The sequence below is a fragment of the Xiphias gladius genome, chromosome 9 (assembly GCF_016859285.1).
Source record: "Xiphias gladius isolate SHS-SW01 ecotype Sanya breed wild chromosome 9, ASM1685928v1, whole genome shotgun sequence".
Classification (NCBI taxonomy): domain Eukaryota; kingdom Metazoa; phylum Chordata; class Actinopteri; order Istiophoriformes; family Xiphiidae; genus Xiphias; species Xiphias gladius.
This window is the reverse complement of record NC_053408.1, coordinates 16,947,759-17,083,071: the sequence shown is the minus strand read 5'-3', so window position 1 is coordinate 17,083,071 and position 135,313 is coordinate 16,947,759. Positions and strand designations below refer to the sequence as shown.

The 135,313-nt window shown below is 40.4% G+C and overlaps 5 protein-coding genes across 7 annotated transcripts; all 5 read left to right on the top strand.

The window, feature by feature from the left end:
- The first annotated feature begins 48,398 nt into the window (after positions 1–48,398).
- On the top strand, positions 48,399–53,625 carry gdf10b (growth differentiation factor 10b). Its single transcript, XM_040135566.1, is given in 3 exon segments — positions 48,399–48,693; positions 50,220–51,127; positions 51,858–53,625. Coding segments are annotated over 3 exon segments (1,395 nt in total). The 3' UTR covers positions 52,050–53,625.
- Positions 53,626–56,759: 3,134 nt separating this feature from the next.
- Positions 56,760–61,513, top strand: gdf2 (growth differentiation factor 2). Of its 2 annotated transcripts, XM_040134491.1 has the most exons (3): positions 56,760–56,877; positions 56,955–57,276; positions 58,621–61,513. In XM_040134491.1, exons 2-3 carry the CDS (start codon positions 57,084–57,086, stop codon positions 59,538–59,540), a joined length of 1,113 nt encoding a protein of 370 aa, XP_039990425.1. In that variant the 5' UTR covers positions 56,760–56,877; positions 56,955–57,083; the 3' UTR covers positions 59,541–61,513. The 2 variants fall into 2 exon arrangements, with proteins under 2 accessions (XP_039990425.1, XP_039990424.1); XM_040134490.1 differs by having other exon boundaries at positions 56,760–57,276.
- A 5,683-nt stretch (positions 61,514–67,196) lies between these two features.
- Positions 67,197–69,965, top strand: LOC120794712 (retinol-binding protein 3-like). The gene has a single exon (XM_040135966.1). It carries the CDS (start codon positions 67,197–67,199, stop codon positions 69,963–69,965), a length of 2,769 nt encoding a protein of 922 aa, XP_039991900.1.
- Positions 69,966–73,088: 3,123 nt separating this feature from the next.
- rbp3 (retinol binding protein 3) lies at positions 73,089–76,388 on the top strand. Its single transcript, XM_040135965.1, has 4 exons — positions 73,089–74,282; positions 74,694–74,884; positions 75,290–75,432; positions 76,051–76,388. Exons 1-4 carry the CDS (start codon positions 73,089–73,091, stop codon positions 76,386–76,388), a joined length of 1,866 nt encoding a protein of 621 aa, XP_039991899.1.
- Positions 76,389–80,383: 3,995 nt separating this feature from the next.
- antxr1c (ANTXR cell adhesion molecule 1c) lies at positions 80,384–121,520 on the top strand. 2 transcript variants are annotated; one of them, XM_040135662.1, is made up of 19 exons: positions 80,384–80,564; positions 80,698–80,890; positions 92,759–92,830; positions 94,280–94,351; positions 95,484–95,565; positions 95,697–95,727; positions 95,818–95,891; positions 96,037–96,105; positions 96,928–97,008; positions 97,355–97,415; positions 98,727–98,825; positions 99,281–99,350; positions 103,913–103,991; positions 106,555–106,650; positions 106,882–106,920; positions 107,951–108,049; positions 108,181–108,348; positions 109,853–109,933; positions 118,034–121,520. In XM_040135662.1, exons 2-19 carry the CDS (start codon positions 80,733–80,735, stop codon positions 118,295–118,297), a joined length of 1,695 nt encoding a protein of 564 aa, XP_039991596.1. In that variant the 5' UTR covers positions 80,384–80,564; positions 80,698–80,732; the 3' UTR covers positions 118,298–121,520. The 2 variants fall into 2 exon arrangements, with proteins under 2 accessions (XP_039991596.1, XP_039991594.1); XM_040135660.1 differs by having other exon boundaries at positions 80,384–80,890.
- Positions 121,521–135,313: the final 13,793 nt, after the last annotated feature.

Below are 135,313 nucleotides of genomic sequence, written 5' to 3'. Positions count from 1 at the left end.
ACACACACACACACACACAAACACACACACCTCCCTGGGTGAGGAGCCAGTAATGGCCCCTCGTAAATAAGGGTTCCTGTATTTTGGTGAAACCCAGTAGTGCATCTGGATCCCATCAGAGCTTGCGTTCCCTTTGCAAATGATCCCAAATGTTTCTAATTATGCAAGAGGAGTCGGCACGAGGCCGTGTGTGCGCATTTGTGTGTGTGTTTTTGGTGTGCGTGTAATCGCCCTGACGGACACGCACACCCATACACTGGCCTCTGTTTATTCATGAACAGAGTAACAGAGATGGACAGCGTGGTCTTGACCTCTGCAGCCGGCTTAGGTCACTGCACGTGGTGATGACTGATGAATGAAGGACGGGCTGGAGATGGATTTTTCTCCACCAGTCTCCTCTGCTGCGGCTGCTGCCCTCCTTCTTTTCAGTGATACTCATCCTGGGGGGGGGTTTAAGGGTGGCTGAGGTTGCAGGAGGAGTTGTGTAATTTGCAAAAAATTAAAAACATTTTAATTCATATGTGAAGTATCTACAGTGAGAGCATCACTTCTGAGAGAAATGTATTGGTCTTATCCACAATCCACCTTCCTGACTTTTGGATCCGTGCAATTTACATATTTTAAGGCAAGAATTCAGTATGTAAGGCCTGCATCATGTTTAATATATGTAAATTGTTTGAATCAAGGGTGTGGATGACCATTTTCACCTTGGACTTAGCATACAAAGTGTGCAAACATGATTGTTTGTACTTGCATTGTGTTGTTAAATCCTTGTAGGTGCGTGACTGCACACACTGGGGAACATTTCATTAAGTGCTAACAGAGTATCATGTGGGACTTTTTCTCTGGTACTTCACCGTAGATGAACATGGTGGAATCCAGCCATTGTTAATGGTGCCAAGTGTTGTGTGAGACTATGACGGAGTGCAACAAAAAGCATGAGTTTAAAAAAGAAAGGAGACCATTACCCATTTTCTGTTTGACTTTAGTTGTTATATTAGTGAAACATTTAGCAGAGGTTGCTGTTTGTGTTTTACCAGCCACTCAAGTGGAGCCTTTACGATTTTTTTAAAGTCATTTTTTCACAGTTTTCTGGGACAATTTCTGTGAATTTCCATGAACGTAATAAAACAGTGCTCTGGCTACCTTAGATTAGTCGCATGCTCCAGACATCATGACATTATTCATCTTTATTTACTGTACTTTCTGTACCTGTTGACTTCATTCCTTAGCATTAAAAAATGTTGCTTATCAAAGCTGCACTAATCAGTATTTTAACAATGGGTCAAATGACTCTTTGTAATGTGCAACTGTGTGCTACCAGCCCAGCACCAAACAACAGACAGCCAACATTAGCTGGTGAAGATAGCGGAGAATTAGCAGCTAAAATGCTGGATATTTTTCCCTGAAATTGGTGGAGAGCAAAACAGAGGGACAAGGAGAGTGAATACTGAAATTTGTTATGGCGCTAGAAACGCAATTACAAATGAATGCCAATTTGTTCAGTGACTGCAGGATGTTTAAATAGGCAAGCGCTTGAAATTAGCCAGTTCAGCTCTATAAGGCAATAATATGCCAATTTCATGTTTACAGCTTGTTCTGTTGCCCACTTTTGCCAAGTGTCAAAAAAACAATTAATACTGGTTTAAGGTTTACCTAACCAATCATTTCTTGCTCCAGATCAACTCTGCTTTCTGAAAAACATAAAAATCTGTGTGCTACAGGCAAAAAAATATAGCGCTCACATGCAGGGTTTGAGAATTTCCGATGTTACGCGTTAGTGAATATATTGTATACATTTACAAAGAACAGCATTATACAGTGACTAGAACTCAAACCAGTGGTCTGGTCTGACCTTGTCTTTACCTGGATGTCTGCAAGGAGAATGTGACATAAGAGAATCTATCCCGGAAAAACATAATAATCTCTGCTCCTGATGTGGAGTTACATGCTAGAGCTCCATGACCCCCAAAGTAAGACGAAAAACACCACCCAGACAAATGGGCACAGTGATGCAGTTTGGCAGGCTTCAAAGACCTCTCTCTGCATTACAAGGCGATGTCAACGAATCACATTTTCCACTGCAGCCACCATGACGCACTACCCTGTCCAGATGCAGCGATGGATGCTGGACGATTGCATGCGTTGGGCTGTTTGCCTGCGTCTTTGATGTCACCTCTCGCTCAGCTATTTCCCCGACTAAATTGATTGTGTTAATGTGTAAAGTGGACTGCAACGATTAAAGGTAAGCCGTGTTGTTTTTGAGAAGAGCCTGAAATCCATCACCACGGCTGCAACACCAAGCATCCACTGACACAAACTCTGCGCTTGGAAAAAGCCTTCCAGCTCCGTTTAAAAGGTGAGGGGGAATCATCATCATCAAATCTGACTTATTGCTGGCAATAGGAAAAGGATATCCTAATTATAATTATATCCTGACCAAAATGGGTTTTTAAAAATGGTATTTAAACATGAAAACAATGGTAATTGCAGATTTTAAGGGAGCAGTACGCCAAAGAATTCCAAGTTTCTGAGGAAGTGAAAAAGGCAGAGGAGACTGAAAAGGTAATTAAGGGGACGTCAATGAAAAGGAAACAGTCAAAAGAGAATAAAAGTTCAATATGTCGAATAGATGAATAGAGGGTGAAGGAGTAAGTGGGTACATATTCACATGTGCGCACGTGTGCACACACACACACACACACACACAGTTTAAGGCAAAGTGTGAGAATCAAAGGAAATAGGAGAGTTGTACAGCTAGCTCATAATGTGTCAACATTGTTCCGTGTGGGAGGTCGCCCCAGGGGGACGCCACCTCGCTCACAGGGGAGAAATTCAACAGCTCTTTCAACGGAAATCCTCGTCATACATCTCCACCACTTTAGGAAAGCAAAACAACAAGGACCGTGGAGCCCCGAGCTGGAGCCAGAGCTGTGGTTGTCTCAGTCGATGAGGTGGAAAGGATCGTGAGGGATTTTCTCGTTTTGACGAATCTGATGCTTCAGGTGTCAGAGAGGAGAAAGAGATACAATACTTAAACATTATTAAATGGCTAGTTTGGCCTGTGTTTACTTCCCCGTAGCACAAAATCACCATAATCAGGTACGAGTGCCAGAGGCTGATAGGGTTTCTAATTGATGCCAAAGGTATAGCGATTACTTCATGAGATGAGATTTACAGCTTTCCTGCTCTCTGTGAAATAAATACTCAGTTCCACCCAGAAGAACTTTAAGACATATTGACAGGATCCACCTATCTGGGGAAAGGTGACTGTAATGTGTCTCATGCATATGCTCTTTCTAAGTAACACCCTACTTCACATGCAGTTACACCCATTTAATAAGAATCAGAATCAGAAAAACTTTAGTGCTTTATTACAATTGCTCAAGACACAGTTAGGACAGTGGAAGTAAAAAGTATAAAAGCAAAAACAACTATAAAATTAACATTAACACTCACGGCAAGGTGATTCGTTGAAGGAAAAAACAGACCAGAATTCTCTCTACTAGCATGTTTAGAGAGGTCACAGTTTACTGAAGTTACTGGTAAACATTTTAAACAAGTACGACAACAGAGGAAAGCTAAAAAAAAAAGTTGTAAAAATGAGAAAACAAGCACAAGCAACTGCAACCGGCTGCATGCACACTTGAACACCTCCGATTACAGCTAAAATGTCTAGATTGAGGGTGTGTTGTGGTTGCGAGACATTCAATGTGCAGAGTCTGCCCACAAATCTCTGACTTGGGACGCTCTGGCAGCAGACAAGCTTATCACATTTAAAAATGAACTTCTTTGTTGATAATAGATATCAAAAATTGTTTGGCTGTATGTCATTGTCATTCATTTATTGCCATATATTCTTGTGATAATCTGTTTTTATTAATTCACTTGACCTCTGTTGTTATGTTCCTAGCTAAAAAGCTATCTGAACTGTTAGGAAGCAAATTTGCTAAAATTGTTAACATTTTATAGTAGAGATAAAGGGAAAAACGGGGGGGGAAAGAAGAAGTACAGTGTGTGGAACTATTGAACATTAAAATGGATTACAGCACACAATTTAGAGGCCTCTCTTGAGCAGAGGTTCTGCGTTACTTAAAAGTTACACCCAGTAACTGCCAGGTGAGGCTTTTGTGTAGCTAACTAACGTTAGCTTGCTAATATATGACCCGTTTAGAGTGAGGGGTAAAAGATATTATATGGCAATACGCTTGACATGTTTGACCTTACACTTGATCATAATTCTGTTAAATAAAATTTAAATGACATTTCACAAATAACATAAATTACTCAAACGTAGCGTAATCCCTGTCGCTCTCAACAGGATGAGTACCGCGAACTCTGAAACATATATTTCTGCATATGCATAACAAAAACAAAGTCGCACCTACGCTTACAAAGGACTGTCATTTAAATTTAATATATCGCATGACTCTATAAAACTTTTGGAAGCTATATTACAGTTTGTGATGCTACAGTGACATTAAGTCACACATCAAGTCTTTGCCAGCTATGACATTAATATTGTGTTATCACTTGTTTGAAAATGAGCTGGTAGTTACAAAGTAGCTACTAAGAACTTAGAAAGAGCGTTACACAAAAACATGGGTATGCACTTGTGTGAATATTTAGTGGAACCCAATAGAGCTCCTGCACTCCAGGAGGCAGCTGGGGGAGGCTGACCACCACCTGCACCAGCATCTGGGTTGCATCTTGGGTGGGTAACGTCTCATCTGAGAGTATCAGGAGATCGTTCATGGCCACACCAACAGTTGTAGGAGTTCTGGAGGATGACATCCTCCACTGAGATGAAGAGCTCAGTCTTTTAAATGGTGGTATGAAAAAAAAAAAATCTTCACTGGATTGATCTTCTAGTGCTGAGTTGTCCAGGTGTAAGTTTTAGAGGAAGGAAATGAATAGTTGAGTGTTGTCAGTATATGAGTTAAAAAGCTACGTGAAGAAGTTATATCGCTAATAGATCAGTGTAAGGGGAAAAAAAGCAGAATCCCAGGTCTGAACTAAGACCCACCCTGTAGTGTGCTGTCATGAGTGCTGTTTGGTCTGGATCCTCAAGATCCATAGTAGCCTTTAGCAACCTACACAAGCTGATTAGTTTGCCCGTTGACCATCCAGTATCATGAATCACATTCATGCATGAAAGATTTTCTTACTTTTGATTGGTAGTTACATTAACATTTGCTACCATTACCATTTCCCTGCAAGTACCATTTGGAAAATTTAAAGCTCGTGAATTGCACTAAATAAATTTATACAAATTATGGCTCAGGTTTCTCAATAAAAACAACTATAATCCTTACCTTCAGTAAGTATCTTTTTTAGATTTTTTTTTTTTTAGAATCTTTCCCCTGTAAGCTAGAGCAGTTCTTGGCAGTACAGCGTGAACGGTCCATATTCTTGGTTTCTTTTGATACCATAAACCTGATTTTTCATCTCTCACTCAGCACCTTTTCCTGAAGAAAACCATCTGTGCAAAGGATCAAACAGCCAAAAGGAAAGAGGCTCAGTCTCCCTGCAGCAGAGGTCAGTCCAGATGTTCTGTATGGTTCAAGGCCAAAAATTCTGGTTATGGACTTACAATGAGGGAGGAATTTTACTTGTAACAGACTTGGATAGGGGAGCAATGGGAGTTTAATTTCCCTGAATCCCTTTACAGTGATGATAAGACCAGAAGGATGAGGTATTGTGTGATAAATTAACTCATTTTTCCAGAGGCCTTAATGAGGCTTACATAAAGGGATGAAGCTCAGTGTTGCCAAAAACTAGAATCACACAGGAACGTGCCACTGTTTTAGATAAAGGACGATGTAAGAATACAAAAAATCTGGTATTTTAAGCAGCAAATGTTAGCATGTCCAGCTAACAAGCTTACTGTTTACAGTAGTGAAACAGTGTTTCTTCCAAGGCCAGGACATGAAATCCTACATTGTTTTGTGGGGCTACAGGTTACATTTAAAAAATAAAAAAAAGCCTATTTGCAACTAGCACGTCCAGTGTGTATTACATCTCCACTGTGTGGGGGCCAGTCCTGGATGCTACTATATCAGACTGTAGGCTATATTTAGAGGCTCTGTCCTGCTCTGGATTTGGAGAAGTTTACACTTCAGCATTCCCAGCCAAACTCATTATCCAAGATAGCATTATTTGCCAGACTCATGTTGCTTAGTCCCCATCATAAAAAAGTGTTGTGTAATGTTAAAATGCTGCTAGCTGCTACATTAACCACCAAACTTGATGCTTGCCAGCTAGAAATGAGTTTGCTTTTATTTTTTCTGTCTGAAATGAAAGACGTATTGCTTCACAAATTACTAAGAATTTCAGTTGTAAAACTGCCCTTACTATCATTGTAAACTGTGCATGGTGCAAGACCGAAAAAATTGACTGAAAAGATTGACAGGTATAGCAACAGTCGATGCATTTCCACCCACCTGTTTCAATTACTGGAAATGCCTTAAATTAAAAAAAAAAACAACAACTATAATATCACAAAAATGTTTACGCTTGTGGAGGTGGAAAAGTTCTGCAATGGAAAAACAGACTTAAGAAATAAATCACGGCCTTCACGAAGCATGTGACCTAAACGTCCAGTGAAGTTTTTTACGCTCCACTGAAGAGACCAAAAATGGTGGCCAAGAAACTCATCAGATATCGGAGGAGTGAAGATTAAAAAGACTGTAACGTTCCTCAGTTGATAAATGAAAGAAACAGATTTATATCACGTTTTCTACATTGTTTTCCAACTTTTGGGGTTTGACTGACCTTTAATGATGTCATCTTGTTATGGCCTCTTCCTCTGCAATGGTTTAATGGCCTCCGACTGGAGAATCATCCCCAACTGCTGTTCATCTCAGTGTGCTTAACTCCTTATATTTGCGTAAGTGTAGTGGATGGAAAAATGCATTAATTTGTGTTTTCTTTTGCAGATTTTCCGGAAATTCAGTTAAAATTTAATTTACATTTGGATGGAAACCTGGCTATTAACTAAAGGGGTTTGGACCGTAGTCACTTGTTTTTTCAGTAAGTGTCTTGATATGACTCCTTACTCTAGCACCAACCTACATACAACTGGACACCAAGGACTGGCTCTGATGAGTAAAGGTAGGTGCTGCTCCTCTCTACTTCCGTTACCAATTCCAAAGAGCCACGGAAGCTGGTCACTAGCGCTGAACTAGTTCACAGAGGAAGGACTGAGCTGGATATAAGAGCAACAGTCAACTCTCCCTGGACAATTATGTTATTAAAATACATACATAATGACATACCACTCAGCTTCTGATAGCTAATGTGGCCCTTGGTAAAACATGTCAGTCAAGTGTGAGATTAGAAAGTTGATTCTCCACAGGAAATCTCCAGACTGGCCCATCCTGTGTGGGGACGTTGTGTGTTAATGGGCCAAATGTACTGTGCTGTTTAATGAAACACGCTCCATTGCAACTTTATGGTTCGAATCCTGATGCAATGCACCACCCAGATATGCATGAGAAAATGAGTGAGGGAAATAAATCAAGGTGAGGATTGTTGTTTTACAGTAGGAGGAGGAGTACTGTGTGTATTGCACTTATCCTGCACAATGCTAAACTTCATACAAAGATGATTCATAGAAAGGAAGTACTGCAGAGAGCTTTTCTACCAGTGTCCCTACACACGCTCAGACTGTTGTAGTTCTGTGGAGAAAGCTGAGCGTCAGGTTTGCATCCAGCTGAGATGGATGACGAAAACTTGTTTATGTGCAATGCAAAAGACATCTTAAATGATGGATTTGATGGTGCAGGAATGGAGTTATTTCCTATGTGAAAGCCCCGTATGGATGTGCAAGTACCGTTGTGAAGGCAATAATCATCTGCCACATGAACACATGGGGTCAAACCTTTGCAGTATAACTCTCACATGTATTGTAAAGCCCATCCATCTGCAGTCAGAACCTGGATCATCCACTATCATCTCTCTCTCTCTCTCTCCATGCACCCAGCTACCTCCCTGTCCAGGATAAACAGACACAACTTGGACCCTCCACCTCGCTGCAGCAGTTAACATCAGCCTCTGTGAAACGCAGCGAGACCATATCAGCCCCAGACAAGTTTTACAAGCCCTACGTTCTCTGTCCTGCCCTCAATCAGCCCGCCCTTTTTCCCCCAAAGGCCCTGTTCCCCACCCTACACCACTCCCCCAGGCCCCATTAACAACCACAGCTTGAGGTTTTACTTCAAGAAAATGTTCTCTTACGCAGAGCTGCTCCAGAGGCAGAAATCGTCTCGATGGGCATGAGCCAATTTTTTATTTGTAAAGTAAGCAAGCTTGAAATCTTAACCAATAAAGAAGGAACTCTGGTCCAATGGTGACCACATCATAAAAATGAGGAGTCTGACTCTGATTTACAAATTAAGCTGCAAAAAAAGCTTTACATTTCAGGCTCTGTTTTAGAGAACTTGTATATTCTTTTCTCTTTTTTGTGGATCCTCCATTTCGCACGCACATTCAAAAATCATGCAGTGAAAAAAAATCCATCCTATAAGCGCCCACAGTATTAGGCAATCGACCAGAACGCAATGCAGCCATGCAACACTGCATTGAAAAACATTTTTTTCAGACTCGGATATAGAGTCAGATTCATTAGCTCAAAACCATGGTAAGATGGAAAGCAAACAATAAATACAATAATGACAAAAAATGGTACCTACTGTTGCAGTAATTAAATAACATGAAAATAAATGAATTTTAAATAAATGTGTATTTAAAGTTTTACAGCCGACAAGTTTACTGTTTTGGTTGACTCTCACCTTTGTATCTTCCAGTTACTTCTGAGACGCTGGTGTTGCTGACCTTTTATCTGTTGAATTTGGACATAAAAAACACCTGCTCACACACCTTGGAGATCGATTCAACACTTTCATATAAACTGATCTTTTAACCTCTCATCAAAGTTTAGCAGAGGTTGAAAGACTATGTACTACTGCTGTTGCTTTCTGTGGAGATTCTTTATTTTTTTTAATTGATGGAAGGGGCATTGATAATGTCAGAAGGTTAGCAGCAGTTTACTTGGTCTACAATTCATCTTTCAGTTAGTTGTAAACAGAGGTGTAGTGCTATTTGTTGAAGTGCTGGAGTGCACCTATGACGCGCCGGCGTGTGCGCACGCAGTTGTGGTTCGTTTTAAAGTTATGCAACTACTGTTCCTACGATGGCGAGTTCACATACATTAGTCAACTATGAGTGACCACACGGTCAAATGTTTGACCTACTTTTTGAATCGTTTCATCAGGTTGAGAATATTATGCGGCAGCAAGCCAAACATCTAGCTAAGCAGTTTCAGATGATACCATGGATCTTGAGGTTGTAATTAGCTTGGCATTAAGCAAAAACACAAGTAGTTTGTGTTTTGAATGATTTCATTCAAAACATCCAGTCTGAGGAGAAGCTGCAGTGCAGGCAGAGGTCAAGGTCATCTAATAGGCTCAGCTATGAAAACTTAGCTAAGCGAGCTTCATTTCCTGCAGGCATTCTGGATGCAGCACAAGCTGTCCAAGTTCAATAGGCCGTCCTCTGTGATGTTTCTTTGGAAATGCATCACAGATACAGAAACCATCAGAAGAGTGAATGATGAATGGAAGGATGTTTTGCTGCCTTTTCATCTTTACTTGTTAATGTTAGCTAGGTCAGAAAAATAATTTAATTCACAGTGCTGCTCATCGGCAACCAGCAACTTTTAAGGTCAGGAATGTTTTTTTGCGTGTTACTCAATGCTTGAGTTGGTGCTGTGAATCAGTTAATACCTTAATTGTCAATATGACAACCTTGACCATTCCATTTGTTTTTATTGGCTGTCTTGCATAAAGTACGCTTTAGTGACACATGGATCCTCCTTAAAAAAACTGTATACGAATTTCAACCGGATTATGTGAATGGCAAATAGCACAGCAACTACGTACCAAATCCCGGCTAACTTGCATTTTAAAAAACTTTTGTGTTCGCGCAATGAGGTCTAACCAAACCAATAAGATAATTTCTGCTTTACCGCAGCTCTGCTCCAGACATGTTTGCTTGAAACTATAAAAATCCAATGTGCCTCCCACTTCCTCTTTTAAACGGATGGATGTCCACATTCCTTGTGATCATGGTGCGATTCAATCTTGCAGAGATGTTTAATAGGGAATAAGAAAAAGGGGTCCAATAATTCCCATCTGTAGAAAGTGGAAATGTAATAAATGGGATGTGTTTCAATGCAAGTTCCAACAGCGGCAACAGTGTCAAGTGATTAAGGGAAAATTAAAGATGCTGACAGTGTTTGTACAGTGTAGGAATGTACCGTGACCACACCTCTCTGCCCTCACTGCCTTTTTATTTGACATTAAGATAATGGCAGTGAAAGGAATTCAAGTATCCCCCCAGCACTCTTTTCTCTTTTGTATCTCTTCTGTTCTAGTTTTGCACCCCCACCCCTTCACCCTCTACTCTTCCTCATCATCTATCTCTTCTTCCCATCTTTTCCTTAATGTATCCCTGCGGACAAGCAGGCCACGCCAGAGCCATAAATCTCAGCGCTGTATCTGTCCATCACATCTAATAAAAGTCTTATTCATCCCAGTAAAAACTCAAGCCTCTCTCCCCATAAATGTGTTTTTGGGTGGCAAGGATCCCTGTAAATAATTTGTTGCCATGTATTTTACAAATCATCCTCCCAGTGCGATGTCCATCTTGTTTCAATCACCACTTGGAATGGATGATTTGATGCACAGCATGCACAGATTGTTACAAGGTGGACTGGCGCTTGAAATCAAGGATGGACGCACGCATGCAAGTATAGAGGAAGACCGTGTGCATAATGCATCTTGACCTATGGGGTCAAATTGTCTCCACCTGTTATTTTTTTCTCTGTTGCTGTTCCTTGGCAAATTTAAGGCTACAAAGAATCTTTTCAGCATGTTGTGAATCATTTGTGAATCTTCACTTCAGTCCCTATAAATACAACTATGGAGAGGAACCTGGGTGAAAGAGTATGAAATCCTGCTGAAAGATCACTAAAAAGGCATGTCTGTAATGTGGGTCTATCTGCAGAAATTCAGTTATATATATTTTCCAGGAAACATTGGAGAGTGGGGTTCACATCCCGCGAGTCTTGCGTGTGATCAGGTTTAGGCAGCAAAGGCACTTTGGTTAATATTAGGTTAGAGAAAGATTGTGATTTAGTTAAAGTGGCTGTAATAGATTTTTGTTTTATAATAACAATGTATCAGTTAACAATGTGACAATGTGAAAGGGGTCACTCCTGGTGATGAAGCAACACCCGAATCTGCAGATCCCCTCAGCTCTACAGTGTTTTAGCATCTTTCAGCTCACTGTTTTGGTTTTCAGGCCCACAACTTTATTGTTTTGGTTTAGGGTCAAGGTATCACCGCTCTCATAGTGTTGTTTTTGGTCGCAGCCGGCAGTTGTTTTCAGCTAAAAAGGTGTAAAAACCCATCGTAAACTACCTGCTCAGGACCAAACTAAACAGGCTAAAGAGACAAATTTAGTGACTAGCTGGTAAACGTAATGAAATCAATACTGACATTTGCATATTAGCCAGAAACAAGACTCCAAATGAACGCCAGTGTTGCTCTGTAACGGCTGGATGTGTAAACAAGCAAACTGTTTGCAAGACGCTCAAGGTGTGTGTCATTTTTTGTGTTCACAACTTTTTTCTGCTGCCCCCTATTGCCCAAAATTAATAAATTAAACTCACTTTGGACTTACCCAATATTTAGCAAGACTACAGTCTTTTCCTAACCTTGACCATGCTCTGTAAGTGCGTAATCCTAACCATAAAAAACATTACACTTTACTTGATATTGTATTGCAAAGCAGCTAATCGATGGGAACCGTTAAAAATGTGAGGGCAGTGAATATTTTGTCATGTGTTCATATATATTCTGTACAAACATTTTGCAAATATGCAGACGCTTTCAGTATCATTTCCTTATTAGCTTGTTTCCATTATATGTAATTATGTTGTCATTAAAGTACTTATCAAACATTTTTTCTATTGCAAATTAGTAGTATGTACAGTAACAAACTTTCTAGCACACAGGGTTTCTATGAGCTATCAGCTTGCTGAGTTAGTCTTCCTTTGATTAATACTGTTAATGTTTGTACAGTAAAAGTGATTGAGGGAAACACAGTTGTTGGTTGACCGCAGCCTCTCTCAAATTCTCTTTAACTCGTGCTTGTGTTTTGTTTTTTTTTATTAGTGGAGATTTTGCACATTTATCATACTTTTAAATATTTTACAGTAGTAGTAGTAGTCTGTAGAGTATACACTCTACTGCATGCTTGAAAACATACTAAAGGGATGGAAATTCAGTAATTGATTGTGCGTGATAACTTTATGTTTCTCTGAAGCTCGGCTTCTCATGATTTAGTGAATATATGCTATTGCTGTACCTTGATGTGAAGATTCAAAAATGCAATTTCTTATCACAGAATGTGCAAATCCAGAAGATGGCAGTGCAGAGCTTCAATTGTTGTCAATATTACAGCCTGTCATTCTGCTACATGTCCCACAGCCTAAGTGTAGATCAGTGGTTCTCAGCCTTGGAACCAGCAAGTCGTGAGATACACCTTCAGGATTTGACACTGATATATTTGCAGCTTTAGTACTGACTGCACTTGACCTGATGAAAAATGCATATATATGTAGGCTTTACAATTATTTTCAGACCAAATTCAGCAAACTTTATGTATCCTATTGGGTGTGTGTGTGTGTGTGTGTGTGTGTGTGTGTGTGTGTGTGTGTGTGTGTGTGTGTGTGTGTGTGTGTGTGTGTCCAACATTAAAGATAAATGCAGAAACTATCCATCTAACTCCGTCTGTGTCTGCTTGGCCATTACCAGAGCAGACAGACCATCAGATTGCTAAAATTTGTCCTATTAGTGTGTGTGTGTGTGTGTGTGTGTGTGTGTGTGTGTGTGTGTGTGTGTGTGTGTGTGTGTGTGTGTTTGTGTGTGCATGCTCAGGAAGTACGGTAAAGTATGGTATGGTTATGCATGTGTAATGTGCAAGTGCATATGTGGCAGACATAGAGAAAGTCCGCCATTGTTAGAACTCCGTTATTAGTGCACTGCTGTAACTGTGTATCCACAGAGTGAGCCGGAGTTGAATCTGTTTTTCTGGTTCACCTGCGGGGGCCAATACGACATCTGTTCACAGTACATACACATACTCCACAACACTGACTAAATAAAGTTCTACAACACACAATAACTCAGAGCATTAAAGTTATGACATGGATGGAACCCAACCCTGTCAGGTATCCATATCATCAATTTTGTTGGTTCCAGGGTAGACCGCAAATTGGGCACAAAAATGGCACAGCCCTCAACAACTCGTCTTGTGAAGCTGTGGTTCAGTTAAGCTGTTTGGTTGATTCAAGCTCCTGCGAGGACTTGGGTTCCAAACGGAGACGAAAATAAACGTAAACTAACCACATACAAGTATTAAAGAAACCCACTGGTAAATCTGCAGCCAGCAGGACTATACTTTCGGCTTAGAAACGGCAAGTGATGCTCATGTTGATCTGAATACACAGCTTGTGTTGCAAGTAAAAAAAAGAAAGAGAACCTGTGAATTACAAATCATCCGCCACAAATAAAACTATCAACGCATGTGTCACAATACGTGTGTAGTGACACTACCTGTTTGACCATCAGATGGCACAGATTCTACATCATACCCATTGCCCTTTCCCTGCCGTCGCCTCCACCGAACTTGCCGCACATCAGCACGGCCGACTAGAGAGGAGCCTGTGGTTCTATGACTCCACCCGCTGAGGTTTAGCATAACCAATAAGAACATCTGTGGCTCTACTCAAGTTATTAAGCTTTAAATTCTTCCAATATCAACAGAGATACATCTAGAGTAATGACAAATGAGTGGTGAGTGGAACTCAGCGTCTGTGACATTCACACTCAGCTCTGCTTCCTGCAGGGCAGCTTAGCGCTCTTCCAAACCCTCACGGCGAAGACCAGCAGCGTGGGGCTGTGAGCGCGCTCAGTTGCTGCTGCTCCGTTCTCTGGACGTTGTGTGGAGTTCCACAAAACTCTGAGCGGCAGTTAAAAAGTTATTACGATTCCACTACGACCAAGTGTGCGTGTGTGCGTGTGTACATGTGTAGGGGTCTATGTGTGTATGTGCGTAAACAGGTGTTTAGGTGTAAGTTGTGTGTGTAGGTCTGTTTAGTTTAAGTGTTAGGGTGAGTGTGTGTATCCATGTCTATGTGAACAGGTGTATAGTGGCTTAGAGTGTGTGCTTATACGTGTTTATGGATCTGTGTGTGTGTGTGTGTGTGTGTGCGCGCGTGCGTGTGCGTGCGTGTGTGTGTGTGTGTGACATTGGCTGCGCCATCTGCCATTACCTCACTGTAATAACAACACCATTATTCTCACTAACTAAGATTCCATCCTCAACTTTTGATGACAGTTGAAGCTCCTCCAGCTCCTGTGTGTGTGTGTGTGTGTGTGTGTGTGTGTGTGTGTGTGTGTGTGTGTGTGTGTGTGTGTGTGTGTGTGTGTGTGTATGTGTGTGTTTTCCTGCCAAAGACAAACGCCCCAGGACACACAGCTGAGCCGGCTGGTGAGAGCTAACGTTTCACTGCAGAAAATGTATCATCTTTTCTCACTGTGATGGATATTATGTTCATGCCTCCTCCAGGTGCCCTGGCTCTGTTCGACTGCGTGTGAGTGCATGTGTGACTGTGTGCGCGTGAAAGCATGTTTCCTGACTTACTGTACCCTCGCCATAATTTCATTAATCACAACCCTAAGACATTCTTTTTCCTGTCAAAAGAGAAAAGACGAGAGACAGATGATCTTTGTTTCCACAAAGACACTTCTTTGATTTCTGCCAGCGTCTTTCCTCTCCCAAACCGCTAAATGGGATACAAAACACGATCTCTTTTGACCGCCATTCAAAAGCCCTTTTGCCGCGCTAGTCAGAAGGCTGGCCTGTATTGTCTTTAGATATGGGCTAGATCATATAGACTGTGCATGCGGTTTTCCTGGCTGGGTAAAAAATGCAGCAGGGAGAGGAAGAGAAATGTTGAATAGACATTACAGGAGCCATTTATTTTACATTGCTAAAGGATATAAGTGTCAGTGAGGGTTACAGCCCATTTACTGAACTTCTGCTTTTCTACGTTAGACTCACTATTTTGCACACAGATTTTTGTTCATTCAATTTTTTTTTATTATTTTGAAATCCAAACTTTACAGACCATGGATTATATTGCTGACTTGGCTAAAAAGAGAGATGCAATAAAAATAAAATAAAAAAAATAGAAAATAAAAATAAACAGTATGAATGAAAAAAGCATAATTGTGGATAAAACATATGAATATACGAATGAAAGGGTTGATAAATTGTTCATAATGGCTAAGTCAGTGGTCAATATGTTTTATTAATGCTTAATTTTTCCATAATATTACATTATAATACATGAATAAAACGAAATAGAAGTCTGTCAGACATTTGACGCTGACAATACTCCCCTCCCCCTCAGCTGTACTTCGTGTTTAGAGGTAATTGGCAGATGTTAGCATGCAACCACACTCAACTGTGTCAATTCTCAATTATTTCTGCTTTCCACAGAAATCGCCATACAGTGGCTTTAATTTCGCTCTCTAATTTACAATTAGAAATCATACGAAATTTTTTATGTTTTCTAAATATAATAAAGTTAAAACATCTTTAAGAGAGCATTTCACTGTGTTACAAGTCTTTGGGAAGCAAACATTACCTGCTAAATATCAGTATGTTAGCATTGTCAATACGCGAATCTTAGGCTGCTGATGTTAGCATTTAGCCCAGAGCACTGTTGTACCTACGTGCTGCATCGCAAAGCTGCTAGCATGGCTGTAAGCTGTGAGCTGTAAGCTCCATTAGCTGGTTGATATTTGTGCGTTAAGGGGTTACATAGCCTCAGAGCCTGTGCATATGCCTGCCGAAGGTACAACATAAGCTAAATGCACTTCAGGGCTACAACAACTGTGGAGACATTTTTGACTACAATGAATAAAAGAAGATAAAACACATCGATTGCAAGGCAAAATAGAAATTACCTTGATGTAACTCCAGTTCTATAACCATGTGTGTATCCCACTGTTGGTCTACATCCAGGCCTGCAAACTTCAGTGGACAGAAAATGGCGACAGTTCTTAGAATAGGGCTGAATTTTGTTTTGTGAGGCGCCACTTTCAGGGTGTTGAAACTGCTGCTGGGCCAAACAAAGTTGGAGTAGTTAAAGAGGAACTACATACTAAATTGTTTGTTTTTCACAGTACACACAATCACATAGATTCTTATTATCGTATGAACTTAATACAGGATTACAGGAGGGATTTTTCCAACAAAACACGTATTGTGTATAAAAACTGCCTTTTCTGATCAAAATTTGTTTGTATGTCAACTTGGATTCGAAAGTTTGGTTCTGCTGAACCCTGACAACATAGGCAAGACGATGAGGTCTATGACAAATGTTGACCCCAATCCCTCGACTGTGGTAGTAGTTGCCCTGCCAAGTTCAAAAAGCAGACCACTGGCTAACTGTAGCCCCAGTTTGGGCCTCTCTCACAGAGCTGCCGGTTGCGCTAGCATTGGCCAGCCCAATAGACGCTGGGGGAAAAACAGTGCCTTACTTGAACAAGATTTATTCCTCTGCGGTGACAGCAAATGCAACACATGAGATGTTTAGGTCTGATGAACATATATGTTAACCATGACAAACAACAGAGCTGCGACTGTAGCAAGCAAGCACAGTTCAAGTGGGGTACAGACTTTAAGAATGATGAGGCTTGATGCCGTGGTGCTATCAGTGTGTGTGAAATTCAATGCTGAGCTAGAAACCACACCATCCGGGCCAGTACCTATATATAATGGCCTGACAACATTTGCGTGGGACTACAAAGAATAAAAATCACACTTTTGGATCCTTGACGTGCCAAAGTCCATAACATTCCACATATTTGAGGGATTATTTCTTTTAGAGCTTCTGTTTTTCTCCTGTGGGCATCAAGTTTTTGGATGGAAGCATAGCGTAATGTCATGCAGCACTGATATGAAAACACAACTCAGCACAGTGACGTGAGGATAAACAAGCTCTCTTCATGGGTATTGCGATGGATTATCCTTCTCTTTCATTATTTTTCATAGTGGACAAAAATTAAAGGGAGCGCATGGCTTATTCTGATGGATGAAAACAAACTGTTCACATAAGACATACAGGAACAATATTAGCAGTGTGCATTGTTCAAAAAGCCACAAGGCTACACTCACAAACACGGGGTATTCCGAGTGTTTCTGGGGTGTGTCTTCCTCTCAATAATCATGGTCAGCATTGTTGTGTATGTGACTGAACTCCTGTTGTTATTGTTTCATGCTTTTCATGACTTGGAGCAAGAGCAACCTCGTCCCGTGGGTTTGGACACATCCAATAAACACACATAAATTTATACAAACTCACATCCACATTCAGAATACACACAATCAGAGGTTACTCATGTCAAGTGGGAAATGAAAAAGACCATTCCTGTAAAAGGTTTGAACTTATTGACTGGCAGGACACGAATTTCCAGTAGGCGCTTATGTATTTCCCCGCTTCAGAAACAGAGTGGTGGTTAGTGAGAGCCGCGTTCCTAGACAGAGACCGAGTGACCCGGATCATTTCCAACCAAGACGTTCAAGTAAAAGTCGCCTCTCTGAGATGATCAGGCCTTATCAGGGTGTGGAAAAACATCAGCCGTGCAGTTCATGGTTTGGACAGACAACACAGAACAAATTCTCTGTAGCTGAAGCCAAGCATTGTCCACATCCATTCCTGGGTTGGTGATTTAATGCATATTTTCTCAAAGTCCCTGGCTGCAATGGTCTTAGCTGTTGTTGATATTCTAGTTTAAATTCAAGTTTATTTATTTCTGCAGACTGTCATTCCAAGCCTGTCCCAAATCAAACTAATCAACAATAAATTACAGAACAAAATGCAGCTATACAGTATGAAAAGGACAGTATGGGAGACAAGTCCCCCCTCTAATCTACAGAAGCCAGCCCAGGATCCCTGGCACCACCACCCCCTGGCTCTTAAATGTGTTTAAGGAAAAACTGCCATGAAAACCTTGATACATTTATTTATCCTGCATCATACATAACCACTGGAACAAAAAATACAGTCTCTTAGAAATCTCGCTGCCAAAAGCCCTGCTATTATTTAGTAATTGCAGTGGTTGTGTAGGATTTTAATCCATTACAAATCTGCCTTATTTATTATTTGTTCACCCCACACAAAAACACACACACACACACACACACACACACACACACACACACACACACACACACACACACACACACACACACACACACACATAAAAGAAACAAAGTTTCTAATTATGGAATGTACCGTATGGAATTCCCGCTACTTTTCTCTACAGCACAAGTGGTGTTCATTAAAATAATTTTTCTTCTTTCTCTCCAGTAAATGGTGATGGAGGGAAGGTATATTAAAAGTTGCAGGTCCAGTTGTGTGGGAGGTGCACCAACAGCTTGTCTGACTCCAGAACAGAAGTTAGTCAAAAAGGGGGTCACTTTCCCGCAGAGAACATTTATTCGAGGGTCCTCCTTCATGCACAAGTTCTCATTATTAATAACGTTTTTCTGAATTGAAGACACAAGAGTCAAAGCAGGATAGATGCGTGAAGGCAGGCTTACACAATGGTTGCTACTGTGTGTTGAACCGTGTGTTTTTGTGGTTTTAATACTTTCAGGACAGGACCATTAACTGGCTCCTTACAGGGGAACTCAGTGGGGTTCAGATGTGTTTTGTCTTGCTGTTGATTCAAGCTGTGCTACTTTGAGGCCCCACAATCATCATGGGTGGCCACATTGGGCCCTTGGCACAGCATATACAGACATACATACACACTTACACATAAATGCTAATGAGCCAAATGTACAGTTTAATCTCTCTCTCTCTCTCTCTCTCTCTCACACACACACACACACACACACACACACACACATACACACACACAATTACACTATACAAAAATGTTTCTGCATCTATAATCCCCGTCTTGCATGTGCATACACATACACTGTCGTCTCACATATACACATATACAATTAACTTTGTCTTACTGCTACAAAAACACACAGAAAATGTGTCTCACACACACCACTCTTACTTTGCGACAAACGCACAAAAAAACAAGAGAAAAAATATACTGCATGCATGAAGGCATGCAGTATATTTTTTTATATAAACTCAGCACAAATTCAAAGGCACATACACACTCATTCATTCTACTTAACACTCACTCACCCCCAACCCCCGCTGTGCCGTAAAAACAAACTGCGCAAAATATGGCATTTGTCTTCTGATTAAACACACGCATTCCAGCAAACTGTGTTTGGCCGGCCCGGCAACAGCCGTCATATTGACAGTCGGACGTGAGTTATTTCCGGGTGATCTCTCATGAAGGGAAGCTTTATGGCACAGCCAGCTCCATATAATCAGCTTTTAATGGCCCCAATGCTAACGAGAACGACGGCACCCTCCCTCCTTTCATACCAGTCGGCCGGCCCCAGGAGTCAGGAAAGACAACAGCTACAGAGAACATTAAGGAATGAGGAATGTTAAGGAGTTCAAAGATCCCAAAAAGTCACATTTATGGACATATAACTGTGATAAAGTTTTAGTATCCATAACCATCTGTCTGGAAATCAGTCATCTGGAATGATGATTTGCTCTTGCATGATATTTTGCTACCAGCTATGCAGATGGGATGGGTCAATAAAGTCAGCAGCCAAAGTTTTTGAGGTTACTTAAAGTTAGCTTTACCAAAAAAAAGTCAACTATCTTAATTTATAGGCCGACAGTAATGGATCATTTATTTCAAGAAATGTTGACGCTGGTGCAATAAATCTCTTCTTTATTCCTACAGAAGTGCAACTGGAGACAATAAATTAGTGACCCAAAGATTTTTAGGACTGAATATTCGACTGATTATAAGTATCATCGAACTAATCCTTACTTAAGATTAAAAAGTTTGTCATTATTTGCATCACCATTCACATGTGCACAAAGGTATTTAATTCTCATTAACGATAAGTGAAATGCTTGCTTTGTGAAACCACAGTGAAGTAGTGCAGTGCTAACGTACTAACCAGCTACATACTTGAAAAATGTAAACAAATACTCATTACATATTACTAATTTTAAAAGTAATTACATTGCTTTACTAATTACTGAACAGCAAAAGTAAGTACTTATTGTATTACATTCATTTCTCAGTACTGCCAAAGGTGTTTTTAACAACTCCAAAGCTTCTTTATCCACTCATCACATACTTTCTATTTAACATGTGGTAGTAGTAAACATTGTGGTCCAGCAAGCAGTCTATGTTTTGGAGGCAGTGGACCAGATTGAGTGATTTTACATCCGTTTTGGCTACTTTTTATTTAACTGAGCAAGTAAAAGTTTTTAGGTTATTATAGTTTTCGCTAGTTTTTGTTCCATTTGGACAGTTTCCACCTACGAAGAGTTAGGCTATATTCCAATAAAGGGGCCCCTTCTCCTCTGATTAGTTTCATTGAGATTGACTGGGTACAAAGTTCAGTAGGCTCAACCTAACATGCAATAACTGAAAACTGATGAACATTAAGCCAAATGTCATTTCAATTTATTACAGCTAGGCTCACCCTTTTTTTTTTCCTATTGAAACTGAAGTCAAATCTTTCTTCTTTCGGTAATGGCTAACCGCCTCCCTCCAGTCCCTGTGCCAAGCTAAGACTCCTGACCGACTGTCCACTGAGAGCAGAGACACCAAACTGATTACAACCCTCCGTCAAGCTCCTGTTAAGACAGTCAAGAGGCTGACCTCCATATTGTCAAAGTAATGGACTGTTAAGTGGAATTAGTAACTAGACTGTAATTACTGAATTTCACATTTCAATCCCTTACACTACTTGTTACTGGAAAAAGTAATCACATTACTATTATACGTCACTAAGTAATACGTTCCTGCCCAATGTTATAATGGAGTGCAGGATGACTTGCTGTTAAGCCAGTATCTAAAGCAGTAAAATGACTGCATTCACAAGTACGATTCATTTTCAAAGACCTATGAAGAGCTGAAAAACAAAAGGAAAAGTCATTTCAGATCTAAACAAAGATTACAATAATATTAAATGTGATGTGATCATTCACATATGTTCAGTGTTTCAATATCATATTTTATTGTCTCATTAATCTTTAATTCATCTTCATCTCGTTGGCACAGGAAGAGTCGTAAGAAACATCCAGAACAGCAGACAGCGCACCGATAACTGGACAGAGTTACGGCTTGTTGTGCTCTCGGAGAAGGTCAGACACTGTTATTACTGTGTAATGGCTCCACTGTCTGACCAAAAACCTTTCATATTCTCAAGTGACACATTTTATCAGATGTTTCAGACAGAATGCCTTTACAGTTATGTAGAGGCTCCATCTCAACAATGTGTGAGGCGGAGTAAGAAAATAGCCTGGTTAAGGTCAGAGGAGGTCTGTTTTGTACCTTATTCACATGTGCGAGAGAAGAAAAAAGAATTTGGGCATTTTAGCTTTATGCTCATCTACAAGTGTACAAAATTAGCCTAATAGGATAAAAAAATGAATTACTTAACATGACAACTACAAAAGAAACGGCTTTAAAAATGTGTAAAAAAAACACCTTAATTCACGAGTCAAATGTAAGGAAATATGCACTATAATAGAAGCTAGCAAGATAGGCCACCATCTTTCACTCGCAGAGTCCGTTTGCCCAGCTTGCTAACGTTAGGACTGATTATGGCTAGATGCTACTTTTCGTTCATGTTATTTCAACTCCTGCTTGAGCCACGGCCCAGCTCCAGCACACTCAGCGGTGCATTTGTATCACATTATACAGAGTATGAGAAAACTCACAAGAAGTAGTCTTGTGGGTTTTGCCCTCTGTATGCAACCTTGTGATTTGAATCAGGACACAAAGTAACGTGCAGGGTCGTGCATTCATTTACAGAGGGATGTATGGATGAGAGACTAACACAGGGAGTCACAGAGTGACGTATCAGAAGGCCAGCTATGGCTAATGTTGGCCCCTGGGCAGGTTAACTTCCTGTGTGGCTGTTGAAAACTTCTTTGATTCCCATCCACATTGTTGCTCCACCAATTAAATTACAATGACAACACTGTCAGTTGGAAGCAAAATCTCACACCCCGCAGAGAATGCCAATATAGGAGACGCTGTCACCAAAAAGTCAAAACAGTTACCAATGGTTTTCATTCTGATATTTTACCAAAAATAACTTTGTATCTCAGGTCTCAAAATGGTTTGGAGTCATTGAGGGATGCAGGTCATCTTTTGTAATGTCGCAGATGAAAATGTGACTACCACACAGGGTGTATTTATCTCATTATCTCACCTTACGTAGCCAAGGCTCAATTTCGAAATGCGGAAAAGTCTTTTTCATAAAACCGGACATGAACATTCTGAGTCCATATAGAAAAAGAAGACATAGGCGCAGGAGCTGTGCTGAGTAAAAGTCTCCAGTGAATAGAACCAAGCATAGCTGTGGGTACCTTCTTGAATTGTTGACTTCATGTTCAGCCATGCAAATCTTATTAAACGAGCCGAGCTACAATGGGACAAATGGGCTGAAGTTAACAAGGCAGAGAGCATCTGGTAAAAGTAAATCTTTACAAGCCTCGGGCACACAGACAAGACAACGCTGTGAAAAAGACACCTCATTCAGAGATAGGAAAGGATGGCTTTATGGGACAGCTGTGTAACCCAAGAGAGCAGGAGGAAGTGTTAAAGGACGCTACCGAGACATGCTGACATCTACTGTTCTCCCCTACCTTTAGGTCGCAGTTTGTAGAGGAACAGCAGGTGACTTGTTTACTATCGGAGATTTCAATTTCAAGACTTATCTGGATTCTTGCTGCACATAGAGCACAGAATTCAAATTTAAACAACAGAGATATAACCTGTATGGTTTTCTAAAGGGGACCATTGTAAACACTTTACTGAAATCACATCTCAAGCAATTTGTACCGGTGGGTTTCAAAAGTTTTGATCGAGTTGCAACGTTGTTGCATACAAGAAGCTGATTCTCTTTATTCCCTGACAATGTGCAAAGGTTTTAGCACCATAAACATTCACAAATAACTAATTAGTCATTTTGTGGAATGATGCAAACAGATATGAAAGATAGGACGGATGCCATGTAACTGTCAAAATATCATTGCCCTAATACAGGTCCAAACCTCTAAGGATCTTTCTGAATCAAGCTTTGCTTTCACTGCGTTCATAGCTTTGATGTTTGTCGTCACTGCTCAATACACGTAAATGATCTGAAGCAAGCATTTCTCCCTTTGTGTGAAGTTTGTAAAAAATATCACTGCTGCCTTGTGACTGTAGCGTTAAATAGCTGTAAAAGATGTGTGTGTCTGTCTCAGTGTTTAAATGTACTTGTGTTAAAGCCAGCATGGGTTGCTGCCTGCCTGCATGAGTGCATAACCTCAAAATACCCCAAATTTTACAGGATGCCTATTTGCTTAGCAGACATAATTGAAACCATAAAACATGTTTGTGATCCTCAAGGAGGGAAAGTCACTAATTCAAACTATGTTAATTACTGTAATTATGAAGAAGCTTCTTTTTTTCATGTAGTGAGAAAATAAAAACGATTAAAGCTCCCTAGACCTTTTGAAAAATAATGGTTTTGTTCACTGATATTTCTGTACTTTTACTTGAGCAGTATTCAACACAAGCAATCTTACTTGTATTTATTATTTATTTTTTCACCGATGGATTTTTTTTCCAATGAGTGCCATAGTGTTGTAGATTTTAATTTACATACAAAATGAAAGTCAAACTGCTCAGGCTTCACATCAGTTTACTGTATTGTGTTGATGCAGTGCAGACTTTCCAAATCCGTCTTCCCTTCGACTGCTTTACCGTACAACAATAACGTAACTCAGACAATGATGTGCAGTGTTACTTAACTCAAGCAAAGCTCCAAGTCTCTGCACGTTGATTTTCATAGCTCTGGGGCGTCTTTCCACCACCTACCGTGAAAAGACTGTTTAGCAGCTAAAGGCTCCACGGCGCTCACCACCTGCTAACGTGTGTGTGAATGCAATTTGGTGTTGGTGTATCAAAGTTTTTTTTGCTGAGAACAGCTGCGTGCTACAGCTAGAAACATCCCTAATGAGAGTGGTGAGAGTAAACCAAAACAGTTGTGTGACAAAAATCCAAAACAATGAGCTGGAAGATCCAAAAAAGCTGTCAGGTGATTGTTCTCTCTGAATTACTATAAGCAGCTCTTTTAACATTACACATAGTAACTTGACTCGTTGTTCATATAAAAATATTGATTAATGTAGCTTTAAGTTGGCTGTTATTTATGTAGTCGTGGCAGTCGTGGAGAGTGGGTGTTAGGGTGGGACCTGAACTTTTAACTTCAGCAATGTAAAATTGTGTGTAATTTGTCAAAAAATTCTCAACATCCAAAAACACCAACTCTTAAGTCAAATAAAAGTATTTCTTCTTGGGCATGGTATTCTCCTACTGTACTCTTTCCATCGCTCCATCCTCTTGTATTTACTTGTACAGTCGTTTCAAGTTGGCCTTGCTGATGTCCATGAACCAGCACATGATACAGTACGTTGACGCTTAATGACTATCTGGCTACTTTTTGAACAGCCAATAGTTCTTTGGCGTGATTCTAACTTAAATTCTAACGTGTCCAATGTTCCCTTGTGTTCAGTTGAGTGCTATGGAAAGGTTTCAGCAGCTTTGGTGTTTCGGTGGACGGAAACCTCCAGGACTGAACAGTGTGGCAAACAGAGAACACTGGGTGCAACTCATTGAGTGTATTTTAAACCGGACTCCAGTATAGGAGACTCAGCACTAAAGCACTATCCCAGATGTATGCTATGCATCAAGCTTTTTGATTGCTGTCCATAGGACACGGTGCCCAAATGGCCGTGGATCCGATGGCTTTCCAGCAGCTTTATGACTTGAGATCTTAATAAAGTGCCTGAATGACTTTCCAGTGCTCTCATTCAGCCTTATTCTCTTTACTGGAGAAAAGCAAGCTCTCTCTCAGTGTTGTGAGGATCGGCCTTGAAGAGCTTTGCAGGTTTTTGCCTTTGAAGAATCCGTACAGCAGGGATTTTCCCACTGCAATTCATCACTGTCTGTCTTTTCTGTGTGTGTGTGTGTGTGTGTGTGTGTGTGTGTGTGTGTGTGTGTGTGTGTGTGTGTGTGTGTGTGTGTGTGTGTGTGTGTGTGTGTGTCGGTCTGCCACAGATTTTGCCCTCTCTCTGAAGTGGTGATCTGTTTCGTTTTAATAGGTGAGAACTTGGATAAGTTCTGAATCTCCTCCACACACTGTAGGATTCGCTTTCCCACATGGCACTGCAGATCATCATACAGTGGACCACCATTGCCCTGGATGTGTGGTGGGTCTGCATGTGTGCCCCGAGATGAGATCACACTGGGAACATGGGCAGCATGCTGACCAAGAAATTACACAGAAGAGCCAGAGTTTGGTTAGCTGGTGAACGTAGTGAAAGATTTAGCAGCTAAAGAGCCACATTTTTCCCACAAGAGTTGGTGGAGACCAAAACAGAGCTACCCATTTGTTGGGTGGTAAGAAACTCGATACCGAAATATTTTTAATAATTCCTCTATGTCTCTGTTTGTTCGCAAACACGTTAACACATTCAACTTTATAAGATGATTTGTTCTAGTTCTGTTTACAGCTTGTTACACTGCCCCCTAATGGTGGTAAATCATTTAATGCTGCTTTAAGGTGAGACTACGTAATTTTTACACAAAAAGAAGAAAAAACATTCTTCTTCTTACTAGATAACGATATATCCATTTGCCTCAATAGCTCAGGTTTTAAACTTTATTGCCTCTGACTGGTTTGTGGCAAAGAACAAAGACCAACATGGAAAGTAAAGAGATAAAAATGAATGAACGTGTGTGTATATACAAAGCAAGCAGTATTTGTGCATTCCACAAATACTGAGTCCCGTGACTTTATTTGAAAGGGAGGCTTTCCTGTAGACATCGTTGACAATTTACAACCTCTGGGCTTGCTTCAAGTCCTGTATGTCCCATCACACACACACACACACACACACACGCACACACACACACACACACACAAGTATTTTGCCAGGGAACCTCAAACGCTTTCACGTGCTTAAATCAGGTCTATCAAATTAACCTTAATTGGCTGTGCAAGTACAAGAAACAACAAACACATCTCAAGTCCTGCAGAGACAGCTCAGGCCCGAGGGGGAAGCAAATACTCATCAAATAGCAGCGACAGGAGAAGACGTGAGCGGACGCTTAGGGATAGACGAAACTGGCCTCTAGTCTGATGAACAATATGCTGTGAAGAGCTGACCACAAACCTCTGCAGAGCTGCTTTTGTGTGGAGGGTGACCATCATACAAGCAGTGGCAGTGAGATGCACCTTGAGATTAAACACAAACAAGAATGCCAGATCATGAGCTCAGTATATTTTTCCATTTGCCAAATTGCATTTCCACTGCAGGTACCTGGTACTCCATATCAGATGATACATTTAATGCCTCCTAAAAGTAAAGAAGACATAGGAAAGTCTTTATTCTTTATCATCTTATTCACTTTATTGTTCTGTGACTGGTGAACATTTTCCTTTATGACTAAATTACTGACTGGCTGCAGTTTACACATGCATGTCACCGAAAAATTCATTGATAACCCAGGTGGAAGGGATTTTTTGATTGATCCTTCAGTCTTTTCACCATCTGCCACCACCGGAAACTTTGAAAGCTTTGTTTCATCTTAAAGAACAGGACCCGCTTCCCGTATGTCACTGAATTCCCTCAGAATCTGACCACAATGGAAATTGTACATTAGAAGCTCCTAGATGCCGACAGGCTTGAATCTAAATTCATTACAATATTTAAATTCCAATAAATGTTTAATTAAGTGCTGATGTTTGACCTTTGAAATAATGACCTCACACTGTGTATGCAAAACCCCGATCGTCACCAGCGAGGGTTTTAAAAGGTAAAAGGTTGCAAACAAACAAAGTCAGAAAAATGCGAAAAAAATCCCCACCTCCACGTTTTTTTTTTCGTTTTTTTTGCTTTTCTGCTCCTGTCACAAAAACAGCCCTTTTAGTCCGTAGAAGAGGAATGACAGCTTTTAACAAAAGTATTTTTCGCTTGTTGGTTGACAAGCTGTTGCATCACAACCTGAAGCGATAGATGAGTAAAGTTACAGTACCTTTCAAAGTGGATGTAGCTACTTTACTTGTTAAACTGCAGCTATATTGAAACATGAACTCAAAGTTCAAATTAAGCTCCTTTAACTGACCCCAGATAACACTGAACAGCCTGGAGACAAGTTAGTTGAGTATAGGCTGAGTATTTACAGAAATCTAGTTTGGGTCTGTTGTGTACAGCTACCGCAACATACACTCTTCACACACACAGAAATATGACAGGCAGCTTAATGTGTTAGAAGTCTTGGGAAGCATGAGTGGAGCAACTTAGTGAAGTGTTAGATTCACACTCCCACCCCCAAACCGCACATTTTACACATACATACTATATACACACACATGCACATAGTCACACACACCTTCCCCTCTCCCACCATTCCTGGCTTCAGTTGAAGCACTATGTGTGAGACACCCCTCATTAAGTTTGTGTGTGTGTGTGTGTGTGTGTGTGTGTGTGTGTGTGTGTGTGTGTGTGTGTGTGTGTGTGTGTGTGTGTGTGTGTGTGTGTGTGTGTGTGTGTGTGTGTGAATTTGGACTTGCCCCTGTCCTTGCTTATTAAACATTCATAGGAGACCGACTACTGTGATGTATAAGTTCCTTTAGCTTGTGCGTAAGTGTGTGTGTGTGTGTGTGTGTGTGTGTGTGTGTGTGTGTGTGTGTGTGTGCGTGTTTTCTATGAGGCCTGTATCCTGTGGTTGTCGCACAGGGAAAGTGTTTCTGTCTGCTAACAAAGAACCACTGTTCAACATGTTAGCATAGCAAACTGTGTAGCGAAACAGTTGTCTCTACGTCCTGCGGGAGCCATGCATTTCCTCAGTTATCCTATAACTGCATCACAAGCTCTTTCCTGAGTGTAAAACAAGCTCTGCTATCTCTCAGCTATTTACCTAAAATACTGTAAAACATGATGAGCATTCTTCAAATAATTATTAAGATAGCAAAACTTTGTCATTCTCCAAAGGATGAAATGTGGGATGGACAATGGATATATTTGTATGCTTACAAAAAAACAGGTTTGCATGAGATGCGTAGGTGCCACAACAAAGATATCCATTGGTGTTAATGGGAAGTTATATTGGCAATTTTCTTTTATTTTCTCTCAGGGGCAGTGTGAAAAAGCTTTCTCCATCCTTCAAAACATTGGGAGACCAAATATATGTTGCTACTGATGATCAATGCAGCTGTATTCAGGGCCGTAGAAATGAGTCACTTTTTGGATATGTGTTTTTTACCTGGTGTGGTTAGAAAAATGAATAGTGAGTCTACAGTTATACTATTTTATCCAGACACATTTTTAACGAGCATTATACAGCCACGCTAACTTTAGATTACTAGCTTTTGAGGGCTAAATTTCAAAATAAAAGTTAGTGGTCCATACCCTGGCGGACTAAATTGAATGTTAGTCAGGTAGCGTCACGTTACACCTATCGTCCAACGAAACTGCCCCACACTCAGCCCAGAGAAGGGCTGTGATGTCAGGGTTCCGATGTGGGTAATACAGAAACATTTGAGCCGAGCGATCACAAATTCAAAACGCTCTATGAGAGTGACGCTGCAGTTTGTAGTGCAATAGTGTGATATTGTATTAAATTGCAGTGTTATGCATTAGTGTAATTACTTCTCCATTTCAAAATATGGTGCGTAAATGTTGCTATTGGCCAACCGTGCATATCCTCGTGGTTACAGTAGACCTGCGGGTGACCGCATCTTAACAAGTTGCAAAATCCTCCACATCCCCCCAAAATACTGAGGATATGAAGTCAGGGTGGAGGTCTTCACAATGCCAAATTTTTGAATCCAATCCTAAACGGACCATTTCAAAACCAAAACCAAAACCATTCACCTGAACCCAAAGTGCATAAGTAAATTTTTTTTCTCCCAAAAGACCTGTGAAACAACTTAGAGGTGGGAAACTCTTAAAACCTTTGGCGTATACATACCTTGGGCTTGTTTACCCTGTCTTTCTAATTTATTCATTAAAATAAAAAAAGTTCAAATCTGAGAAAGACCTTTTTTCTTGCATCTTGTAGGCCTCAGCAATCATCCTTCAGCCAGCAGGGTTAAAGAAGTTGGATCTTTTAAATTCCCTCTCTAGGGAGCTAATCTTCCATTCCATGCTTTAGGCCAAAAAAACATTTAAGTTGATGTAATTATTCACCTTTCACAATGCCTGCAGCCTTGCCTGCCTTTATACCTGGCTGGCTCCCCATATAGGGTTATTTACTCAGCTACCAATTGCTTGTAAAAATAAAAAATAAAAAAGCAGCTTCTGAAAGAGAATAACTCATTACTTTGCATAATCAAGTTCAGACTGGGTTTATTCATCAACTCCAGGTTTTTCTCTGCACTATGAGAACCAGACCAGTTCATTTTCTTGCGATTTAGATGCTGATGGTGCTGACTATCTGACATACTACTGTGTGAGGGACAGCCTAGGGTCACACTGATGTGCTTATTTAATCACAGGCAATAAAATATGGCTTGACACTTCTTTGTAACCAGTAACGTATCATGATGTTAGAAGTAAATTCACAAAACATTTCATCTTAAATTAAAGCAAACAGATGTGTAAACTGTGAATGTGTGCACATGTGGAGTTGTTCTACCAATATGTACAAAGATCTGCACCTGTCTACAATGTGCCCAGGTGAATTTGCGGGCGCACACAGACACACATATTCACACTGGCTTTTCTGTTGAGTGATCCTCTTTTCCATCTCATGTTGAGGCCTGAGAGAAAGAGCTAGTTATTTCGTTACCACGTCTTCAAAATTGTGCCACAGAGTCTCTGTGAACTTATGAACCGGACCTGAGACTCCAAACTCTCATGCTAACCAGACTGGACAGCTTTCATTTCAAAACAAAACATTGTTTTAGTAGAATAACAGTTTAGTTTCCTGTGGAAAAATTTTAATCTTTGGATATGGAACAGTATTGTTTTAAAGGTGGTCACTTTTGACTAAGTTTGACTTCATTTGAACCAGATTCCCATTCTCATATTTTGAACTGAAAAAAGTAGTAATTTGATCCTTTGTTGATATAAAAATATTGATTAATGCAGCTTTATTTTTTGCTGGGCACATAGTTCTAGATTTTAGGACTTTCATTGCTTTATAAAGACAAAATATTTCGCACAATTCCAGAGGACTAAACACCCGCGCAGCCACTCGAATAGGTCAAAACCCTCCGGTAATGTGGTCTCAAGCATAACTGTCCATGTTTTATCTCCTCTAGATCTTGAAATTCATTCCCAAGTAAATAACTGTTGGGCTGTTTAATGAAAAGTTTGGTAGTGTGTTGAAAAATATTGTTGAATTGTTACGAAAGACACACTGTGAATCTGGCTTTGAGCAAAGTGGAGTATATGATGGCATTCAGAGTAGCAACTGAAATATTAATGAATATAAAGACCTTCAAAAGAAATCAAGACGTGAGAGTCTTGAAAAGTTGGAAATTTTACCATTTAACCCAGAAACCCTGCTTTTCTCTTTAACGTCCCCTATTCCCTCATCGTTGTCATTTTTCTCTTTTTTCCCCCCTCCTCACACACAGTCACACACATACAGTTTTGTTATCAGTTCAAAGCACAAAGAGAGGTCAGTCAGGGAGCATGTCAGTCAGACAAGTTGTCACCCAAATGATGACAAATTGGCCGCCTCTCCGCTAGCCTCCCAATCAAGTCCAGACCTGGCCTTCATGCACACACAGTTCCTGTAAATGGAGATCGATGGCACTGAGGTGAAGCTCACAGTTGTTTAGTTTAGTCACAAAAAGTCAGTACTCTGTTGCTGCTATGTGGGCTTGCGAGCTGCTTAGAGTCAGAAAATGTAATTTATCTGGCTTTTACTGTCCCATGATAAATACAGTTGTAAACGCAACTGCCTTTTCGTCCAGAACACACACTGAGAACTTCTGCTTCTGACAAAAAAAAAATTGTCATATTTGACCACATTGAATATAATTGCCGTCAGGCTTCCTCCCGCCTCGTGCAGTACAGAGACAGTATGAGGGAGAGAGAGCCTTCACCTGTTTCTGATCTCGCCTCAGCTACTAACCCTGCCGCCTCTCCAATGGGCTTGTTTCCAGGGAGACAAACATCATGTAACCCAATACTGTGAGTCTTGCAATAACATTGTCTTTATCGTCGGTGATGAATGGAATTTTTCTCATTTCACGTCTTGAATCTGAGAGAATAAGCAGGAGTTCTTTTCCTCCTGGTGAATGTAGAGCGGTAACATGGGGCAAAATATTTTCTTTCTTTCCTACTATTTTCTCTCACTTTTCTAGGACTTCATTGTCTCGCTTTCTTCTTTTCAGTCTTTGGACACTTGATTCATACATGCTGTGTTTGGTTTGCAACTTGCAACCAGTTACAGCTCCGGTTTGCAGCTGGAGCTGTTTCTGTTCCATATTAAGAACATATTCAGCCATATTTAAACGCAACTTGTCATTGAGTAAATTCACATTTTGGAGGGGAAAAAAACTGAGCCTATGTCTATTTCCAAGCTGGCAACTGATTTACTCACTGATAAGCCGGCAGTGGTATATGAGAAACCAGTGGTAGTAAATGAGAAGCCAGCGTGATGTCTTCCTTATCACTCTCCGTGGTGAGTAACTCAGTGTCCGAGGTAGGCTACAGATTCGCTGAACCAGGTATCCCACATGCCTATATCAGCGATTCACTGGACTGGTAGCTAACTTGATTTGTTGCTAGCGTGTAGGCTAGTTCTGCTCCCTCGGCTGAGGGTCGGAACCAGCCCCCCGGACTGTCAAAGCCAACGCATGTTTGGCTTTGTCCATAAGAGATATGGCTACTGTCTGTCAATTAAGCTGACCTTTATTTGTTTTTGCACAACTGATGTTTTTTGACCTCAATCCCAACCCAAGTCATTTAATATTGGGTATATGCTGATACCAGGTCCAATCTGATACTTATATTTACTTAAATGTTGGTTAATTATGTACCGTATCTGACAGTATCTTTAAATAACAGCTTTAGTTGTGGCTAACTTTAAGACTAAACCACAAGGTTTGCTAAGAAACAACCCCGGCCCTCAGATGGGGGCAAATGTGAACAAAATAACTAGACTTATTTTCTTTTCTTTACCACAAGCTTCTGCTATGCCGGTGTCCGCCAAGTTGCAAATTAACATTGAATTAGAAACAACAGAAGCCTTTTGTCTCAGAAGGCTCAGCGTTTTTTTCTTTCGACCATCGAGCCCCTTGGCTCTGCGTCTTGTTATTTTTCCACACATAAAACTTTCATGATGAAATAAAGCAGAGGGTGGACGGTGGCGGGAACGGGCCGCTCACTAGGCCTTTGGCTGCTATCACTCATGAACCTGTATGACTGATGAGATGAAGCCGAATTGGCTGTCTTTCTTTTTCTGTCTTTCTATATGTCGTTTTTGCTGTTCTTCTGTGAGTCTTCTTCCTTGTCTCTTATCCTTCTGTCTGTTTCTCTTTTCCTTAACTGTATCCTCTCTGTTTCTGTCTCTTTAACTTTCTGTTTATTTCTTTGTCTCTGTCTTTGCCCTTTTTCTCTATCTCTTCCTCAGTTCATTTAAACTGAATTACCGAACCTTTTTATTGGCATGCAAGCCTGAAAATCAATCTTGCTGACGAATCCGAAAAACTCCTATTATCTGTAAAATTCTCTCCCCATCCTCCTCACACCACACACACCCTCAGATGTCGGGTTTTGGGATTCATTCTGGGCGTCTGATGAAGAAGTGCGACTGGATCATTTCCACATAGATGTTGGTTTTGCCCACAGAGCAGTGCTTTAACATTGATATCTGATATTAATATTCAGTCATCTCTGATGTTTTTCTAAGCCCCTCCTACCTGTCTTTATAAATAAGGATAAGCTTTGGATTTAACGGGGCAACGTTAGACTGCGATAGTTGCTGGTGTGCCTGACACCACATTTATCTCACATATCTTTAGTTTTGTGACTCAGTTTCACATTTTATGATGGTAGAACTGAACTTGTGTCCCCTGATACAATTGTAAACTTTTTTTCCCCGGAGAAAGGGAAGGTTTAACCAAAGTATTTCAGTTTTTATGAGTCTCTTAAATAAAGCCGAAGCTAGAACTTGATTTAAACACCACCGCTGGGTTACAATCTGAACTGTCAATCAAACACACCCCCAAACAACTCCCTCTTACAGCTGCACTAGTCGTTATTTTTATACTAACAATAGATTAAATGACAACATGTAACGTGAAAGGTGTTGCTTATCAACAGACTTCTACATTTTCTCTCAGCTCTGTGGAGCTTTTTGGCATCTTTCAGCTCATTGTTTTGGTTTCAACGCCTGCAAATGTATTGTTTTGGTTCACTCTCAATGTTCTCATCAACTAGGTACTAGCTGGTTAGCTGGTGAATATAGTTGAGCCTTTAGCAGCTAAAGACCCAGATAGACTTTGACTTGGTGGAGACTAAAACAGAGCTAAAAGAAGTTTGAATATCGGAGTTACATAGGCAAGTATTAGCCATAAAAACTTTAGGAGATGGTGATATACGTATCAGTGCTGTTCTGCTGCCAATTTACACTTTCACTTTCACCACTAATGTTGTTTTCAGACACAGCAGGCAATTGTTTTCAAAGAAAAGGCTTCAAAAACCGACAACTATCTGCTCAGCACCAAATGACAAACAGATAAAGTTAGCAACTACCTAGTAAACATCATGGAGCACACAGTAGCTAAAGAGCCAGATATTTCCCTCAGGAGTTGATGCAGACCAAAAACAGAGCTTAAAGAGAGTGAATATTGGACTTACATTTGCCAGGTGGCCAGAAACATGACTCCAAATTAATGATAATGTTGCTCTTTAACTGCTGGATGTGTAAATAAGCAACTGTTTCACCATATCAAGTTCACCATATCAACTTAAAGGTGATGATATGTCACTGTGTATTCACAACTTGTTTCTGCTGAAAAAAAGTTATTGCAGATTTAAAGCTTTAATGTTTTATCAGAACCGTACTTTTTTAATAGCAGCAATAACCAACACATAACAGAAAGCTACCTTAGCTACGAGAGCCCAATGTCCTGTCGTAAAAGTACTTATACTACATTATAGTTGGGCATTCCTTATACAGACTTTATAGATTGAAACAAGTTACTTTATTAATGGTTAATGAATCATTTATAGATCAGTTATACACCATTAATAACATTAATAAAATCACCAGCCAGACGCAATTTCCGGCTGGTGATTGGCAAACCAAAAGGTATTTATAAGTGGTTTATAACCAATCTAAAAAGCATTTGTAAATGATTAACTATTACTCATAATATATAAATGCCATTTCACTTCAGTACAGTCAGAGTTTTCATTAAGCTAGCATCTAGTGGCCATTAAAAGAACCAAATTTTAATGCATTTAGGTTCTATTTCAATGTTTGGCATCTGAACGCTACTGTTTCACATCAGAGCAAAACTACACTTTCCTTTCACTTTTCATTTCATATTGCATGTGTTTGAACTGGGGCATTACAGTGTGTAAGCCTGTTCACATTCTAGCCATTGGAAAGCTTTTTAAATGATTATCGCAATGCCACATGGCCCATCAGATTTCTATTTATTTAGTGGCAAGTGGTTCTCATTTACTATATTGTCATGTCATTTGGAAAACTTACAGAGTACATCTCTCAAAAACAGGCCTTTTAGTGCCAGTGAGTTACTTTTAATGCCACCTAGGAAAATTTGTCATTTGTGTCTCGGCTTTTGATATTTTCATTTATCATTGTATTTTACTATTTACTTTAAACCATATCAGTTATACATTTTAGTCCTTATGATTTCTCCGACTCAGTTTCCTTAGAGCATTGAGCATGGCACAGGACAGACATTAAGGTTAATTGTGAAATTGCATATTAAACCGAGTCCCTCTTGCCTCTCTCGCAGAATTATGAAGTAGCAGTATCAAATGTCTTACTGAGGGGTGTTTGGCAGAAAGCAGCAGGCTGACTTCACTTCTAAACACACATCTGTCGCACAGAAAAACAGACTGCCTGAGAGGACGCGTGAAAGAAAAGAAAGTGGGCTGTGAGCTGGGAGTTCCTCTGTGTCATATGATGAAGGGGGGAAAAGAGAGGAAACAGACACAGGGAGAATTCACTGTGGTTTGATAAATGCAGCAGTCAACTTTTTACAATCACATCATACTAGACTTGGAGTATTTGATGTCAAAGGTTCAGGACTGGGTCATATGATCATTAATGGCAACCTCAGGGAGAGTGTAGCGGCATGGTGTGTGGTGGAAGACTGCGATTACAGAAATAATTCAGTCGGAACCAGGAATTAGCTCAACTCATGTCAGTGCTGCGTTACTGACAAGATAATGTGTGTGTGTGTGTGTGTGTGTGTGTGTGTGTGTGTGTGTGTGTGTGTGTGTGTGTGTGTGTGTGTGTGTGTGTGTGTGTGTGTGTGTGTGTGCTCAGTGGGCCTTCACATGCCATTTGGTCTGTAACAATAAAAATTTGGGCCAATTAGTGTCAGTGAAAGTCGAGCCTACAAAGTTGTAACTTTACAATCAAAAGATGTTGCAGGGGGCTGACATAAGAGTGCTACGGCAGTGATACCATAGAGGCTAATTCTGTCAGGGTTTTGTCGAGATGATTTCGGTGTAGTAGACACAAATGCAAACCTTTATGATGGAGAGAATTAAGGTTATTTTATGCATAAAAATTAGTGTATCGAGTATCGAAAGTATCGAATTTTATGGATCATATGTAGTTTGCAGAGTTACAACACAATTTGTCTAATGACAACAACACAGAAACCAAGTCGAGACTGAGACCAGAAAGCTGTGAATTTTTCTCCAACTGTGACTGATTTGGTGTCATACCCATTTAAACTTGCAGTAACTGATTTCTGGCCACTTGGGGACAACAGAAACACACTCACATAGTATCACATCTTAAGCTGATTTTAAGTCTTTAACTTGTTAGCTAACAGTTGCCTGTTTACACATCCAAAAGATATGGAGCAAAATGATCCTCCATTTGGAGTCGTGTTTGTGTCCACCGCTGCTAAATTCTCAGCTATGTTCACCAGCTAGTCACTAACTTTTTGTTTGCTGTTTGGTGCTGGGAAATTAAACATTCAAACTGTAATGACATGTTCAAATTCAAAATTTAAGCACAATAGACTGCTTGAAGAAGTTTACCTTGTGGTTCAGCAGAGGGCGCTCTTAAAAGCCACTATCAGCTTGACCTATTGTGTGCCCTATTGACCTATGAAGAAACTACAGTAAGCTAATAAATAAAAATGGAGGACGACACTAGCGAGTCGTGCTGATTGGATAATCACAACACCGGTGCAAAGGCCATTACCGGTAAGATGGCAAGAATTATTTACATTGGCCCTGTGGTGAGGGAGGGTTTTCGGGCTCAGAGGTGTGGGGATGCACTACCCTATATGGGTTGCATTTGAATTATTTCAAACAGATTTCGTGTTAATTTCAAATTTGAACTTGACTATTTGAAATAGTGACCTCTTTCAGATCACACACAGTCATATGATACGCTGAATATATTAGCTTTAACGGATCTCTTTACCAAAATTTCAAACAAAATATTGAATTATTTATACATTTAATTAAAGGTAAACTGATACAATTCATATTACTGGATAACAGAAATCAACCTTTCGATGTAAAACATGACTCAGACACTTTATTACAGTTAAATTATGAATTAGACCTACAATTAATGACCAGCATTTCCAAGTGTGTGCAAATAAAATAGATCACTGCTGTATACTGTAGGTTAAATACAATAAACATTTACTGGAAATGTAAATAAGTAATGAGTGATTATACTTTTAAAAAACGTAATCAATATTGAACCAGAGATTGAAACATGGGCAGAAAATTGTTTCCAGTGACAATGCTTTAAGGCAGCTAGTGACTATAGTTCCTGGTAATTCGAAAACAGGGAACACATTTCTATAAAAGCAGGACTTCTGAAAAATTCAAATCCCTTTTCTTTTACGCCAAAGTTGTCTTAATCAGAGACAGATTAAGAAACTGAGTCAAGACTGAGCTGAGAGGGAGAAAAACTGCCACAAGACCACAACAGAAGTCTGGTTGTATGGACAGGCTGAGTACCTCAACAATAACAAAGCACTCCCACTCCTTTTTTTTTTTTTTTTTTTTTTGCTGTTTTTTTTTTTTTCCATTTACAAAGGTTTTCTCTAAAGGAAAACATACACCTACAATCGGAATACACACTCACATACCTACACTACGTATTTAAAGCTTTGTCACCAAATCACAGGCAGAGGTGGAGCAGAAGGTGACTGTGCATCAGTTGTGCGTTATAGTTTCACATAAAATTCCAAAATTATTACAACAAAAAATAACACATAAACCCAAAAATAATAGCAAGAAGAAAATGGAATTTTGCAAACATTTCTGGAGGCAGGAGTAATCTGACTGCTTGAGTTAAACGCCTGTGGGTCAAGCTGAAGACAGACACGCTGGGTAACATAATATCACCTCCGACTTTTTGCTCTTGGAGAGGAAGCAACCCCCGAAACCTCAAAAACCACCCAAACACAAAAAAAATGGTCAACTTACCATTCAATATAACATCCATTTAGTTGATGTTTGTGTGGAGGGCTTCAGTTCCATGAGAACGGACATTTTCAGTTTAAGTTAGTTTGTCCCAGGGGAAAGTCTGCAGCCAACAGTGGAAGACCGAGCTTGGAGTCACTGTTCACTGGAACAACAAAAACTAAACTAACATGCAACTTTTCTGCAATTAAATAAGACATATTTGATATTACACATTATCAGTAGTTTAGTCATGGAATGTTTGACTTCTTAAATGAATAGTTTGACATTTTTAGAAATATGCTTATTTACTTGTTTTCCGAAAATTAGATGAGAAGATCGATACCACTCTTATAACTACAGTGTACAGTAAATATGAAGGTAACGCCAGTAGCCAGTTTGCATAATCCCCTATAAAAACCACAAACGGACATTTATACTCTTTGATTTTTGTACAGATTAAACAAGCGTGTTATAACATGTTAATTGGTTAACTTCGTGTATTCCCCCATCACTCCAGTGGTTTCCCTCATTTCCCTGCTATCTGTGCTCTGAGCGCCTGCTGCCTCCTTTTCTCTTTCACTCATCAGCTCTCAGAGACAGGAAGCAATTCACTAACCCCTCTCATCACCACTCCAGTTGTTCCCGACTCCAGCACTTTGGCATGCCATTTTTATATACCATGACAACTCATATACAGCGAGCCCAGCCATACCATATTAGCCTCAAAATGATAGAGTGTGTGAATATGGAGCACAAATCTAGGGCCCCTGACTGAGTATGGTGCAGTATCCTCTTAAATCCGTTCAAAAAGCAAGCATTCCCTCATGGATTCATGAAAAGAGCCCATTTATAGACATGAAAAAAAAGCCCGTTTCAACAGACTTTAAGTGCGGCGGCCAAGGAAAACAATGTGCCTGGCCAGAAAAACTAAAGTCTGTAATGCACCGACTTAATTCCATTCTCTCGCATGAAAAGAGAATAAAAAGTTCAGGGCTGGCAGGAAAACTCGCTGTGTCCGAATTGTGTGCGACTGACAGACGCACTGACATACAAAGTATCACTCTGCACGAAAATCAACTTGAGGCTAAATCACACCACAGGCTGCCTCAGCAGGGCCAGAGTACGTCACAGTGATATGACAAGTGATTTATGCACAGCGCAGCCAAAATGCTGGAAACAGGATTGAGAGACAAGAGGAGTGGGGAGAGAGAAATAAGCAGACTGGGAAAGGGAGAGAAAGTAAAAAGGAAAGTATACAAAGACAGAGAAATAAAGTGAGGGGGAGAGGGAAAGATGGAGAGCACTTGGTGCCAGTCACCAGTCCATTTGGACCATTAATGTGGAGAGTAACGGCCTCGCTGACTGAGGAATGATGGGAAAATAGCCTTTCCTGTAGGGTAGCCCTTGAAATGATGTATAGTTGCGAGGACAGAGCACAGCGCTCGATGGCTGATTCCCCCCTCCTCAGCTCATCAGGGGCATAAACAACAGGGGGCCTTTATTGTAAAGAAAGGACACTTTCACAATACACAGCCAAACCAAACTTGTTTGAGTGTGATCATTTCAATTTTGCTTTATATCATCTTTAAAAAGTTGCTGCCGCTTTGGTCTTTTTGCTTAATAAGAAAATGCCGCTGCACTAATTAATGCAGGCTTGATGCTGGCTGTTACTTCTACCTCTGTACACAGAAATTAAAACTGCAAAATGTAACATAACAGGAAAGACCGCAAAAAAAGTTCCTATCAGCTGGTTAAAGCTGGAGTGCGGGACTTTTACGTATAAATGAACGTCCGTTTACATTCAAGCCCTTGCCAAACAAGTTAACACAGTGTCTATTGAGCCTATCAGCGCCAGGTAAATCTCTGTATTTCGCAGTATGCCGGAGTTTTAAATCCAGCGTCTGTGGCAACATTCCCGATCTGCACACCGCTAGCATTACATTCTACGTCAACCAGCAATGATTGGTTTGACAGAGCTGAAGAGGGAAGCGCTTTATTTAGCTGCACATGACTTAATTCTCTAACAAGCAAAAAAACCCAAAAACATTTCTTTCGTTGAAAATTGCTTTTTTACAATGTTTGGGAATTGGGTTGTCAACATTGCCTATGGTACATGGCTGTGGTCCACAGTTATGGCCCACATAACAAGGCAGCTTCAGCCTTCCTTGGTGCTTTTCTCACAAAAAATAGCATAGTCTGGAGGTAGTTAACAAAGTGAAGCCAAGTACCAGCACAGGTCTGCCCTGTGTGAAATCAACTGGAGTGGCTGGTGCTGCGAACCATTCCTATTGGCAAAGAAAGATACGCAATCATGGCTGGCTTTTAAAAAATACAGCTGCTCCAGAAGCCTGAGATGTGAATAATAGGTGCAATTTGAGATCGTTGTCAATTTTTCAAATAACTGACAAACACGTCGTGGATGATTGTTCTCAGACGGGGGCCTCTGAGGAGGAATTGCCAAAACAACTCGCTTAGAGAAAATTGCAGTCTTGAAAAGACTCGAGGAGAGGGATCACCATTTACTAATGAAAGCTCTTCTCATGGGAGACATTCAGACTCATCCGTCACACAGTCACGGAGTGACACTTGGTTTAGAGAGAGTTTGTATGGTTTGGGCCTCAGCTTTAAAGGCTCCTCAAGACATGTTTTCTCCTGATCAGTGAGAGTAAGATCTGAGTGAGCCCCTCACACTCCTCAGTGGAAATCTCCCGGTGGATGGCACAGCAGACTCGTTTTTCAAAAGTGCGTTTTGGTGTGTCAGCAAGTTTTCAAGCCTTCTTGCGCCTGTCTGTCTTTGGTTTTTGAGTTCAGCACCTACAGCCCCAATCTTAAGATCTGGTTTCTCACTTTCCTTTAGGGCAAAGGGATTTCCCCAACTCCTTGTTCCTAACCGTAATGAAAGTAAATTTCCTCTTCAAAGTCAATCCATCTTCTGGCCTACATTATAGTACATTAACCACTGGATCAGACAATAAGACACAATGAGAACCTAGCTTTCTTATAGAAAGAAAAAACAACCCACAAAAGTATTTTCCTAATTGGGCCGCTTGGGGAAAAGTGTGTCAGGGCTGAAATCCATCATGGTGATTGCTGGCCTTGTCTGTGTGGAGTCACATGGGGGCTGGTGCTGTGTGGGGCTTGTTGGGGTTCTTGTGGTTTTGGATTTTGCACAGGCTAGTTGGATCTCGGGAGGGAAGCCCTCGCGCGTCCGAGAGCAGCTCATTACCTCGGTTAGTCATCAGCCCCACTGTCTGCAGCGGGATGATAAATGAGCAGGTCCTCGTGTGCGGCTCTGACAGCCCCGTGGCACGGGGTCAAGCTGACATCTATCGAGGGGCACGGACAGCCGGGAGGCCGAGCGAGACGCAGCCGCACTCAGAAATCTGTGAGCTTTCTGGGAAATTAAACACAACCCTCAGTTGCTACACTGGAGGTCTTCTGGGGTAGCAGAAGTTGTGTGAAGAGTTGGTATTATTTCTAAAAGGAAAACTTCACATGCATCCCAACGGAGCGGAACAGTTATTCCCAATTTCTGCACTGTTTTTGAATGGACGGGGATTGCTTTGCCATTTAGATAATGTCACGGGCTGATTAATTTTATATTTAACACTGCATTATTGCTAAAAAATAGATCCAGCTGGGCAAAAGGCACACGGTCAGATGAGGTTGTAAACAAACCCCCAGGTTAGACAAATTCATGTGGAAAACAAATTAAAGGCAGTCAGACCACGGAATAATCACACAAATTCCCCTCCTGGTTTAACCTGACCTACTTACTTGCGTGTTCCTGTGCATTAAAGGATTGTTAGCAACATTACAGGTGCGCTCATTTGTCGTTTTACCTCCAAATAAAGTACTAGCTAAGCTAGCTAAACTGTCGGGAGGTTTACAATCAGTCTGATTGTCTGACCGCTTGTTGCCCTGTCTGACTTGTTTTTAACCAATGTCGCCATGCTCCCTTATCTCAGAAAAATGACTTTGGGGAGTACAATGTTATCATAACCTACAGAACCACTCTTAAAGTAAATTGTAGTTTCCCTTTAAATTGTGTGAAATCTGGATGAAAAATTTGGTGAAAATTAGAGTCAGCATTTATTATTTTCTTTAATTCGATCAAGAACTTCTGACTAATGTCCAGAATAATTGGTAGCTTACCTGCAACCCCCCCCCCCCCCCCCGGTTTATGTTGTTTCTGTTACTGGAGACATATTTAAATATGATTGTTTAAAAGATCATGGCTGCTATTTGTTAGCCAGCTAAGCTAACAAAGCAAAAACCGTTTTGGAGCAGAGTAAAGTGTGTGAAGATAAGATTTGTCTTTATCAGAAGCGCCAGTCTCCACAGTTTCACAAATTCTGCAACTTTCAGTTGCCATTTGAACTCTCCTGGATATGAAAACTGTACCTGGAATAAAGTGAATTATTGCCCGGAAAAATGTTTTGATTCCGCTTCTCTCTGTTGTTTCCCTCTGGTCTCGATCCTTTTCCCTCTCCTCTTGGTATGTGCTCCACCCCCAGTGAATTTGTGTTCAGTCCTGCCTCCATTGTTCGCTTTGTGTTCTGTCTGAACACACAGTAAGCGTTCCCCTCCGCACAACAGTAGCTGAACCGTGGAGTTGTGGGGATGTGTGTGCTTGTGTGTGCGTACTGATGTACGTATGTACACTTCAGCAGTCAGACACACACAGAAAACATTGCGCAAACTGAAATACAACAGTACAATCTATTTTGCGGGTACACAGACGTCACCAGACACATGCATGCGCATGCTCCGGGTCTGTCCGTCACACTACGCCGGTGACTCATCTGTCAGAGAGCTGCCCAGGTGCTGCATGAATGAATAAATGTGGTCTCGTTCTCCTCATATGTCAGTTGTTGTTTTTTCGCCATAAAGTCTGACAAATTGCACTGATTGGCAGTCATACATTTGTCATGCACAAGCTTCCCCTCTGACTCCAGCAGACATTCTTTCAGCTGGCACTGCCGCGACTACTTGCAACACTTATGCATGAGACGACCGGATATCTCCTGCAGAGAGCCGGAGGGGTGTGTGTGTGTGTGTGTGTGTGTGTGTGTGTGTGTGTGTGTGTGTGTGTGTGTGTGTGTGTGTGTGTGAGTGCGTGTGTGTGTGTGTGTGTGTGTGTTTGTGTGTGGACCTGTCATTCTTGCTTGAGTGATGCTGATGTGAGCTGAAAGTGGCATGACTCTGGCTCTCTATGAGGGAGGTATGGCACAGAATCCGGACTGGAGCGGCGCATGTGTGTGTGGACGGCTTGGCAGACATCAGATGAGGGGATGTCATGGCCTTCAGACTGTCTCGCACACACAAACACAAACATCCATATCCAACAGCAGCGAGGCATGAATGGTCATTCAGCTCCAGCCAGCAGTACGAAAACAAGTCAAAAGGAGGAAGAGGAGGAGGAGAGGGGGGAGGAAGAAGGATGGGGTCTCAAGCCAAAAGAAACATGGTGGGCTTGTCTGTCCTCCTCCCTGTCCTGACCATCAACCCAGGCAAATATTCTGTGAATGAGAGCATATTTTGGGGGGCTATGCTTCCAATTCACTCTGTAAAGGAGAAGTAGGAGGAGGAGGTGGTGAGGAGTTGATTCATCCATGAGGTCATACGAGATGAAAAATTTTAAATGAGTCTCAATGTGCAAAAGAAGACGTGAATTTTGGCCTGCTTCTTGGTCTGGTACTTCTATCACTGACGTCTAGAACTGTACAGAAGTGCTGATTCTCAAGCGTTTTAAGCTGAGTGCTCACTCACACTGCTCAGGTTTCTTTTCTTTCCTCTGCTTGTTTGCGCGTAAGCCCTTTAACAATCCTGGAAACAACTATGGTGATATGTGAGTGGAGGCTTTTTAAACCCTTAAGATTTTCATGAAACCAAACTTCATTTTTATACCATTCATTATAGTCAGCATTTCGTCAGCAATAGCAAATCAATGTATTTACATTCTGTAATTACTTCTCAATACAGTAGTATAGAGTATATTTTTGTAGCGTACAGTCTTCATTGTTAGTGGCCAACTCTGCCAGTTCCGCAAGTGGTTCAAATTGACTAATTTCACAAATTAATTCATTGACATCAGCCTGTTTACTTTTCACAAGCAATGAATAAACAACATATTTGTTCATTTGTGAGCTTTAAAGATGCTAGACGGCAATTTTTTATTAATTTTTTTATTTCGACAGAGCCAGGCTAGATGTTTGACCGTTTCTAGTCTTTATGTTAAGCTAAGCTAACCGACTGCTGACTTTAGTTTGCTATTTAATGGACAAACACGACAGTGGTATCAATCTTCTCATCTAACCCTCGGCAAGAAAGCAGAAACGCGTATTAGCCAGAATGTTGAACCTTTTCTTCAACTGACTACACGCAGAGAGTATGATGAGCCGGGATATTTCCCGCAGAAGTACAAAGAAGAAAAAATGGTTCAAATGTTTTTATTCCACTGGTTTATTCATAGAAAAAGTGGAACATAAAGCCTCAAGCTTGTTTTATTATTTGTGTTTGACCACCTGATAATGACTATTTTGCGACATTCACTCTCTCTTTCTCTACACTTTCCACTTCTTTTAGGAGCCATATTGGTAGCCAGTTTGACGTGTGTGGGACACAGAGCCTGGGCTCAGTCTTTTGATCTCTGGCAGCAAACCCACAATAATGGGGTGACTTTATGATCATTGAGAATTTATGCTCATTCGATATAGCAGTTTTTGATTCAACTAATTATGAGCCATGTCTTTTTAAAGTTCCGGTCTGACATTTCCTCAACTCATATGGAAAGCAAGCTGTTAAATGAGGGGTCTTATGAAGTTTTCTGAGGGTGTGACCTGTTCTCCTGAGGGTTTAAATTACCTTTGAAGTGGCGGCTAATCACCGTACTGAAGCAGTTATGGCTCAGTGGCTACAGCTGGCTAACCAGAGGTGTTGATATGGAGCTGGGGCCTTTTGGCTGACGTAGTTCCACAAGGTGGCTCAATGGAGTTTTATAGCAGAAAATGTCATAATATCAATGGTAATTGTTCCTCAGAGGAAATGAGTAAGGGCTACTCTCGAGAGCGTAGAGATTGTAAAGAATACATTCACAACCCCGTATGCAATGTAAGAACGCATACATCATACGCACAGACACAGCTGGATGGAAAGGATGAAAATTTGAAAAAATACTTGAAATATCACAAAAAGGTTTTTGTGCTTGGCCAAGGTGGGATAGATCGCATATCGATAAAGCAAAATGCGAAAAAGTGCTGTTTATCTCGATGCACTCAATTTGCATTTTTCATGAATTCACTTCAAATATGCAATACATTTTGATAGAAATCTATCTTGTGATAACTCAGATTGAACTCATTTCATTAACTGAACTTGGACGCGAGATGCTGAGGATTATTTACTTGTTGTATTTCCTGGAAGAACCCAGGAGGTGACCAAAATGTAAATTTCAGTCAGAGAACACTTAAGTCAAGGAACTGATCTGTTATCGCAAATGGTTATACACTTAGACTTGTTGAAAGACACTTTGCTGGCGATGATTGGACATTACTAGCCAGCTGATAGCCACACCACTGGTCATTGAGCCAGTGATTGTAAAGCATGAATGAAACAGCTAATGCCAATCAGCTACAGCAAGCTCAGCTCCACTGGTCTGCCTGAATGGATGCTAATGGATGCTAATTATCTCAAACTTCAAGCAATGTAGACCTTATCTCTGTATGTATATGATGCCAACATATCTAAAGATTATACATAGCAAAGTTATTCATGATTAGATAAGATTAGATTCAGTTAGAATAAAAAATAACTTCTCACTTCAGAATGAATTGTTATAAATGAAATGCTTTAAGTCCTCATACCTGAACAACAAAATGAGTAGTTTTGTCATTGCCATCCCAAATGAGCCATGTGAATATTTTCTGGTCTGCCACCAGGTTTGATTAAGTTTAAGCAACTGAAACATAAGGTTAGGAAAAGATCTTGGTCGTGGTTAAAAGAAAAACCCAAATTTAGCTGTTGGTAGCAGATTGGATGGGAACTGTTGTCTCGAATATTGAAGTCATGCCCTTTGCACGGCCAAACATCTTCCCTGACCTAATGCTTAAGAGGTTTTGTGGCGCTATAACAACGTCAAGTACTTTCAGGGCCCCAGATCCCAGGGGGCCGGGTGGAAATCAGGCTTTCGCCATTCCTTATGAAAGAGAGGAGTCATTATTCCCTTGACCACAAAACCTTGCTTGTCAGGAAAAAATAAGCATTGGTCGTTTTGCACGTTTGATCAAATGATTAATGCTACAGTTTTTTTCTGGCGAGGAGAGTCGTTTCAGTGTAAATCATTCTGAAACTGCAAACAAAAACATTACACCATCAAAAGAAAATGCACAAGGGCAGCATTCGTTTTTCTAACTCCATGAAAACCAATTAGACAGCCTCCCACTGAGTGATAACAGCATTTGATTACTCCCTGGGAGGAGACAGATGCTATCTGGCTCTTTCGTTGAAGCAGCACGACCTTTAAACACACACCAGTGTTTTACTGAAGGGGATCCCAGTCCCAGCAGAGTCCTTTATCTTGGATGTAGGACATGGTGGTGTCAAAGAACCCCTTGTGATCCCCCTCAGGACCAGTAGGAGGTATTTTAATAGCTGTCTGACCCATGGTGGCACTAGCCTGCTGCCATCTCTCACACAGGGAAACTATTATACTGCATCAAAAACACGGAAAATAGATGAGACCCTAAAAAGATGTCAGGCGGCTGCTTTTTTGCTGTTGGCTGCTTAGTTCTCTCTAAATTAAAGCTGAAAAGCTACAAAATGACAATGTTTCACCTTGAGGCAGGACTCCCTGCCCGCCCATCAGTCAGTTAGGTTCCTGCCCTAGCACTTGTCACCCATCTTGAGGAGCCGTGAGCTATCCAGAGGCTGAGACAACCATCTTCATTAAAGTCTCCACAAATTTCCAAAAATTTACAGTGGTGTTAGTGTTGACTTTTTTGGATCACTCAAAGCTGATGTGAATCGCAGCTTTTCAAGACTACGCACGGTTAACTCCAGCAAGCATTGACATACTGCATAAACAGTGAAACAGTGTTGGTATTCCACTGTTAGTGAGTCCGTTCACTCAAAATTTAAAAAAAAGCTAGGTAAAGTATTTGTACAACCTTTTCTGCATAGAACTAAAGTGAACTTTGTCACGCAAGTTTTTACCGCTGACCATGCGAGCTGTCTTGAGAGAAAGGGTCTGAGATGAGTAAGCTATTAGCTTATTAACTGTGTTGCACCATCCACTTTTATGTACTCCACTGTCAGAGTATAAATCCGCTCCAAACAGGGGGGAAGGATTTTGCAGACAATTATGGGACAGGAATCGATGATACAAACATGTCCTTGAATAAACTATGTCAAACCTATCGTCCCATTAACGGCCGAGCTGATGAGCTTGCTAAATGACAGTCGACAAGCTAACTAGCTCGGAGAGCTTTTCCCCCCTTCAGTAACTTACTAAAGGAAACATTGTACGTATTTTAAGAAAAAAATTGACAGGTGCACCTCTTTTGTACTGGTGTTGAGGCAGACTTGCTGGAGATGAATATCTTAAACCAATAACTATCTGCATGGCTACCAGTGGAGGTTTCGCAAGAATTTTTAATTTTTTTATTTGCTGTTCGTTTTGTAATTTGGATGACTCTACTAGAAAGGAGATAGTAATGTTGCAAGTTGTTAATCTGTTATTAATCTTTTAGACAAATGCTGTGCTCCATGATCACTAGCCGCACCTGGTCTATCACTTGCCGCAACCACGGCAAATCTTATTTAAATCACTGTCTTTGAAAAGCCAATTTCAGGACGAATTAGGCACAAACATACAGATGGATGTTAATAATGATGAGAAAATCAGGTGCGTTTATTGTTCTGTTTTGATCTCATGCATTGCAGCTTTAAAACTCGCACCCTGTAAGACGCCTGCGTCTGACCTTGATGGCTCCAGGATTAAACATAGCCACACCTGACCCCGTCACATTTCTTCCATCTCAGCTGATGGACGTCGCACCGCTATATAAGGTAGGCACAGGTCGTTGCCCTCGTGGGGAGCTCCTCTGCCCCTAGCTTCGCTTCTGATCAGCCGCGGGAAGCCGCGGATCCAAGGGGGCTGCATGGCTCTCGTTGGCTGCGCGCTCCGAGGCGTCAGCGTCTGACAGGGCAGCGGGAGTGCTCCGTGCATGCGTCCTTCCCCGGTCTCCTCCCACTGCAGAAGCAGCTGTAGACCGTGAACCGTGGAGTGCGGGTCTGACACGGATTACCTGGATACCGGCTTGGAGTCTGGGTGGGCATCAACCAACGAGAAATAGAAAAGGAGCGTCTCTTTGATGATTTATTTTTCTTATTTTTTTATATTTTCTTATTTTGTTATTTTTCTTATTTTTTTTATTTTATTACAGAACACATAAAAGTTCCACCAAGTTTCTTTTGAATGGGACTATTTCCTTGAACATCAGCCATGGCGAGCCGGCTTCTTCCCTTTCACTTGCTGCATCTGTTTCTGATCCTGGAGTCCGGCTGGGGTAAGCTCGTGGCTGAGGATCGCGGCGAGGCCGTGCGTCAAGGTGCCGGCGTCGCGCCGGTTGCAGACCAGCGCGTTCTGGCGCAGGAGGGCGCAACGCGGGACATGGTCTCCATCAGCATGTTCAAAGTGTACGAGAAGTACAGTAAGGAGCCGCAGGGCCGGAGGGACGGAAACACCGTGAGAAGTTTTAAAGCTGTCCCGAGTGAGTGACCGCACGAGTTCAGTTCGTCGATCGGCTGTGTTGTCAGACTGAGCAAACCCGCTTTGTCCAGTCAAAATGAAACGATATTTACTGCTGATGCTTTGCACGTTGGTAGGGAAGTCTAATAACCATGTTTTTTAATAATAACCATAATATATAAAATAATAATTTATAAACATTATCATTTCTTTCTGCTTTACTAAAAGTCCCTCAGGTATCTTCAGTCTATTTTTTTTTTTATCATCTAACGAATATTGATTGGACATTTTGTTAAAAAGACCAAATAAGTTAAAAAAAAAATTAAAAAAAAAGCAACAATATTTCTCACTCAAAAATAATAAAACACATCTTTTGTTTTTGAACCATGCTTTTGTGTTACTCAAGTCATAATAATTCAACCGATATCCAGTTGCTGGTCATTTTAATACATCACACGCAGTAGAAAATTGGTAAAAGTCCATTTTTATGTCCAGAAGCAAATAAAAACGAATACAAAATGAATCCGCATTCTACTTTTTACCATATAAAATCATTTTAATATAACTTATAACCGTTTTGTAGCACTTATCCTTAAATGAAACTCGAGGTTTATTCCACCCAAAGTGTAAATCTCAGTTTTGCTCTCCCATTGTAAGGTGCAATTTACTTATATTTGCTGTGCAACTGAAAATACAGTCAAAAGGCAGAAAATTCACATTAAACTTCCGAAACGCAGGTGTTTTTTCTCAATCACACAGCAGCTCCTGATCCCCTTTGGGCTAAACATCTTCACCTCCATGCTCCGTCAGTGTTGTGATTTACTGAACTGAGGGACTTTGTGTCTCGAGCACTGTTAGTTCCCCGGTAGCTATAACAGCCTAGGTGTTAGACAAGAGCCTATTATCACACCCAGACACCGACTGCACAGCGAAAAGCCTCAGAGGAGCTCCTTCTCCTATAAGCATTTCCATATGCCTACTACAGACCTACTGGACCAATTCAGTGTTTGTCTTTCAGGCTGTGGTGGAAGTGTGGGAGACAAGGTTCAACTTCAAGAGTATAGCGGTCTAGGAGGAGGTTTTTGGTCATGCGTGAGGCAGGCACTTTACCGTGCTGCACTTCGTATTTTCCATGCTGCGGCTTATGTCAGTCGGATGTGTTGAGAAACGTTTTGCGGAAGATATATTGGAGGCTGTTATTCCAGTCAGTCAAACGTTCCAGAATGAGATGATAAGGGAGTAAAGAGAAGAGGGGGGAAAAGGGTCAAGGCAGCAACTTGATCGCTTCAGTCGTCTTTATTGTTAATTTTCAGAGAGAGATACTCCTCCATGGCTTCAGCATCTGTTTGACAAAACATCTGTATGGCACATCACTGCTGATGAATCCTTTTTTAAAGCCATTAGACATTAGAAAAAGCATGGAAGACAGGATGAAAAAAAGGAGGTTGCTTCTTGTTCAGTTTTTCTCAGACGTTTTACATCTTGAAGAAATTGTTTTTCTTGTCTTACTTTTCATTCTTCTTTTTCTTTTTTTTTCAAATCCCCCAGGAGTCTCACATGGCAAAGAAGTGTTCCAGTTCAACCTCTCCTCCATCCAAGACTCAGAGCTCATCCTCTTTGCATCTTTTCACTTCCTCTACAAGCGACCCCGCCACCACCAGCGACTGTGGCGTTTCCGGAGGCCCCGCCACCCGCCCGGCGGCCTCCAGCATCTCCATCCTTCCTCCCCGCAGATCCTCTTCCACGGATCATCCCCAAACTCAGCTTTTTCGACACCGCTGGGAAACATAAGTCTGGCTCCTTTCAAGAAAGGCTCTTGGCAATCGAGGGATATAACGGCGCTGGTGAAACACGCCAGGGATGTCAAAGAGGTTGTGGTAACAGTGGAGTTTGATATGGAGTTTGGGGTGCCGCGGATGCAGCAGAGGAGCCCTCATGGACAAGAGCGCCTCTCTCCAGCCAACCTGCCATACATTCTGCTATACGCTGACGATCGAGCTATAGATGAGCCAAACAGTGTGGCCATGTCACTCCAGCGGTATGGGCCCTTCCCTGTAGGGGACGACGCATCTTCCTCAGCCTCAGCCTCAAGGATCCGGAGGGAGCTTCATCTCCAGATCCAAACAAATGATATCCCAGAGGTCCAATTCAACACCTTGAAGAATCACGAACTGTGGCAGAACACATATTTCCCAGCTAAAGCCAAAGCAGCGGTCAAACCAGGAAGGAAGCAGGGCCAGGAGAGCGGCGAGGGCCTGAGTAAGCCACAGGTGCTGAGCTTTGATGAGAGGACAATGAAGAAGGCCAGGAGGAGACAGTGGAGCGAGCCCAGGGTTTGCTCCCGGAGGTACCTCAGGGTAGACTTCGCTGACATCGGCTGGAGCGAGTGGGTTTTGGCGCCAAAGTCCTTCGATGCCTACTACTGCGCCGGGACCTGTGGGTTCCCCATCCCTAAAGTGAGCCAGATAAACTCTTAACTTTTAACGTTTACTACTGCATTTATGTTCGGTAAACCTGAGAGATCAAAGTTGAAATGAGATCAAATAACATACAGCTAATTATCATCATGCAAGCATGTGTTCATACACAGTATCTCCCATCAGGATTTAAATTAACTGTAACTGCTGAAGATACAGTTGCATGTATTGCGATGTGATCCATATTAGAAGTTATTTTCTGGCCTCAGTTGTACCTTGCTGTATTGGTGTGCACAATTTTACAGTATTTTAATGTCATTTTAAAAGAAATCTTTACTTTTAGACTGTGAGTTTTGGACCGAGGCAAAGTCAAATTTTATAGAAAATTCCTGTATTTTACAGATTTCAATGGATGGTAAAAGGACTGCAAGCGCTTTACAGTTCAACCACTCACACACACACACACACACACTCACACGACAATGGCAGCGAGCTACCATGCAAAAAGCCTATATGATTTCATCTGTCAACACAAACTCTTAAACCAAAAGGCAAAAGCAAGGAACACTGAAATATTAAAAGTACACATCAGAAAATATCAGGTTTTATGTTTTTACTTTTGCAGCTGTATGAACATTTATCCGTTTTTTTTCATGCAGTAGTTAAGTTGTTTTAGGATTTCGGCCTGTATTGTAACAGTTATCACACAGTTCGTGTTCAGTTGCTTTAACAAAAATACCTTTTGTCACTATGTCACTCATTTCCTCAGGTGGCGCGGCCTTCCAATCACGCCACCATCCAGAGCATCGTCAGAGCTGTGGGAATCGTCCCCGGTGTCCCTGAACCCTGCTGCGTTCCAGAGAAGATGAGTCCTCTCGGCGTGCTTTTTCTCGACCCGCACAGGAATATGGTTCTCAAGGTTTACCCCGGCATGTCTGTGGATACCTGTGCCTGTCGGTAGGCCTGGAGCCATGGGACACCACCAGAACTGCAACTGATGGAGATGAATAACAGTTAGAAGGACATAACTGTAGATTGAGCATACAGCAGGAGAGCACTTTTCAGATTGAAGGACAGTTGTGGTGAGAAACACTGAAGACAACTGAGAGAGATTGGAACTAATGTGATATGACTGTCAGGGCTGTAGTTGAATAATTTTTTTCTGAGTTCTTGGACTTGTTTGGTGTCTACCATGGTTTGACATTGCCTTAACTTGTTCTTGATTACCTAAAAACTTTCATAGTCTTTCTTCATTTGGTCCACTTTCATTTATTTTTCCCCTGCTTCAAAAATAGCTTTAGGAAGTGCACTTAAAGAAACCTGTGTTTATAATTCTCTGTATTAATTTGCTAGATGTTGGGTTTAGTTCAGAGCTCTTGCAGGTATATTTCTATTGATTCTTAATAAGCTTTTTCAGTCCGCTTTTGCTCTTGTTTTACATTTGGAAAGATTTATAAAGGGATTTTTGCCTGTTTAGATTTTGGAAAGAAATTGCTCTGGTCTCCGTCTGGACTCTACTGGGCCTGGTTTTGGAATCTACTCAGTCTCCAGTTGACTACAGCCCCATGTGAGAAACCTATACAGCCCTTTTAGACTCGTTTTCGATGAGCTCAGTGGTAGATGATCTGGGTTTCAACAATTTCTGAAACCTTCTGACATCAGTATTCTCCGCCGCTCGCCTCCGTTTTACAGATTCAGGACAGAAGTATGGACAAACTGATGAACTGCACACTGACCCACAGACTCAGGAGCATTTTGGACACAGAGGTTGAATGGCAGCACGCTGACATTCCACCAAATTAACCAACCCTTGTTGTGTAAATACTGCAGCTACTAATGCAAACTGAACGGTACTTGTTTCTAAGTGAGGTGTCACTCTTAGTGACACATTGATTTCATTGAACGCCTCCCATATATTAGCAAGAAATGTTATTCATGCATGAGAGGTCATATCTTCTTTGAAATATATTTCAGTAGCCATTTGTTTATATCTTGTATATAGTGAGTGTATTTTGTCACTGAGAGTTTACTTAACTGAAACATTGTTGTTGCATGTTTCTGCCACAGCGAAGAGAAAAAAAATGGTGCGTTGCTGCCACCTGCTGTGCATTTTGGGAAAGTTGAAGGGACTTAATTGCGAATCAAAAAGTTACAGTACTTCCTGTGGCTAGTCCATATTTCCCCTTAACACATAAATACTGTTTATAAAAGAAGAAATGTACAGTTTGTAATATGTACAGTAGTGATAAAAAGATTTCCATAGTCACTAAAAATGGATAAACGTATCCAACCCTGTAACTGTATGGCTAAAAGTGTATTTGAATAGACTGATGTGTGCTCTAACAAATCACAGACATAATGTATGCTTGGTATGGAAATAAACTGAACTGCACACAGAGCCAAACATACTTATTGGCTTTATTAGATTTTTTTTTTGTCTAAGTATAGAAAGCATAGATGTAGATGTTTACTTAGATGTGTGTACATTTGACATATACCTTACCATTATTTACTGTATATCAATGTAATATAAAATAATATTATAATATCAACTATACATTTAAAAACAATACATTAGATTACATATATTTTATTTTAAAGCTGATATCTTGGTTTATTGATGTATTATGCTAATCTTGATTTTTTTTTTTTTTAATTTTATTTTATTAAATAACAGGTTTTGGACAGTTAAATGTGTCAAGTGCCATGATTATGTTTCTTCCCTGAGAAAAACTACAATTCAAGTACAAATCTCTTGTCTGTAGGGAAATTTGATTATATTTAAATTTTGATGTTAAGTTTTGTTCAGTTCTTCATATGAGGGTAGTAATGTAATGTAGTGTCCAGTTTTTCTACCGGCATTGCATGGGCAATAATCGTTGGTCCAACTTAAAGCTGCACTAATCAATATTTTTATATCAACAAATGCATCAGATGACTACGTGAAAAGTGCAAGAATTACCAAGAAACTCCACAGTGTCTCTCAGCAATTTAGTGTCTTTTAGCTCATTGTTTTGGTTTATGGCCAACAACTTTAATGTTTTGATTCACTCTGTGAGGGCTCATCAAACTTGTTGCAATGTGCAGCAAGCAGTTGTTTTCATCAAAAAGCTCTGATAAATCCAATTTACCACTTTACACTACTTTCCCAGCATCAAAAAGCAAGAGAGACAAAGGTAGCAACTAGCTGGTGAACATACCAAAGCATTTACATATAGTGAAGACTTTTCCCCTTAGGAGCTGACGGAGACCAAAAGCAGATCTACAAGAGAGTGAATACTGGACTCTTGTTTGCTAGGTTGACAGAAACATGAGTCCCAGTAATGTTGCTCCATGTATGCACAATGTGTAAATAGGTAACTGTTTGCTAAGACGTTAGCCATATCAACTTTACAAGGTGATAATATGTCAGTGTTTTGTTTATTGTGCCTCTACTCCCAAGTAGCCAAAAAAATTAATGCTGCTTGAAAAAGCCGTTAAAAATAAAATAGTTAATTGGAGAGTTTGAACGTTCCATGATGGTCTGATTGTTGTTTCAAAGCCTTTTGTACCCTGATAAGAAAGACTTTCTGGAGGAAACACTTGAGTACTCCTGAATTTCTTGACCAGACAACAGAAGAACTTTGAATATAGGGTCAAAACATTGGCACATTATCCACATTAGCCATTAGCTCAGCAAATACCAGTATCAATCATCAGATACCATAGGCTATTGGCCAGACCCTAATATAATTTAATAGGTTTTTACTACATATTTCTTAGCCCAGTAATGAGACGACCACAATTTCACAACAGAATTTTTTCAGTCCAGTTTTGACCTGCTGTACTTGTTTTCATCCAGCATGCCTACATGATTTGCTGTATCCATGCCAGTAGAAAGGACAGCCACGACGAAAGCATTTTTATGCAACAGAGCATGAAATAAGTACTGACAGACTGCATGGGTGAACGACAGAAATTCCAAGATAGGCCAGACTCAGGCCAACGTCCCCAGACACATTGGCTTGTCATTCGGGCTCAAAACCCCCACCGGAACCCAGGGTAGAGTCTCCATCTAGGACTTACAGGATGTAGTTAGGGCCACCAACTTCATGTCTTTGTACAGAAATAATTTCTGCTCTCATGCCTATGGGTCTTTATAGATTCCGACAATAAAAGTTTATCAGTTCATGAACATTTTAAATGTGCTTTACCTAACATTGTGTCTGGTTGTATTTTGCTTGGAAGAATCATTAATTATGTTCATGTTTATAAGAATAAACATAATAAGATAAACATAATAATACGAAGAGCGTAGTTAGTGATAGGCACCATGGATGGACACTAAAAGGGATCCGCCTACATAAACTCAACTGCATCCACTGTACAGAATTCCATGTAGAGACACTGCTGAATGGCAGTGCTGAAATTGGCAAAATGGCAGAAGCAGCATCAAGGACAAGGAGGGTGTCTGCCCCTCTCGTGAAAAAGCACAGTTCTGTGCCACTGCATTCAGAGTTTGTGAAGGTTCAACCTTTCCGGCTTGCTACCGTGGCTCACCATATGACCATGGCAACCATAAAAACTAAGGAAAATGATACAGGAACTTATTTTACTGGTATCTGATTTCGCTGAATGATTCACCTCTTCTCCAGCAGAAAACACTCAGATCAGAACGGTCTGTGAACAACATCAGCTTCAATCAGTCTGATTATCTGTCTGGTACAACAAACAACACTGACACAATTGACACTAGCAAAACTTTCTATATTAATAGACCCATTTCCTCTTTTTTGAGCAACAACTTGCTCTATTTAGCCATTTGATTAGATTATACACGGGTAGCAGCAGACTGCTGTGAACTGCCTGGTAGGATTGGTTGCACCCCTGTGCTACCATTCACATTACAGAACTTTGTTGTTGGGTGGTGACTGCTCACTGTCTGAAAGTACCTTTATTGTACATCACAGTGGAAAAACAAGGGTTCTGCATTGGTTATCACAGTATTTACAACTGTGGAACTCCTATTGGCACCGTAACATTACTAAACAGCAGCAGCTACAATGTTGCTAACAGTAGATTGCTATGTTTCAGAGACTCAAACCTTGTAGCTGCATGTGCAGTACTTTGTTTCAGTTCAAGCAGTGGTCAACACACTGACATGGGCACCCAGAAAGGTCAGCACAGCTCGGGTCAAAGTTCAACAAATTTGAACTTTCAGAGCAAATCCACTCTGCTCTATGTAACTGATTGTGAGAGGTTTGTGAGATTATCTCTTTTGAAATGTGCACATTCCTATGACTATCTGGGTCTGTAAAAGAAATTATCTTCCTTATCAGTACTATTAAAAGTGTGTGGTCTACAATGTGCGGTGGTTGGATCCAAGATTTAAAAAAAACTGGAAGAAACATGTAGCAATAATGGTGGTAAAGAATGCAATGTTCTGTTTTGGGTTTTTTTTAAGCAGTTTTGTTTCCACTGGCCTCAACAGTTTCACCCTCAAGCTGGGAAAAGGCATTTTATGGAAATGTCTGCTTGTCAGTAACCTCACAGTTTCCATTGCCTCCCTCATTATCCCTGTCAAGTGTTTACAGAGTCTTCATTAGCAGCCAGCCCTCTAATGATAACATAGCCTAAAAGAAGGCATCAATGACAGTGATAAGCATGGCCGAGCTACTATTTTGGTTGACACAAGTCCCCCTGTTTACTCTGGGAGCATGGGAGCGGACACCATGACTTTGGTCCTTGCATGGGGGATCTCCATTTTCAAACCTTGCCACCGCAAAGTCTGTTTTCAAGTCTGAAAGAAGGTAAACTGTGTGCAAGCTCAGTGGCTTAGAAAGGATATAATTTCAAAATGCTGAGCTCCAGAGCATTTCTGTTGCAGGTGTGTTTGAGTCTGGTGGTTTCTACTGGCTCCTGTACCTGTAAACCTCTCAATAATGACATCCAAAGCAAGGACCAAGAGGGATTCTATGCTCATCTCTCAGAGGAGGACCTTCTGGATGAGGAAGATATGGACTTGAGGATGGAGAACGTCCTGGGAACCATGAAGGAGGGATTTTTGAGGAAACTCAACCTGTCAGATGTTCCTCAGGAGCACAGCAAGATCTACCCTCCACAGTTCATGATGGAGCTCTACCACAAGTACGCCTCGGACAGCTCAGCAATCCCTCAGTCTGATGTTATACGAAGTTTCACTGTCCAAGGTACATATGCAGTGTTTAACTTGTCAAGAGGGAAGTAAGATAATTTTCTGTCTAGTTGATGAGAGGGAGATATTTCCGGGTAATTCATATCATATAAAAATGTACAGTAGTGGTTCTAAACCTTTTTGGCTTGTCATCTTTTTATTTTTTATATTTTTACAGGCCTGGAGATCTTAAAAAATTAGAAGGAACATGTTAAAAAATATTAATTAAAGAATTTGTGTAGCAGAAATATGTTTTTTCAGGTTTCTCTCCTGTTAATCAACTTGCAGACCTTCAGATTTATTTTGTGACCCCTTGTTGGAACGAACCAACAAGGGCTGGGAAACACTGTTTTTAAGTATCCCGGAGCATTTCTTTCATTGAATACTGGCACTACAGCATGATAGCCTAATTACTTCTTCCAAAGACTAAATTCTTGAATATTTCCTACAAATGGCCAAATAGTGACTCACTTCTGCTAAAGTTGAACTAAACTTTGAATTCTCCCCACTTTCTGTGTGATAAAATAAAACTAAAATGAAAATGTTTTTTGTACATTTTGAAAACAGTGTGTAAGTTTCAGGCCTGGAGTTTCATTCGATGGCCAGTGTCATTCAATGCCCAGTGTGTAGGGGACACGCTTTCAATTTCCGTGGACAGCTACCAATTGGAGCATGTCATAGCCCTGTATAGCCCACAAACACTGATATAAGATGGTTTTTCCACTTTTTCACTTTGGTAATGTAGTGTTAGCGATTTAAGAAATCTGTCCCTTACAAAGGCATAACCCATCATGATGTTAAGTTTGTATTACACTCCAAAAGTTGAAGCTAGCAAGCCAGGCTGACTAGCTTCCACATGGAAAGTGAAAGCTAGTTAGCTTAGTTTGCTAACATAAGCACAGATACCCATTAGAGGTTACTTTTGGTTCGTGTCAACATCTGCTTTGCAGCTCCTGCAGACTCAGTGCTGTTTTTGTCCTTCCTTATAGAAAAGAGGGGGTCTAGCTAGTGCTATCTGAGTTAGCTGAGTAAAAGGTGAGTCAACACTTTGGACAAATCCAATTACAGTACTATCATCAGGTTGAACCAAAAAATCACCATCATGGCAGAAAAATAAATAAAGCTTACATTTCTCCTTTTTGGTAACTACACTTTTGACCATATATAGAAAGGATGGAATCTAGCCAAAGCAAAGACCCAGGATATACTGTAAATAGTGATTTCATAGAAAAAAATTAATTTTAAGTTCACTATGACTTTAATGTATGGAACCCCATGTCATGTCATGCAAATCTCAAATCTGAATCTCAAATCTGCTGTTTCAGATAAACCCTCTCACCTTTATGTGTCTCTCCAACAGGTATCACTTTCTCTTTGACAAATGGCACAAAGTCAAAACACAGACTGCAGTTCAACATCAGCATCCCCAACCATGAAAAGATTACCACAGCTGAACTACAGCTCTTCTTCTTCCTGCATGCCAGGTCAAGGGTGACCTCCCACCGTGTCAAGGCCACCGTCAAAGTCTATGAGGTGGATCACAGTGATTTGACATCCACAACCCAATTACTGGTTGGCAAAGAGGTGACAGGCTTGCAGAGCATGTGGACGACGTTTGATGTGACCACAGCTATTCAGAGCTGGATCAAGTCAGGCAATGGAGCAACTGTTTTTGATGTAGTGGTGGATCGGAAGGACTGTGGGGCTTCTGACAGTGGAGAGGAAGGAGCAGGCTGTTTAAATATGAGCATGTCTCTTGGAGATAACACTTCAGCAGCTTTAATAGTCTTCTCAGATGACCTGGGTAACAGGAGGAGGGAGACAAGGAAGGAACTAAGAGAGATGATCCTCCATGAAGAAGAAACCATCTTACACTCGGGTGCTGACTGGAACAGAGGAGAGCAACTTCCAAATGAGATCCCAGAAGCCCAGCATCCACGGAGAAACAAAAGAAAGGCAGAGAGGGAATACTGCCGGCGGACCTCACTCAAGGTCAACTTTAAGGACATTGGCTGGGACAGCTGGATTGTGGCGCCTCCAGAATATGATGCCTTTGAATGTCGAGGTCTGTGTTACCACCCGCTGACGGATGAAATGACCCCGTCCAAACATGCCCTCATCCAGACACTGATCAACATCAGGGACCCCAAGAAGGCCAACATGGCATGCTGCGTCCCCATCAAACTGGACCCCATCACGGTCATGTATCAGGAGAATGGACGTCTCACTATAAGATACCTGTATGAGGAGATGAAAGTGGCAGAGTGTGGCTGCAGGTAGTTGGAGAGGGTCAGTTTGCTTTGGTGGAAGCACAGGTGATTGTAATGGTTCTAAAGCTGCATTTTATTCAAGTCAGTCTGATGTTCAGAGCTAAAAAGGTTGTATAACAACCACCATGCTCACCATTGGTCCAGTCGAAGAGAAGAAGCCCAGATCAAAGAAGAAACATTGATGCGTCCTGCTGCCTAAACATTGTCTTTGTAAAATACTTCTTCCTATGCGATAGCATAAGTTACATCTGTGATATTTTATAACAATACCCAGAGTCTACAGCCATACTAGCAGCTCTGTGAGGCTGTGCTTAGATGCAACAGTGCTTTCAGCTAAATGCTAACATCAGCATGCTAACATGCTCACAATGGCAATGCTAACTTGCTGATGTTTAGCAGGTATAATGTTTATCATGTTCACCACCTTATATTGGTGTGTTAGTTTCCTAACATTTGCTAGCACCAAATACAAAGTACAGCTGAGGCCGATGAGAATGTTATAAGTTTTTCTAAGTTTTGCAGTTATTTGGTCATAAACCAAAATGCTGAATCAAAAGAAGTGCTAGATGAAAAGACAAAGTTATTAAAATTCACATTAAGTCATCCAAAAGTTGAAGAGATTTTTTTTTTTTTAAATGTCAACCTCATTATGGCGCTAAATGAACTCCAGGAATCACCAAAGTAGGTAGGCTTCATTCTCTGAGGGCCACGAATGTCTGTACAAAGCATCATCACAATTCATCCTGTAATTGTTGACATATTTCAGTCTGGACCAAAGTGGTGGTCAAAATGTCTGTTACTGTGAATAGTTAAGTGAGTACAATATTAACTGATCTCCAAAAGGCATCAAGTTAAAGATTACATATTCTTTCAACATTTTAACAAGATTATTGTATTATTTTGTTTTTGTACAATTTTAGAGTGTAAAAAAAAGGAAAGGACCACCATACAAAGGTTTTGGCACCCCATGAGATTTGAGTTCTCAGATAATTTTACCAAGGTCTCAGACCTTAATTAGCTTTTTAGGGCTATGGCTTGTTCACAATAATCATTAGGAAAGGCCAAGTGATGCAAATTTCAAAGCTTTATAAGTATTCGGCCTCCTCAAACCTCAGCCCAACAATCAGCAGCCATAGGCTCCTCTGAGTTGCTGCCTACAAATCTGGTGCACGTTTCTACTGTGCTGCAACACCTGCACAAATATGACCTTCATGGAAAAGTCATTGGAAGAAAATCTTTCCTATGTCCCTGCCATAAAATCCAGCATCAGAAGTTTGTAAAAGAACATCTAAACAAGCCTGATGCATTTTGAAAACAAATCCTATGGACTGATGGACTTAAATATAACTTTTTGGCTGCAGTGAGCAAAGTTATGCTTGGAGAAAAAGGGTACAGAATTTCATGAAAAGAACACCTCTCTAACTATTAAGAACAGGGGTGGACCTATCATGCTTTGGGCTTGTGTTGCAGCCAGGCACTGGGAACATTTCACTGGTAAAGGGAAGAATGGATTCACTTAAATATAAACAAATTCTGGAAGCATCACACCGTCTGTAAGAAGCTGAAAAGAGGATAACAACAGCAGAGTAATGAACCTGAACCCACCTCAAAATCCTCAGTGGACTACCTCAAGAGGTGCAAGCTAAAGGTTTTGCGATGGCCCTTACAGTCCCCCGACCTAAATATCATCGATCATCTGTGGATAGACCTCAAAAGAGCGGTGCATGCAAGACGGCCCAAGAATCTCACAGAACTAGAAGCTTTTTGCAAGGAAGAATGGGCAGAAATCCCTCAAACAAGACCTGAAAGACACTTAGCTGCTATAAAAAGCCTTTACAAGCTGTGATACTTACCAAAGGGGGTGTTACTAGGTACTGACCATGCAGGGTTCCAAAACTTTTGATTCAGGCCCTTTTCATTTTTTCTTATTTTGAAACTGTAAATGATGGAAATAAAAAACTTCATGCCTTTCGGAAATCAGGTCATCTTTTACTCACTTAACTATTCACAGTAAGAGAAATATTAACCAGGGGTGCCCAAACTTTTTCATGGCACTGTATAATATATACATAAATATATATATATATGTGTGTGTGTGTGTGTATACTCTAATGGGAAAGTGGTCCCCACTGTATTTATCAAAAGTGGTAACTGGTTCTATTGTTGTGGCTGATTGGTGTAATGCTATGTAGCATTTACAGTTTATGTTGTTCCTTTAAATATATTGTTAGCAAGTAGTCCTGAATCGAAAAAAAGTGAACTGTCTTACATTCTAATAGAAGAACTGTCAACAGGTCAATTATACCTCTCTGTCTTTTTTGTAGTGTATGTGCCAGTGCTGAAATGGATCCTATTTAGAGACTTTGACCTTTGCTAAAATGATGTCTTTTTATAGCATTTCACATGGTAACAGTACGTAGCAGAAAACCAAAGGAAACAGACAGTTTTACATTGTATATATTTAATACTTGCTGTATGTATAAAAAAGCTTGCTCCTGCAAAGTCTCGGCTTAATATGTTTCAACTTTAAAACTAACTTTTTTTGTAGTAAATAATGTAAAACGGAAAACAATGTTTAAAAAATATATTGTTAATAATCTTAAGCAGATCTATTAGTAGTACAAAGTTTTTAAAACAAATAAATTGATCAGTTGGCATTAATAGGATCACAGCTGTTCATCTGCTAATCCTATGTTAGATATAATGTAAATCTGTATATTACTACTGTAAGTGTAATTTTTTTATATTAATATATATTTTGTAGCAGTCTGCAAATTACTGCCACACAGACTTGTACAGAAGGTACTCTACAAAGGGAGCACACACTCAGAGCTTCAGGACTAGGATGACTAATCGTAGTTTCACCACTTTATTCCGGCCATGCCAACAAACATGCTCATGTTTCAGCCAGGTATCATTGACCCTCACCTGCTGAACCCAACGATTTCAGCTTCAAAACCTTCCTGTGAACAAGTTTCAAAATATGGAAACATAGAATGTATATCACAGAACCTGTTACCTCAGTTAGAACTTTTAAATTGTATGGGATTTACCATTCCACCTGTTTTAGTCATTGTCATATCATCAAGAAAAGATTTCCTTAGGAAGTCCACGCGACCCTTTAATCCAATCACCTGCCAACTCCTGTATAAATTCCATTATTAATTCCATACTCTGATGAAGGCCTCAAGTCCGAAACGCTAGCATGTTTGTTGACATGGCCAGAATAAAGTGGTGAAATTGAGATCAGTCCGCTTTGTCCTCATGCTTTGAGTGTGTGCTACATTTTTACCTTTGGGTATTCAACATTGGAATTCTATGACTCCGATCTAGCACCACAAACAAATAATTACCGGGAAGGTGCATCCATTCAAAGATCTAACTTATACAGAAGGTTCCGCTTATGTAAAGGTCAGTATATGCATGCAGGGCGGCAGTAGCAAACTTCTACAGTGGTCATGACTGCAAGGTCTGTATTCATCTATATGAGGCCCAAATTATTTTAAGGAATATTATCCTAAGTCTGCCAAATCTTTAATAAAATCTGCCTCCCTCTGCTGACCCTAATATAACCCAATCCATCTATCTTAAAGTGGAGAGTTGTTACTGTACCATAGGTCTCATGATGTCTACATTTTGGTTTTGAGGCTTTCTAACCCTGAAATGACTAAATAAAAATGTTGGGAATATTCTGTGTCACGAAAATGAAATTTAATTGTTCTTACTCATATCATCTATACAGCTCATCCTGCGTTTACTGCATTTCATAACGTTTTGGTATCACTTAAAGTCTTACAGATCTTACAGATCAGACAAACCACAATGTGTAAATGGACACTGGATGCACATGAAACATTTTTTAACTTAATGATTATTCGCAGCAAGTCTTCCAACTTAAACGACCATAAAGGTCGTTTGTACCTGCCCTCGGATACAACCCATAGGAGCCATACCAGTGACAGGTGTACCAGACTTTCCTCGTCATGGTATTGGCATTGTTAGGTTTAGGAAAAGTTTGTGGTTTGGGTTCAAATAAGGACTTCCTTACAGTTAGAGGACCTTTGTCGTCATAGTTACAACAACAAACAGACAGTTGTGGAACAGATTTATTAGCCCAATAAATCAGGGAAGGTGGAAGTTAAGTTAATACATCTCACACCAGCCTATCGTTAGAATCAGCGTCACATTTTAAGCACACTCTTTTTTTCTTTTTACAAATAAATAAAAAAAGTAGCCTTGGGAGGACTGAATCCTGCACTAAGTTATAATTGTGTCCTACTCCTCATTAGATGATAGTGAAAACAGCTGTACATCATTATATCCTCTCAGCAGTGACTGGACACTGTCAAGTGGTTAAGGGAAGCGTGGATTTCTTCTTCTTCAGACACTGATCTGTAGTAGGAGAGATGGAAATAAGTTGCTGTGAGACCGTGGGTTTTCTTTGTTGACATCACTTTGATTTATTTTTTGCCTCTTTTCCATAATACTATTAAGTTTAATGTCTTACACACAAGTGTTTTCACTTAATTTGATCCCATGGAGTTTGATGACTCCAGATGGTTCCCAGCATAGCTCCACTCACCCCAACCACTGGGCCGGTTGGAGCTATGCTGCTAACTGCTGAGCAGAGACCGAATTCACCAGAATAACTGAAAACACCGGTGTGGGTGTGTAGGACTATTAATAAATCTTAACTTTTTTGCATGGACTCCTACCTGCATGTGGCGCAGTGCTCACCATCCATTTCAAAGTTGTCCAGTCCCAAACGATAGACTGCCCGTTGAGGTGTTACTCTATACAATAAATTCCAGAATATCATTTACTGCCTAAAGAAAAGTGTTAAAAAAGAAAACACACGGCTTCTGTACTAACCTATTGTAATTGTGAACCCAAATGGTAACAACCATGGATAGAAAACAGTAAAGTGCACTTAAAATGAGATCCACTCACAAGGGGCATAGCAACCTCCATCTTTCCTGCACAGTTCTCTAAAATTCATGTGCCTGGGGAAATGCTGAAAGTGGCAAGTGAACTGTTGTATAGTAGCACTTAAAATTATAATACCATGAGGAGCAAGGAGTTCATTTTGTGCTGTTGCTTTAACTTTGTGACTGTTATTTTTGGCGTTTCACATCATACAATGTTGAATCATGTGGACTAAGATATTTTTTGTTACTGTAATGTACACTTTGTGATGTTGAAAAGTCATGAGTGTTTTCTGCGGGAGCAGTATTTTATTCACACCATCCAAGACACACAGCAACCCCTGTATTTACCTAAATTCTGCTTGTCTGTAACTTTCCTCATTTGACAGGAACATGTAAGATTGTAAGTGCTGTTGTTCGTGTTAAAGGACAGTCGAATCACAGTTAAACCATTTAGAAGCCAGATTTATCACATGAGGGAAACAACATGTACATAGATCATATCTTTTGAATCTTTGTCTAAAATATAAGTAAAACAAACTGACCGGTCAGTCCAAGTCTTTTTCATCTTAATGCACAGTGTTGGCTGTGTAAATATTTGAAGTCAGGACCACATCCTTATCAGAGCTGGAGATATGTTCATGTACAGTATAACTTGCACACACGTTCTTCATTGGTAATGCAAAATTGCTCTTGCCGCGAAACAACACAAATAACAAGGGAAGCAAACCCACTTGAATGTCTTTGGCGTGCCAAGAAAATAATTGGCCTTGTCTCATCAGATGTTTCTCCAGTAGTCATCAACAGCGTGTAACAGCAGAGCCATATTAAATGTCTGGATTGTCCGTTGTTATTGTTGTTGTTTTGTTTTTGCAGATGGTCAAAAATAATCAGGAAAATGTATTAAACCTTAATCCTGCAGTAATTAAATACTTAATTGGGCCACTCGGGGGCAGCACAGCAGGTTGCAAACCCAGCATTGACACACAGTATGTTGATAAATGTAAGTTCAATATTCATTCTTCTTTTAGGTCTGTTTTTCTTTCCATCAACTCCTAAGGGAAATATGTGTCTCTTTAGCTGCTAAATGCTCCACCATGTTCTCCAGCTAGTTGCTAACTGTCCCTGTCTGTCGTTTGGTGCTAAGCAGGCGGGGTACAGTACATTTTTAGGTTTTTTTTTTGCTTAAAACAGCTGCCTGTTGTTTACTCTTGTCAATGAAGTATTTATTAATTCATGAGCATGGTTTTCATGAATTTAAGCAGGCTAATTTGCTTACTGCGGTAGCTACTTCGTATATATCTGTTCTTTGACTCTGTCTACAGCCTTGTAATTTAACCAATGAGATTTTTAAAGCCTTCAGAGCTGTCTTGTCTTAAGAGAATATTTGTACAATTTAAATTTCACACATACTTTTTTGGTTGCATTTGTATTTTAAGCAAGTCAGTATTTAGGGATTTCCTTGCTGTTCTTATACTGGAAGTATGAGGACAAAGTATGACAGAATTCAGTGTTCCAGAGGTCTTGATTAGCACTGGCAGAGAGGGGATTGTGTTATGTAATGCATGAGGCGGTATTAAAAGTTAAGACGTTAAGATTAGCTGAGCACCGTCTAGCATTTGGAAGGAGATGACGTCCAGCTGCATAATGCGGAGCTGCAAAAATGTCTGGATCAGGGTCTTATGGGGTTCTGCACTGAAGTAATTGTACATGTCAGGTTCAAGTTCAACATACAGATCTAATTCTTCAACAAACATAGTTTGAATTAAATCAAAGGGTTAAAAAATGTCAGCTTGGCACTTGCAATTATATGTTATTCAGAGGGACACTTTCCATTTTACACTATTCACCAAATGAAAATATGTCACTTTTCATTAAAAAGTACAAAAAACTAACCAGGAAAAACAATATCATAAAGCAAGGCAGTAGAAAGTGGGAAGTAAGCAAGGAATTCAGTATTCAGTCCAGATAAAAACTTTCCAATCAGCTTTCAGTTCCTATATCCAGAGTGTGGTTGTGTTTTTCCCCCATTCTGATCCTGCGTGTGTTTTAAGAAGGCTTTGCCACGTGTCCACAAACTATGTAATCATGTCACCAATGGAGCGACCCAGACATGACCTGTAAAGCTACCAATGGCACCAAAATACACCACCATAAGCTTTCATAACAGACAAGGGAGAGTGTGAGAGGGAGGGGGAAAGGGCTTGAGAGTTTGTGATCAGGCTTTTGCATCCATCTGCCCACCTTCAACACATTTTTTACCTGTCCATTGCCCAAGTTTTGTTTCTAAAAAGAAATTTGCGGTGGTATATTATAACATATGGGGAAGTCAGCAAATGATGCAGGATGTAATTCAAGCCCAAATAACACTACAGTGTTATTTTAAGTATTAGTCAGTTACACTACATACTTTGCAAAATTAAAGTAAGAACCCAAACCTTTATTTTTTTTGTATCAGAAAAGATAAGAAACTGCATCTCCCCTTTACCATTTTTTATTCTGTCTGCGATTGTCTGCTGGCTGATGCACCACAGATAATACGATTAAAGGTTTATTGGGAACAAAAGCCTCTTATGTTATGCCTCTTATCTGGTTGTTGTCCAAAAAAAACCTATCACAATGACAACGTTCCCTCCTACAAAAACCACCATCCTTCGACACAGAAAAATCAACTGACACACCCCAGTGAAAGGGAAGACAGAGTAGTTCTCTTTCTGTGAGTAATGATGAAGACAATGGTGATGGCGCAACACACACCGGCACTGCTATTGATGCTTCTCCTTTGTACCCCTTCTGCCAACTCATCATTCCAGCCAGCCCTGGTGTTAGAAATGGCCAAGATTCTGCTGGAAAACTACTGCTTCCCTGAGAACCTGATTGGGATGCAGGAGGCCATCCAACAAGCAATCAACAGCGGAGAAATCCTGCAGATTTCAGATAGGAAGACCTTGGCAGCAGTGTTAACAGCCGGAGTACAAGGGGCACTGAACGATCCACGGTTGACTGTGTCATACGAGCCCAATTTCGTCCCTGTGATGCCACCAATGCTGCCATCTCTCCCAATAGAACAACTAATCCGGCTGGTGAGGAACTCTGTAAAGCTGGATATCCTGGAAAACAACGTTGGCTATTTGCGAATAGATCGGATCATCGGGGAAGAAACAACAGCAAAGCTTGGCTCCCTGCTGAGGGACAACGTCTGGGACAAAGTTGCTCACACATCCTCACTGATTTTTGACCTGAGGTACAACACTGCTGGACACTTATCTGGAGTTCCCTTTATAATCTCCTATTTCTCGGACCCTGAGCCCCTTATTCATATTGACACTGTGTATGACAGGCCCTCAAATACAACCAGGGAGCTCTGGACCATGCCATCAATAAAGGGAGCAAGCTATGGAAAGAAGAAAGACGTTATTATTTTGACCAGTAAGCGTACCATGGGGGCTGCTGAGGCAGTGGCATATACACTAAAAAACTTAAAGAGGGCCAGCATAGTTGGAGAAAGGACTGCTGGTGGGTCGGTAAAAGTCCAAAAGATTAGGATTGGAGGATCAGACTTCTACATAACAGTTCCCGTGGCCAGATCTGTCAGTCCAATCACAGGCCAGAGCTGGGAAGTAAGTGGCGTTTCCCCAACAGTCAACGTCGTCGCAAAGGAAGCTGTCACAAAAGCAAAGTCCCTTCTGGCTGTAAGGAGAGCCATTCCAAAAGTGGTAAAGAGTATCTGTGACATAATCGAGAGGTTGTATGCTTTCGCTGACAGAGTTCCAGCTCTTCTTCAACATCTGCAATCTACAGACTTATTCTCGGTTGTATCTGAGGAGGATCTTGCAGTCAGACTCAACCAGGAACTCCAGACTGTGTCCGAAGATCCACGACTGATCATCAAATACATACAAGACAATGTGGCCACTGTAGAGGAGGATTCCGAGCTTTACAAAGTTCCTGATGATCCAGAATTATTAAAAGCACTGGTTGATACAACATTTAAAGTGAAAATTCTCCCACGCAATACTGGATATCTCCGTTTTGACAAGTTTGTTCAGTCATCTGCACTGACTAAAATGGAAGAGGTCATGGCTAAAAAGGTGTGGGAGCCCCTTAAAGACACTAATAATCTGATTATTGATCTACGCTATAACACTGGTGGATGCTCTACCTCTCTAGCTCTTATACTGTCTTATCTGCAGGACATTTCCCAGAAGCATCACTTTTTCACAATATATGACCGAATTCAGAACACGACAACAGCATATGACTCTCTTCCCCAAATTACAGGACCTACCTATGGCTCCAAACGTGGGGTTTACGTGTTGACCAGCTACTACACAGCAAGCGTCGGTGAAGAGTTTGCTTACCTGATACAGTCTCTACATCGTGGTACAGTCATTGGGGAAATAACATCTGGTACCCTAATGCAATCAAAAACGTTTCAAATACAGTGGACAGACCTTGCCATCACTGTCCCTTTCATAAACTTTATAGATAACAATGGGGAATGCTGGCTGGGAGGTGGTGTGGTCCCTGATGCCATTGTGCTAGCTGAGGAAGCTGTGGAACACGTAAATGAAATTGCAGATTTTCATCAAGGGCTCAGGTCCGTAATGGAGGGAACTGGGGCACTGCTAGAAAAACACTATGCAATCCATGAAGTTGCCCTAAAGGTCAGCAAGGTGCTGTTGAGCAAATGGGCTGAGGGACTGTACCGGTCAGTGGTTGACTTTGAATCTTTGGCATCTCAGTTAACAGCAGACCTCCAAGAGGCTTCAGGCGATCACCGCCTCCATGTCTTCCATTGCGACATCGAGCCTGAGCCACTTCATGATGTTGCAAAGATCCCTACAGCAGAAGAAGTGGGATATATAATTGATGCTTTGTTTAAAATTGAGCTTCTGCCAGGTAATGTCGGCTATCTAAGATTTGACATGATGGCAGACATAAAGGTGTTAAAAGCCATTGGCCCACAGCTAATAAAATTAGTATGGAGCAAGATAGTAAACACAGATGCCGTCATAATTGACATGAGGTACAACACTGGTGGTTATTCGACAGCCATTCCCCTTCTGTGCACCTATTTCTTTGATGCTGAACCTTTGCGGCATCTTTACACAGTCTTCGACCGCACCACAACGACCATGACAGAGGTCATGACATTGCCTCAAGTTGGGGGTCAAAGGTATGGGTCCACCAAGGACGTCTACATCCTCACCAGTCATATGACCGGGTCAGCAGCTGAAGTGTTCACCCGCACTATGAAGGACCAAAATAGGGCCACAATCATTGGAGAGCCAACAATTGGAGGGTCTCTGTCAAGTGGAACCTACCAAATCGGGGACAGTGTCCTGTACGCTTCCATCCCTAATCAGGTTGTTTTCAGTGCCATCACTGGGAAAGTATGGAGTGTTTCAGGGATTGAGCCTCATGTTATTGCCCAGGCAAGTGATGCCCTTCATGTAGCACAGAGACTTATCGCAGCAAAGCTGATGAAGAGAGAGCAAGAGAAATAGCTCCTCATTTTGTATTCTCATTTCCTTTAAAAATGATTACTTCATTTGTCTTGTGTTTAGCCACCACTTCAACCCAAAAAAGTCCACTTTTTAAGATGTTAGGGGCCTTCTAGTCAATTTCACATATAAACCAGTCATGTGATCCACTGACCATAGCCACAGAATATAAATCATTCTGGTCCTGTAAATATATTTAATAATTGAATAACATTTTTGCCAATTTATCCTTCATTTAAAGGCTGTAATGTATCCCTGAGCTACTTTTCCTGAAATTTAACTGCAGAGGTCTGGTTGTCACAGCTGTCATGCACAAGAAGAATTTAGTTTCTCTGGTTTTGGTTTAGAGATTTACAGTCACAGAATATGTACTGTTTGAATTCAATTCAATTAAATTTTAATTATATAGCGCCAAATCAGAACAGAGGTTATCTCGGGTCACTTTTAATAAAGAGCAGGTCTAGACTGTACTCTCTATGGTTATATTTACAAAGACCCAACATTCCCCCATGAGGAAGCATTTGGTAACAGCGGCAAAGAAAAACTCCCTTTTAACAGGTAGAAACCTTGAACAAAACCCAGCTCATGGTGGGTGGCCGTCTGCCTCGGCCGCCTGGGTTGAGAGAGAAAGAGAGGGGGGGGGGCATAGCACAGTACAGGTACAACATAAAAATGTATAACAATAATGAGACTAATAATAAAACTCATATTTTTAATGATACGGTGAATAAAAATACTAATAAAACTAAATTTAATAATAGTAATGATAATCATAATAATTGAAGCAGTGGATTTTGAGCAGGATCTTGGGGTCAGTGGGTGGTTTGCACTCACAGATCCAGACTCTGCAGCACCAGGGGCAGAAATACCTTCAGAAAGTGACAGGAAGAGAGATGACAGAGACAAGAAAGCCCAAACCTACAGGAGAGAGAACAAGGTAGTAACGCGCATTGAGGACATATGAATGCATACAGATGTAGAGGAAGAGGAGGAGACAGGAGCTTCGTGCATCATGGGAAGTCTAGGCCTATAGCAGCATAACTACGGGGTGGTTCAAGCCAAGCTTGAGTCAGCCCTAACTGTAAGCTTTATCAAAAAGGAAGGGTTTAAGCCTCCTCTTAAATGTGGAGAGAGTGTCTGCCTTCCGGGCTCAAACTGGAAGATGGTTCCACAGGAGAGGAGCCTGATAACTGAAGGCTCTGCCTCCCATTCTACTTTTGGAGACTCTAGGAACCACAAGCAAGCCTGAGTTCCGGGAGTGCGTAGTTGTCTAGTTGGGTAATAGGGTTTATGAGCTCTTTATGACATGATGGTGCCTGACCATTAAGGGTTTTGTAGGTGAGGAGGAGGATTTTAAATTCTATTCTGGATTTTACAGGGAGCCAATGCAGAGAAGCTAACACAGGACATATATGATCTCTTTTCCTAGTTCCTGTCAGTACTCGCGCTGCAGCATTCTGGATCAGCTGGAGAGTATTTAAAGATTTGTTGGGACAGCCTGATAATACGGAGTTGCAATAATCCAGCCTAGAAGTAACAATTGCATGGACTAGTTTTTCTGCGAATATCTTTTTTCCCAAGAATACAGTAATGCTAAAAAAGGAATCCTCGTAATTAATGTATAACCATTGGTAGCTTTGATATGAAATGTTGGTTCTCTACAAGCAGTATCTGCATTTATATTACCTCCTAACTCTCTCCTGAACCCCAGACCTGCCAGCTGTCTCCACTATGAAACTTACTTTTGTATTTAAAGTGCTAAGATGATGCCTTGATCCAGAAAGACTTCCAGTGAATGAGCATGGATTCAATATACATCTCATTACAGTAGAGAACTTATTAGCTGTGGATAGGATCAAACCTTAAATCTACTATCTACCATGGCATTTAAAACAGTAAAGGGGATGTAATGTCTGATAACTGCTTAACATTACAATAGCCTAATGTCAGAGTGTACTATGAGTAAGTATTGTAACTTCCGAATTAATAATAAATCACAAAAAAATTAGTGTTGCTTAAAGTAAACTAAACATTTCACTTTTTATTTATACATTTATAAACCCCCACCTGTATATTCTATTCATAGTATAGAGAGTCGCCTTTTCTCTTGTGTTTTATTATTTTCTGTGCAATTTCCTTTCATTACATTGTAAATGCCATACTTTAGGTGGTAAATGTTCTGTTCTTTATGCATGATTTGATCCTTATGTAAATGTATGTTGATGTGCTAAATTTCTGTATTTTTTATGATTATCATGTGGCATCCCTATTATTTTTGGGTCATTGTTTGCCCTTTTGCTTTGCACTGTGTTTTTCAGTCTGCTGTAATGAATATCTCAGCTTTTCTGTTCCTCAACTACAAAATTTAACCAGCAGAGGGAGCAAGCGCCAAACAAACTGAAACAGAATCTTGCTGTTCACTTCCACACCATTTCAGAAAGGAAACAACCACAACCAACCGAGCCGCTCTACTGCAGTTAAATGTATACCATTTATTAAACAATAAAGAATTGAGTGGTTCTGAATTATTTTGGATTTATTTTCCAGATATTTAAAAGAATATTCCTTAGCTCTGAGATATCATTGGGCCGGCAACACAGTTTATGTTGAATTTTATGGTAATCACATGCTTTATTTCAACATTTTCTTGTGCGTTTATTTTTTAAAAAATGGTACAAAATCCACACATCTATGACTCCTACTTATATTTACTGACACCAAGGGGCTAAATAAATAAACAGTGACTTACCTTAGGATGGGCAGGATAAATATTTTCACCCTTCTTATTCCCTTTCTAGATATTTGTCATTTACAGAGCTTACTTCATTTGATACAGGTAGCTTTAAATAGTTGTTCAAAATGCCTTGTGTAAATTTAAGACTCATATCTTTGGCAACACTTTCTTGTTACTACACCTACTTAGCTAAGTTGTTATTGCCTTACAGAAGCACTAAGGATAATACGATTAGAGGTTTATTGTGGGGTAAATCCTCTTATGTGTGTGTTAACAGAAACCTTGCAGCCAAAACAGTGCCATTTGACAAAGAACCTCTTCAGAGAAGGAGGTTTGGCTCTTCAGCAGCCACTTGCCATTTACTCGACTAGACTAAACTAAACTGACGAAAAATGGCGAGGGCTCTCTTTTTGGTAGCATCTCTGCTAGTTTTGGGAAATGTTTTCTTTATTCATGCCTCGTTTGCCCCCAGCCTCATTGTCGATATGGCAAAAATCGTCATGGACAATTACTGCTCACCAGAGAAGCTGGTGGGGATGAAGGAGGCAATTGAAGCAGCCAGCAGCAACACAGAGGTTCTCAACATCCCAGACGCTGAATCCTTGGCTAATGTCCTCAGCTCTGGAGTCCAGACGACAGTCAGTGACCCACGTCTGAAGGTCTCCTATGAGCCAAAGTACGTCCCTGTGGTTCCCCCGAAGATGCCCCCCTTGCCCCCTGAGCAGCTCATTGCCGTCCTCCAGACTTCCATCAAGCTCGACATCCTGGAGGGCAACATTGGCTACCTGAGGATCGATCACATCCTTGGGGAGGAGGTCGCTGACAAGGTTGGCCCTCTGCTCCTAGATCTGGTCTGGAATAAAATCCTGCCAACATCAGCTCTGATCTTTGATTTGCGCTACACCGGCAGCGGGGACATCTCAGGAATCCCATACATTGTGTCTTACTTCACCCAAGCTGAGCCTCTGATCCACATTGACAGCATATATGACCGTCCCTCAAACACTACCACTAAGCTGTTTTCTTTGTCCACACTGCTGGGAGAAAGATACGGCATTACCAAACCCCTCATTATCCTCACCAGCAAAAACACCAAGGGCATTGCTGAGGATGTTGCCTACTGCCTCCAGAACCTGAAGAGGGCCACGATTGTGGGCGAGAAGACAGCTGGGGGCTCAGTGAAAGTGGATAAAATCAAAGTGGGCGACACTGACTTCTATATTACCGTGCCAACTGCAAAGTCCATCAATCCCATCACTGGCTCTACCTGGGAGGTTGCGGGTGTGACTCCTGATGTGGAGGTCAACGCTGAAGACGCGCTTGCTACCGCAATCAAGATCGTCAACCTCCGTGGCCAAGTTCCAGCCATCATTGAGGCATCAGCGACCCTGATTGCTGACAATTATGCCTTTGAGGATATCGGGGCTAATGTTGCAGAAAAGTTGAAAGGACTCCTGGAAAACGGTGAGTACAGCATGGTTGTCTCCAAGGACAGTCTGGAAGTGAAGCTGTCTGCTGACCTGAAGACCCTCTCCGGGGACAAGAGCCTGAAGACCACCAGCAGTACCCCAGCCCTGCCCCCCATGGTGAGAGCCTTGTACATAAGATTATTGGTTTTTGGTTGTGAAAATAGTTGTCATTGTCAGCTCTTATGGTTAAAATAAAGATGTGTTTTTAATTTTACTGTAGGTTTTTCAGTCACAAATGGGTTCCTTGAAGATTTTTTATCCACTTAAAGAGCTTAAAATTACACTAATGTTCAAAGCGTACCTAGAGCTAGACAAACAATCGAAGTGTCGAAATATTTTTTACGATTTAAAGTCAAATTACCACAAATGATTTTGCAGTTCAGTGGATAAAAATGTATAAAGAAAATGGAGTTAGTATGAGGAAATTTGGTAGATATATTGTTTTAGTATTGACTCTGGATAAAAATATAAAGCAGACAGAAACTCAATGCAGATTTATATCTATTTTCTGCTTGTCTTTCTTGCCAGAATTACTCTCCAGAGATGTACATTGAGCTGATCAAAGTCTCCTTCCAAACCGACATATTCGAGAACAACATCGGCTACCTGCGTTTTGACATGTTCGGAGACTTTGAGGAGGTCAAGGCCATTGCCCAGATTATTGTTGAGCATGTCTGGAACAAAGTTGTCAGCACTGATGCCATGATCATCGACCTCAGGTTTGTAATCTTGTTCAAAGTGCAAGTCAGAGCTTTTATTCAAAGCTGGTTGTGTCCATTTTGGAATACAAATCATCTGCTAAAGCTGCTAAAGCTCATCAGTCCATATCTAAATTTATATTTTAATTTTTCTATTTATACCCTATGCATCATTTTAAACTATGGACCACCAAGAGTGCTAGAAGATAAACTGAATCTACAAAAGAAAAACGTTGTCAGGATCATTTTGCTGTTTGGTTGCTCAACAAACTAATTTGAATGTAACTTCTTACATTAAAACAACTGGCACCCCAGTCAAGATGAGATAGCTTCATCAATGCCTGCATAAATGAAAGTTCACAAAGGATCCTTCAATTTTATCCTGAGTCTAGCCTTTCTATGATTGTTCTGTAACTGTATTTGCAGGAACAACCTTGGTGGCCCAACAACAGCCATCGGAGGCTTTTGCTCTTACTTCTTTGATGCCGACAAGCAGATTGTTCTGGACAAGCTGTATGACAGACCGTCCGGCACCACCACAGAGCTCCGCACCTTGTCTGATCTCACTGGTAATGTTTTTTTTTAAATCAAGTCATGCTGATTGTATACAGTGATTCCCGTTAACAACAAAGTTAGCAACTAGCTGGGGAACACAGTCAAGCAATGAGCAGCTAAAGAGCCAGATAATTCGATCAGGAGTTGGTTTAGACCAAAAACACAGCTACACAGGACAGTTATTTTGGACTTAAATTCACCAGGTGACCAGTCACACAACTCTGTGAATGCTAACAGAGTAGCTGCCTTAAGTGTAAATTAGCAAATGTTTGCTAAGAATTTGACATATCAACTTAAAAGGTGATATGTCTGTTGTGTTTCCAGAATGTTTCTGCTGCACTCAAGTGGCCAAAAATCAGTTATTGCAGCTTGACAAATACAAGAATGTAGAAGTATCTGTATTTTTTTATTTAGTTTGGGAATTATACCACAGTTATACCCTCACCCTGCACCCTTTTCTTTTCATAATAAACTTGCATAGTCATACCTATACCTTCATCCATGACACCTAGCCACTTTCTTCCATCCTCCTTCTCAAATGCAACCCTTTTCGCTATCCACATATAACTTCTCTACCTCGCCCACCTAACCTTTCTAACCTTGTTCTACCTGTAATTCACCCTCTTCCTCAGGCACAAGGTACGGCTCCAAGAAGAGCCTAATCATCCTGACCAGTGGAGCAACTGCCGGTGCTGCTGAAGAGTTTGTTTACATCATGAAGAAGCTTGGCCGCGCTATGATAGTTGGAGAGACAACCGCCGGGGCCTCCCACCCACCCATGACCTTCCGTGTTGGTGAGACCGACATCTTCCTCAACATCCCCACTGTCCACTCTGACACTGCCGCCGGGCCAGCATGGGAGGGAGCAGGCATCGCACCTCACATACCCGTCTCAGCTGATGCCGCCCTTGAGATAGCCAAGGGCATCTTCAATAAGCACTTTGCAGGCCAGAAGGAAACCACATCCTGAACTGGGTTTTTCAACAGTCACTTTTGGTTTTGCAGCCAAATGGTTTCAAGATTTAGGATCTAGACTCATTTAAGAAGTGAAGAATGTAGGTTAAGTACAAAGTGTAATCTGTTATTCATTTCCTCAAGATCTAAGCCTTTTTAGCATGTTTGTAATGTAGAGCAAAGGTTGAACAGGATTTACTTGCAGTTTTTATTTCTGTCAAATGTTCAACTGGCTGTTGAAGGTTTTCAGAATGAATGGCGGTGAAAAGCTGATGCGATTCTTTTTTGAATTGGGAATGTACAGGGGGTTCCAAATCTAAGACGCCTTATGGGAAAGTGGTCTCAGACTTTTGGACCCCACTGTATAAGTCTGTGACAAGGATAAGTTGCAACATCAAAACAACTTTCAAAAATTATACTTTTGGGAAGTCGAGCAAATGAGAGGAAACAAGATAAATAAACACACACAGAAATGCTTTCAAACTAAGTTTACTATTCCTTTGTTACGTTGTATTTTTTTGGAATTTTGGACCTCTGGAAAGTAGTCCACATGATACTCTGGTAAGAAAATCATAATTTGATGTCCTTATCGTGATTGGGAAATGCTGTACGTCCATTATGCAGTGAACATCATGCCATGTGGATCTACTTGGGTTGTATCAATTCCAGTGGTGAGACAAAATAAAAAAGACAACAGACATACAAAACCAAAGTGTGTGTTAGTCATATTTTACAGAGGAGGCATCAGACAAAAAATTTATTTTTACCATTACAAAAGAATTTATCACAAATCCCATCTACAGTGAAGTGATAACAGTTCCTTTTAATTTGATATAGAACCAAATGTATCAAAGCAAACAACTGTCAGTTACGACACCAACAGCTGGAAAGAGATGACAAAACATTTCTCCTCAGAACGCTGCTAAATCAGAGCTTTAATGAATCAACAATGGAGTAAAAATTAGACTCATCTGTACCACAATAGACAAAGTCATGGTGCCAACGGAATCATCCAACAGAAAAGCCACAGAAGATTTTACCAAGACTGAAAGTGAAGTGTACCACAAGCACAATCTGTTTAGGGGCTATTAAGCAGCTTTTCAAACCTTCTCTTTTGTCAGTGACATTACAATTTGAAGATTACACTCTGTTTAAGGGCAATTATGTCAAGGACAGCAAAAAAATGTAAAGCTTTGACTGGTGACGGCTTTGGTGGTTTCAGTGTCTTAGGTCCTGAATAATGGCGCCATGTTGATCAGCCCACACAACCACTATGAATAATTTCTTTCACATCTATCAAGGACTTCCCATGTGGTCATAGTATAAAATAAATAAACACATAAGAAACCCATTTTTATTGTTGTGCATACTTGGAAGATAACTCGTTGCAAATTATCTTTCAATTTCATTCATCTTATTACGAGTAATTTCGTGCTAGAGTACATCCCTTGATTCATTTGATTAAATAAACATCATGTGAAATGTAGTTGGGTTACCGACTTGACCTCAATTGTGCACATATTTGGTCTGTATTTTTATGTGAATTCAGTAAAAATATTGTTTCTGTGGTGCTGTTGGGGTAGTTAGGTGGATAAGATTTCCTGGATTGAAGCACAAATTTTACCCAAAATAAATTCACTTGCTATTTCTGAAGGGGACTGGATGCTGCTTAATAAAACAAAGATTAAAATAGAGTCTGAATAACACATTGTTGTAAATGTAAATTTGCTTTAAATAATGAATTTGTATGTTAAAAAAATGTGGTTATTTTTAATCATTTGGCATTGTCATAAAAATGTGATTATTGTTGGGCTTCTCTCTTAATTTTTCAAACAATTTATAGTTTATAGCAATAAATAATTCAACGGCACTAGTGTAACAGAATGCAAACGTTATATTTGTGACTAACCGAATATTACAAACAAAAGACCAGAACACTCTACAGCACTGTCTGTGTGAAGAATGTGTTTATAGGAAGCACTTGAGGAACTCTAAAGACAGGCTGTTTTTATTTTTCAGTTTATATACAGTGGCTTGAATGTTAATGAGTGTGTTGTGTATGAGTACATAAATGGATGTAAAAGTATATTAGTGGCTGTGAGGCCGAGGAGCACTGGACTTTCCTTTGTGAACTGCAAGGATGAAGAGGGATCATTTTAGTGAGGGATAAGTCAGCACACATCTACAAGTTTTGAGACTTTAAACAGGGGCAAAGGGTTAAAGGGCATTGTGAGTATACGTGGAGGCGGCTGGGGGCTGGGGGGGTCTAAGGCTTAAAACTGCACAACAAGATCCACCGTGTGAAGAAGTCTGGCTGCTGCTCACTTCTTAGGAATCTGTTTGTTTGCTCGGTTTGTGCAGAAGTGACAGGAAAGCAGATTACAGTTCAAATGGACAGAAAATAAATAATACAAAAAAACGTACAATCTGAAATGTATCACTGCTGCCAACCAGCACTTTGTCGTTGTCATTTTAGCTGTCATTTTAAGTTCAAATCAGGCATGTTCCATTGTGGTCCACAGTCAAAAATGCTAAAAATGACCACGTCTTATTTTGGAGATTTGTTTTTGATGAATAGTCGCTGTCAGCGCTAACCTCAGTTTAAAATACATTGCATTTACTTTGACTGCTTTACAATAAAAGCCGCTTCGTGTTTCACTTCAAAGTTGAACACTTTAATTTAAAGCCATAGCAGTAGGAAATGTCTAAGTTTGCACTAAAGCTCTGACATGGCTGTGGCTAGGTATAGTAAGGCTTCTATCACTGAGATTAGATTAGTAATACTGGATTACATCCTGCATTGTTTCCCGTGAGTCCCCTGTGCATGTGCGGGTAACTTGAATCCTGTGAGTGGGAATGGCAGAGTCCACCACTAACAACAAAATTACTATATTACAGTAGCAATTGCAGCAATTACAGAGTGTAAATAAATGAAATGGCTATTGTTGTAAATGCCAACCATAAATAGTATCAAAAATGGGGTTTGATTTAATGAAAATCTTAAGGATTTGTAACTGTAGGCAGATACAGATATGATGGTGCATATTCTGAAATTTCACAACAAACTGCCAAACAGAAATCCTGTATGGCAAACGAAATCGGTATTTCGCCAAAGATATATTTGTGGTTCCAACAACAAACAGTCACTGTCCTCTGTGTGTTTTACTCTCTGTGAGTGTAGTAGGTGATTTGTAGCTACATTTTCACTGTGTATCATGGATTAGATTCCCATAGGGTTTGTTTTTGTTTTTATTCAATAAACAAAGTAATCAGAATTTTTTTAGTCAAACACCTCTTCAAGCCCTATTCACTTCAGCACATATTATACTTCACTGTGGGTTAGAAGCGGTGGATCACCATGTGTTTGATCATTGTGTGTAGGTGTATGTTTGTTGTACCCTGTAAATGTGCCATTCATCGAATGCTGCTACACACTCATTACAGCCTCTGCTTTAAGAAAGTGTAATTACAGAGGATGTGGCTCTTCCTGGCCCCTGCTGCTGCAGTTAAGTGGTAGCAGCAGCAAAGTGAGCCCAAACAAACTTAATTAGGACAAAATGATAAAACACTAGATAAACACATACATTTGTTTAAGGTGAAAAGACTATTGTGACAAAGGCGCAGTGTTTAACCGGTGACAGTAAGTTCATCTGGCGCCTGTAATGATCATCCCCTCCAGCACTGCGCCGATTCCCTGCAAAACGCGCCAGTGTGCCACGTGAGGGAGGCGCAAAATGGGATCCTGACCCATTTTCCCTCTTTCTCTCTCCTCCTCGGGATGAAATATGAAACCTGGTCCATTTCAGCCAAGTCTGTCCCCTGGGCTCCCAGTTCCTCCAACGCCAACACTGCTCTGCATAACCCAGTTTCATTTGGCTTTGTCAGACTTTAACCAGTTTTGACACTTTGACAGGAAACTTTTATCCATTTTTTTTTTTTTTTTTTTTTTTTTACGAACCACCCATTCCATCATTGTATCCTTTTCTCTCTTTGGATTTGTTTTTGCAAAGTTTTTATAACTTCCCCCCACCCCCCTGTCAACTGCATGTGGATTCTGAACCATCACGAAACTTTTTTTTGATTGCTTTGTTTGTCTTAAATCATTCCCGTTGAGCGAAAGCATCTCTGCAGTGGCGCTCGGACCGGGATGCGGGTGGTCCTGATTGTAAACTGAGCGCAAAACAAAAGAGACGTGTGAGCATCGCCTGCATCCTCTCTTTTGTCTTTGTTGCATCTCTGCTTCTCTTTATTTTTGCAACTGTCTCGGGGATGTAAGAAGCCACTATAATACTTTTGGTTGTTTTTTTTTTTCTTTTTATCAACAGAGGAATTAAGTTTTTTTTTCTCACGAGGAGACATCATGGCGAGGTTTTTGTTGAACATGCGTCTTGTTCTGGTTTTGTTCGGATTATTTTTGCTCTCTTCTCCATCCGCAAAATCCGAGCCGGAGCCGCAGGACGACGAGGAGGAGGAGAGTTCCTGCCAGGGCGCTTTTGACCTGTATTTTGTGCTTGATAAGTAAGTGGAAGCAGCTTTTGGCAATAAATTTGCTATTCATAAAGACACTACAGGAATGTCACTGGGATTCTAGCCTATAGCAGTTTCCCCGGAGAAGGAAGTTAGCAAAACACCGAAAAATAAGCTAACATCTGCGTCTACTTTGCGGTCTTTATTTGTGCCTAGTTTGTGTCATGGTTGTAATTGAGGACAAAATAGGCAGTTAATTTTCAAAACATGAGGTGAGTGGTACCAAAGTTTCAGCTTCTAATACGAATGTTTTTTTGTTTAGTTTAGTTTAGTTTTTTTTGTGTGTGTGTTTTAAAGTTGCTGATTAGCGCCGCTGTATCTGTGAGTGGGCGCGTGCGTGCGCGCGTGATGACGCTGGAAAGGAGGCTGAGTTGCAGGGTACAGTTTGCTGAATAAGCAAAAAACAGGAGCTATTCGGATGCTGCAGCTCAAAAAGAAGTAATCTCTCTCTCTTTCCAAGTCAAAACCCACGACCCATTTTGCCATTCTCTAGAAAAACAAAAAGAAGAAAAAAAACATAAAACTGTCCAAGGAAATGGGACTTTTCTTCTATGTTGAAACACTGGGGGGACTTTTTCTGCTCTTTACCAAGTGACCGCTCACCCTTCACTCTTCCATTTACACTCTCTGTACGCCCACATAGGAAAATTGTTGTGTGGTTATGTGACATCTTAGCACTGGACTTCAGCAGCTGGGCTCAGACAGCCAGGGAGAAAATAAAATGTCAGCGAAACTTCTGGAGTGCCTTTTACTTTCTCTGTGCATTTTTTACTATATGGTTTATAGACACTGAAGCGCAGTAACATATGTTTCCTGGCATTATGCTACACAGGAATAATGCTCTGTGCTATATTGTGATTCAACATCCTCACGGAATTGTAGATCGAAGAGGCTTCTTGTTGAATTTTAAGATTTATACCTCAATGATGCATTCATTCTAGTGGCACAAATATGACTAGAATTTCTGTAACCAAATATAACCATCAAATATGGATGGAGAATCTTCTTAAAGCACAATAAGAACCTTTGTTGTGACCTTTATTGCTCTGTTTTCCTAACTTATCTCCCTTGGATTTGAAGCATGTTGTTGTATCAGCTCTTCTTCTTCCTCTTGCATTAATGGAGCAATGCCAGGAATGGGGAGGGGAAACAAGAAAGGACAGGAAGCAACAACATTTATGGAGAATGTGGTCTTAATTTGGAGAGAAAAATGTTGCACGCAGCACCTTTAAAGGCCTGTTTTGGGATTTGATGAGAAGTTTCATGCAGATTAGCATCACTAGTGACTATATAACAACTCATATGTTACTGGTTGGATGGCTTTACCCAAAGGGCTTACATATTTTACACTGATGGCCCTCAATGTGGAATCACTCCCCATGTAGTGACAGTGTAAGCGCCTTGCTGTACCCATTGATCTTCAACAGAACATTTGACATTTTTCCTGGCAGTTGGTTGCTGAGTAGAAAACGACACAAACATGGTGGGACCGCACCCCAGATCTGAAAGGCTGCTTTTGGCTTGTGTGGTAAACACCGACACATGCTGCAAATAAGTAAAATGCTTTTTCTTTCCCATTGTCAGATGTTGTTGTTAGCTCTGGTGTGCTTTGGTGCTCACTGTAGGGATGACTAACAAGGTGTAGATATCAGCTGTGGACTTCAAACAGGCGGAAGCTCATTAGAGACCAGTGTCAGCCCCCTACAGCTGTCCCTCAACCTCATCCCTCAAGCCTGAGCTGGTTTTATGAGACACAGTCTGAACTCTGTGCCCTGGTTGATCCATATGGAAGGCGTAAAGATCAGTGTGAGAAGGTTTTAGCAGGCAGAGAAGCTGAGGATGCAGGCCACTAGAATGTTAAAAGGCCTTAACCAGCCCTTCATGAAAACACAAAGAACTACTGCAAAGATTTTTGGGGTGTTTGGGGGTTAACCTTTGGCAGTCTAAACTCCATATCTTAAAATCTGACTGTGACTTGTGTCACAGACTGAGCCACTGGGCCACAGATGATTTTGGAGCCAATCTCTCATCAGATTTTAAAGACCAGTTCTAAGTCTATGGCCATGCTAGCAGCTCTTTTCGGTTGTACTTAGGCACAACAGTTCTTGAGCTAAATGCTAAAATCAAGATTTCTAACATGCTCACAAAGACAATGCTGACATGCTGGTGTGTAGCAGGTATTATATGTACCATGTTCACCCTCTTAGTTTAGTATGTTAGCATGCTAATTTTTCTAATTAGCACCCAACACAAAGTACAGCTGAGGCTAATGGAATGTCTTTAGTTTTTTTGAGGTACAGTATGTCAGTCAGGACCAAAGTGCTGGACAGACCAACCAACTGACAGCCATCCCTAGAGCCATGCAGCTGGCCTCATTAAAAATTTCACATTCAGAAACATCTTCATCGATCATAATATGGAGATTTGCAGGATTGTTCAATATCAACATTATTTCTGCAGGTATGGATATGGATCCATTTAATTTAGAATGAACAGTATGCTTTGGGCACTGTGTTGTAGGTGGAGTAAAGGGTCATGAGTTTTACAGTAATGAGGAAAAATAACTGCTGTGTTGGCTCATAAAGTTGACTCCAAAGGCATTTATTGCTGACTCTGGCAGATGATGTCATGTCATGGCTTGATCATGTAGGACAGTGCTCTCTGAGACATAACGGTGTCTGCAGTCACAAGCATACAGAAGGTGGGTAGTGACTGCAAGTTTGCCAATTTGAATCTGGGACATCTGGGACTAGGTTTGGAAAATTTAGGATTAAGCGAGACCCATTATCCTCAACTGCTAAGTGAAGTATAACTAAGTGTATAACTTTTGTATATAATTGTGTAATTGTATATGACATGCTATAGGAAAGCAAGATTGTTCCCTTAGCAGCTAAAGGCTGTAGGAGTGATTGTTAGAGATAATATAAACAGTGATGTGACAGAACTAAAAAGTTGCAACAGGAAAAACATGAATGTTAGTTATCCCTTAACTTTTTAGCATCAGGTGACAAAGCCTGACTTTAATGTACTAATTAAGCATGTAATGCTCTAGAAACTAATAAGAGACAGCTGCTGAAGAAAACAGGAGATGGATAAAAAATCTGATGAGCAAAACAGGGTCAAAATGAAAAGACATGCACATAATTTGTTTCCACATTTAACTTTACGTCACAAGGGTGTGGATTGAAAAAAAAAAACCATGAAGAATTCCCGTCCTTTGGCCAGTAAAAGTTTAAAAATCTGTTTTAATTAAATAATATGTGGGAACATATAAGGCCATTGCCACACCCTGCCACCCGCAGTCAACAATGTGACACCCTATTCCCGTGTTTTGGTGTATGGTAAATTGTTTTCAATTACACATACCAAGAAATTAACTGAGTTCTCTGATTTCTTCTGAACCTATATACAGACGCACAGAAACTAGACTAAGACTCAACAGCCATGCAATTGGCTCTGCCCGTTTGCACTTAGCCACAGTGGTGCTTTGAGCTAAATGTTAATGTCAGAATGCTAAGGTGCTCACAGTGACAATGCTAACATGCGGATGTTTAGCAGGTACAACATGTCCTGTAGGTACTCCATGTAAACTATCGTAGTTCAGTGTGTTAGCATGCAAGCATTTGCTAATTAACACTAAATAGAAAGTACAGCTAAAGTCTATGAGAATGTCTTCATGTTTGCAGGTATGTGGTCATAAAGCAATTGGTTAAACATATTAATATTTTAATGATGGCGTCATAGGAAAAGTGAGGGGATCATCAAAGTGATCAGATCCATAATCTAGGAACCATGAATTGCATGGCAATCCATCAAATAGCTTTTTATATATTTCAGTCTGGACCAAAGTGGTGGACTGACCAACCAACAGACCAACGGACTGACTGGGAGACTAACATTGCCATGGCAAGAGCTACACCCCTATCATGGATAAAAATGTACATACAAACAAAATCTAACAGCCAGTTTCCCAACCAGAACTCCAGAGACATGACAGCATAATTCAGGACGTTTCAGCACATGAGTTTTGAAGAGATTTACTTGTTCGTCCATTTAGCTGGCACATAGTCAAACCATAAGCCTAAAATAAGGATGTATGCTGAATCAGAGCGGATGGGCCTCAACTTGTTTTATATGGAACACATCGCCAGAGGAATGGTTTTAGGTGTGTTCATATATGGTAGATTAAAGGATTCACCTGTAGGCCAAATGCTAATGTTCAACTCTTTAGGAAGACTGCTTAAACGAATCGTGTTTATACTGATTGGTCTTTAAATCTCTGACAGTGTCTCTCCGCTTTCCTGTTATTGTTTTCGACAAGCTCTTTCCATTTATCTCTCTCCTATTTCCAGCAGACCCCCGTTACCTCTTCACCTTGTACGCCTCATTGCCCCCACTTATAGTTAATCCAGTATCATTGTTTTTAAAAGAAGAGATACACTATTCTCACAGCAGTTTTTTGCTGCTATTAATAATAATAATCTTTCTCTGATAGGCTGTAGTCAAATCACAACCATATCCGTCTTATCTCTACTTTTTAGAACACTAATCATGGCTTCAAAATGTTTTTATTGTTGTTGATGTATTAACAAGCTTGCGCTCCGTTTGGGCGTTCATCCATGCTGGTTGAACCCAAGCAAGTCAGTGGAAAACCCAATGCAGCTGTACTCCATAAATACTTTAGCTGTGGAAAGACACACACTCTGTGTTTTGTCATTTGGCCTCTCACGGAGTGTTGCTGTGCTGTTTTCAGCAGGAAGAAATGTCTTGTTATATGATTTCAGTCCTTCATGCACTGAGGGACAAAAAAAGGATGAGGTTTTAAAGCGGATGAATCCCAGTCTAACTCTAATCCAAACCTCCTGGTAATTTTTGATACATGGCTCTGCCTCAGTTAACAGAAAAAAAAGTGCACATTTTTAGATGGTCAGATAAAGACTGAAAAAGAAAAATCTGTATTTTTTGACACACATCTCAAATTCTTCTTCACCAAACAGTTATCCAATAGTTTTTTCCAAACAATTCCTCTCGGTTTTGGAATAGAAATGCAGCATTAGCTCAGAAATCACGCAGTAAAGACTTTGACTTCTGCAATGGCTGTAAAAGTAGGTTAGTGGTTTTAAACAAACAAATCCTTGTGCCCAGTCAGTTAAATTGGAGTACCATCATTGGATACAGGCTGGGGTGGTATGGTGGTAGGCCCAGCTGGAATGGCAGACAGCCTTTTTAGCGGAGTTGGGATTTTTTTATTTTTCCTTCTTAGACACTTTGAACCGTGAGAACGAAGCTGAGAGCTGCTAAGCCTTCAGACCAAGGGAACTTTTTCCCACATGCCGTCATCCCATTGCCCTGTGGGATAGAAGTGCCTGTTGGGTATCTGAGAGTGGATTTGGTTAAGGATTTAAAGACGAAAAGCAGTTACTCCTCAACAATAATTTAAAAAGGCTTAGTATCAAACAAACTTGCTTCAGCTGTAATATCCTTTGCAAGAGTTAGAGAATTGCAGGCATAGTCAACAATTCCCTGACATTCAAAATGGCCACTTTAGGGCCCTTTATTTGAGACATTAAATAAAGGAACCTTAAAGCAGTTAATTATCAATATCAAAGTTAATTGATATGTTAGGTCAGTTTGGGGGCAGTTGGTCAGTTGGTGGGTCCACCACTTTGGTCCAGACTGATATCTCAATAATGTCTCAACAACAAAGTTGTACTTTGTTTTTTTGTTCAGTAATTAGCAGATGTTTGCAGTGTAACACACTAACTAAGATGATGAACATGGTAAACATCGCCTGCTAAATGTCGGAATCTTATCATCGTCGTTGTGAACATGTAAGCATGTCGAACTTAGCATTTTCCTCAAAGCAGCACTGTGCCCACGTACAGCTTGACAGAGCCGCTATAGTGTGGCTGTAAAATCTAACTCTTGTTCTATAGGATGAAAATAGTTAAGCAGACTTATGAAAACTTTTTGTACAGTGAAAATCAAGTTTGCCATTATGAGGTAATACAATTAAAGTTTTTAAATCAACCTCATCTGTGCAACAATAATGTAAGGCTGGCAAAGATTAATTCACGGTTGGTGTTCACTGTGATGGGACATCAATATGTGATGGGCAAGAGTCTGCTAATTGATTTACATACTGTGTGTAAATACATAGAAACCAGTAGATGACTGAGAAGTTAGACAAATAACATCCATGACTGTATAAGTCCCTAGCCTGCATTTGAAGCTAGTCAGCATAAATGTAAAGTACACATTACCTGTAGTTAAAGACCTAAAACATGGAAACACACTGATATGATCCTTTAAAGACAGCTCTGCTCTGTCGTTGTGTGTGTTTCCACAGTAGCATGATGAGGTGTTGTTTCTGCTTTTTCTTTTTCGTACTGTTTTTGCTGTTATTTCTCTCTTGTTCTACCTCAGTGTCTTTCTGTCTTTCTAACCACTTCCCCTCCTCCAGCTGAAATATCTGCTCTCCTCAACAGACAGCCGGCCAGAAAAGACAGAAAGATACGCACACAAACACACACACACACACACACACACACACACACACACACACACACACACACACACACACACACACACACACACACACACATACACACACACACAAACACACACACATACACTCTTTCAAAAACACTCACTGGCTGACTCATTTTATGCAATCTCACCCAGTCAGCAGAAAAAGGTATTATTATAACTGACTTAAGATGTTTTTATTCTTTAGGTCGGCTCAGACCCGTGGGGGACATCTAGAAAATTCCTGTCTTCTTTTAACATTGTCTGTTTAGCATTGCTTAACAATAATGATTACCTCCCTTAATGCCCACAGCCATTTGGAAATAGTAGATCAATGCACTAAATTATGTACTGATGCAGCAGCAGAAGAAATTACTCATTATGTATAATTTATGTATAATTTAGGGCAACTTAACACTGAACTAATTTAGAGGTGTTGGTGGAGGATCTTTTCTTTTGTGATTTAAATTTTATTGCCATTTTTCAACTTATTTGCATTTCTGAAAGGACTCTAACAATGCCTTTAATCCACATGGAAACACAACCTCAACTCAGTCCATGGAAAGTTTTTTTGATATTCTTTATGTATTTTTACAGTAAAGAGATAACAGAATTTTAGGGGGAGAGATATGAGGAATGACATGCAACAACCCCCCTAGGTCACATGGGCACCACACCTTTTTAGATATTAAATGCAGTATTCATCTGTTAGCCGAGTGCAGGCTGTAGAGGACATCCTGCAGACCCTACAGTGATTTCAGCAGCTGCTTATTCCTTGATTATTTCCTGTCCTTTTTTTATTTTATCAGCTATACCTGGTCTCTTGCCACTGATATTACAGTAAAATACGGTCTATAAACAAGCTCTCATGATCCAGGACAACAAACGTAGAAACTAGGCCATTGTTATAACATAGTCCCTGGACATGGAAGCATAATAAAAAATATATTAAATTCCATGATGCTTGATTAATATCTTAACTCCATCATGGTATAGCGTCCCACATATAGAAGTTCATAATTCACAAAAATACTAAGGAAACATTTACCAGATCAATGATAAGAGAGAATATTGTTATCCCAGTGAGGAAAACCTTTGTTGGCCACTATTGCTGTTCCTTTGTATATGGTTTTGAATTTGCTTTAAGAGCTGATATTATGCCTAATCTTTGCACGCTTTGTCTGTTATCTTCCTGATTTTTCTATGTTTGTCAGATTACCGCACAACCTTTTTTTTTTTTAACATCACATTATACATTGTTATGTAGTAATTACCTGCTTTAACTACCTCCACCATTATTTTCATGTTATGCTTTTCACTACTTACAGTCTACTCTTGACTTCTACAATATTTCTGTTCTTAGGTTTGATCCTTTGCTTGATCGGGTTCATGTTTTTTCTGCCTGATTTTTGCTTTGGTTTTAAATGGCTTATACTGTTGTTTTAAATGGCTTATTCAGAATCTGGCAAACAGCCGGAAACTAAACAGCAAAATTTGGCAACACTGGCACATTAACAGTAATGCTGATCAGTGCTGTGGACCCAGTAAAAATAAGTAAAAAAAGTCAAATAAATATATGTAACCGCACACTCATTTAATCAGTAGTTTACTCCTTGTTTTGGTTCTCTGGTGGTGGTGTTGCGTGAGGCTGTTTTCAACGTGCTTGCCGGCTGCGTTGGCTGAAGCGGACTGAAGCAGGTCAGAGAGAAACTTGGCCTTTTAGTTGAAGTTTTCATCAAATCATTGCCATGTTTCCTCTGGCAGAGCAAGTCCGCTATAGAGCCAACAGATTTTTCATATTATCTCCCTCCTACTCAGCTGAATTTACTGTGATCTCTGTAATCTCAACGATAAGGCTCTTTGTCGTTCCCTTGCTGCTTCCTTTCTTTTCTTCCTCCTTGTTTCTTTTTCTCTCAACCCTCAAATGGCAGAAAGTCAGGCACATGTTTTTTATCTTCCTCTGAGAATCTATCAATTGAGAAAACACTGTCGCCCGGCTTTGAAGATTTGCTATGACATAACTTCAAACTGCTGTTAGGCACGATCACTTTGTTGGCAAATTATAACAACCCTCACCTCTCAAAACCTTTATTTTCTGTGTCCAAACCCAAACCGCCGAACTTCAGGGCTCAGCTCAGACCATTAAAATTAGATCAAAGGACTGAGGGGGGAAAAGGGAACCGCATTAATGGTTTCATCAAGAATCATAGAATGAAATGGCCCACTTCCTCTCCTAACAGTGTTTGAACAGGTGAATGAAACTGCAAGCTAGGCCTCGGTCCCATGACTGCAGCCACCTCAGACAATCAAACTGCTCCAAGACAAACAAGAGCCAATGTGGTTCAGAATTAAAGATAAGCAGTTGAAAACCAAAGGTGGGAGTCCTCAGATTCACCCTGATGTTAAATAAATACTCAAAAATGATCCCCACACCTCTACACAACTATTAGCTTCAGGAAAGTTTTACCAGACTTTATATTCTTTTTTTCCCCTCCACTGTTGCTGTAATGGAACAATCTGCAAAATAAACTGGCTCCTGCCATTCCTTCAGGTTAGAGGCTGTCTCTATGTGTGTGCCTGTGCAATCCTTGTGTGACTATTTCTGTTTGCGCTGCACATTTTGTTGGACATCCAAGCTAAACACCTCCCCCCTCTGCCTCAAGCTTTTTTATTTTGGGAGGATTTTTTGTTTAGCTTGTAAGGTCTTGTCCTTTTTCTTTGCTCCGTCAGCCTCAAAGGAATGTAAAGTTTTGATGTGGGGGAACAAGTCGTGTCATCAGAGCAACAACAACACTGAGAAAATGCTAGCAGTTGACTGGCTTTTGTATCCGTCCAGACTGGATGAGGGAAAACATTGAAACTTACATAATGTGTATATGTTATTGTGGATGCTTTATTGTATATGGAGTAGTAATTTCAGCATGGGTGGCCTATGGGAACCCAAACCTAATCCTCAGCCCTTGGCGGTGTTAGTACAATGTTCTTCTCATTTCTGCAAAAGCTTCTTCTGAGCAATTCTGAGCGATTTTCTGTTGATGAAGTTCCAGTAAGAGCGGCTCTCTTTTCAACTATGATGGCTACTGTTGTTCATGCTGATTGTCCTTGAAATGCATGTAGCTGGAGAGTTTGAGTTTGTTGTGAGTTTCCGATATCTCAACACCTCCAAAAGTAATCGCTGAATGAATAGGTGACCAACAATGTTAACCTCTTAAAGACAATATATAAGCTTTGGGGCACTTAAAAACTGTCTTATTGCTTATTAAAAGCAGAAAATTTGGGTCTACAAGGATACAAAACACAGTGAACTTGTAGATAAAGTCTACCAAACAGTATTTAATACAGATCCAGAGTCCAGTTTGGCAGGATAAAAAGCCTTGAATGACTGAGACGTGATGGGAAAGTCTCTCGTATTCCCTGGCTGTGTACCACACTCCCCCCACCCATCCCCCAAGTGTGCCAAAGCAATAACACAAAAACACCATGGGGCATAACATCTGTGACACTCAATTGCAGACAAATAACATTAGTCACAATTCATTTTCATTTCAAGTTTTGGCCATGTGGCTGGTGCTGTTTTCCAAAGCAACCTGCAGCTGTATTTCTCAGATTGGTAATAGTAATCTCATATACTGAACAAATGTTTTCACATCAGCCTAAGGGATGGAAAGCACACATGCAAGAAATGGTTCACTCTGTTTATTGTGTTTAGATGCGATTCTCAAACAGATTTTTTGGTCTCCAGTTTGCTGAGAAATGATACAACTAAAAGGTAAACTAGGATAACAGAGTCACAGTTTTGTCTGGTTCATGAGTTGAAGTCATTTCTGAGTTGTTTTATGTAAAATGTTAACTTTTAAAATTATTTACTGTTTAATTTCAGCAGTTTACAGAAACAAAGGCTTCTCAGTGGACTGCATTATGCTAAATGGAAGCTGTTCAATAAATCCAGCTAATACCCATGGATATAAAACTGGTGTTGACTTTCTGTCACATACAGAGAAACTGTTACACATCAATGCTGGCCAGTGCCAGTGTGTGTAATACTGTTACATCAGTTAGTCAGCACCTAGAATAACATTTAGTCAGCCTTGCTCTTTAATCTAAGTAAGATTCATCCTCTAAACAGGCCTCTAGTTTTACCACAGTCAATTAGCTTATTTCCCTTGTGTCATTTCTCTGGCTCACTCGTTAGCTAGCGCATGACCTGCTGACTGGTCACATCATGCCGGAAGCCCTCTCCCTTAATGCTTAATCACACTTACTAAAATTGCTACAAATACACACAGAAACACACACAAACACATAGTCTGCACAGAGGAAATGAAGGTAGCTCCATGGGGAGTTTTTTTTTTAATAAAAGTCCAGTTTTACGGAGGCTCCCCTGGGTAGACCAGGGCCTGTTTCCTCAGCCTTCAGGGGCTCATTCAGGATCCAGAGGGGTGCTAAATTACACACCAGATCCCGCCACCAGCCTCTTTTATGTCACCAGGAAATTACTGGCCCCTAATGTATAGTGCAGGCTAATTGTTTTAAGTTATTCTCCCAGTGGTGTTTATGATACAAACACAGGAAAATCCATGTTCTGTATGAAATTTAGGTTTAATATCCTTTCCTCCAAGGCTTTGTAACAGATGAAGTATTTACTAGCTATTTATCTGTTGCTAACTAGACAGCTAAATAGCATGCAGGCTCTTGATAGTAATTATGGGATCAAAGTTATATTCCTTCTATTAAATAAACAAAAAATAAATCTTGTTGTTACACATAATTGTGATCGATAGTAAGGTTGCTGTAACAAGTTAAACAGTCGTGTTCTGCCCAGTACACAAACAGCTTGTTCTCCATGTTGCACAGCTAATGATTTTACCCCCTGTCGTTTTTGGCTACCAAAGCTGTATTTTTCTAGTTTGACTGCTCTGCCATATGGAGATTAGTGTATGTATGAAAAATAGCTTAAGCCTCCGTATTTTGTTTGAGTTCTGGTTGAACAAATCATTTGTAACTCAAATATATACAGAAATTATATTTCACATCTGTTATCTTCCAACCATGCTAGCTAATAATGACCATGAGTTACCTGTTCTGCTTTTATGCTAACAATGTCATTAAAAGCACTGAGCTACTTGGGGATATTTCTCACTTCCTCCCGGTCTTATTGTTATGTGCTTTGAAGAAAACTTATCAATTACTTTATGTGCATTTATGACTATTGTACACAACTCATAACTTGATTTAAGTTGTTTCAGCGATGTCGAGATGTTTAGCTAACATGAATTTCTTAAACATAACTGCTGTTATATTTAAATGACTTTCCTTTTTTCCTTGTCATAGATCTGGCAGTGTGAAGGATCACTGGGAGGAAATCTACTACTTTGTGGAGAATTTAGCTGAGAAATTCAAAAGGTAAAAGCATTAACATGTATGGAAACATACATGTCAGCGCAATTAAGCCATCAAATAAGCAGGAAAAAAGTGGAACTACATAGGTGGACTGTATACTGTAACACTGGAAGAATTTTAACAACTGGACTGCAAGTCTCTAGACACTAAATAGCCTTGTTGCCTCTTTACTCGGCTTCCTGGAGCCCCGAGATGTAGATCACTAAAGAGAAACCCACACTTTACACACCAGTCAACCCGGTAAAGTAAAATAAAATATGTCCCTACAGCTACAACTGGCCATATGCAAAGTCACTCAGTCTCCAGGCTGATGTTTCGCTCTGTCTCTGCAGTAGCTCGGCTGATGTCTGGTGTCAGCAGGGTTACCATCAATGACTACAGGCTGGAAGGTCTTTACCTATATGATGGCCAAGTGTTATGAATGCTGAGCAGTGTTTGGTGGATGCTTTAAGTGGACAAGGCTAACGAAAACTGAAATGACACTGTAGCTGAAAGTGGCCCAATTCAGTTTTTTTCTCCAAATGATACTCAGTTCTTATTTTTACAATACGTTTGAGCATTAAATAGTTCCATTTTATCCCTTAGAATGCAGTCTACATTTCAATGCAATGCAGCACTAGAAAAGTAAGAGTGGAATTAAATGCAATATGTCAACAAATTGTCACATCTGTCCTCCACCTCGTAGGTGGCTCTGTTTTGCGTCCATATTGCGACAGCAACAACTGGAGCTTTGTTGGGCAGCCAAAGCAAACAACCAACCCTTCTCAAAGTTTCAGTTTGAAACAAACATGAGAAAGTTTTAAACAGCGCAAATCGGCATTATTTTCTCTCACAAACAACACACTTTGCACTTCAGATATTTAAGCGTGTGTGTGTTTACATGCATGTCAGTCTTTTCTAAATATAGCTTTTCACCAGTAAACAAAGATAACAAAAATTTTTACATCTGAGGATTCTGTGACGCAGTTTGAATATCAGCAGCTAAGTGCCTGTCACGCACAGGGGACAAAATCCAGCACGCTGGCAAAAATCCATGTATGGTGTGATTTTGTGTCTTAGTGCATTGGGCTGCATTCAAAACAACAAAAATAATTCATACACAGACTGTTGGAGTGACCTCAAAGGAAGAGAGGTAATTTGTCCTCAATGAGATATTCATTGTTTAAATAAAAGGACTCTCGCTTTGTCAAATTTAAGTCTGGCATGTAAAACTCCTGGTAGGTTACTGCCAGTTATTTTATGATTTTGAGGAAAACATGTCGCTTGGGAGCAATCCTGCAATTGAGTATTGACATAACTGAAATGATTAACCTATTCATTCTACATGTTGTGCAAGGTGGGAAATCACCATCCAGATGCCAAATGCTGTTGAATTTTGTCTTTTGCACTTACCATCATATTAGGTATAATGATGTTTTGTTTCTGTTTTTTTTTCCTTTTGTTCCGTTCCAGTCCAATGCTGAGGATGTCCTTCATAACATTCTCCTCCAGAGCATCCACTATCATGAAACTGACAGAAAACAGGTAAATTAAGTCATGGCTGATACAGTCGGTTGATTAATGTAATTAATTAACTGCAACTGACAGACCCAAGCTGAATTTGTGTTCTAAATATGGAGGAACAATCAGCCTTAAAGTAAACTCAAACCATTGCACCACAGTGAAAGCAGATACTCTCTAAACCGACATGAAGCTGAAAATGGACTCATGTCACCATGTGTCTGTTATAGCATAAATCTCAGTGTTATCTTGTGCTAGAGTTTCGTGTGTGAGAGGTGAAACTCACTATTAACCACTATTGCGTAAACTGAGGTTCCATTTCTGACAGAGGTGTCTCCAGCTTGAGTCGTCAGTGGAGGAAGAAGTATTCAGATCCTTTACTTTATTATGAATACAACAATGTAAGCATACTCCAGTACAAGTAAAAATCCTGCATTCAAAAGCCTTCTTAAGTAAAAGTACAAAATGCATGATGCTAATAATGCACTAATGCATCAATGTGTAAGTTGCATTTTACTGTTGTAGCAGGTCGTGGTGGAGCTAGTTTGAAATATTTTATTTACAGCTTGTAGTTTACTCAAGGGGTTCCCAACCTCCAAAGGGTCACAAGATAAATCTGAGGGGGTTATGAGATGATTAATGGGAGACGAAAGAGAAAAAAACAAAGATATGCTACACAAGTCGTTTTCCAGTTTTTGGATTTTTCTTTAATCTTTGCTTTTTTGTGAAATATCAAATACTTTTATCTCTTTGGGCCTCAAACGGTTACTGAAATGCAACCAGCGGCCCCAGATTGGGCCCACACTGTTTTGTATGAGAAGTCACAAGCAGAAAAAAAGATAGGAAACCACTAGTTAAATCTTTAAGGATGCATTGTATTTTTGTAAGTTTATCACGTTTTTAATGCAAAAAATTTTAATCAGTAAAGTAACTATACAATATCTGTCAGATAAATGTAGTGCATTGAAAGTAACATATTCGTCTATGAAGTGAAGTGGAGTAGAAGTATAAGGCTGGATAAAATGTGATTCTCAGTACCTCAGAATTGTACATAAGTACAGTACTTGAGTTAGTCTGACAAATAGGTGAGCAATAGGAAAAAACTGTAGATCAAATGTATCATCAAAATCCATTCTGCTATTTTTCCTCTCTGCAGAATGGAAATCAGAAAGGGGCTGAATGCTCTGAAAAGGGAGATTCCAGGTGGAGACACATTCATGCACCTTGGATTGCAGAGGGTAAGCCTTTGTTGTTTTTATGATATTTTCATGTGGAATCAAGTTTTTTTTTTTTAAATCAGATTACATTGATTTACTTGTTTAAATGTGAAACCTTGGTATTTCCTGTCAATCTGTCTTCTTATTTAAAGGCAAATGAGCAGATATACCATGAGAACTTTGGTAAGCATCAAATTACTCATTCTTGTGAATACTTGCTCCAGGTTAAATTGCATTATGTTGAAGTAATAGCACAGCTCTGTGTTTTTCCAGGCACGGCCAGCGTGATTATTGCACTGACAGACGGAGAGTTGCAGGAGCATCAGCTCATCACTGCACAGCAAGAGGTAGCAGCTTCATACTGAGGCTGATTTCTCAAACTATTGCAGTTAAAGCTCGAGTGACGTGGTTGCTCTGGAAGCAGGGTTACTCTCATTGCTCGAGTGCCAGATTTCTGAAAATAATAGATTTATTCCCTCTTTGTAACATCAGGCAGAGAGGGCCAGGTCTCTTGGAGCCATTGTGTACTGTGTTGGTGTAAAAGACTTCAATGAGACACAGGTAATACCCTTTCCACTGCAATAAATCTATGCTATATTTGGCACGTATATTCCATATATGTTATACATCTGGTTTGAAATAAAAATAATTCTCTAAGCTTGACCGTGATTATCTTTAAAATCTACAAGCCAGATACAGTTTACCATGCATGTACTTTACTGGGTGTGCTCAGGAATCCAGGGCTGTGGAAACTTCCAAAATGCTGTTACTTTCATGTTGCATACTGGCCAGTGTGTTCACTGGCCCCTGTGCACTTTGGCTTACCGACAATTTAAAATTTCCTGAAAACCAATCTGAGTGATTTTTAACTGTGAGCTGCCTCTCAGGCTGCAGCGGATTCCAACACGCGAGGCTGGACTGGAGATGTGTTTGTAACTTGAATAATCCTGAACAATTAGCTTCACCATGATGAGACGGATGATTCAGGTTCCTGTATTTAATGTGACGGATATTTGAGAGCCAAGGGATTGTTCTGTCATGAGGGCTTGTTGACCTTCAGTAACCAGACACCGTTGGCTTCAAGACGCTCCCTCATGTTTTGTTCAAGCCCTATTTGACTGATGGTAGATTGACCTATTACCTGATGGGTCATTATTAATGTGAACAGGATGTGAGTGGGAGAGTTCATACTCTCTTAGTACAGTTCTTTCTGTCCACAATGTCTAAAATTGTGTCACATCTGTATATTTATTTTCCATTATTTACTCATTCACTTTTAATGGTTTCACGAATTGTTTCTTTAATTCCTTTCTCTTTTAGTTACTTAATTCTTTTCCCCTTCTTTCCTCCATCCACACCTCTGTCTCTCCTCTCCTCCTATAGCTGGCTACTATTGCAGACACCATCGAGCATGTGTTTCCTGTGCTGGGTGGCTTCCACGCCCTCCGGGGAGTCATTGATTCGGTAAATAAAGACTTGTCTGTGCAGGGAAGCAGTCCTGTGGCTAAAACTGACAAACAGGGCAGGCGTGCATACGTCCAAATTCATGTATTTAACTTAGACGTGTTCAGTTTCAGTAGAATTACCTTTTAATTCTTATTTGGATATTGAAGAACTGACTTCAGAAAACAGTCAAAAGTACAAATACAAAGACTTAACATAGAAGTCATTCAATTACAACAAGTTATATCCAGTGGTGCTGCTAATCAGCTAGTCAGTCCAGTCACCACACTGGCTCTGTAAGAACAGATCATTATCACTATAAGTGTAGAACAATGATCCATGTCTTTTCTCCTCGTTTCCCTTCTAGATCATCAAGAAATCCTGCATTGAAATTTTGGCAGCTGAGCCCTCCAGTGTGTGTGCAGGAGGTGAGAAGCTAAAAACACACAAACTCACACCCACACATACACAAACTGAACTGGGTCCCTCCTGAGTCATTGACACTGATGCCAGCCTGCCATCATTTTTCGAAGTGTGTTAATTTTATTACTGGGTGCCGTATTTCTCCTTCTCTCACTTCAATAATGACAAGTACAGACTGAAAAATTACCAAATATGGGCATCCAGGTCACTTAAAGGAAATCTATTGGGACAGGGTACCGCACTGGGAATAATATCGCAGGGTCTCGTTAAAAGGATTAACCACGAGAGAGTAGCAGTGTTGAGATTGGCTGCAGCTGAAATATAAAATAGACAACATCCTTTAGTGTCCTGCCAAGAGAAAGGCTATGATAGTTAAAGCAACATTAGATGGACATTAAAATGCACAAATGGACAGATAAAAGCAGGGGTTGAATCAACATTTCTGACAAAAGCAGAGGGACTTCACTGTTCACATCTGCTTGTGAATTACTGAAAAACTGAATGATGCTGTTATGGCGAGCGCTGTACTATTCAGTTCAGTCCTGCAGGTTCGTGTCCTGTGGTATAGGCAACATTTCAACTATTTAAATTAATGTCCAGCAGTTACAAGTGGCTCAGTTGTGGGGTGGGAAAGCTGACACTGTTGTATTTTTATTTTTTGTTTTTTCAGATTCTCTCTGCCCAATTACAAGCAAATCAGGGCTCATAAATTAAAGTCACATGACTAACTAGTCTGTCTGTTCAGTGAACAAAGTTTTGACAACCTGTCACCCTGCCAAATTTATTTTTCTTCTTCGTTCCTTTACTGGTTTATATAACAGTGACAATAACTTACATGACGAAAAATCTATTTTGGAAAAAAGGGGGGGGTATATAAATGCATATATGAGCATATATGCAACCATATACATAAGTAGATTCCCATATATACATACATTCATACAAGTTTAAAGTAAGTAAACATACTGAAAAACATAATAAATAAACAAAATTGCTAGTCATGAAAGAGTAGCTGAATGTGCATGTCAGTCTAGAGTTAGTATTTATTTTTTTGATTAGTTTTTCTCCTTCTACACCTTTGGGATTGCATTTTAGTCTCATTTTCTGTAGATGATACATCATGTTTTCACTCCTAATGAACCGCACTACAGATCTCAGATTGGAGGACTGAGGACCATATTTTCAGATACATCTTGGTGCAGTTTTATTTGGGTGGCACAGTTCAAATGAACAACCACAATTGAACTGAATTATTGTAAGGGAGCACTTGAAAAGTGTCTGAAATGTTATAATGTCAATGTGTGTTGTGTAACCAGAGTCTTTCCAAGTGGTGGTGAGAGGAAACGGTTTCTTCCATGCCAGAAACATCAACCAGGTGCTCTGCAGCTTCAAAATCAATGATACCTTTACAGTCAGTGAGTAGTCCCACACTTTTGGTTGTTCTTTCTTAAATGTAAACCCAGCTGTTCTGTAACAGGGTTTATAGTAGTTTTGTCTTCTTCATCAGTGTGTGAACCTGTGTATTTCTCTTGGGAAAGCATGGGACTGTACAAAATAACCTCTGGAGATACGACAATCTCCTCAAAACACAATATATTTGCAGTATGAGTCCTAAAAAGCAACTCTTCACGAGAAGAAAACTCATCATACCTTTAATTGTATGGCAGGGAAATGGTCACACATAAATGTACAAAACTTTGGCTCCTTCTAAAGCCTTTATTGATCAAACTCTACCTGTTCCACCCTTACAAGTACCTGTCTGTATATTATCTGTAGTTTACAGTGACAGACAGCTGAGTAATTCGGATTTAGGAGTCTACTTGGGATGAATATACAGTACATTCATCAAAATGCTGTCTTTGCCTTCTAGACGAAACGCCGGTTGGAGTGGAAAACACATTCTTACTGTGTCCAGCTCCTGTCATCGATGAGGTTGGGAAGTAAGTGCCTCTTTTTTTATGACTTTATGATTTAATTTGTTCTCAGAGACCCTCTTTAAACTGCTACTCAGGCTTATATTTCCCACTAAGTGGCATCCACGTGCATCTTAGATCACGTTCTTTGCCCTCAAATACAGAAAAACACGTGTATGCATACACGTACACATACATGTGCACAGACCATAAGAAGCCTGCCATACATTAGCTCTTTTTACGATCCTTTTCTACGGCTGCATTCCTCTTTTCCAGATCCCAGTACAACTTAGCAAAATATAAGGGGCTCTTTCGCCACGGCAGCACATGTAGTGGTAAACCTTTCATGCATTTGTCCTGCTTCTGACCTGAATTAGAACTGGGCAGTGAAGACAATTGCAGACGTTTTCCTGCAGAAAGTCAAGACAAAAACTTACAAATCTAATGCGACTCAATTGATGACTTGCCAAGTCATTCGTTTGAAATCCTGATGACAAAAAAGAAAGCGGAGTGGTTTTTTTAAAATTATTATTATTATTGACTCCTTTGACTTAAAGAAAAGTGGACCAGCTGTTAAGAATGTATGCACAATAAATTTGTTCTTAAAGCTGCACTCTTCAAAATACAGTTTGTCGTAATCACTTCAATGTTTTCTGGATTACTGAAGAAAGGGAGGAAGGTGACAGATTGTGAAAAGAATAAAAAGCCTACTGAGGTTAGTTTACCCGAACATTCACCACAAGACAGTCACACAATTTTCTTGTGTAACCTTAGCAGTGGCCAGAATTGCTCCTCATCAGCTGACCGTATTCTCCTTTTAGAGCCCGACCACGTTCCAACATCAACAATCCGCAAACCTCTCTAACCTGTGTCTTATGGGAAGAGAAGTACACCAGGCCACAGAATATACGGTTCAGTGGACGGTGGTTAAAGCCTTTAAACATATTGCGAGACAAAGGGGAGGAGAGGTCCAGTCTTTCCTTGCACGCTTTCGTGACCTTGTAAGGGTACTTGCAATAATAATACAAATTCCTTCGTTTTATTCTCTCACAGCAGTTATATATATCAGAGTTGTAGTTGCACGAGCAGTGGTGTGGAAAGAGAGAAAAATTAATTGTAACAGCAGCGGTGAAAGATTTAAACAACCTGGACTCACACTCTGAAGCTTTAATCGATGCCATGGCAGAAAGGGGGTAAAACTAAGGGTACATCGTGTGCCTTTGCTTCTCTTAAACATCCCATTAAGTCCTTTCATTTCTGCCTTTGTATATTTTTTCTGTTCTTGCCTTAGTGCGCTTAAACTTTCCATCGCTTTACGCCTGAACACTTCACCTCCTGACTGGCCGATCCCACACTTATCTTTTCCCCCTCCCCCTCCTCATTCTGTCCACCTCTACCTTTACTTTTGGAGCCACGGAGGCTCTTTTCACCAACGTGGTGAAACTCCCTTTTTCATCATCTGTCAGTCTTCCACTCTCTTTCAACTGTCTCTTTGTCCAGTTTTGGCTGATCAAAGCCTCGCAGCAGCTAGCCTGGTCTTTCAAGTGTGTGGCCATGTGTGTTTGTATGCAACCTGATTTTCAGCAGGGTGGAAAAAAACCTTTGAGAGAGTGTTTAAGCTGCTCCACTGAAACCCAGACAAATTACATTAGTTTTAGACTGATTAGAAGTTTAATCAGATCACAAAACCGTGATTTATATTTGGTAGCAATTTTGAGAATTATGTAGTCCCTTTACTCAAAACCCATCACATTTTGGTCTACTTTCTGATCAGGTTCAGGTGTAGAAATTGGTCTCTCTGACTCTTCTACCGTTGTATGATTGAATGGTGATGCAAAATATGAGCTCTAGAAAGAAGACTTTACTCTTTTATTCTAGGGGACTGATGCCAAAACCTGGCATCTGGTATTGTTTTAGACTGCTTAAATATATCCAGCCGGAAATATCTGGACATGACATAATGTCGTCTATGTTTGGCCAGTTATACACAAGAAGACAAGTAAATAGGAATGCAGGCTATGTCAAGGCACTTGGTTAAGTGCTTTATTTTAGGTTTTTCTTTTAAGGTAGGGTGACCCACACCATCTAATGAGTGGCAGATGAATGTCTGTGTCTGCCCTGTCTGTTTCATTTCCTTGCTTAAGAGCTGTCTGACAAGGTGCTCTACAACAAACATTTCCTTCCCACTACTTTGTTTCTCCTCCACATCCTCAAAGTCATTTGAGGATGTATTTGAGGATATAACCCTTCGTCTAATTTTAAACATCAATAAAAATCAAAGTAATCAGGTTAATTGACCTCAGCTAAGTTACACCCGGACTGGATTATTGCTTCCAGAACAGCCTGAATTTTGTGAGGGAAATGAATTCAACAGGGTGGTGTTGGGGCGTCCTACAGACAGTACAGGCATTTGGAGCAAACTCACAGTAAATTGCTGTCATGTTCTGTTATTCTGGGCTTTCCTCTGAAAAATATCCAGTAAAAGATCAAATTATAAAGGCTGGCAATATTCTATCTTTTTGTTATGAAAAAGACCAAAACCAACAATGAATTGATCCCACTAAGTATTGCCTGTGTAGCTAAAGCCAGATTTAGCTTATTGTCATAGACCTCACCAGAACAGTGTAACAGTGTTTGGCTGCTTACCAAACCTTTTTGTTCAATTTGACAGCTCACTTTCCCAGTGGCCACTAGTCAGCTGACTGAGTTACTGCAGCGGGTTGATTCCTCTCTCACGCTCATTCCTCATTCCTCCCATAATTATTTTCTCTAACAGTTAACATTTTTCAGATTTCTTGAGACAGTCAGCCCATCATCTTTGACAGACGTAATTATTGGCTGTTTGACAGACTTTCTGCCTGGTTCATAGTCGGACCAGCTCTTTACCAGCCCGCTCTGTGTGCCTCACATACGGGGTGTGCAGTGCAGCACGCAAGACGCTAAGAGCTCGTTTTCACTCGCCATGAATTTATTTTATAAGCTCAGACCACTTTCCCATTTTGACCCCACTATCTATTTTTAAAAGAGGAACCTAAAATTCAGCAATAATGCTTTTTGATCCTATATCACTACTACCTGCAGTCTGTTACTGAGACTGACAGGGATGCATGTGTGGATTTATGCCATTTATACCAGTGTCTGTCCATAGTTTTCTTCTCCTAAATGCTAACCTAAACCGAAGGGGGTTTTGTTCAATTTGAGTGGATTCTGGCACATATACAGTGCTGTCACACTTCAACCACACAGAGCTACATCAAAAACATGCACAGAAAACTGCCACTTCTTTAGCTCTTAAGATCACCTTGAAGCGTCAGTCCTTTAGTACCCAGCTGTTTGGTGTCAGTGAGGTACGTATACTACTGATCATGAAATTCACCCTCTAACCCAACTCTTCTCTTTCTCTCCACTCTCCTTTTTTTTTTTTTAAACCCAGACAGCCCTGTGAGTCAGAGTAAAGACAGGTTTACTGGTCACATGGCCCGCTTTCCATCTGCCAGACCTCATTCACATTCACCTAGTCCCCTACCAAACAAGAAAGGGGGGATGGGGCGTTTAGAAAGCATGCCTTTCATCTACATGTTTTTAAGAACTGAACAAAAACAGGACATCACATGAAATTCTCAGAATTGTTTTTCACCACTCGGAGGAGTAAGGGATTCCAGACCATCAAGAAAGCCTGTGGCAGTTCCAAAAACCTTAGGAGGCTAGGATCCCGAGTGTGTTTTCTCTGCACAAATCATGGTGTCACCGAAGGAAATTGTTTTGAAATTCCATGTAGAGATCATAGACTGTTTAAAAAGGACAAGTGAAACAGATTGTTCTCATTCCTTAGAGTGCAATTAGTAGCGTCAAATCTTGGAAAAATACACAACCTGACCACAACCACAAAGAAGACAATCAGAACAAGCAGGTTGTGTTTTTTTTTTTCCATTTCCATTTTCCTCAAGTTCACCTGTCATTCATTGGCCCCTGTGTCTCCTGTGTGGCTCACCGGGTCACAAGATCACATCTGCAGTTTGTTTTTTTTTCTGTTTTTAACCATAGTGAAAAACTTTTTTATTCGGTTCATTTGGGTTCAGATTGCTCAATTGCAAGGGAAACAGGGCTCGTACACAAAAGTCAGTAAAGACTTACCAGGTAGCTCATTTATTGGAGTTTTGGTAACATGTCCTCCTTCCAGGTTAGAGATTTTAGCATTCGCAAAGAGTAAATAATAATCTGTTTCCAGATTCTGTAACCTTAGAAGAAACATCTGAATGTGGGCATCAGCCTAAACATCATTTTGTTCTTCACTTGAAAATCTCTCTCCTTTGATTTATAATCCTGTGTGTTTTGTGATTGTTTCCTGTCGGTTCAAATGACAGTCTCATATCTAACAAACCCGCTCACAGTTCACAGGCGGCTCGGTGAGGTTATTTGGTGTGAACCCAAGTTCAGATGACATCATTCTGATCAAACAAACTGAGTTTAAGGAGGAAATGCTTCAGACTTAATAAACTGATCCCAACACGCTTAGTGTGAACTAATAATGTTACATCCCGACACTGAGATACTCATTTGTCCTGTGTGTGTCTGTTGTTTTGTTTCAGGGTGATTTATCTCCAAGTGAGCATGAATGACGGTCTGTCCTTCATCAGCAGCAACGTGCACATCACCACCACAGAATGTGTAAGTGGCAGTTTCTTATACCGTGCCCCACTGATGCATTTAATCTGCACAAGTACTGCAGACAATCAATCCTTCAATTTGTGGTTCAGTAGAATTTTATTAGTGTATCTTAAATCAAAACTCTGGGGTTTTTTGAACATATTTAAGCAGCTGACAGCTAAAACTGACCAAACTTCTTCTTGTGTGCTGTCCCTCAAGGAGATGCAGCAAAGTGTTGCACTAATGCAAAAATTACAGTACAAGAAGTAAAAAGGAAAGGGTTATACTTTCTACCTGAGTAGGTTGTAATAATATCTTCAAATGAATTTTTTTAAGTTTTTCAACTTCAAATGTGAAATCGGGAATTTACACTTGAGATTTTAGTAGGTTATGTAATATAGTAAAATCTCCTCTTGTATTGCATGTGGTTTTCCAATCTTCTACCTTCTTCTGTCCTCTCTAACCTCCATCTCTTACCAATTGTTCCTAGAAGCCTGTCGTTTTGCTCTCTGCAGTGAGTTTCCTTACCTCCTTTATCTCTTTCCTTTTTTTCCTCCCTCAGTTTTGTTATTTTCTCCCTTTTTTTTCACGAGCCAAACCACAGGTGTTAGTAGTAGTGATCTACCCAAAAAAAAGACCATCTGAGCTCACCGCCTGCCAGCATTGCAGGAGACAAGAGATTAAAGAAGCAAGTTTATGAACGTGAATATGCTGAGCTCAAATCTCAACATGTTGGTTGTGAAAGTGAAGGAGAAGCATCCTGTAACAGCCACTACTGAAGTGCCCTTGTGCAAATTATTTACACCTCAGTTGGAGCTGCTTATTGTTGCGCTTCGAGACTACTATAGGTCCCAGGTGTGTGACTGTATATAACTGTGTCAGCGTGAAGCAGGATGGAGCTTAACCGCCTAAAAATCAAGATTAAACAAGTTGCAATTTAAGACAATTTAAAGCAATTTAACAAAATAAAACACGTATGTTGGAACATATTGGCCAGAACCACAGCAGATTCCCACCCAGCCAAAAAGAAATATGCTCTTGAAGTTGTTTTCCATCAGTCCATGTGACATCATATCCATGATAACACTGCCTATTCAAACTTCTGTGTTGTGGTTAGTCATATAGAGAGCTCAATTTGACATACCATTGCAATTAGCCGCTTTTTGACACTAAACTAAACCATATAGGCTGAAGTCACACCAGGTTTAAGAAGGCATGACAAGTTGTTAACTGGAGATGGGTAGGCCTGGTGCAATAAACAACATGCAAGCTAAAGTCTATGGACAAATCATGGTTGAAAACAAATGTAATAAACCCAATAAACCCCTGCAACCCCTCCCCAAATTCTGTCCAAGTGCCACATCCAGAGGTTACAGCCTTTGTAGTTTGCCCACAAAATATGCCCATGGGAAAACTCACATACTTCATACGTGCAAAAGCGTAATTCGGTACCAGTGATGTGCCTCCTGCGACGGACCCTACCGCTGAGTTCAGATGAATCCCCCACGTCTTTGCCACAAGATAGATAGGGGAAAGTCTAACCACATGTGATCCTCATCTGTGGTCTGTAATTGGAACCACGTTTGGCTCACGGACGCCAACCTTGCTTAAAGTGAGCAATTTTAGCTGATGGATTCATTCAGGGATCGCACAACTTACATTAACCACTGTCATCGAGAAAAACATAAACATGAATTTTAACACTAACAGAAAGACAGTCAGTCTGCAGGCTTCCACTATCATACTGCTATGATTATACTGTTATCACTACTGCTACTACTACTATCACTGCTGCAAGTAGTGCACTACTACTGCTACTACTACCTCTATTGTTTTTATGGCTGCTACTGCTACTACTCCTACCACTATTATTGTTACTTCTTCAGTACAAATACTGTTACTTCTGCAAGTGTTAGAAGAAGTACTCAGATCTTTCACTTAAGTAAAAAAGTACTATTACCACAGCGTATACACAAGTGAAAGTCATTGATTCAAAATTTTACCAAAAGTAACAGTACTCATTATGCAGAACGGCCTATTTCAGAATTATATACATTATATTATCGGATTCTAATATGGATGCATTAATGTATACATCACTTTAATGTTGCAGCTGTTAGGCCTATTTATAATTACTCAATATACTGCTGGGTAGCTTGTGAATTTCCCCCAGGGATCAATAAAGTCTTATCTTTAACTATAATAATATTCATAATTAATTTCTAAATTATATTTTGTATTATTAATCTAAATGTGTAAATTAACTAAAGTTATCAAATAAATGTACTGGCACAACTGTGTGATATTTGCCTCTAAAATTTAGTTGAGTTAAAGTATAAAGTAGGATAAAATGGAAATAAAGTACGTACAAGTACCTCAAAATTGTTCAGAAGTGCAGTACATGAGTAAATGTACTTTCCACCACTGACGTCTACTACTCCTAGTATTACCTGTACCACTCTTCAGCTTCCTTCTAGCAGAGAGATTTATTTCACATATGTTTGTAGTTTAAATCTCTGTCCAGCTATGTCAGCCTTGGTGCCGTGGTAGTAATGTACAGCTGCCACGTATGTCTTCTCACCAGTTTGACGGCACCATTCTCCTCATCACCCTGCTGGTGTTGTTCCTTCTGCTGGCCCTGCTCTTCATGTGGTGGTTCTGGCCTCTCTGCTGCACTGTGGTAAGAAGCCGAAACTACAGTCTGGAAGTAGCCAATGTAAAATTATTAAGAGCGTCAGAGGGGTTTGTTTAAACTCCAAAAGGACCTATAAAAAACATTTAAAAAAAGAGTTCCTTTGAGAGCTACCAGTGTATAGGCGATGTGATTAATATGTTTGTGACAAAACAAACAATACCTCTCGTTTCCAGCTCTCATAACATTGAACCTGTCGTGTGTCTTATTCTTCCACAGGTGATCAAAGAACCACCTCCTCCACCTCCTCCTGAGCCCGTGAGTCAAAATACAAACACACACACACACACACACACACTAATAATAACGATAATAATAATCTTTATTTATGGAGTACTTTTCTAAACCCATTTTACAAAGTGCTTCACACAAGGAAACAACTTGAAAACAAGCAGATATTAAAAACAATGTCACATAAGACCAATTACTGTGTCGCCAGAAAAATGCCAGTCAATAAAAATCAAGTAAAATCAGGAAAAACGCTCCGATAAAAGTATGTTTCAAGAAGAGATATAAAAGAGATAACTGATTCTGTTGACCAGATTTCCTCAGGCAGCTCGTTCCACAGCTTCGGGGCTCTGACTGCAAATGCAATGTTACCTCTAGTTTTCAGCTGCACCTCGGGAACAGATAAATGACCTCTGCCCAAGAATCTCAGGCTACCCACCAGCTCGTATGCGACTAAAAGGTCAGATCTATAGCATGGCGAGAGGCCATGAAGAGCCTTAAAAGTCAACAGTAGATCTTAAAAGTCAATTTTAAAACAAACCGAGAGCCAGTGTAAGGAGGCTTAAACAGGCGCGATGTGGTCACTTCTCTAAGATCTTGATAAAAGGCTGGTGGCTGGGTTCAGTACAGTCTGGAGCCGATGAATAGATTTTTGGTTGAAGCATGTGAAGAGGCTGTTGCAGTAGTCAAGGCGTGAGGAGATGAAGGCCTGTAAATTGACCTCTGTGTCTTTGAAGGATAAAAAATAAAATAAATCGTAACCCAGAGTTGCATCATTGATCACAACTAAACACACTTTAATTCAGATAGAATACCAGTGAAAGCATGATTACTTTACTAAATTGCAGTACAGTTTCTTGATTTGAGAAAAATCTGAGACTTAAAAATCCCAAATTACCATCAATTTTGGAAGATCAACCTACAGTATTGAAAAATGGGTACAAAATAAAAATGAATACATCTGTTTTATAGTGTAACTCTTGGTAGCCTCTGAATCTGTATGTTATATAGTATATCGGAGAGGAAAAAAGTTGCTTTTGTGTCATTATTTGTGTTTTAGGAGTCAGATGATGAAGATGGCCTGCCTAAGAAGAAGTGGCCCACTGTGGATGCTTCATATTATGGGGGAAGAGGAATTGGAGGCATCAAGAGGATGGAGGTGATAGACTGAGATGCATAATGCTAAAAGACGATCACTAAAACTACAACGCGATAAGCTGATGGAAATTAGTTTACTAGTTTAGATAACATTCACTGCTTCTATATGGTTGTTCTGTCCGTCATCTGTAGGTGCGTTGGGGAGGAAAGGGTTCGACCGAGGAGGGGGCTAAGCTGGAGAAGCCGAAGAACGCCGTGGTGAAAATGCCGGAGCAAGAGTATGAACCCTTCGAGCCCAAACCTAAGAAACCTCAGAACAAGAAGCCGACTCAGAGCCGGAAGTGGTACACACCCATCCAGGTAAACACAGCCTCAGTTTCCCTCAGGACCAGCAGACAATGGGGCACTGTAGTGTTAAAAATAACAACATCCCACTACCCACATATTTTATTCCTTCAACTGATAATGGCACATAATATCATACAATTAATTGACTTACTTAGGCAGAGAAGCTACACGCAAGCATGCAAATCTTTAACGTGGGACATAAGTACATCCTTGCCGTCCTGAAACAAAATACCAGCTTTTCAGGAACTCAGAAATCTGCCTTGTTTACAGATTAACCACTGTGCATTTTTGAGTTCTTGCCCACAGAGTTTCAAATAACTGAGGGTGGCAAAATTTTCTCAACCCACAGAAGAGCCTGAAATTAAAACATGAAAAGCATCATGAAAGGAGCCACTGCAGGCAGATAGGAATAACGCCTGTTCTGGCCATGTTTATGTATGATTTGTTGCATAAGCACAAAATTCAACAACTATCAATGTACACACATAACTGGTAGAAGCACATATATTGCTGACAGTCAGACATTACTAGACTTGGCGTCAGTGCTGTTTGTGCCTCAATCGTATAATACAGCTCTGTGTAGCAACACTGGCCTTTTATACAGTAGCAGTACTGTTATCTGTACACACTGCTACCTTACAACTTTAAAGGCTGTATTTAAATATGCCACAGCGTAAAGACAGCACTGCAGTGATTCAAAGTGAAGTTTTACACTCTTCATACATCCCAGTCATTGTAGGAAAAAGGTGAATTTATATACTGACTGGTCTCTGTGTGTTGGGTTGTGGTTGGTCCCTGTGCTGCTCTGTATTTATACACTTGAGGATCTTTTAATATAGAATTTTAAACTTGTTTAAGATATCGACTTCCTGCCCAGTAGTCATCAATTTTTGTGGTACAAGCAAATGTAACATCACAACAGCACGGTACCGTTTATGTAAGGAAGGAGAATTCCCCCCTTAATTCATGTATTTCACCAGATTTTGGCTCAAAACTTTTGTCCTACAGCTCTGTCAAATGTTAAATGAGCTTGAGTATTGTCTTCATACAGTTCTTATTGAAATACATGTACCCTGGATTACTATTACTGTTTTTGCTGGGATCATTATTTCTTTCCTGTGTATTAGAAGTAAGCTCCTCCTCAGTTGCTAAATCTGTCAGTTGCTTTTTATCCTTGGGAGATCATCTTATTTGTGAACAGGAAAACCGTGTTAACTGCTTTATTTGTGGAAACATAGACGCTCATTTTTAGGGAATGATAGAGATTAATCCGTGACTAAAAGGCTTCAACTAGAGAGCAAGGAACTAATCAGTAGAATAAGCTTCTGTAATATTTGCTTGGAATTAAAACCTGCAGACTCTTGGCCTTGACCGAGAACCGCAGACCAAATGTTCGCTGATACAGTAGAATCAGTATTAAAAGGATTTCATTAAGTTATGGACTGTGGTGTGGAGGCATTTGGTATCCAGATGTGGCCAGTTGTTAAACCTCTCCCTCCCCTTCTGTCCTGTTCAGGGTAAACTGGATGCTATCTGGGCTCTGTTTCGCCGCGGCTACGACCAGGTCTCTCTAATGAGACCCCAGCCCGGGGATCATGTGAGTACCTCAGCAGTGTCCTGTGGAAATACTGAATTTCATTAAATGCTTTCACCCACACCCCCTCTCATTCACTTCCCCCATTTCACATTTGTTTGCCTCCAGTTCCTCCCTCCTGTAGTGTTTTATACCTGCAGCGACCCACAGCAGCACCACCCTCTTCTTCCTTTCTGTCACCCTTCCTTTCCATCTTCATGCAGATGTCATGTTTTTCCCTTATTCTTTTTATATGGGTTTTCTCGTAAAGCTCACTAAGTAATTTGGATTTAAATTGTTTCTTTTGTGGGCCCACAATAAGGGGGGTGATATGAAATTTTACCTTTTTTACTAGTAGGTAGAGGGAAATCCCATCTTCTTACTTAGAACTGAACATAGCAATCCAATGGACCATTTGCCCCCCCACCCCCCTTAGTTAGTGTTGATTGCCGTTTGCACACAACTTACATTTTTTTAGTAGTTTTTTATTTTCTCAGATGAAATAACTGTTGTTGAGAGAATTATTCTAGTTAACGTTTTGCATTTCCAGCTGTCTTAAATATGGACTTGGTGGCTACATACATTGTATATAGCTAAAAGAGGCTAAAGCTGGAAATAAACAAAGAGCATTGCTTTTGAACTGTATTATAGAGCTAGTTAGCTAGTTTTTTAAGTATGATACAGAAAAATGTAAGCTCAAAAAACATAATCCTGTTATGCTTACATACGTGTACAAGTAAGACAGAGGTGAGATTTATGCTTTACTCTTCGTAATTGTAAACAGTATGTTTCACAAAGTCAATTAAAGGTCAGGACAGAGCTGCTAATGTTAGTCTAAACTCCGATATAGTGGCATCCCAGTACCAGCATCTACACAGTGAATGTGCTATCCTCAAGGAATTTTTTTAACCCTGTAACCCCTCAGAATAATTTTGTATAAAATGCTCCTTAGCCTTGGAAGTAACACTGGGTTAGCTCACTGCAGGTACATTATTAAGGTAGTTAGCCAGAAATGCATTAGTTAGCTGGACAACATATACAACTTATGTTAGAGCAGATAAACAAACACTTTGCTCCTTTTGGTTTTATAAAGACTAAAAAAGACACCACCCTCCAAACTCTCTATATACAAACAAACATGTAGAGAAATCCAAAGCTTGACAGACATGCCGTGCCTGATTACAAATGCAAACCTATGATTTGTCAGTTGTTGTTTGGGGGAGGGTCTAAGCCTTCAGTTCCATAAATATAATACTTATAGCAAAATTCACAAAATGCATATTAATACATACGAATTCATGCTGGAGCTGCTAAATTGTGACGTTGTCGGCTATGATGAATCAAGTATCAGAAGGTTATTTTCAGTAATACAGTCAAATGTGTGATACTCCTCCCTAGGGTGAGAAATTAGTCTTTACGAAAGAAGCATGAGAAACCCATTGTTATGCTCTAAACTGGCTCGTTTTAAAACAATCCTGGTGTATGTACAGCCTGAAAATTTTTCAGTCATCTGTATGGTTTACTCATCCTGTCTTCGCCTCCTCGAGCTTTCTCTCCGTGTCATTCACTCCTGGTGTTCCTGTGCTGGCTAGCACCTCAACTGGCCCGTCTCCATCTCATTGAGTCAGCCTCATTCTCACACCTGCTTCACATTAGAGACTATAAATTGGATAGAAAGCAGAACTGCAGCTTGCACTCAGGTTGCACACATCCTTGTGTTTTCCAATGTTTTTGTGTATAAGCTGGTAAAAAATCACTCTTCTGCTCAGATCAGCCACATGGTTTAGTTTTAATGCCCAGAGACTTTGTATCAAAAAGCCCCAAATAAGAGTTTGGGTCACTGAGTTCAGAAGCTCTTGAGGGATGTTTTAAATCTTCCTGACACAGTTAGCTAATTCAGTTTTAACATTTAAATTAAATTAATGTTTTAAATATGTTCTGGTGATTCTTTATAACCATTTCCACCTTCACTAGTCTTAATGGATACTTTGAAATTTAGTAGTGAATGATAAATATAAACTGTAGGATTTCCTTCGTCAACAAATTTCCTTTACCCAAAGAAACTTTTACCAATGGCTGCATAAGTAAGCTCTGCATGACGCAATGCTTATTTTCTACAGGAAATCGTGCGTCTCTTTCCACTCAAATGATGCCGCCTCCTCAAGTCATTTGCAGTTTGTAATGAAGCGGGAGAAACAGCTCCCAGGCCAGCTTATTTCTGAGTAGTGTAATGTTGTATTTCACAGAGGAAAGGGTGGAAACAAGCGCAGGGCACCTCTTTCCTTGCTTTAATAGTCACCTGAAAAGCTATTTGGTGTTCAGTTTCCTGCAGCAGTCCCACCCTGAACAGACCTTCTAGAGCAAAGTCTCACACTAGAAAAGCTGCCAGAGTTTGACATTATGAGGAACACTCACTTCCTACATGAGGCCAAGTTGGCCGTGTTCAGTCTGGATTCTTGGTTGGTCATTCTGTTGCCATGGTGCGTTTTTCATTGCTGTGCCGATTGCCACAACAACAGCTGAATGTCACCATTTAACTCAGCCTATATGGTGCAGTCGGGAGTTTTTCGCCTCTGCGTCTGTGTTAGACACTGCACAGTGAGCTCTTACAGTGAAAGTACATTCACCCTGCACTCAAAACTGCTTTCAGGTATTTCATTATGATAGAACTCTATAACATTTTCTAATAAAGGACCATGTTTTTCCTCTCCAGTATCAGCTATTACAACACCAATTCAGTCCATACTCAGGTCATTAAACCTGAGTATGGACACTGGTGGTTTCATTGGCGACAACGTGCTTACTGCTTACCTTATTTAACTATTTGTATATAAGACGCAGAAGTGGGCTTGATCCATATGAGTTAAGCTCGAGATTTTTTGAACTGACAAAATCAGAAAAGACTTGCAACCTTACTTGACTCAGACTTTTGGCTTTTGGCCTGGAATGACTTGATATCCTCCCCTGGCACAAAGATTAAAGATTATGTGCAGAAAGATTATTGTGTGCAGCGATTCAACTCATCATTCATTTTCCTGACAATGGACACTCTTTGAATCCAACTTTAGCCAATCATGTTACAAGAGCAGGAGGGAAAGGGAAAGATCTGTTGGTCTGGCAGTGCAGACCAACAGATAGAAGAAACAGCTTATCACATTCGGATATTAAAGCATTTAAGTAAGCTCTCTCTCTTTTCTTAATTGTTGCTGACTGACACTTTTTCTGCTTTAAATGACAAATAATAGCTGTAATGTTAAACACGTATCAGAATTAAACCTGGTCCCTGTCTGGTTAATGTGCTTTCTGTAAGCCAGTGTTTGTACTCTCCACTACTATCGAACCCCAACCCTAGTCACCAGAATAACTTAGTAAGGCACACCTGCAAATTTATCTGTTATGAAGTTTGTTTGAAAGTAATAAATATAAATTTGTATGGGCATGTTATTTCTCTGAGTGTGCTATACAGTTACTCTGACGAAACTTGATGAGGAGCGCATAATGGCACGAAACACAAAGTCTTTGTTGTGGGACTTCAGACTTGTAGGTGACGTGACTAATAGTGAACTCCAGTGATGTGATACAGGTATACTGTATATATGCTCCATAATCAGTGTTATATTTAACTGAATATTCTAACTGTCAACAACATGTGTAATTATGGTTTAGTGGGCACACACTTAAAATGGCATACAGTACCTGAGATAATAACAGTAATGAAGTTAGTTCGTGCAAATGAGTCCAACGGCAGGAATACAAAATGGGTTTCCTCTCCTATAGTATTCATATACTCTACTGAGTACACACACAAAAACACACACACACACACACACACACACACACACACACACACACACACACACACATATATACACTCACATACTTCTTTCGTCTTTCTCAACAGTGAACCCAGTAACCCCTCTGCGTGTTTGCTTTGCATAGGCTCTGTAGAGCAGAATAATGGCTGTGTGTGTGTGTGTATATACATACATAACCCCAGAATTCACCGTTGATAGACCAGAGTTAAGACCACTAGGATGAAGTTGAAATTTAAGATAGGAGTTAGCCATTATGAGTGTGTGTGTGTCACCAAACCACACTGATTGCACTGACGTCAGTGTGTACAGTATGAGATAGAGCTAGTCCACACTTAACAGCGTCTCTCTCTCTCTCTCTCTCTGTCTCTCCCTCCCTCTCTCTCATTCATATAAACACAAACCTCTCCAGGGAAGCATTTAGCTGGCTAAAGGACATGAGCTAATACCTAAGGCAGACGACTGCCAAGGCTGTCTCCATCGATCAACTGACCATGTCTCACACACACACTAACACACACACACACACACATTTTGCTCAGGCCTAGACAATTTTATGACCTTGGTAAGACTGCAGACAGTGGAGGAGATCAGCAAGAAAGAACGAGCGAGTGTGGCTTTCTTTAATTCAGGAAAAAGTCTAGAGATTCAAACCGCAGCTGGGCGCTAACTGAACAATGTAAATGAAGCGAAGCTGGGTTAAAAAAAAAACATACAGTGCACAAAACATGCACATGCAATTCAACAGTATCAGGTTGCTTTTAAACGTGCAGTGAGGTCTACACACATTGAACGGTACCTTACAATTTGTTTAATAAACTTCAACAAGCGAACGGTAACACTGGGGAGTTACTTGCTTACAAAGTTAGATGAAAAGTTTGACATTATAGGAAATTGACTTATTTCCCAGTTTCTCACAGATTTAGATGAGTAGATTGTTAGTACTCTCATGTCTGTATGCTAAATACGAAGCCACTTCCAGTCGGCTAACTTAGCTTAGCACAAAGACTGGAAACGGGGAAACAGCTAGCCTGACTACCAGCACCACTAAAGCTCAGTAATTATCAAGTTATATCTCATTTGTTTCATGCATATGGTGGAATTTTGTCGTTTTTACATTTCTCTTTTTCTATATAATCAAAAAAACAAGATATAGCTTTATAGATGTTGGTAGTCGAACTCTGTAACCTTTGGACAGTGCAAAGCTAGCTGCTATCCCCGTTTCTAGTCTTTGGGCTAAGCCATGTTAGCCAGCCACTGGCAGTACAGCAGCTTCATATTTACCATACAGACATTTTTTGATTTATTCTTTTTTTTTTCATGCCATTCTGGTGTTCACTTCCCTTGCTGTGTGATAGGATTGAGTATTACCAAACTGTAACATGCCAATATTCCTGGCTGAGCTTCTTAAAATTCAAAAGAAAATATTCCCCTGCAACTTCTCATTGCTGGCACTGGAAGTTGTTCTGTGAAACTAAGTGAGATTGTTACAACTCATAACTCTGGTTCGACTGCTTACTCAAAGCAGTGTTATTTTTTAACAGCTGAAAAAAGAAAAAAACTGACTATTCATTTGTCTCTCGATAAATCCTGTCTGGGATGGAGCCAAAGTGCAGCGCTAGTTCAGAGAATACAATACATGAATGTAGCAAAAAGAAGGCAGTCTGTATACATCCCATCTCTTAATGGGTATTTCCATGAGGCAAGAAAACAGTTTTAAAGAATTTGAGTATATCCTCACACAGGCTTTTTTTTCATCAATGTTTTGGAAATGCCAGACTGGATAAGTGGCGACAGACCATAACCTGGAGGTCACTGCTAAATTCTTGTCCTTTTTCCACTTTGTTAATTCAGCTTTTCATGTCTGCTCTCAGAAGTTAATTTACCAGTAGGGAAGAATGGAATGTGTCTTCTGTGACCGTTCTCACTGATTTTCTGCCAAATGTTGCCTTGACGTGACTATATACAGTATGTGTTTCAAGAGACAGAGACATTGCTCATTCTGCATATAGCCAATTTTGTGTATGCATGTTTTTCAGTTTCTGATCCAACTGATCTGCAACTGATCTGATGAGAGGCAAGTTACAGTTCAGCATCAGTGTTTGAGAGGAGTCTGTGGTAGATGTTAAGATGTTCATCTAAATGGAAGAGGACATGAATGCTTGGCTGGAGAAGAGGGCAAAAGTTTAGAGTGGGATGTTGGAGAATTGCCCCGGTTCAATTTGGTTTATTATTAGTCTCTTCTGTCTGATGTTGTTTTCTCTTCATCTCCAGCTATGTTATTCTCTGTATCTGATATGTTCCACTATATGAACATTATTCATCCAAAACATGGCCCTGTTCTCTGTGTTTCACTCATACCTTTGCTCTATAGACATAATAGACATCAATAAATGCAGATTTTTTTAAAAACATGAAAAAATACAGGTTCAACACGTTTTTGTTTGTTTGTCTTTTTTTATGATGGAATGAGCTGTACTGATCCCACACAGCTTTACAAGTGACATCAATTCCTGTTCTCTCATTTTCCACTCTGTAAAACCATGGTCCTGTGGCTCACTGATACTGGTTATTAGCAGATTAACATTACTTCACTCCACTCTGGCTGCCAACCATATGCGACTGTGGAGTGGGTGTGGTTACGATGGTAACCTCTATGAACTCGGGTCAAGTTTGTGGTGAGTGTAATATTTTACTAGTAGCTAAGGAGTGAAATATGATTTCTGCTGGAACAAATTAATCTGTTTTACAGTCTGAAAGTCACCCTTACACTGGTATAAGGTTCCAGATAAACTGCTACCTTTTGCCACCCCAACACCTCCACCCCCACCCCCAATCCTACCCTACGTTTCTCCTACATATGGTCTCATCCTCAGTACGGGAACTTTAGTAAGCGATTCACGGTTGTCGGGACAGAACATTGGACTAACCGGGATAATTTGGAGGGGGGGCATCAAAGTGGGGATTTAAATGTAATCTGGAACACCAGCTGGCCGTACACACACACACACACACACACACAAACACACACACACACGCACATGCACATGCACATGCACATGCACATGCACAGGCACACAAAGAAAGACACGGATACACAAGGATACAAAGAGCAGTGACTGTACCATGACCCTGTGGTCGACTGATGTCCCTGCATTCTTAGCCCAAATGTACTGAAGATTAGACACCTTTGTCTGTGTGTGTGTGTGTGTGTGTGTGTGTGTGTGTGTGTGTGTGTGTGTGTGTGTGTGTGTGTGTGTGTGTGTGTGTGTGTGTGTGTGTGTGTGTGTGCATGTGCATACAGTTTTACTAGATGTAGATTATGTATATACTTTGTACTCTTCTCTCTCATATCACATACATATTCATGGACAAATAGAGTGCATACTTTTAACTTTTATTCTTTTTTCTTAATCGTTTTTAAATCCTTCACTTGTCAGGTTTCCATTCACATGTAGCACAAAATTGAACCGAATGTCCAGAAAATGCAAATAAAAGTGCATATTCACCCACTACTGTTATGCAAATATTAGAAGTTGTTTCATAGAGATAAACCGCTGGAGGCGCTAATTCTCCAGTAAGGTGCGGAAGAAGAGGGTGCAACAAGTTGACATAATTAAAACCATGTGGTAAAAAATGATGAAAACATTTGTTTCATGTATTAATTTGAGGAACTTTACAGTTTACTCATCATCCTCCACACATCTATTTTTTTTGTGTTTTGCGAACTGCTTCATGTACGTCATGATTGATTCGCTCGTCTTTTTTATTTGTCATAATTTCACTTCTATCGATACACCTTCTCACACCAACTATACCAATTCAACCAAGCGTAACAACTTTTTTGCAGGGTTTTTTTCAGAATTTTTGGCGTTTCAACCCAGGGTTTTTTTTTATGCGCAAATTTAAAATGCGTATAAAATCAGGTGGATGGAAGCACAAGGACAATGCTAAGATGCTGATGTGTAGCAGGTGTAATGTTAACCACGTTCACAGTCTTAATTTAACATTTTGTAATTAGCACTAAACACATTGGGTATGTCAGTTTTTCAGGTATTTGGTCATTAATAAAACTACTGGACAAGTAAAAAATTTGATTTAATGATGCCACTAGATGAAAAGTCACAGGATCACCAAAGTCGTTAGGATTCAACCTCTGGGCACCATGTATCTGTTTAAAATTTCAGGGCAATTCATCCAGCAGTAGTTAAGACAAAAGTGGTGGAACATTGAGTAAAAACATATCAAATTACTTGCAGATTTGAATCTTAACATTTTTTTTAATCTTACATGTCTCTTTGCTTTCCTTTAGGGTCGTTGCATTAACTTCACAAGAGTGAAGGATCAGACATCAGCAGCTAAGGCCCCACCTCGCACCCCAATCGACACGCCTTCGCCCCCACCTCCGGACTACCGCCCCGTGACCCGCACCGCCTCCTCGTCTCCCACCTCCACCAGCCCTCCTGCCAGATCACCCCCGTCAGGCCCGCCACTCCCAAGTCAGCCACCAGCCCGCACACCCCCGGGGCTTCCCTGTCCACCGCCATCGCGTCCCCCGCCCAGCCTCCGACCCTGAATCACATAGACAAACCCTTCTCCTACCCCCCAAACGCACCCGCTTTGATACAAAGACTTACCGCTCGGTTCACCAGTTCTTTCAGTTTGAAGGCTGTGGTCCTCGCTGCCAAAGATACTCCTGCTATAAGCCAAAGATATTGAATCCCAGTCACTCTGTGTTCCTCTTCTTGTATGGGAAAGAGTGTCAAGTTAAACTGTAAGCTAGCAATTTAAGTCATTTCACACATGCTACCACCTAGCATGATAAATTCTGGTGGAAAAAAATGTTTGAATACCAGAGAAACTTGTTTTGAAAACTGAAAGTTTACTAACCGCGATGCCCATTGAGTCGTTTTTTATGTACCAAAGTGAAGGGTTGACCCCAAATCATTGAAAAAGGTCATTTTCTACAGGGTGTTAGTATTTGCTAGTGTGCAAGAAAAGTTATTTGGACAAGCAGTTTGACATAACGCTCTGTCCCATACAGAATGAATGGGGTGATTCGGAGAAATATTTTACTTTGTGTTGGCGTTTGTGAGATCAGGGAGGGTTGTTGCTGGACAGCAAAGCATGTTGGGACAGGAAGTCCACAGAAGAATACTGCAATGGATGAAATTTCTTTGTTGTTTTCATCAACTACTGAGTTATGCAATTGTTATTGAGAATTAAGGTGAAAAGTAGGTTGTAGATGGAAATCCGAGTGACCAGGTTAAGCTCTGAGCAGAATGGATTGGCTTATTTCTACATTGCCATGAGGTTTTGGAATTGGATTTCAGAGCAGTTTCAATCGGTCCTGTTTTTTAATGGTTTTGAGTAACTAAGAAAAAACAAATGTGATTTGCTAAAAATGTAAGTTTTGAACATTTGTTCTGAGCGAAAAGTGAATTTTTTTTCTTCACCTTTTTGTGATATTTCCTTTATCCAAAAACATGCTAACCCAACAAATTCCAACCCCTTAATACAGAAATTATACAGTTACATGATTTTGTGATCCAGTCTTTGCACCATTCAGTGACAGGGAAGTGTACAGATGTTATATGGAAGGTATGTTTTTACAATATATGTTTGAGATGCATTTTTGAATGCTACATTGGTTGATGTCTTCGAGGCTTTGGATTTTGTCCTTTACCACCTTTTCATGTAGTTGAATTTAGATTACAGCAATATATATTTTTTGTTTTTTGTTTTTTGGTATCTGCGCACATAGACTGCTGGGCAACTACAGTATGTATTTGTTTTTTTTTAGTATTGGGACATTGAAACTCATGAAATCAAGCAACCAAAAATCAGGTTAACGTCTCTCCTCACATCTTTTATACACAATCCTTATACTGTACTTTGATACCATTATGTGTGTTTATGTCTTCAGTTTTATCATCACCGGTCACATTGCAGGTCACAGTGCAACTGCAGGGCAGTTCAAAGAGCATCTAATTTATTTTACTCCCCGAGAGAAATAGAGGAGAGTACTTGAATATTGACAAGGTGTCCAACCACCAAGACGGACACTGTGCGCAGAATTTAGAGACACAACAGCTAGCCAGTTAAAAGTCATATAAGGTTTGCCAGCATTTCTCAACCCCTCAGCTACACTGAAAAAACATTTGTGAAACTGAAAGTGATGCATTTGCATTTTATGTTGTGTAAATTGGAAAAAAAAACTGAAAATTGTGTCAATTTTGATGTGCATTATGCCTCCATAGCTCTTTTCTAGCAGGTGAAAAGACACTGCTAGTGATTACATGCTAAAGTGGGAAAAATGGGGAACATCATCCCCCCAAAAAATAAAAAGAAAGAACAGAAGTAAGATTTTGACTTCAGGGTGTAGAAAAGCAGTTGAAAAATGTTGGTATTCCTTCTATATCCAGTGCCTTCTGGAATTTTCTTCTTGGATTTTTTTTTTATACTTTCATTTTAATGTACGTCATTCAGGTATGTCCTGTACCGTTGTGTTACTACATGCATTCGTAATCGGTCGCAGCATCTTAAAAGAGGTTCCACTGCTGAGCTAAAGAAAAGGTACATATGTAAATTGCTTCACAAATGTGTTTATAATCCACATCCACATTTTCACTGAAAATGCCTTTTAGTCTTGCTTAAAATTTTTAAATTAACCTGCTGGAGTTGAAACAACTATTAATAACAAGGTGTTACATGTAAAAATTGTCAAATTAATTGTGCTACATTGCCATAATAACTGTAAACAAAATGAGATCAGGGCAAGGTAATCATTTATGTCCCTAGCAATATGTAGCATCAAATTTGACTGCATTTCCATAACCCTTGTAGCTTCTGATCATAAAAAGGATGTCTTCATTACCTTCATTACCTTCATTACCATGTTATTTTACAAGTCTGTAAGTTCAGAATAGTTTCCTATGAAAATTCATAGAAAGAACTGTGTTCATAGAAAACATTGAGACAGTGTTGGAATGGTACACCTACAATCAAGCTTTTCCAACTGATTGGTAGCTTAACCTACAGAGACTTTTCCACCAGACACGGCCCTCTGACGTAAACCAACGCATAGTAGAAGCTGATAGGCTGACAGGCTTTTCATTTCATTTATTTAAAGTAAAACATAAAAAACAGAATTCATAAAACCTTTGGCCAACATATCTTTTGTCCATCAGTATTACCTTTGACATGGCACCACCGAGAAATTCTCTGTGCCTTAAAAAATAAAACCCAGAAACACAATTGTATTTTTTTACATTGTAATTTGCTGCACCATCAAACTGCACCTTGGTTTGACCTCCTCCGCCTTCCTCCTCTCATGTTGCTAAATGATCTAAGCTCCCTTTGAAACTAAAGAGGATCTCACCAACTCAGTTGAGATTTATTAATGACACCATGTAAATGAGAAAGTAGGAGTGGATGTATTTCATTTGTGAAAAAAACATTCAACTTGAAAGTTTGGCTAGCGATGCAATACAGTATTACCTTGGTCTAAGCAGTGCATCTTTCCCAGTTTGCTCTAATAATAATAATAATAACTCTATTAACAACCAAGAAAAAATGATAGTACAAATGCAGTATAGATGCCAGATCAGTGCTTGAAAGGGAACTTCTGCTTTTGTTATCGCTGTCAGATCAGTCATCCCGAGATGAGTTGAGATGCATTACATTAACCAGTGTTTTTTACATGTATAAACAGCAGTACTGAAGCAAATATGAAAGACGTATATGATTTTCTTTGTTGTTTGACATGACTTTTTTTTAACAGTATCAATAAAGGTTGACTTCCAAGCTTCTACCAGAGAGTTTCTGTGTGTGATTTCTGCTTGGACTCCTGTGTAATAAAGGATTCAGTGTCTCACCCGACTAATTTCCCTTTTGCAACTCCACCCCTGAAAGTTTGGACAGTTGATAATAACTTTTTTATTCAAAATTAGCCCTGTACAATACCCACACCCACATTTTGGCTATCCTCATTGGCAAAGAATGACCTGGCTTATGGTCACAGCCCAGTCAAGATTGCATTTAGCTTAATCTTTTTACATTAAACTCTGGTGCCTTTCCTGACAAATGAGTCAGCATGCACAATATAACAGATCCTTGTAACTGGAAAACCTTAATATAAAATAGCCATAATTAATATTAGTCACACCAGTGTTTGTGTGACAAGTCAACATGTCTGTTGTGAGAAAGGTGTTTTGAAAGAATGCTCCTGTTTGCAGATGTAATTTATAAACATTAATGATGGCTGAATTCCATTTAACCTCTTCAGGTTCAGGGTCCTGGTGTTGTGCAGGCTGCCTCACTGTCAGACTTGAATAGAACTGAGCCATCATTAATGTTATTGGTTGCAGCTGTGCTTTTCCTACTATGACAAGTCAGAATGTCTGCTGTGAAAAAAGGTCTTTGACAGTTGTATGCACCACTCACCACATCGATGGTGTACATCAAAATCCACAGGAATGTTGCGCTTTTTACTAATAATTGGATTCAAGTCAGCTGATTCAAGTAACTATAGAAACTTGCATATGACAACGTGGATTGTTGTTATAAAGCAATAAATGACGTCCAACTCTGAGCTAATTGGACATGAAAACCAAAAGTGACAACAGTGAGATACTTGCTCTTTAATAAGAGGTAAACATATGTCACTCATTTGTTCTTAAAGCTACATTATTCAAAAGTTTTATATTAAGAATTGACTGAATAACTATGTGTAATAGGAAATGTAATGGTACTGCTTGTAGTGACGAAACAATTGAAAATGATTATATCACCCAACTCTGCAGATCCATTATAGAATCTTTCAGGTATTTGTTTTGTTTTTCATCTTGTAACTTTACTTGGTTTACTTGGTTGGTTTTGGTTCATGCTGACCATTCAGTTTTCAGTTTTCGTCACAGCAGGCAGTTTCTTCTTCTTTTTTTTTACCTCAAAAACCGCTGATAAACCCAATGTACACCACCTGTCCAGCACCAAACATCAGGCGGACAAAGGTAGCAACTATTTGGTGAATACAGTGGAGCATTTAGCAGCTAAAGTGCCAGATATTTCCTTTAAGAGGTGGTGGAGACCAAAACAGAGCTAAAAGAAGAATTAGTGTTGTACTTACATTCATAGGATTCACAGAAAAAAGACAAAATGAATGCTAATTTTGCTCTGTTTCTGCTTGATGTGTATATAAGCAACTGTTTGGAAAAAAAAAGAAGTGGCCAAAAACCTGTTATTGCAGGTTTAACTATACTGTACATTTGAGCAAGACAATGTGAAGTAACCCAAAACAAAGTAAGTTTCATAAGCAAGTCAAAAACTGAATTCTTTAGCATTTTAAATTAGCCATTATGCTATGCTTGTAATGCGGTCCATCCACTTACTCCCAGCAAACCTGTTATGGAAGAGTGAACCAGAAACGTCTCACTGTGGACGATTTTCCTCATCCTTCTTCTTTGCTAATGGAGGGAAATGTGCTTTCCATTGAATTCCCCCAAATACTTCTTTCCACGGCTGTGCCGGTTTCACCACTGGCTACCATCCGGTCACAAGCTTAACACTAACCTTTCGACCTCAACCTCTCAAATCGCCAAGAGACAGAGAGGAGGTCGGAAACAATGTCACTGTTGGACCTGAAGTCAAGTGTAACAGAGCATCCCCTCCAGCTCCAGGGATGTCACGCTGTACCTGACAGTCCAAGTGTCTTTAATAACCTAATGTGAACAAAAACACATTCTTTGCTGAGGGAGTACTCAAAATCTTTTTCCCTTGTTGGTAATGAATTTAATACAGCCAGAATGGCCCCCATGAGCAGTTCCAGCTGGATAATTATGGGGGAGTCTGCGTTTTTCCCCTCCACATGTGGAGGAGAGAAGGATGTGGTGTGCTGAAAAGGGTGGGCTGAATTAGAAAAATGGAGAAAAGAATGGAGAGAAGGAGGCAGACGGGCAGTCAGTCCTTCAAACAGACAATGACGGAGAGCTGAACAAGGCAAATAGCAAAAATAACAGCAGCCGGGACTCTCCATCACAGTCCCATCACCTTCACCAACCCTAGCTCCTTCTCCACGTTCATCCTGCGTCAGTTTTGCATAAACATTGCTATTATCTTCATGGTTCAATTTTTTACATGATGTTTGTGTATAATTGTACACACACTTTGATGTTAACTCACCCCAAATATTCCAAACACTATTTAGTTTCTCGTTAAAAAAAACACACACGCACAAACACATCCTGTTTGTTAGAACCGTTTGTTTGACCGTGACACCATAATGATCTAAAATGATGTTGATGAAGATGATGATATCTAGACAGTATGTTTTTGCATGGTTACCAGCTGTTACCAAAAGACATAGCAACAAGGCGCAACAAGTGAAATTTACAAAAGCATAGCTCAGGCTTTGCAAAGTCACAAATTGTGGGACAAAATGTCCTCAGTTTTGTGGTCAAACATACCAATACTCAAAGAAAAATTGTAAAAACATAATATCCTACACTAGTAAAAACCCTTGGAAGTACAGCACGATGACGATGCCCTATGTTGCTGGCTGCTTCGTACCTGTTCTAAGCTAAACTGTCCTGACACTGCACATCACGTACTCGCTGGGCTCTTTTGAAAATGGGATGCACTACGTTGCATGCAACCATCGCGACATCGGCCGTAACACTTAGTAAGGAATGATTTGGAGAGGAATGATGCACAGTGTTTGTTGTGACACAGTCGGCTGTTGAATTTTATTGTAATTGGCCCATGATAGGTGCTGCGAAATGTTTGAAGTTCCTCAGAATTAGGGCGTGCCGCTGCCATCGATTTTAGCGGCACGGTTCCATTAACGCTGATCAACCTGATGAGCCGGTGTAAGTGAGCTCAGCCTGACACTACTGTACCCGGACAGTTAGGCAACCACTTAGCCGGGTCTGGAATCATAGTGACCTCCATCTAACCTCCATCTGCTCACAGATCAACCCAGACAGACTGTTCAGTGTCATCAGACATAGCCTAAAGAAAATCAAGCAAGGTTGGCTGAAAGCTGCGGATAAAATGCCGGAGAAACCGTTGGCTGTCGTAATACTTTAAAAACGAGGACACCTAAGGACTGCTCTTACCTTTTGACTGTCCTAAGAGGCATTTTACCAGCTAAACTTTAAAAAAAAACCTGAAAGTATTACATGTGTTGTTTCAGGACTTTTCAACCTGCCAGACAGCTCAAATGGCAGGCTGTGCCTTTTTCAAGTTGTCTAAATCCTCATTTATTTATTTTTTTCATTATTTGTTTTAACAGACGTCCCTGTCTGGGTACACAGGATTAGAAACGGTTACTAAAGGGTTCTGCAGCCACATCACAGCGAGCGTTCTGAGCGAGCTCTCTGTTCCTAGACTGGTTCACAGATATTCAGACAATATTTGTGGCAAGTGAATTCCTCCGTCAACCACTGTCATGAAGCAGACGAGGCTGAAGGAAGCCGCCGTGAAACATATCATTATATAAAGACTTCAACAATATGCAGCCCTATACATGCCGTTCTAATGAGAGGTGGAGGAGTTATTGCTGTATGATTATGATTGTCACATATGGCCCACTGCATCATTTATAGTGGGTGACATGTTTACTGCGACTTGGTTTTCTCTCTCTCTCTCTGTAATATTCCTGTCTTTCTGACTTCTCTTCACCTTTCCCTCTGTCTTTCTTTCTTCCTTTCTTTCCCCCAGCTGAAGAAAACTCAGGCCCATAGGAATGTGCTGATGGCTGAGTGTTTCATCTTGGTCTCACATTACCGCCCAGACTGAACCTCACTGACCCAACACACACACACACACACACACACGCACACGCACTCCCACACAGATGCTGGTATTTGTCATTGTGCCTGTGTTTTGATGCCCCTGGTCTCCACGGTAACTGGTGCGAGTGCAAACAGCCAGCTGGAAAGACAGAAAGCTGTCCTGTAAGCACAGTGGTGGTTTCTTGGCAGTTAGAGCTGAGTTTCTAAAACTAATTCCCTGTTTTCGACCGTCAATACGAGGCTGCAAGGGGACAACTTGGAATGATTTATTGACTGTGCACATCCAACTGACTCAGAAGGGTTTCTTTAATCCAATAAAGACCGGTGAACAGTTAATTTGACAATGCATATGCAATAAAGCTCATTCTTTCTTCCTGCCAAACCATCAACGCTGACAAACTACTACATGGTGCCGTGCTTTTAGTGTCAAATTATAGTATTAGTTGAATTAATTCCAACCTGAAGGGTGTTTTCTCCAAACTGAAAGGCTCTTAATTAAATAAAGGCTCTTATAACCCTGTCTCTCAGTGGTCTCCATGAGGGTTTAATATTAAGCCTTTTGTGTAAATTATGCAGTAAACTGACAGATATTTGACAGGATTTCATCTTGAACTTCTTTGAACATTACCTTAACATTATCTTTTCTCTTAGGTCTTGGATGTGTTTTCATTCTCTAGAGATATTTCCAGGATAGTGTTGATGTGATATATGACCATGACCATTATGTGGACCCCCCCTTTTTTTTTTTAAATTCTTATTGTAATGTTGTATCGTTGCATATATATACCTTGCTAGCTGTTTGCCCGGCGAAACATGGGTCAAATGGGTTAAACATTGCCTGTTAGTCGGTTAGCAGCGAGGGAGCCGCCCCCTTTCACCTGGCCTGAATAGTGCAAAGTTCAACCTTACAGTAGTTTGGCTTTTTTTTTTTTTAAAAACCACAGGCGAGCTTGTCACACACATTATACAGAGGCTGTGAAACCAGCAGCTGCCATTCGCATCCTGTCTTATATCAACAGTCAGCACAGGTTTCATTTTACCATAAAGGCAATCTTTCCTCAATTTAGAGCTGCTATAATCTATATTTTTATATTAACAATCAATTAGCTCACAGGCTCATGGGCTGACTGAGTTCATGCCAAGAACAGGGAATTTTTAAAAAGAGTGTAATCATGTTGACACGGAGGACCCAAATGTCGGAGTTATCCGATATTAGGCTGGATTTATTCTCACCTGGCTGTCAGCTCTGAACCAAGACAGCAACTGTTTTGGTTCATTCCAACACTGATGATGTTGTGGACTTTGGAAAACCCCGACTCACATCCCTGTCAACAGTGTGTGTGAGTGTGTGTGCGTGTCAGTGGTTGGTGTGTGCAAGGGTTATTATGATTTTACAGTTCCGATCACTTTTTCATTTGAATAGTTTCATTTCTTTTTTGGTTTGGTCTTCGTTTTTATTTCAGTAAATGCTCGGTTGTGTTACAATTTCTGAATGAACCTCTGCAGAGAGTCTGGCTGATTTATGTGACAACAAAGGCAAAATCTGGGAAACGAGTCGTATTTATTTCATTTGATAGAGTGCATTTCAGTGTTAAATGTAGTTTGAATTCGTTTCATCACGCTCTTTTTTCCATGCAAAGACGCTGCAGCTTCGATCCCACAGATAATCCTCTCAACAGCCCAGTGTGCAAGTTACACAATGAAAAACAAAGAATGAAAACAATAGGCATAGCAACAGTAACGAAGGTGTGCAGGGCTTCGCGAACACTCAACTCTTAAAACATCAAGACAAAAGGACACATAACTCCTGTAAAGAAAAAAAGTGAAATAAATTATACCCGCACACTGTTGTGGTCATGCTGCTGATGGAGCAGCAACTGCTCGAAAAGAGTTAAAAAAAAAAAAGAAAAAGAAAAGAGAAAAAGCGAAGCAGCCACAGTGCCAGCTCTGCTTTGCTCAGCGCTGAAAGGATTACAGTTCTGTGATGCAAACGTGGCACCGGGAGCTGCCCTCAACAGCCCCCCCCCCCACACACACACACACACACACACACACACAGACGCACACATACACACATACACACAAACACACACACACCTCCCCCTCCTCCACGCTTCCTCCCTCTTCCTGCCAAGCCAACATGACCACTCAGGCCCCAGGGGCAACTTGTGTGGCACAGAATCCCCTCCCCACCTCCACTTCTTCATCTTATCCTCCCCTCACATCCACTCACTGACTATACTCTTACTGACTATATAGTGACATGTGCCTCCTCTCTCTGGACGCCAGTCCCCCCTCATGTCACGACCTTTCACCACTTCTTAGTGCCATAACGGTTCTGCGGAGAACTATTTGAAACTCCTAATTGCCTCTCCACAGCACCAAACTGGAAAAACAATACTGTTCTGTAGAATTTGGTATTTGGTTTGTGATATTTTGCCAGATGATGAAGTTACTGGACTCCCCTGGGAAAAAAAGATTTAAGGTGTTTTGATTCAGACTGTCTCCACTAAGAGTGACTGTATCTTAAAACTTTTGTTACCTCGCTACCCCTTACCAGGAAGTGGGAAAAACAAGAAAGATAAACAGAGATCACAGCTTGTTCCAAGACACCCACACACACATACACACAAACACACACGAGCACACACACACACACACACCCACACACACACACACACACACACACAAACATACACACACACACATATGGTTCGCAGGGATCAAGAAAAATAAGGGTGGCCTGGTTTAAAGGGAGATTTAAAGGGATATTGTTGCCTAAACCATTCGCTTAACTTTATAAAAAATCAAGGCTCTCCCCCAAGCTCGTTTCACCATTAATAAAGAAAAGAACGTAAGGATTTAAGATGGTGCACTCATATTTAAACCTTAATCATTGAATGCAATAATTATTTTTACATAGCTGCCAAACTGCACAATAGAAGTGGAACACCGACACCAATGCAGTTGAGGGGCTTGAACCCCATGAGTTTTGGGGTTTTTTTGCTTTTTAAAAATTTTTTTTTATATTTTTCTGTTTTGTTTTGTTTTGTTTTTTTACAATACATCCCATAAGGGAAGTTACTTAATATATACGTAAATCTGGAGTTGAGGAAACACAAAAAAAATTAAATAGATACATAATTAATAAATAATCCTCCCCCTTTGCTGACCCCCACTCCACCCCTAATCATTTTTGGAGAGTCCCTAAAGAGCTTCCAGACTTCTCCCACTGTAATACACACACCTCGGGATGACCAACAGTCTCCAGCTTTTTAGAGCTCTGGAAGGGACTGTAGACGCCTCAGAGGATAAAGACACATCAGACATGACCAGAGACGGGAAGAGCATGACGTGACCAAACTCAAAGACGGGATACAAGTCTCACAGTTACATGGTGGGCACATTAGACAACTGAGCGGCCAGGACACCCACAGTCTGCTGTATTTTGGCTTGAACGGGATTGACTCTCATCCCACAGATGTGCTCATGTGCGAACTTACTTTTCCAAATTTTGTAGGTACTGTATATTGCAGGCCTCGTTTCCATTCATCCCCATATTCCATTATCATGCCTTTTTGTTTCTCATAGAAATTAATGGAGCACAACTCCTTGCCTCGTGAAATTTCATCTGGCATTTAACTGCAGTATTCCAGTGGGGATTTAATGAAGAACTTTGGGGTTAAATTACAGTTTCAACCATCTTTAAAAACCGACTTTGGTTGCAACCATCTATTGTGTAGTAGCTGCTCAAACAACAGCTAAATCTCTTTCTGAATTTGACATCATTGTGGCGATATGGAGACAGAGAGTGCGGGATTTGAATGACACAACTGACATTTATAGTCGCAGAAAAACAACCACAGACAAAAGAAAAAGTGTGGTAAGACTAAAAGCCTGCCCACTGAACATCACGCTAACCCGCACCAAACAAACCATTACATTCCAGAGTAAAACTGAACCTGAAAAAAAGAATATCATTAAAGGGTAGAGCTGCTCTTCATTCCTGAGGGTGCCTGCAGCCAGTTTCCCTAAAGGTGCGATGGAGGAATGCAATCAACGCACAACTGGTGTTCAGTCATGTACCATTGCTTTGAAAATCAATATGCTGTGTCTGCACCGTGTCCGAATGGAAACCAGGGCTGATTCTGTGTAAGATGCTCCACGAAAAGCAGGACCCTCAAAAAATTCCTAGAACAAACACAGCGGGATGATTTGGCTAAGTGTGTAATCTTACTATGTTTCTTACATTTCGAGCAAGCAACGTGGATTCTGGAAATGTGGATTCTCCCTCACAGCTGCAGTGGCAGTCGAATGCCATCGCTGACCACAGAAAGAAATAAACACAAACCAGTGCAACCTGATCGGACAAAATCTAGTGACATAAATTGTAATTTTTCCACTATCCTGCCATGTCATGCGGTTTGGATAGAGCATTATGTAGGTCAGCGGTGCTTATGCTAAATCGAGAGCAAGAGTGCGAGAGTTTGTGTGTGGTGGTGGTGGTGGTGGGGGGCGGGGCTGCCCCTCTTTTGTCACAACCAACTGATTTATATGGTGTCTCTGGAAGAAAGTAACTGCTGTCAACTGCTGTGTAGTTCACTGACAGGGAGGCCAGGATCACTTCAGTAACACTGTACAACTGTACAACTGTATTTATGGGGCATTTTCACAAGGCAGAATTACCAAGTGCCTCAATCTGATAATAAGAGAGCATGGCAAATGCTCACTTTGTCTGACAGTACAGGAAGATATGGAAAGACAGAATGGAAAAGACAACCTTTGGGTGCTGCACTCTGGTTTTATTTTCTTCAAACTTCGGTTATTATTTCATGGTAACGCGGTTGGAAGCGTACGCTGATTCAAAACAAACAATATGGCGAATTCAAATGCGAGCACAAAGCTCAGACGTCCAAGACAAGAGCTGCCATACAGCCATGCATTCACAAGCTGCAGTAAAAATCAAACCCAGAACACAAAAAAACAAAAGTAATGATTGGATTTTGAAAAATTCTTACATTAAAAAGTTTGCTGTTTGGCAGCCGACCTCTAGTCTCAATCTGGGTTGCAGTTTCCCCCAAGCACCTGTATTATCGTTTAATAATAATGCAACATTTTTCAAACAGAAAACCCGATTTGATGTTCAGTTTCTGTTTCTTTCTTTTGTTCTCTATGATGTTTTCTTCAACCACGCCAAGATGAGTGGCTTCCTGGAAATGATGAAAAAAGCGATTCAGAATCTAATCTAGCTTATGTTGGCTAATATTTGCTAACATTAGCAAACATTAAATGGATATTGTTGTGCAACTGAATGTCAGTTCACCGCATTCATTACTTCCCTACTTCCAGTACTTTTTACCGTGTTTTGGCATGTTACCGAAAACAACAGCTTTATCCCAAAAGTAAAGGAAGTAACCGCAGCATACCATACCATTGCCACATGAACGTCCCTCCATTTCCCAGTATTCTCCTGAGTTGCTTAAAGACATTTTCATCTTAACTGAGAATGAGTGGGATAAGAGCACAAACGGGAAACAGCAAACATGACAGCAAACTGACTCAGTAATGTCCGTTACACAACATTGATCTTAAGTTTGCTATTATTAGCTAACGTTAGCCACCACAAGCTACTGGTCATACCAGACCAAATAAAACTGTGGCCGCGAAACTCTTGCATGTACCGAATTTAGCAATGGTGCATAATTGATTTCTTATGAATTCAATTATGATTTCATTCGAAAATGACATGGTCACTTTCAGTTCTTAAATTAATACAAAGTGTTAGGGAGGGGCATTCCTGGTAACAGGGTTTCTTTTTCCCCGCAGTCTGATTCAAACCTGTGCCCTTCCAGGCAGAGATCCGTTGCTCAGACCTTCAGGCGACTGCTGCCTCACTTTTTCCCTCCATCATGGGAAAATCTGCTTTTGACAGAACACATATCAGTGTCTAATACCCTGTAGGCCACCGGAAGATTCCCCTAAGCTACAGTCTGGTACAGTAAAAGCCCCGAGGTAGTCGGCCGATTAGAACGGAGCCACCAGGGAGCCTGCTGATTGGCCACAGGGAAATGAGGAGATGGTTGCTTTGGATCTGGGCGATTGAATCAGTGTGTGTTGTACCATGCACCTGCCACTGGGGGAGGAAGTATGTGTTTGGCTGGCACATTTGGCCAGCTTTGAGGGGGGTTAAGGACCAACTTAAGTGTCAGACACGGAGCTGGAAGAGGCCATTGGGACAGTGTGTTGACACAGAGGGCGGTTAATTGAGTTTCTGCCTCAGGGTTAATAAACATGCCTACCCATGCTCAGCTGTCCATGCCTGTGTTTCCGTTCTGACAAACACCCTGAATTTGAAAGGTGTACATCCAGGACTAGCTCCATCTGTCCTGCTCTCGGCCACGTCGAGTTTTCTCACTGTCCCTCCTGTCACAGTTTCTGCCCTTCTGCTGAAGATTTTATTTGAAGGTTGTGTTCTTTGGAGAGCACGTCTTTTTTAAAGTCATTCCTTAGTCCTTAGGAAGTACTAGCTTGTTCTAAACTCGTGGTTTACTAAATGTTTGCACCATTTAAGCATAAGAAATGTTTTACTTAAGTCTTTAGTAATGTGTAAATCGGTTTCTAACTGTAGCATCTCGAGCTGTAACATAGCTTTCAAAAATATCAGTTTTAGGGGTCAAAGGATATATTAAACTTAAATGCCTGTCCTTTGTAAATGTAGACATTACTTCTCATTCATGCAGTTTAGAGTGAGTGCGAAATGTCCAGTTGTTCAAACTAACCAACCTTATTTGGTCACTTAGTGTAATGTCATTAGCATAATGTTTTGTAAAACGTTTTTTTTTTTTGTTAAAATGTAATTTAATTTTGATCGGGTCATGCCAAGTCAGATATGTCGACCATATTCCATATCACCTCTTTACCCCTCAAATGGGACATAGACTCACAAGCTAATATTAGTTTTGACGGTTCCTAGCTACTTCAGTTAGCTATGCAACTAAAACCTCGCGGTTGGTTGGTTTAAATGTCTACGTAAAAAGTGGTTTGTGTGGTGCCACCAGTGTTAATTTAGTGATCCGTAAACAGTGTGCAAATTTTACAGCAAGGCAAAGTTTGAGTTAAAGAAGAAAAGGTGCACCCAGTTGCTGAAGAATTGTGGACTAAACCTGCAAATGTAGATGAAATGCGACACTTGGAGGTGTCTGTGAGATGGGACTGTCCATTTTGACCTGGTACAATATGTTCAGTCCTGAAATATAGACTTAAAGGAAGCAGCACCGGAATTCAGAGGACTGAAGGCTTGTGGTGAACCTGCAAATTCAGGCAGAGAAAGGCCTCGTTGATCTGTTTCAATGTACCGTATTTCGTCCCTAAATCCAACTGGGATTGAAGGAACTGAATAACAGACTGGAAGGGTTACCTGAAATGGAGGGAAAACGGCAAGAAAACTGAAAGTTTCAAACTGACGTCACCAAAAATAGGACCTCAGGGTTGAAAGTATTATACTGAAGGTGGCGTGGCATTTGCAGGGCACAGTGATGACACCTTTGTTCTCCAAAGTAAAGTGATGATAAACCATCTTCAGTCGATCTTACAGCAAACAGCCAGACGTGATTTTCACTTCTCGCTTCAAATTCACTTAATGTTTTACAAAGTCTGACACTATGATAAAAAATGACTGTGTCAAGCTTGTTTCTTGTTCTACAGTGTCAACGTAACAGCTTGGCTCATATTAATCCTCAGACCTTTAACCTGTCAAGAACCCCCATTTATAAACCCACACACACCCACACACACCTTCCTGCCATGCTAAGCTTTGGAAACTAGGCTCGTTTTGTAACACCTTCCATTGGCTCTGCTCCCACTGGGCACTGTGACGTGATCTGTCAGGCCATGGGGTGACCAGGTTCACCGTTACAGTTTACGGTGACGGTCTTAGGTGACTCACATACACACCATAGTATTAGGTGAGGTTTAGGTGTGCGCCAGGTGAGCGTTAGGTAAGTGGATGAGAGTCCGGTGAGAGCAGGAGTCCAGGGATTAGCTTTAAATCCACCATAACTAGCCCTTAGGGCACACGTATGCATGCAAACCCACACACGCACACGCACACGCACACACACACGCACACACACACACACACACACACACACACACACACACACACACACAGCAGCCACACGAGCTCTGTGCTGAGAGGATTTTCCTTCTTCATCTATTCTGGTTAGAGTCCTCTGTTATTCTGGAGACATTGTCTGCTTTGCATAACAATCCCCTGTATTTATACCACAGTGAGCCCACATACTCCTCTCATAAACATCCTGATGACTCACGAATGCCCTCCAGTTCCTGTAAATTAACGCAGCAGATTACTGGAGGTTCGCTAGCATAGAGCACACAGTACACTGAAAGGGATCAGGTATTAGAAATAATGGTGGGTTCTGTTAAGAAGCAAGCCGGCATGACACTGTTCCAGGAGCTGCAGAGGAGAGGATAAATTAGAAAACAAATTTGTGTTCCCAATGGAAACACTATCAAGATAGTCTAGAAAACCTTCCAATTCAGAGTTGTTTACTGCTGCTGCTGTGGCACAGAGCATATTTCTTTAATTGAAGTTCCACCAAACACAGTCATCCTTAGCTAATTTATTCTACGTCACTCACAGGATAATCAAAGGAACCGATTAGGAAAAACAAAAATTAAATTTAAATTTTACTCAGTACAATTAGTTTGTGTCAAAAATATTTACTTGGAAGAAAAAATGTGATGGGGGGAGGGGAGCAAAGCAAAAATCTCCTACGGCTGGAAAAACATTCTTGATGGAAAACAGGGAGTGAAAGCCAGAAAAAAAAGGAGAAATTAGAGCTGTGGCTTTGAACTCAACCAGGGCATGGTTGCACAATTAGCACCAAGAGCATTTCATCACTCAGAAATCACGCATTACCGTCAGCGAAGTAACTTTATTGCGCTGGGATTCTGGAGAAATAGGAAAAATCCACTACTACTACTGGGAAGAATTTAAGTAATTGCTCCAGGTTGGAGATTGTCAAGATTTCACCGGACTGTATTCCTTCTCCACAGTTATCTGTTGCCGGTGCTATAAATGTTACAGGTCAGGGCACTACCACCTTTTCACAGTCTATTAAAACACACTTGTTTGGCAAACCGTTGGACCCCTTCTCACACTGTTTTCTACTGACCATTACCTTGGAAGTTAGTTAGTCATTCTTTTGGTCTGGGTTGACTAACAGTCAGTAGGAGTGGAACCTACAGAAGTTGTAATTACAGCCTATAAGGGAATTTCCAACTATGAAGAAACATACTGCTTATGTCTGGCGGGGGTGCAAGACGAATTTTGCTGGAGAGTCCAGCCTCCTCCAGGTTGCTTTTTATTTTACTCTCCCTTTTGACCGACCACTTCCCGTGGGGCAGACTTTCCATCATACTGAAAACAGAACTTCGCTTGGGCAAATGTACAGTGCGGTTGTACCTTGACTTTGTGATCCAGTTTGACAACCTGGGGATTGTTTCGTCTTTTCGGGGGAGATTTTTGTATAGAATAAGTAATGCTGCTTTAAACTACCCGGCACTCAGTCCCACAACAAATTTATTCAAAGCAATATATGCACGTAAATATGAGAATAGGACAATTAAATGATATACGTACTTTACATATACAGACATAAAAAGGGGGCAAGTCTTGGCGTCACTGTGCCAGTTGGTACTTTTGAGCACTGTGTATTAAAGTAATCTCAGAAAATTTCAGTCGTGTTCATTGGGGAGGATTAGTGTTAAACTTTATG

Bases quoted from the DNA above. Each gene is read 5' to 3' on its own strand.
- gdf2 (XM_040134490.1), top strand. From the start codon at position 56,925: ATGCTGAGCTCCAGAGCATTTCTGTTGCAGGTGTGTTTGAGTCTGGTG. The intron at 57,277-58,620 runs GTACATATGCAG...TCTCTCCAACAG, and splicing joins ACGAAGTTTCACTGTCCAAG to GTATCACTTTCTCTTTGACA.
- LOC120794712 (XM_040135966.1), top strand. From the start codon at position 67,197: ATGGCGCAACACACACCGGCACTGCTATTGATGCTTCTCCTTTGTACC.
- rbp3 (XM_040135965.1), top strand. From the start codon at position 73,089: ATGGCGAGGGCTCTCTTTTTGGTAGCATCTCTGCTAGTTTTGGGAAAT. The intron at 74,283-74,693 runs GTGAGAGCCTTG...CTTTCTTGCCAG, and splicing joins CCCCAGCCCTGCCCCCCATG to AATTACTCTCCAGAGATGTA. The intron at 75,433-76,050 runs GTAATGTTTTTT...CCTCTTCCTCAG, and splicing joins CACCTTGTCTGATCTCACTG to GCACAAGGTACGGCTCCAAG.
- antxr1c (XM_040135662.1), top strand. From the start codon at position 80,733: ATGGCGAGGTTTTTGTTGAACATGCGTCTTGTTCTGGTTTTGTTCGGA. The intron at 92,831-94,279 runs GTAAAAGCATTA...GTTCCGTTCCAG, and splicing joins TTAGCTGAGAAATTCAAAAG to TCCAATGCTGAGGATGTCCT. The intron at 108,050-108,180 runs GTGATAGACTGA...CGTCATCTGTAG, and splicing joins GAGGCATCAAGAGGATGGAG to GTGCGTTGGGGAGGAAAGGG.